The sequence below is a fragment of the Nycticebus coucang genome, chromosome 12 (assembly GCF_027406575.1).
Source record: "Nycticebus coucang isolate mNycCou1 chromosome 12, mNycCou1.pri, whole genome shotgun sequence".
Taxonomy (NCBI): Eukaryota; Metazoa; Chordata; class Mammalia; order Primates; family Lorisidae; genus Nycticebus; species Nycticebus coucang.
In genome coordinates, this window is record NC_069791.1 from 13,991,534 (window position 1) to 14,131,758 (window position 140,225).

Consider the following 140,225-nt stretch of genomic DNA (forward strand, 5'->3'; position numbering starts at 1 on the left):
TTAGTCCTTTTACCTTCTTCTTAGTGGCCCTTGAGAGTAACAGTCTACAACCAAGAAGCTCCTCCTCCCCCTCTTCCCTAGAAATCCCCTCTCATTTGTTTCTCTCTTTCCTTCCCCAACCCTGCCCACCCTGGTCTCCTCTGCCCCCAGGCCTTCAGGGTCCTTGCCTTCATTGGCTGACTTTCCCTACCACACCCTCATAGCTCAGGCCAAGGACATATCATTTTGGTCAAGGACACATCTCATTCACTTCATTCCTCCTTCGGACACCAGCAAGGAATGTTACCCCTCTCCAACCCCACCCCCAGCAATGGTCACCCTGTGGACTGCTTCATCTGGTCCCCACCCCATCTGCCACAAAGCTTTGCACAATAAAGCACCAAGCTTTGATGGCTCCATTACTAAGCAGAACTTAATATGCAGCTGGTATTCGTTTTATTCATTTGACAAATATTTATTGAGAACCTACTATGTGCCAAGCCCTTGGACTATATCCATGAACAAAACCTTTGTGTAAATTGGTGTGTTGCAGGGTTTGCATTTTTGCTCATGACCTGGCTACATGTCTAGCTTTTCTCTTAACACTGGAAGCGGAGAAAGAACAAGGATGAATCCTCCTCTATCCTCTGGCCTTGAATCCTGAGAGCACCCTGCAGGGCCCTGAAGAGGGCCTGAGGGAGAGAGAGATGAGTGAATGTTTGTGTTTATGTGTTATGTGAAAATACCATCTACCATGTGATACTTTTCTTGATGACAGAGAGTGGACAGATGGGAGTATGATGATAAAAATTCATCCTTTCCATTGGGATCAAACACACTGGGCTCTAAATGCCAGTTCTGCTACAACTCACAACATGAGCAAGTCTCTTAACCTCCCTAGGCCTCAGTGTCCCCACCTATAAAACTAGAATAATAATACCAACCTCAGAGGGCAATTATAAAAATTAAATGAGTTAATGCATGTTGAGTTCCTAAAATAGTATCCAGTGTAGTGTAGGATGAACATCAAAAGATGCTATTATTTTTTAAGTTCGGAAGACTATTCATAATATAGTTTTTATGCTAAACATATACTACCTACATAACTTTAAAAAATAACCACATACCCCCAGAAGACATGGAAAAGAATGTTCATGGCACTCTGTTCATACTATAGAATTCTGGAAACAACCATGAGACTATTAGGACAAAAAGGTGAATAAACCATGGTGTAGTCGGACAATGAATCCAGTGCATAGTGACAAGGAACACAATACAGCCAGAGGCAGCAACACTGAACAAAAGAAACCCCTACAAGTTTTTTCACTCTGATAAACAAATTGAAGATCCTTTTAGGTCTTCAAAACCTAGTAGCAATTAATAATTCTTGAAGTTTAATGAAATGGTTTTATGTTTGAATTTTTGATACCTTGTTTTAAATGGCTGCTTCTGTCTTTAAAATTGCTTAGCAAGGGCCAGCCATTAGTAATTACCTCGTGTTTACACATGCCATTTTTATAAGGAGTTACACTGGAAGAGAAGACAAAGTGTATGTGAGATGCATTTAACTCAGCACTCCTTGGGACACCCAGCCAGCTGAGGACCCAACTATTCAATTGTGAGCAGTGTCCAGAATTGCAGATGAGGATACAAAGAGCTTCAGAAGTGCTGGCCCAGCTGACCCGAACACATGAAGTGATAGCAGGTGCCACACCCTCGTCGGGGGTGACCAGATGGCTCACACTGTCTGTGACCTCCCTACAACATCTGTCCTGTTTCGAGGTCCCACTCTGAATGTTTTGCACAGGCACGCTGAGCCCTGCTCTCTTCTATTTTCCTCCTCCCCTCTCTTTTCCCAGCATCCCACCCGCTGTCTCCTTCCCTAAGGCTGCTCAGCCTGCCTCTGCCCCGTAAGGCACCGTAGCTACTAGGGGCTGTAAGCTGTATCATTCCATTTCTCTTCTCAATTTAAAGCAAACCTCTGTACTTCATGGGATAATTTTTCTCGGACCTGCTGTATTGGTTTGGGGGTAGTTCACTGGGTAACTAGAACATAGTCCTGTCTATCAAAGTAATTATCATGCACAAGTAACTAAACTGTCACTATCCATCCCCTTGCTTCAGTGTTGAACCATAAGGTGCTACGCTTTTAACCCAGCTCCTCTCCAGCTCCAGAACAACCTCACATTGCCCTTACGCCACGCATGGGCCCTCCTGCTTCTAAGCATCCCAATTCCCTCTGACTCTGCCCATCTTCCTTACACTGACTCTCCCACTCCTTAAATCTGCAGATATTCCCTCCTAAACAACTTTCTCTACCCTCTTGAACTCATTCAGGGATTAGGAAATCCAGGGCTTGTCACATCTTATAGGTGGGAAGGCATTACCACTCCTGGCTCTACCACTTACCCACTGGGAGACTTTAGGAAAATTATTTCACCTCTCTGAGCCTCAGTTTCCTCTTTTGTAAAATGGGAATAATGGTTGATGTGAGAATTAGAGATCACTTATGGTATATGCATGTATAACAATCATCATATAATAGACAATCAACAAAAAGGAAATATTCTCTTATCAAAATAGGACCTATGGGCCTCTTTGCCCTGGGAATGGTGGTCTGTTCACTGTCTATGGTGAACCTATCTTTCTCTGTAAGCCTGTATCTTGCTCTTACTCTGTAAATCTACCTTTCTCTTCCTCAATAAACTTTATTTCATGCTTGCCTTAAAAAAAAAAAATGGGACCTATGGCTGCCTACAGAGCTCTTTCTAATTGTAAAGGGGGAAAATGTACTTAAGTGATGCAATGTAGCATCACCAATCTGACATTTTGTGCTTCCCGGGAGATACTGGGAGTTCTACAGCACCCCTTAGGAAGTATTTTACCCAAAAATGTTTAATCTAAACCTAACCAAGCCCCCAGTCCAGACCTGTCTGATGAAATGTTATGTGATGGTGGGAATGTTCTTTATCTGCACTGTCAGCACTGACAACTTAAAATGTGAATAGCAGAAATAGATTTTAATTTATTTAAATATAAATAATTTAAATGTAAATAGCCACATATGCCTATTATCTACTGAATTGGGCAGCTGAGATCTAGATTTAACCTCTAACTTGTAGAAAATAGAGAATACAAAGGCCAGAGCCACACATTTTCACATAAAATCTATTTTTAAAAATTTTAGGACAATTGGGAATGTTGAATCTGGTTAGATCATAAGCGGATCTTTGGAATATTGTTAATTTTCTTGCTTACGAAAATGGTACTGTCATAAGAAATGCAGGATAAAGTATTGAAGAGTTCTATCCATGCTGTCTGTAGCTGTTAAATAATTGGGCAAATATGGTATAATAATAATTACTGAATATAGGCATCAAGATGGAGCATCCACGGGGCTTGGATTTCCACTTTTCTCTATGTTTTAAAACGCTGATATTAAAAGTTGAAAAAGACATAAAAAAACAAGTATTTATAAATATCTCCTGACAGCTGCATGGTAGGGAAAAAAAATGAAAATTACTTCAGCAGAGCAATAATAATCTAGAGATGAGGAAATCCAGCTTTGTACTTCAAGAGTACATTAGGCACTACTGGAGTGGAACTATCTAGATATCATGTGTTAAATCCTCAGTCTTTCCCCTCCTCCCCACATCACACTCACCGCATAGGTCCCTTCCTCCTCCCCTCCCCCAGGCCCCATTCCTCTCCCGCCCCTCCCTGCCCTGCCCTGCCCCCCACTGACAGCAGCTGGACGCATAACCTGCTGGCCAGGCACTTTGAAGATGAAACGCACTGAGTGCCCTGCACCCAGGGACTGGCCTCCTTTACAAAGAGGAAGGTGCAGTCCACTCCACCCTTAAACCACGTTCTGGAGAGGCGCTGGACCTGGCCGACAACCCAAGCCCATAAAGAACAAATTGCGCCGATTCCATAGCCAAGCCCCTGCAGAATCAGACCATATATAGGACCCGGTCGCCCTGACCAGCACATTGAAGTTTCCACTAGGACTACAGAAACTTTATCGGATTCTCTGCAACCCAGACGTAAAAAAGAAACATGACCTGCGGATCAGGCTTCGGCGGCCGCGTCTTCAGCTGCGTCTCAGCCTGCGGGCCCCGGCCCGGCCGCTGCTGCATCTCCGCCGCCCCCTACCGCGGCATCTCCTGCTACCGCGGCCTCCCCGGGGCCTTTGGCAGCCACAGCGTCTGCGGGGGCTTCCGCGCTGGCTCCTGCGGTCGCAGCTTCGGGTACCGCTCAGGCGGCGTGTGCGGGCCTAGCCCACCCTGCATCACCACCGTGTCGGTCAACGAGACCCTCCTCACGCCCCTCAACCTGGAGATTGACCCCAACGCCCAGTGCGTCAAGCACGAGGAGAAGGAGCAGATCAAGTGCCTCAACAGCAGGTTTGCCGCCTTCATCGACAAGGTGGGTGCCTGGATCACTCCCTTCCTGAACTCCCACCCATGTGCACAGCCAGGCCTGGGCACTGAAGGGGGAGTCAGAAGCAGAAAGAGCTTCTGCCTGTCTGCCTGAGATCCCTGTCTGATGGCAGAGGCACACAGACAGAAGACAGACACAGTCAGTCCAGACCCAGAAAGACTCAGCTGACACTTCAGATAGGCTGAGCTTACAGACACAGTTGTGCCCAGACCACACCTCAGGAGCACAGCTGGACTTCAGGCGGTTGGGGGACGGATACAAGAGCTGCTGCTGAACTCAGAGACGTTTTTTACAGCCCTGGGCTGGGGACTGTGTTCCTCCAGAGAGGCTGCAGTGCCTTGACTGCCACATGCAGTGAGGCAGGGTGGCCTGTGACAGCAGCTCCCTACCTAGGCCTGTCCCCAGGCACCCCATCTGTGACCTGAACCTGGTGCTCTGCCTGTGAGGACTCCTGCCTCAACTGGCAGCTCAGCAAGGGGCAGAGCCCTCTATGTGGCCCTGACACACGCCACAGGGACGCATCTGGTCAGGAGGACTCAGCTCCCCTGACATAGCCCAGCACAGATCCAATCCCCGTTGGCAATCCAGACATAGATCATGATCAGGAAAGCCAGGAGCGGCCTGGCCTCCCACTGCCCACCTCTGCCCACTCTGCTGAGCTCTGGGTTTGGGAGTTCCCCTGAAAGCAATCACCCCACAGAGCTGGCTTAAGGGGGTCAGGAGCCATCAGACCCTCATCCCCACCCCAAATGGCAGGTGCGCTTCCTGGAGCAGCAGAACAAGCTGCTGGAGACCAAGTGGCAGTTCTACCAGAACCGCCAGTGCTGCGAGAGCAACCTGGAGCCGCTGTTCGAGGGCTACGTGGAGACGCTGAGGCGGGAGGCCGAGTGTGTGGAGGCCGACAGTGGGAGGTTGGCAGCGGAGCTCAACCACGTGCAGGAGGTGCTGGAGGGCTACAAGAAGAAGTGAGTGTGGACAGGACTGCTGCTGGGCACAGACGTGGGTGTAGGATACGCACACCGGTTAGACCATAAGAAGAACTTCCAGCTAGGGTGAAGGCTCAGGAGCAGCACAGCCTGACCGAGTGTTGCAGGAGCCCTTTCTTGTGCAGTCTCTCCCAGATGCTGGCAGAGCTGTGGCTCCCCGTGAGCTATGTGCACCCTCCTCCAGCCTTCTCCTTCCCCCTGCTCTGTGGGAAAGAAGTCTGTGGTTGGGGCTTCCTGATGTGACCTCATAGCAGCCCTGGGAATAGGACTGGGAGGTCCCGGAAGATTAGCACTCTCAATCAACCCTTCACTACAATGTGGAGAGAGAATCCCAGACATATCCCAAATCCAGCCAGAAAGGGGATTCCTAATAATGCCACCTTCAGTCATATGAGGGGCTATGGGTTCTGCAGAGCCCTGTCCTTCCCCGATCCCCCTCTCTGCCCTCTCCTCTCTTTGATCTCAGGTATGAGGAAGAAGTTTCCCTGAGAGCAACAGCTGAGAATGAGTTTGTGGCTCTGAAGAAGGTGAGTAACATGAGAGTGGGAAACACAGACACTCGGATCTGAGAATGACAGACTCTTCTTGGGGTGATGGAGGGGACTCAACTTCAGGGTGGGCTGAAATGACCTTTCCAAACCAGGCTGGGAAATTCCCAAAGAGGCAGGCCAGCCGGGGTGGCACCCACGCCTTTGACAAAGGCAGCAACCTGGGAATATCCACCTGTCGCTGCCCTGGACAGGGGCACGGCTGCATTGACCTCTAGATGACTTACTCTCCTTCTGAGGCCGTGGTCTGTGGCCAAGGTCCCCTGGAGCCATGGCAGCTTCAGACTGTGTTGAGGGACACTGCAGACTGTCTCACATTTGAGGACACAATCCCAGGGTCTTTGGGGAGAGTGGAGCAGAGCCAGTATTGGCAATGTGGCCCCTGGAGGATCACTGGGGAAGAGGGAAGGGCCAGGTGACAGAGCTGGGACCCAGTCTGCACAGGCTTCTTAGAGCAGGAGAGGGGAGGAGATGGTGTGTCAGGGATACAGGGGAGAGACTGGCGAGGCATCTCCCAGGCATGAAGAGGTCTGTTCTCAGAGGGAACGGGGATGCCAGGTCATCCCAGGAAGGGGCAGAAGGAAGGGGGTCGAGGTGCGAATGGGAGCACTAGGGAGCCCGCAGCCCTGGCCATGTGGAGTGGGTGAGGGGAGACAGGAGTTTGTGGACTAGACGTCCAGGGCCCTCTGAGCTGCCACACTCCCCACCTTTCTAGGACGTGGACTGTGCCTACCTTCGCAAGTCAGACTTGGAGGCCAACGTGGAGGCCCTGACCCAGGAGATCGACTTCCTGAGGCGGCTGTATGAGGAGGTGCGGGGTCGTGGGCCAGGCAGAAATCTGCAGCCAGCAGAGGAGAGGGAAGTTGGGTGGGGGTTGACCTGTTGGGCAGGGATGTGGTGGGCGCTGCAGTCCATAAGCCTCTGAAACGGGGGAGGCTGTGAGGTGGCAGGGCCCGAGGGTCAGGGAAGGTCTGAGAAGAGGTGCACAGACTATGGTGGGTGGGGCTGTGGCCTAAATGAGCTCCTACCACCCCTCTCCCCACCTCCCGCAGGAGATCCGCGTTCTCCACGCCCACATCTCAGACACCTCGGTGGTTGTCAAGATGGACAACAGCCGAGACCTGAACATGGACTGCATCATTGCCGAGATTAAGGCCCAGTATGATGACATTGCCAGCCGTAGCCGGGCCGAGGCCGAGTCCTGGTACCGCAGCAAGGTGAGTGGCACAGGACACCTGTCTCCTAGACATGGCAGTGGGAGGGATGCAAGGTGTCTTATTAGAAAAGGCTTCTTCAGTCCGGGGACTCTGATCCCAGGGATGGTAAGACAAGGGCTGCCTCCATGAGGTTGGGGTGGCAAGGCGGGACTGCCACGTGTGGTTGCACAGGCTGAGCACTGCACAACCTGCACAATCACCCTGCTGTCCTGAATGGATGACATGTCCCATCCCGAGCCTCATGAGCGTCTCTGCTTCCCCCAGTGTGAGGAGATGAAGGCCACGGTGATCAGGCACGGGGAGACCCTGCGCCGCACCAAGGAGGAGATCAACGAGCTGAACCGCATGATCCAGAGGCTGACGGCCGAGGTGGAGAATGCCAAGTGCCAGGTATGGGTCCCCTGTGCCCAAGACCACAGAGGCTGAGGCCCTACCCCTGTGTCACAGAGCCCGGGTGTGCCCTATCTGGGTCTCACCATTCATTCCATGCCCATTTGTATACGTAGAGTCCCTTGTTCTGGTCACTCGAGGACACCCATGTGATAAGGCCAGAGGCCCTGTTTCTGGGGTGTTCTCAGCTGGGTGGTAAAACTGTACAAATTCAGGTAATGGACAGAGAGACCTAGAACCATAATGAATCTTGTTCTCTTCTGGGCCCCCAGAACTCCAAGCTGGAGGCTGCCGTGACCCAGTCTGAGCAGCAGGGCGAGGCAGCCCTCAGTGACGCCCGCTGTAAGCTGGCTGAGCTGGAGAGCGCCCTGCAGAAGGCCAAGCAGGACATGGCCTGCCTGCTCAAGGAGTACCAGGAGGTGATGAACTCCAAGCTGGGCCTGGACATCGAGATCGCCACCTACAGGCGCCTGCTGGAGGGCGAGGAGCAGAGGTAGGTCCAGCTTGGGTCAGAGCCACTGGTCCCTATTCCTTGCACAAGCCCTATCTTACCCCCAGTGGCTAAGGCTCTGTGGGAAGAACCCTATTTTTTTTCACTTTTGGGGTGAGTGTCTAGTAAGTGCAGGGTGCTCCCTCAGACTCTCTGACCCTAATTCCTTGACCAGTTGGGGACCCTACTGTGTTAGCCACTTTGGCCTGGTTACTAAAGCTGCCTCTTTCTCTTCCACCCTCAGACTGTGTGAAGGCGTTGGGGCTGTGAATGTCTGTGAGTATTTGGGCCTGGTGTTGGATGGACTTAGTTTCTCCCTGGGATGGAGGGCACAATCTGGAAGGAGGGGTTTCACTGAGAGCAGATGTGGGAATGGGTTGGCATCCCAGCAGGAGGGACTTGGGGGCAATAGGGACGATCACAGCTTTCAGACTAGATGGACCTAGAATTGTCAACTAAAGATGCTCCTGACATTTAATATCCAGAGCCCAGAGTTTGGCCAGGGCTGGTGGTCAGGGAGGGGGAACGGCTCGCCCCCCAGAATTCTTACTCAGCCTTGGGGGTTCACAGGTGTCAGCAGCTCCCGGGGCGGGGTCGTGTGCGGAGACCTGTGCGTGTCTGGCTCCCGGCCCGTGACAGGCAGTGTATGCAGCGCCCCCTGCACCGGGAACCTGGCGGTGAGCACCGGGATGTGCGCGCCTTGCAATTCAGTCAGGTCTTGTGGCCTGGGTACCTGCGGAGTGGGGTCTTGCGGCGTCAGTTCCTTAGGCATGGGTTCCTGCAGCAGCAGCTGCAGGAAATGTTAAGCCCCCAAGTCCAGCCCTGCCCATCTCACCCCCTACCCCAGGCCAGGTGCCTGGAGCAAGCGCTCAGCCCCTTCTCCTGCACTGTGAAAGGTCTCTCCTGCTCCTGGCCTCTCGTTTCCCCATGTGACCCTCTACTCCTTGATTCCAAAGCCCCAGACTGGGATAGGCTACCCAAGAAAGGAATTCCCTTGGAGCTCCCAGAAAGGGGGCTCAGAGGCAGAGAGGACCAGCACCTTACCCTGGGCTGCCAGGGCACCAATGGCCAGAGCCCCCATCCACTCTCCTTCCTCCTCTGCCCTGTATTCTTCATCTGTATTTCCAATAAATCAATGTAACCAACCCTGAGTCTCGTCTGCATCTCTGCTAACCTCCTTAGGGACTGGGACTCAGTGGGGCCCCCAAAGTTACATGGGGCAGAGAAAGACCCAGGCCTGGAGTCTCCCTAATTCTCTCCCTCACCTCATACCAGTCTCGGACCTAGTCAAGTGTTGTGCGAAGCCCCTGTGTGATGTAACTTTATCCACACCACAATGATGATACATCTTGCAGATGAAGAAACCAGAACTCAGAGACAATAACTGGAGTAGGGTCTCTCACTGAATTTGGTGGTTCAAACCCTATGTGTGTCTCCAGTGCTCATGTCACCAAACACAGCCGCCTCCCAGAAAGCGTCCTATGCACATCTGTAAACTGATGGATAATAAAAACTCAGCGCTTAAGGAAAGATCACTCATTGCTTTGGTGGGAAAAACTCATGCCTGAGTAATTTATTGGAATTCTTTAAGGGATGAATACATGAATATGATTTAACATTTCAAAAAGCCTTCAATATGGCTTTTTGTTTTTAATGGAGTCATTCTGGGGTTTGGAGACCCGCCATAGCTGATACATTCCCTCAAGGACAGAAAGCACATGCCAAGAAGATGATTTGGCAACATCAAGGTAGAAGCACAGGCTCGAGCCAGGGGCTCTGGTCTTTCCTGGCTGAGTGATCTCAACAATGTACCCACCTTCTCTATGCCTGTTTCCATGCATGTCTCTAGAATGAGGATGATATAAAGAGCATCTAATTCATTAAGCAATTCCAAATACATAAAATACTTAAACAGTACGTGCCACAAAAATAATCATTCCATGTGCCTTATCATTAGTATTATTCTTTTGCAGAATGTAAAGTAGAAGTCCCTCCAGGATTAGGGCCATGGCCAGCCTCTTATTACACTTCTATCTGTGATCAGAGATTGCAAATACACAGAGAAATCTCCACTATTGCCAGGGCAGTCCAGCTCCTTCATGCAGGGATATATTCACCTGACAGGGGTCAGGATATCATAGCTGGTGGGTAGAGGTGGGAAGATGGCAGATGGACCAAGGTGAGTCACTGAACAAACATCTTTACAGCTGGTGAATCTCTAAACTTCCAGTCCAAGGCCCAGAGAATGGAGCAGAAATGGAAGTTCCCCACTTGTACCACTCAGAGCAATAGGAATAATTAGGAATATTGAGAGACCAGAGATGGGTGGTCTGAAAAGACAAAGGTTTGTGTAAGGGGTAGGACCAAGCCAAGGTCTCCTGGCCATTACTGATGGAATCTGGAGCAAGACAGAACCCTGGAGAATTCCAGAGTGTGTAATCCTCCCAACCAGCCCTCTATGTTGTGACACCACACAGCTCAAGGGGAGTCCCTGTCAGGGGTCAAGACATGAGGCCCAACCAGCTCTAGTCTCCCAGTCCTCCCCAGTCCAGAAGCCAACTACAACTCTGCCCCTTCCTGTCTCACTGGTCACATCCACCCAGCTGGGCCTTGGTGACCTGCCATACCTCACCCTCTCCCTCCTTCTAGCTCTTTTCCACTGCAGCTGCACAACTCTGTCTCCCTCTAGGTTTCCACTCTCAAGCTTGGGCAGAGGAGCAATGGGAGATGAATCAAATACACAACGACCATGGTGCAGACGGGTGAAGAAAACATGACACTTCACTGTGTGGCCTATAGCAGGACACCTCCCCTTTCTGGGCCTTAGCGTATTTGCTAATGAAATAAAATGTTTGGACTAGATGGCTGCTGGTGTCTCTTACCAATTAAAAGCTCTGTTATTCCTTAGGAGAAGTGGGACAGGATTAGGCGCTGGAGGGAAATGGGGCATCTGGATTCCGGGCAGCTGTGCAGTGCGTGTACCTGCTGTCTGTATATTCACTCTGCGCTGCTGTGTCTACAGGCAGCTGTCTTCGAGTGGACAATATGATTACATCCAGGTGTATGCATATCTCCTGGCATCTGTATCCTGAGGCAGGACACCCATGTGTCTGAGGCAGGGGTCACAAATGGAGAATTGGGCTAAGGTGGGAGCAGCGGTGGACAGGCACCACCAGGCATCATCCTGGGGAGGTGCCCTCTGGCTAGGAAGGCAGAGCCTCGCTGCAACCCCTGGGCTTGCCTGCTACTCTTCCTGCCCTGCCATCACTCTTCTCCAGATGGGCCAGAGGGAGGTCAGCTGACCTCAGACTTTGCAGAACCTTCTTTAAAGGTGCTCAAAACCTTTCCAAAGTATTAATTACACAAATATAACTCTTTCTGTGGGGAAAGTGGGGAAGCAATTAATTCATGCTCTAGGAGGGTCTAGTCTGGGATCCACAATCCACTTGTATGGGCAGAGGAGCCAGTTAAGAAAAGTATTAATTATACAGATATAACTCTTTCTGTGTTTTAAGCACTTTACAAACAGCAGTATCTTTAATTCTCAAACAATCCTATGATAGGTATTCTATTTTACTGTAAAATTCAGCTCAGAGAAGCTGAGTAAGGAGGGAATAAGAGGAAAACATTTAGATTCACCATTTGGATCTGGGGAAGAGCAGGAATGAGGCTCAGAAACAGATGAACAGTTTGGTCAAGGTAAGAGCAAGACAGGGAACAGAATCCAGGCCCTTCCATCCCTACTCCAGGCTGGTCTGATTGTTATCTTGCAGCTGGAATCACAGCAGGAATGAATGCACTTAAACTCCATAGGGGGTTATATAGGATGAGAAATAGTAATGGTAGAAAAACAAGGCCCATATCCTCCGGGGCAGGGCAGAGCAACCAGGACCACAGAGCCTCAGCCAGTTCACATCCACTGAGTGATAGATGGATGAGACAGTCACCACCCTTGAGGGGCTCAGCAAAGTGAACACGGCTAAGTTAGCATCTGATGAGTTTCAGTGCTATAAAGTGTGAAGCAGACATAGGGAACCTAGAGGACTGACCCCTTCTGGTCCCCCTCTGCTGAGGAGCAACAACTGAACTGGTGACACCCCCCTTCCCTTTGGAAGTCACTCTGAGTCACAAAGCTTATAAATGGGCTGGTGAATGACTTTCCATAAAAGCACCAGGCACTTGTCTCCCACCCCAGGCTGGAATGAGGCATATGGCCAGGGCAGCCTCTCAGAAAATCAGTCCCCAAACTACAAACACTGCTAGTGACCTACATGGCCCTGGCCCAGGAAGAGGCTCAAACCTAACCCCAAAGCCCTTGGGATCTCCTGGAATGACATCAGGTAAGTCCAGGCTTAGAGTTAGAGGAGAAATGTGGGCAGCCAGTCCCCAGTGATGCAGATAGCAGAATGTACATCCTGCCCTCAGTCCTTGGTGACAAAGTCCCTTTGTTGACATGATCATCCAGTAGGAGATGAGTGGAGAAAAGTGGCCTTCAAAATCACAGAATTTCATTACTTTCTACCAAAATGCAAGGAACAGAGAGCTGGGCAACTCTGCTTTCAGGCAGCTGTTTTGCTTTGGGAGTGTCGGTAAGAATATTTATACAAATGGAGCGGGTCAGTATGGATTGACTGGGACTGATGTGTGAGCCCTATGGGGCCACGTCCTCTACCTGTCAGGTGAGGAGCAGCTTGCCAGCCCAGTTTCCATCCCATTCCTCTTGCATGAGGCTGTTCTGTTTATCCAGAAGAAGACCTTTTGGATATCTGTTCTCTGGGCAGGGACCCAGCAGAAACACAGCAGACACACTGGCACTAGAGTACCTTAAAAGGTAAAGCCAAAGCCTCTGGCAATGACGCACCTTAGCCCCACCCAGGGACATAGAAAGTAGGAACTGTTGTTCCCAAGATGCATTGATGATGTAATCCTTTGTGCAATAGAAAAGAATGTGAACTCACGGAACGGAAGCTTCTCTCCAGCTTGTGTGGCAAGGACAGGCCAGAAACCCAGCCTTTCTCTGGCCACCCTACCAACTAAACTGGACTATCTTCTGCCCTCCAAAGTCCAGTTGCCTTGTGAAAAATCAGACCAAACTACTCCCCGTATAGGGAAGTAAAGGCCGAGTCAGAGCCTCTATCCAACTCCAAAGCCCACGCTGTCTTTCACCCTGCTAAGTTGTTCCCCTGCCACCACCAGCTCACTTGTTAAACTAGAATCAAGGCCCGGGCCACCCAAATGTGTTCATATCCCCCCAACCCCAATCTGTGAGGAGCCTGTCCTCCAGAGCCCTGTTCTCCTTCTGGTCTGTTTGTGTCCAGCCTGCCTTCCACCTAACACCTCACCTGCAGGGGGCCAGGACCAGAGGGTGTGTTGCTCACTGTCAAATGCCAAGCACTATGAGGCCATTCAACAAGGATTTGTAAAGTGAATGGATCCATGAGTGAATGAATGGACCAGCGAATGACTTTCTCAGCTCCTCTGCCCATACAAGCAGAAGGTGGACCCCTAGACTCTCCTGCATGAATTAACTGCTTCTCTCACTTTCCCCAGGGCCTTGTGAGAGCTCACTCGCGCACACACACACAATGTACTATAATATCAAATCACCATAAACTTAAGTTACCAGGACCCACCTAACACAAGAGAAGGCTTGCTTCCTGGTACTGTTAACCCTCTGATCCCCAATTAAGCATGTCTGTCTGTGCTCTGGGAATGAACGGCCAGGGGAATCCAGGTCAGACACCCTGGCAGCTCTGCCCACTGCGCAATGTTTATTGCAGAGGAGTAGTCCCTGGAAAAGAGGGGTGGGGGCAGTTCATAACAGTAGGGTGCTGGGTCCAGGTAAGCCATAGGCCAACCCAATGGCACCAGGGTCCGCTATCTCCGCACTGGGGACGGGTCTGCGATGGTTCTGCTGTTAAGCTGTGCTCCAACACCTTACGCTCCGGGGTGGGGGGCAAGAGGCAGAGGAGAGATGGGGGCAGCTCCACAGGAGGGGGCCCTGAGACAAAAGGTCAAGCCTCTAGGGTCAGAAGCTGGGGTTCTTTGTCTTCTTCAGAGCTGGGCGGAAGGGCTCAACATCCGCAGGGGCCGCCACAGCTGAAGTCCCCGGCACAGCCGTCGGAGCCGCAGAGCGCGCAGCCGCCGCCAGGGGCGCTCGTCTCCAGGGAGCCAGGGCGGGAGTCCGGGCGGGGCCCACTGGCAGGAACGCTGCTGCCGGGGGCTGAGCAGAGAGCGGCGTCGGAAGGAGGGAAGTCCTCCCGGGCCTCACCCCCGCCGCAGCAGACAGACATACAGACTTCTCCTCCAGTCGACAGATGCACAGACCCTCCGCCCCGCCAAGAGACAGGTGTGCAAACTGCCCCCAAAGAAGAGATACACAGACCCCGTTCCCCAAAGAACAGACTCTAGACACCCTCAACACACACAAACACACAAAATCACCCCCAAAAGGACAAAAGGGGAGCAGTCTCAGACACAGGACAGAAACACACTGCTTCTGTCTTAGGAGAGCACGGGCACACACAGGTGGGGTTTGGGGATGAGGGCCAGGAAAACAAGGGGAGCTGAGTGCTGGGACCAGCCAGGCCTGCTGTCTACTTACAGACGCTCCCTGCCCCAAATCCCAGACCAAGCCTGTGGGGAGAAGAAGGGAGCGGGTGAATACTTCTTGTGGCCAGGTTTGACATCCTCCATTCTCCAGCAGACACTCCTGAGCTTCAGGAACAGGCAGTCTTTCCACACTGCCAGTGCCTTGACTCTGATCCCCACCACCCTTTCCAGGCCTTTAAACTCCCCCCTCCTGCCTTAAACTCAAATAAGCCACTTTCCTTGATGACTTCTTGGAGGAGGGAGAAAGCAAAAGATACACCCTTTCTCTGGCCTACCCTGATCTTAGAAGGTGAGACCGTGAGGGAGGCATCTTAAACTTTTAAAGGAGACCACAGAGGAGGTAACTCAATTATTGAAGAACATTGTTCGAGCCTCACTCTCTCCCTGTGTGGCTTGGGGTTGTCATTTAGCCTCTCTGAGACTTGGTTTCCTCGTCTGTAAAATAGGGATATGGTGCCCCCACCCCGCTAGGGTTTTTATGGGGTTTAAAGGAGGCGATCATGCAATAGGTGAGTGGTCAGCGCCTGGTATGCCCAACTCATGCTGGTGTCTCTGTTCCCTACTGTGGTCTACTGGGTTAAAAACCAGGTCTAACTGTTCACTTAACCCTGCCTTTCCAGGCCTGGGAGAAGGGCAGTGTGCAGAAGGCAGTCAGTCACTCTGGGTACCTTTCCCACAGGCTAACACTTAGTTCCTGCAGCTGTCTCCGTGGACAAACTTGTCCCCACTATCTAACACTGGGGGGAAAAGACTTGAAGGGTCACCCCACTCCTTTAACTTTTTGTTCAAAGGGGCTCTAAAATAATGGGGGGGAAATTGGCTCATGGACAATAAATCCCTGGATGCCCAAGTTATCTTTCCCCACCACTCCTGGCTGACGAGGGTGGTGGCTGCCTACCCCCTGCATTCCCCTCCCCTGCCCACTTCTGAAGCCTGTCCCAGCACTCACCTGCTCTCCTCGCCCGCCAACAGCTTGCGGTAGGTGGCGATCTCAAAGTCCAGGCCCAGCTTGACAACCATCAGCTCCTGGTACTCACGCAGCTGCCGCACCATGTCCTGCTTGGCCTGCTGCAGGGCAGCCTCCAGCCAGGCCAGCTTGCCTTTGGCATTGCCCGAGGCACACTCTTCCTGCAGAGCTGGCTGCTCCTTAGCTTTCTCTAGTTCGCAGGGCTGGGGGTGAAAGGCAGGCCAAGGGCAAGACAACATCCTTGGCCTCTACTTCACCCCTCTCACAGAATCAGACTTTCTCAGAGGCTGGAGTGCCAAGGAGGGATTGGAGAGTGTCAGCGGTCGTTAGGAGTGAGTGTAGGAAACTTGCGTTTGTGCCATTAGGGCAGGATAAAAAGAACCTGCTCACCCCCTTCTACTCTCAGGGTGATTCTGTGGGACCAGCCGTCTGGGATGGCTGCAAGAGAGCCTTTTACATCAAGTATGGTGACACTTCTATTAAGAGCTAGGATCCAGGAAGCAGCAAATGCTCTCCAGCATGTAATGCTAGGGTTATTGTTTCAAAAGGAAAACAGGAGGAACACCCATTCATTCCTTACGGGAGCCTAGAATTTGTAGTCTCTGGAGAGAAAAATGAATGACAAATGCCTGTCCTGGCAAGGTGTGCCTGCTGCTTGGGAAACCACAGGGGCTGTGGCTGGTGGGAGCCTGAACCACAGCAAGCCCACCCAGTCATTCTGCCCCCTTAGGATACGAGCAGCTCATCCCTCCTCAGAGTTATCAGTGCCTGGACAAGGGAGACAAATCCTGCGTGAGTGTCCGTCTGAGTCTGAGATACTTGATCTGCAGGAGGGGAGCAAAGACTGAGAGAGGAAGCCCTTCTCTCTGTGGAGTGGGACATGAGCCAGGGGGGCTTGACAGGGGCTACTAGGACAAAGGAGAGGAGGCTAGGGGAGTGGGAGAAGGAACACCCCCTACAGGGGCCTGGCTGGAAGCATTAAAAGGGGGGAAGCCAATAACTAAACATAGATCAAGAGTGCCCAATTTCATGCACGCAAAAATGCCCCCTCCCATTTTCTTGAAATCCCCAGAAGCTCTTGTATATTTTCAGTTGTCCATTGTTCTGCTTTAGAGACATAGGCTCAGCACCTTTTCTTTACCATAAGGATCCTAACAGGGCAGCCAGGGTGGTGATAAATGGCAAATGACCCTATGCCTCGCAACCAAAGGATGCAATTGGGAGTGGTGGGGACTGTGGCATCAGGGAGCATATACTCCATGTGAAGAAAAGAGAGAAGATAGATAGTGGCCTGTCTTCCCTAGCCAAGTGTTACCATTTGGGAATCATAGTTTAACACTGACCGATCTTCACATTTTAACAAAGAACCCAGAAAACTGGGTTTCTAGGTAATGTCTTATAATTCCTGAAGATGGACTCAAACTTCATGTCGAGCAAGAGAAACAAAACACAGACATAAAAATGTACACATACCTAGAAAAAGACAACAACATGCCTATGCATTCGTACATATTTACCTACATGCTTATTACTTACCACCTAAAATACAGAGTCCTAAGCAAAGGTAAATACCACATACACTCACAGTCACACTCCAAGGAGTGGCAGAGAAGGTGTCTGGTTGTCATGACATCCTCCTGCCACCACCCCTCTGCCACTCTTCCTCCCACCCCTCACCTGACTCTCAGAGCTGTCCCCCTCCGCTGTCAGCCGCTGGATGGCCTGGTTGATCCTATTCAGATCCTCCTTGCTGTGCCGCAGGGTCTGTGTGCATTTCTGCGCGGGTGACTTTATCTCCTCACACTGTGGGGGGGTGGGGGGAGAGGGTGACAGGAGAGCAGAAGAGGGCAAAGCCGTTCCAGTACGCACCCATCCACCTGCTGCCACCAGTGAGTTATCTAACCTCTCTGGGGCAACCATTTCTCCATCTGTGAAATGGGAATGAGAATCCTTCCTATCCCCAAGGCTTGGTGGAAGGATGCAGTGCACTCGGCTGGCACAGTGGTGGGTGCTCCCATAGGCCCCCACCTGCCAAAGGAAGCCCGAACTCAGGCACAAAAGGCAGCGACACTGAGCAGCGATCTGTCAAGGGGCGCTTTTGGACTAAGATCACCCCAGAAATAGGGATAATCGAACTCTGGGGAATTGATTATTGTAATTTACCCCAGTGGGTCTTCTAAATTAGCACAAAACAATAATATTTAGAGGTAACTTCTAATTTGAAAAATACTTCTTTGTTTTTTTGAGACAGATTCTTGCTCTGTTGCCTGGGCTAGATTGCCATGGTCTCAGCCTAGCTCATAGCAACCTCAAACTCCTGGCTTCAAGCCATCCTCCTGCCTCTGCCTCCCAAGTAGCTGGGTCAACAGGTGCCCACCACAACTCCCAGCTAATTTTTCCTACTATTTTTTTTTTTTTTTTTTTTTTTAGTAGAGATGAGGTCTCGCATTGCTCAGGATGGTCTCAAATTTCTGAGCTTAAGTGACCTCCTGCCTTGGCCTCCCAGAGTGCTAGAATTGCAGGTATGAGCCACCACACCTGGCCTTACAAATACTTTGAAAAATCTAGGACTATGAAGGGACTTCCTTATCTTGGTGGATGCTATCAATCAAAACCAATAAGAGGGATCTAGATTCCATCTCCTTCCACAAACCCAGGGCCACTGTGGAATGTGCTGTCTACAAGATCAACAGGTCTTGTTTTTTCCTTCACCTTGCCTCCACACACCAGTACATAAGCAGCCTGGGAACATTAAATCATACTTGCATACTGCCTGACACTTGAAAATGTTTTTACCGTCACCGTCTCAGTAGGGCTCATGACCACCTGTGTGTAGCAGACTGGGTGGATTTGACGGTATCCCTTGTTTTTCCTCAGGCAAACTGATACTCATTACATCTACCACACACAAGTACGGACCAGAGGGAAGTGAGTGACCCTGCTAGTCACTGACCAAGCCAACCTGCATTTAAGGCCATGCTCTTTGCTCTACACCCTTAGGTACAGATAAAGTCACACACACTCCTCAACCTAGAGAGCAGGGCCTATTCACACTAGCCCAGTGCAAATCTTTTAGGGCAAATGGAGTGAAGAGGAACAGGTACAAACAGACTGCAAAACATCGTCTCAGTCTCTGCTGTGTTCCCACTGCCCACTCTTTCCTGCTCTTATTCACCCAAACTGTACAATTTTTGCCTGGTTGGGCAGGCAGGCTCCCAGGCTCTGGGTAGAGTCCCAGGCATCTCCTCCCAGAGTGACCAATGAGCTGTGTGGTCAAGTCTCACCATGGTGAAAGGAGCTATAGTCTCCACCGAACCTCTCTTGAGCACCAAAGCCCAAGTCCAGCTCAAGAGCTCCCAGAATTCTCTCTGAGAGCTAGGCCTCTTCTTCCTAGGGGCTTTGTGACCTCATGTCATTACAGTCACAGAGTTCTGACTGGGAGGCCTCAGACGTAAGGGGCCAAAGAGGGCTATAGTGTGAGCCCAGATGGGAAAATAGAAATTCCTGGGTTGGTGTGGGCCTTGAAAGAACATGATGGAGGGGAAGGCTGTTTCAAAGGGGGAAAATGTATAAAGCTGGGGAGTTTGGCAATGGGGAGCCACAGAAGGTGCTTGAGCAGGACAGTGGTCTGATGTCAGATGTGATTTAGGAAGGCCTATCTGGTAGCAGTGGGGAAGATGGACAGGAGGGTGAGAAACTGTCCCTCCTGGGGATGCCAATCCTAAGACTTAGAAGGCAATCTTCTATTATAGAAGAATGAGCAGGGACTAGAGAGTACAAGCTGCTTCTCATAACATGCAAAAGAATATATACATCTGAGTCCCAAACCCCAGGCCACAGCCCACAGCCTATCAGGAGCCCAGCTGCAGAGCTTGCCTCCCCTACCCCATGAAAACCCCACCCCTCAAAACCCCCAGCTCCCACCCCATCTGTGGAAAATTCACCTTCCATGAAACTTAGTGAAGCTGGCCACACAGCCAGTGAGTGGTCAAGCAAAGCAGCTTCATCTGTATTTACAGCCACTCCCCATCCCTGGAATCACCCCCTGAGCTCTATCTACCTTCTCACCCACCCCGTTTGTGAAAAATTGTCTTCCATGAAACCAGTCCCCTGGTGCCAGAGAGGTTGGAGACTGCTGATGTACAGCATACATTTAATGATTTAAATAGCAACAATAATAAAACATGTTTGTGTGTCCCCCAGTACTTCAAAGCGTCCGTGGACCTGTGCTGGTCCCAGCACTGTCCATCCCTAACCTCATGCAATCCCCAAAGTAACCCAGGTGTGCTAATCATTCCTGGGTGTGCTAATCATTCCTGGGTGTGCTAATCATTCCTTTGCTTTTCTTTATTACTGTATGCGTGTATCCCTAAGCTGTTGTTTAGTTTGCCTACCTTTAAGTTTTAGACACTGTAATGTTTCTATGACCTGCTTTTCTGCCTCAGTATTCTATTTTTGAGATTCATCTGTTTTGATGAATGAAGAAGCTCTGTTCATTTTTCCAGAGCTGTACAGTTTTCCACAGTATGAATATTTCCCCATTTTCCTATGAATACTTCGCATGCGTTTTTTGATTTGTCATAACAAACACCCCCATTGTGAACATTTTTGTGCATATCTGCTGGTATACTTCAGCAGGAGGCTCTTTGGGGTACTAGCTGTCAAACTTGTTTCAGCCACAACTCAAAATAAGAAATATGTTAATATTTTATATCAAGACTCACTACCTATGTACAAATACACATATACTGAAATAAATTTCATGAAAAATTACTCACCCGTGCTATAAACAATGCACTCTGATCCAACCCATGTTTCTTTTTTTTTTGCAGTTTTTGGCTGGGGCCAGGTTTGAACCTGCCACCTCCAGTACACCCTCTTTTGTTTCAATTTCTGTCCTACCTCATGTTTCAGGTTCACTTCTTACAAACAGCAGATAACTTTCATTAATTACTTCGTAATATAATGAAAGTGAAATATCCATGTAGCCACCTACTGACCCCTACACTAAAACATTACTAGTAATTTACATCCACCTCCATGATCCCATCCTACGCTGGCCTCTGCTTATCACCCCAGAAGTAAAATCTTCCCTGAAGCTGTGCAATTTCCTTCCTTCCATTTTTGTTTTTTTTTTCAGTTTTTTTCTATACATGTATATACCTAAAATACTGTTTTTCGTTTTTCTTGTTTTCTTTTTCATAAAAAGGTGTCACCAGGGCCTTGCTCTCTTTACTCAACAGATTTCCCCAGTTGGACTCACAGCGTGCTATTGTGTGACTATACCACGCTGTATGTAATTCAGTCACTGTTTTGTGTGTTTTGTTACAAAGGTTGTGGTATAAACATTTTTCTGCCAGTCCCCTGATGCACATAGGCAACAATTTCTTTGTCATGCCACTAGGTGTGGAACCTCTGGGTCAAACATTCACCTTCAGAAAATAATAGAAAATTATTTTCTAACACTGTTATAATAACAATTTATATTTTGACCAGCAATATATGAAAGATATCCTTTACAGTGTGTCTTAATTTTCAACAGTTAAATAATGTAACAAATCATTTTCAGTCTTGTTTGGCATTTTGATTATTACTATTGAAGTTTATTACCTATATGTCTTTTCTTTTGCCACTTTTGTTTGCCTTATTCTAATAGAATTGCAACTGTTCTTTATATTTCTGGATATTACCACTTTGTCACTCACATGCATCACAAATATCATCTTCAAGTTTATGGCTTATCTTCTCACTTTCTTCATAGCCTATTTTGTTAAATAAAAGTTCTTAATTTTAATGTCTAATTTATCACTCTTCTTTTATGTTGAGCATTTTACATGCCTTGTTTTAAAAATCCTTCTCTATCCCAACCCGGGGTGGAGATAATATAATTTCTAGCACTGTGGATTAGTATTGCTAGTTCTAGAACTTCATATGAATCACAGTATACAGTATATATTCTTTGTATCTGACTGTTTTCACTTAGCGTGTTTTGGAGATTCATCCATGCTCATGAATCAGTAGTTCATTCTTTTTTATTGTTGAGTGAAATTTTATTGTATGACCATATCTCAGTTTATCTATTCATCTATTGACAAGCATTGGGGTTGTTTCCAGCTTGGAACTATTCGAAGCGCCTTTGAAATTCATGTGCAAGCCTGTGTATAGGCCTGTTTTTATTTCTTTTGGGTAGATATCAAGAAGTGAAATTGCCGTGTCATTTGATAAGTGCATGTCTAACTTTATAAGACAAGGCCAAACTGATTTCCAAGCAGCTATATTTCAGAGTCCATGAAAGTTCCAGCTGATTCACACGTGGTGTTGTCACTCTTTTACATTTTAACCATCTAGTAAGTGTAAAGTAGGTTCTCTGATCACTGATTATCAACTTGTGAGAGTCTGATACGACAGGAAACACTCACATGCAACAAGTTACATGAAGTGGCTTTATTACTTACACGCGGGCTACAAGGAACAACAGAAGCCTAGAACTCCCTGTGAGCTGGTCCCCCAGGGCTCAGAAAGCTGCCCGGGGCAAATGAAGTCTCAGCTACGTGTGCCCTACTTGCACCACCAATGAGGCATCCTGAAAGGTGGTCTACCTTGGGCTTTCTATCTCAGGGGCCCTAGGTCATACATCTCAGGGACAACATGACACGCTGAGCTACAGCACTGACAGACATCTGCTTCTAAAGGAGGACTGGGAGCCGGCCTGTTCCAGCCAGTTCCTCTCTATATCAGGCCATTAAATGCACAACATATTCTACAGGTTTTCTTGAAAACAAGTGAGAAAGGAGGGAGAACTGGGTTTATCCAAGGTCACCTGGAGAACTGTTCTTCAATAGCTATTCAATAGTTTATCCTTGTGGTTTTAATTTGAATTTCCCCAATGACTAATAACGATGAGCAACTTTTCATGTGCTTTTGGCTCTTGGTGTATCTTTTTGTGCAATGTTTCCATTCAAGTCTCTAGCCCATTTTAATTGTTTTTTCTTATTATTATAGAGGGTAGGACTTCCTTATATTTACATGTCATGTAATTACTGATATCATTGGGTTACCCACTGTGCCTTCTGTTTTGTTTTACTTTGGTTTTTGTTTGTTCTCCGTGTGTCCTTTCCTGCCTTCATTTGTGTTAATCAAATGTTTTTTAATGTTTAATTTATTCTATTGGCTTTCTAGAAATACTTTGTTTTCTTTTTAGTGATTGCGCTGGAACTAACAATATGCATCCTTAATCTTTCGAGGTCTATTTAGAACCAATATTGCTACTATTTCAAATTGTCAAAGAAAACCTTTTTACTTCTCTCAAAGCCAGGGCCATGCCATGCACGTCTTCTTCCTCTCTCTTTATAGATTCGTTTCCCAGTTCTGATTTCACCGACAGTAGTCCCAGCGATCTGTTAGGGACACTGAATCCAATTCTCCTCTTCACAGGCCTAGGCTGTGAGCTCTGGCTTTGGGCCCTGTCCCCCGAGCACAGTAAGCTTTCTTTCCAGGCCTCCAATGACCAGCAGAAGCCCCCACCACACCAACTGGCTTCATCTACTCACAAACCTCTCTTGAATCATGCTTTCTTTTTTATCTTTCTTTTCTTATTTCAAAATATTAAGGGGACACAAATGTTTTTGTTACTTAGAAACCTTGTGTAATGCTTAAGTCAGGGCCTTTAGTGTGCCCATCACCAGAATAGTGTCCAATGTACCCAAATGGTAAGCTGTTACCCCTCCCTCCTTGTCCCTTCTTGTTTCGAATGTCCTTTACATCTTTGTGCCTGCGTGTGCCCATTATTCAGTCCCCAATGATTAGCAAGTACATGTGGTGTTTGCTTTTCCATTCCTGAGATAATTCACTTAGGATAATGGTCTCTAGTTCCATCCAAGTTGCTGCAAAAGACATTAATTCATTCCCTTTTATGGCTGAGTAGTACTCCAAGGTGGGTGTGTGGGTGTGTGTGTAACACATACACATTTGCTTTATCCACTTGTGAATTAATGGACACTTAGGGTGATTCCAGACCTTTGCAATTGTGAATTGTGCCATGACAAATAACTGGGTGCAGGTGTCTCTTTGATGAGATGACTTCCTTTGGGTAAATGCCCAGTATTGGAATTGCTGGATCAAATGGTAAATCTATATTTCAGGAATCTCAATACTATTTTCCATTGAGGCTGTACCAATTTGCAGTCCTATCGACAGTGTATAAGCATTCTTTTCTCTCTGCATATGTGCCAGCATCTATTGTTTTTTGCCCTATAACAATGGCCACACTGACAGGGGTGAATTGGTATTTCATTATGGTTTTAATTTGTATTTTCCTGATGATTAGTGATGTTAGTTAACCCTTTGTCTATCCTCTTTTGAAAAACTTTTGTTCATGTCTTTTGCCCTCTACCTAATAGGGTTGTTTGTGTTTTTCTTGCTAATTTGTTTGAGTTCTTCATAGATTCTGGATATTAGCTATTTATCAGATACACAGATTATAAATATTTTCTCCCTTTCTGTAGGCTATGTGCTGTGTAGAAGCTTTTTAACTTAGATTCCATTTATTTATTTTTGTTATTGCTGTACTTGTCTTTGGAATTTTAATTATAAATTCTTTTCCTGGGCCAATGTCTAGAAGAGTTTTTCCTACTTTTTTTCTATAATTTTTATTATTTCATGGCTTACATTTTAGTCTTATATTTATCTTGAATTAATTTTTTTTTGTAGAGACAGAGTCTCACTTTATCATCCTTGGTAGAGTGCTGTGGCATCACAGCTCACAGCAACCTCCAACTCCTGGGCTTAGGCGATTCTCTTGCCTCAGCCTCCTAAGTAGCTGGGACTACAGGTGCCCGCCACAACACCCAGCTATTTGTTGTTGTTCTTGTTGCAGTTTGGCAGGGGCCGGGTTTGAACTCGCCACCCTCAGTATATGGGGCTGGCGCCCTACCCACTGAGCCACAGGTACCGCCTATCTTGAATTAATTTTTGTATATGACAAGAGCTAGTGGTCCTGGTTCATTCTTCTGCATGTGGCTATCCTGTTATCCCAGCACCATTTATTGAACAAGGCTTCTTTTTTCTAGTTATGCTTTCATCTCCTTTGTCAAAGATCATTTTATTGTAAGTAGATGGTTTTATTTCTGGGTTCTCTGTTCTGTTCCATTAGTCTATGTCTCTGCTTTTATACTAGTGTCATGCTATTTTGGTTGCTAGAGCCTTGTAGTATAATTTGAAGTTAGGTAATATGATATCTGCAGATTTGTTCTTTTTGCTTAAGATTTCTGTGGCTATTTGGGCTTTTATTAAGCTTAGAATTATTTTTTCTAGATCTGTGCTATAACATTGGTATTTTTATGGGGATTGCACTGAATCTATAAATCACTTCAAGTAATATAGACATTTTAATAATGTTGATTCTACCAATCCATGCGCGTGGGATGTTTTTCCATTTGTTTGTGCCATCTATGACTTCTTTCATCAGTGTTTTGTACTTCTTATGGAGATTTTTCATTCCTAAGTATTTTATTAATATTTTCTTTGTAGCTATTATTACTGGTATTGAGTCCTTAATTTGACTCTCTTCTTGACTGTTATTAATATATAAAAATGATACTGACTTGCACACATTGACTTTGTAACCTGACACTGTCCTGAATTTATCAATTCTATGCATCTTTTGGTGAAGTCTTTGAGATTTTCTAGACATAAGATCTTATCATCAGTGAAAAGTAGTAGTCGGACTTCCTCTTTCCCAGTTCGGATGCCCCTTTACCTCTTTCTCTTGCCTGATTGCTCTGGCTAGGACCGTTGACTAGACGTGGTGACAGTGGGCAGCCTTTTCTTGTTCCAGTTCTTAGGGGGAATGCCTGCTTCCTGATAGGTGTTTCAGTAGAAGTTGGTTCTCTGCCTTGAACTAGTCCCTGGAACTCACTGAGAGGTGAAAAAGAGACATGACAACCAAGACATTAGCTTTTTTTTATTGGAAAACTAGTGTGTTAGAAATAAAAGGGGTAGGGAAATAATTTCTAGAAAATCCATCTGAGAATGGAGACTTCCTCTTCTCATAGAAAGATCTGTACAGAAGTATGTCCTTGATTATATCTGAAATTTCTCATGCTTCAGCCTATTTCTCTCCCCATCATCACCCTGCCCCCAACCTGAGTTCCAAGAATAATAAAAAGGCCACCAGGAACCATGTTTCCCAGAGCCTGGGTCAGAGATTAGTATTAACATTTCAGAGGACCACTGTGGTCTAGATGTAAAGCCTTTCAATCCCATCCCCTTCAGGTTGTATGTTTAGCAAGTACAACTCAGTGTGCAGCTCTTCTGTCTCTCTGGATTTTAAATGCAGTTAATTATATGTGTAGACAAAGACTAATTAATATCCTCATTGATTGTGATAGCACAGAAAGCTGCTCTATCCACCCACCAAAACTTAGAAAGGGGTCCAACCAAGAAGAATCATGTAAATATCTCCATATGTCTGATTTAAATCATCCATGCTCCAGGGTGAGTCCATTTCCTCTTATGAAGGCGACATGAAGGGAAGACCTCTCCAATACCCCTATTCTGAAAGAAAAAGGAGTAGAAATACCTAATTTTGAAGCCTGGTGACTCCATCTGAAGCTGAGGGTAAATGCGCAAGACACTGTGGAGCTGGGCTCTGTCTTCTACAGGAAACAGGACTGAGGCAGGCCTTAGACTGCTGCAAACAGACCAAGGCTTGATCAAGGGAATCCAAGCCCCCAAGAGTGTGGGAAAGACAGCAAAGGGGACAATGGAGCACTCCCTGGAAATAAGATGCAAGACAGGGATGGCTGTGATGACCTCTGGAGTTCCAAGATTTAATTACTATTTGCACAATAACTCATATTTAATTTAAAAGCAAAGGAAGCTACGGGTGATTTGCATGCTTCTCTTTCATGCTGACTGCTGAGTGTACACTCTGGTTTCCTCTGCCAATAATTGTACACATAATTAACCTCCTTTATGATGGGTTATGGCCATCTACAGTTAGTGGCCATGACCCAGCATCAGTTGAGAGAGAGGCTTTGAATCAGACTGATTTCTCTAAAACCCCAGAGCCAAGCAGTCTGTGCCCCTGCCTCCAACTCAACTCTCCATCAGCCCCTGAAGACTCAGACCTATGGAGAGACCAGTGAGAAGAAGAGCTGGGAAATCTCCTCAAATTCTAACTCCACCCCTGTAGGGAACCTTCTGTGTATGAACTTAGTCACTGGACCTCTCACCTTCCTAATCTGGTAAACAGGCACTATAATGCCAACCTCAGAAGGAAGCTCTGGGTGTTAGATGAAATCATGTAGCATAAAAAGCCTTCAGCACAGTACTAGGCACATTGTGGACACTGCATAAATACAGCTCCCTTGCTCCCCCACAAGGAGAGCAGAGAAGGGTACAGGAAGCAATTGCTCACTGGGAGTGGGAGAAGGAGGTTAGACACTTACTAGAAGAGGAGATATGAGTTGAGTTCTGAGAAAGAGAGGAGAAAGTTTTGGCCCAAAGGAGCACAGGATGAATGACAAACTAATAACAATAGAATAAATAAATAAACAGACATTTATGGGGCTCATTTAAGTGCTAGTTAGGGCCCTAAATGTTTCTGGTCCATTATCTCATTAGATCCTCCCAGCAACTCTCAGATTATTGTCCCAATTAATATCCCTATTTTGCGTGTAAGGGGAACTGAAGCTCAGAAAGGTTATTCACGCATCCAAGGTCACGACGTGAACCTGGAGGACTGAGTTCAGAGGCCCCTCCCTACGTTCACACACTCAGCACTTGCCCCCCACACAGAAAACAAGACCAAGGCCTCCCAGATTTCAGGGTGTGGGTACGAAGCTGGACCCAAGTGAGGGCCGGATGCGCCCACCGCCCCACCTTGGGACAGAGCTAGTGATCCAGCGGTTCCCTGGGCCAGTCCTGGCAGAGGAGCACCGGGGCTCCGCCCGCGGCTCAGGACCCGCAAAGCTGACCAGGCTCTTCCCAGCCCTATAAAGCGCGGGCGGGAGGCGAACGCCGTTTTATGGAGTCGGCCAGGCGGCCCGGCTCGCTTTGATTCCCGCCTCTCGAGGTGCAAGAGCCGAGCCCTCCAAGCTCGTAAACGCCGGGGCCGCGAGCTCCCTCCCTGGGTCAGCGGGCGGCCATATAAGTCGCGGCGCGGGTTCGGGGGGCCAGCCTGCCGCTGTCCGAGCCGCCGCGCCATGTCCTGCCTCTCTTCTCGCCCGGGCGCCCCCTGTGGGGTCCGCGCCTTCAGCTGCGTCTCAGCCTGCGGGCCCCGGCCCGGCCGCTGCTGCATCTCCGCCGCCCCCTACCGCGGCATCTCCTGCTACCGCGGCCTCCCCGGGGGCTTCGGCAGCCACAGCGTCTGCGGGAGCTTCCGCGCTGGCTCCTGCGGTCGCAGCTTCGGGTACCGCTCAGGCGGCGTGTGCGGGCCCAGCCCACCCTGCATCACCACCGTGTCGGTCAACGAGACCCTCCTCACGCCCCTCAACCTGGAGATTGACCCCAACGCCCAGTGCGTCAAGCACGAGGAGAAGGAGCAGATCAAGTGCCTCAACAGCAGGTTTGCCGCCTTCATCGACAAGGTGGGTGCCTGGATCACGCCCTTCCTGAAGGAGGAGGTCCTGGGATGGAATTCCCAGGCCAGTCTCTCTAGAAATGGGGAATGGAGACCGCTGACCTTTTATATGATAATCTTAGGGTGTGCAGACTCACAGTATTAAATACCATTGAAACACATAATGAAAAAAAATCATCTCCTTTCATGCCATGTTCAATTCTTAAGATTAGGTGAAGAAAATCTCATTGGGTGCTAATGTCTTTAGCATCTCTCTAATGCTTGGTTCCTTCCCACCATTAAGAAAGAGTGCAAGCGGAGGGTTCAGACCTGTCGAGGACAATAGTTTCAGCGAGAATTTAATGTGTGCCTAGTGATACTTGCTTTACAACTCTGCTGGTAACTTGAAGTAAATATTAGGTGAATCCATTTATAGATAAATCATGCAGTATACAAAATGGCAAAATGCTGAAGTCAGCCTGTGAATCACTGCCACCACCAACCAAGTGCTTTGATATCTACAGAGAAAAAGGAGGCAGGACTAGGGCAAGGGGCCCACCCAAGGGCCTGCACAGAGTGGGTGTCAGGGCAGAGTAGGATTCCATGCCTGGGCCCTCTCCAGCTCTCCAGCCCTGGGCTAGAAAGTCCAGAGCTTGGGACCCCAGCTGTCTCACTGCCTCCAACAGGGTCTTGTCCACCTTGGCAGGCACTGAACCCTGGAAAGGTGGCCAAGGACAGCAATATGGAGTGGCCCCTGGCCCGGGGGCAGGTGGCCTGGACTCCACACCCAGTTCCTCCACTGGACAGTGACTTCCCCTCTCCATCCCAGGCTTCTTCCCACCAAGGCTGTGTGTGGTACAGTGAGCAATCTGGCTGTGACTTTGAAAGGGAACATGAGAGGCCAAGGGAGCCATGAGACCCTGTGAGCCAAGGCCCCCTAAAATTATGCCATATATATTACCAGCAGTCTCCATTCCCCACTTCTGGAAGTTCCAACCTGAGAATTCCGAGCTGCACTCATGGAGGTGGATGAAAAGTATCCTGGGGCTAAAAGACAGGGGAACATCTCATTTCTAGCTAAAATGTGTGAGAAATGGAAAACTAGAGGCCAAGTGGCCTAGTTTTGTTTGTCGATATCCTTTCTGGCTACTCTTTCTCTCCAGTTTCAGAAATTCCCTTGAAAAGCTTGAACACCTCACATCCCTACAGTCCTCACACTCCCTGCTTCCCAAAACCTTCCCCTGTTCACATTACCTGCCTGGCTCCTCGCTGGTGAGAGCCCAGCCTCCTTGATCTCCCCAGGTGGGCAACCCTTCCCATCTTCATCATCCAATCAACTACTCAGCCAGTCCCAGGCTGGCCACTGAGGACACCAATCAACAAGACATGGACCCTGCCCTGAGGAAGCTCAAAGTGAAAGCTTTTCTTCCTATTCTATTCCTCTACATTCCTTTCCTCCAGGAAGCCTTCATTGACTGTCATTATCCGCTACCCCTACCTGTCTTCTCTAGCCCAGAAATAACCCGAAACAGCCCACATGCCTCTCAGTTTCTTGCTCATCCCATCCAGGTCCACTTGGACTGACCCTCACTCCTGCAATAAGCAATTATAAAACAAGGATTCTCTAGGTGCATCCTCAGGCCAGTACAGGCCAGCAGGGGCCAGGAGGTCCACTCCTTGCCTCCGTACATCTCGCTGTTACTTCTCTCTTAACTCTGGCCATTTTCCAAGGAGAGCTGGGGATATCGGCTCCTCCCACCAACTTTTCTCCCACCTCCACACCAGGTGCGCTTCCTGGAGCAGCAGAACAAGCTGCTGGAGACCAAGTGGCAGTTCTACCAGAACCGCCAGTGCTGTGAGAGCAACCTGGAGCCCCTGTTTGAGGGCTACGTGGAGACGCTGAGGCGGGAGGCCGAGTGTGTGGAGGCCGACAGTGGGAGGCTAGCAGCAGAGCTCAACCACGTGCAGGAGGTGCTGGAGGGCTACAAGAAGAAGTGAGTGCAATGGCAGGAAGGTTTGGAGAAACTAAATGAGATTGAGTCAAAGCAGGATAGACTTAGATTAGATCACAAAAGGAACTTCCCAATAGGAAGAAGACAGTGACAATGAGCCTGTGGGGGAGGAATATTTTTTCTGGACTGAAAGTTTAAACATTGGAGAGATTCTAAGCTGCTCCAGCTAACTCATCATTATGCATTTATTTCATTAATTCATCAAACATTTATTGAGCATCTACCGAATGTTCTAGATGCTATGTTAGGCCCTGAGTGGGGAAAAAGTAAGAAATTGAGGAGGCGAGGAAAGAAGGGGTACCAGAACTAGGGCAGGGCTCCTGTCCCCACAGGGAGTTACAGTTCAGAAGCAAAGAGGAGGCTTTTGAAAATGTGCAAGGAACCCACCCTGCCATCATGAAGGACAGTCCCTGAAACAGGAAGAGTTTTGGGTGATGGGTGTCAGTTTGAATACCTCAGAGAAAGGGAGGGATACAGTCCCTTCTAGCCCAACACTTTTTGATGTCATGACCACCTCCAAAAGATCCAACTCATGGAATATATTTGTCTGGGCCCTCATTCTCTTTTCTTCTCCCCGAATCTGAGACTTGAGTGCTTTGTTCCCAGGTATGAAGAAGAGGTGACGCTGAGGGCCACTGCTGAGAACGAATTTGTAGTGCTAAAGAAGGTGAGTGGCCCCAGAATACTTGTCCACTAACTCAGAACCAAAGGCAGAGATAGAAGGGAATTCTCTGTAATTCTGAGAGGCTGGAAGACTTCCTAAAATCACGTGGTCCATCTTCTTCCCTATTTCCCTATTCCTTTCCCCAAATCCCCCACTGCTCCCTGGGCAGCCTCTGACAGCACAGTATGCTGCCTGCTGCAAACAAGGCAATATTCTTCCCCATCCAAAGTTGCTCCCATCTGGCCCTTGGCTTCACTTCCTTCAGCCCCATGCCGGCACAGAGGGGACATTCAATAAACTTTGTGAATGCTAGGGAATGGCTACATCCTCAGGCCAGCAATAGTCAGAGACACTGGAATGAAGAGTAATCATTACTCCTCACCTCTCAGACTTGACTCTGCACAAGTGACTGTCACTGGACCCTTCTAACACCTCAGTGTGAGGAAGGCAGGGGTTATTGGGAGGAAATGAAGCACAGAGGTGAAGGGGCTTGCTCTGGTCACACTGGCTTAGAAGGGACAGAGTTGATCCCTATGCCTTCTTCTGACCATGGATCTAGATTTCCTTCCATGAAATTCCAGAGTGGAGAAGGGTGGGGCATCATTAGAATGGACCCATTTTACACCAGATCCTAAGTTTTGGTGATAGTGCAAAATATGGATTCTAGAAGAGTCATCTCAGTGGGTACAGAGAAAGTCCTAGAAACCGCTCTCCTTTACCCAAATGTGTCACCCCACTAACAGCATAGAGGGCTCACCACACCATGACAGCAGGCACTGGGAAAAGCATCTTAGGAGGCTTTCCAGGGTGCCCTCCCTGTGGGAAAAAAAAAATAAGAAAGCTCTGTGTTGTCTCCCCAGTGAGACCTGTACCATCTTCTCTTCTTTAGGACGTGGACTGTGCCTACCTGCGCAAATCAGATCTGGAGGCCAATGTGGAGGCCCTGACCCAGGAGATTGACTTCCTGAGGCGGCTGTATGAGGAGGTGAGGGGCCCCAGAGCAGTGGGGCAGCAAGAAGGATGCTGAGTTAGACATTGGAAAGCACTTGTCACCATTTCAGCTGCTGAACCCCCTGGTGGGGCAGTGGGGAGTACAGAGCAGAGTTGAAAGATCCAAGGCAGGTTTACTGTGAGAAGGTGAAAAGGTGTAGCTAGACTTGTCATCTGCCATGCAGAGGGGCAGTTATCACAAGTTGGTGAACTCTGGTCCTAGACCCAAAGGTTTGAGTTGGAGACCTCAGACATGGACCCTCTTACCTCTTCCTGTCAGCGTCCAGACTCTGACCTCAGGAGCATTGAGAAGGGCTAGGGCTGATGGGGAAGATGCAATTCGGAGAGTGTTGGAGGAGTGTGGGAAGGGGATAGGGAATGACTATGGGAGGGTGGGCTGCTGAGAGTGGGGCTCTGGGTAAGAAGCTCTTACCACTTCCTGTCTTACAGGAGATCCGCGTTCTCCACGCCCACATCTCAGACACCTCAGTTGTCGTCAAGATGGACAACAGCCGGGACTTGAACATGGACTGCGTCATTGCTGAGATTAAGGCTCAATACGACGATATTGCCAGCCGTAGCCGGGCCGAGGCCGAGTCCTGGTACCGCAGCAAGGTGAGTGGCACAGGACACCTGTCTCCTAGACATGGCAGTGGAAGGGATGCAAAGTGTCTATTAGAAAAGGCTTCTTCAGTCCGGGGACTCTGATCCCAGGGATGGTAAGACAAGGGCTGCCTCCATGAGGTTGGGGTGGCAAGGCGGGACTGCCACGTGTGGTTGCACAGGCTGAGCACTGCACAACCTGCACAATCACCCTGGTGTCCTGAATGGATGGCATGTCCCGTCCTGAGCCTCATGAGCGTCTCTGCTTCCCCCAGTGTGAGGAGATGAAGGCCACGGTGATCAGGCACGGGGAGACCCTGCGCCGCACCAAGGAGGAGATCAACGAGCTGAACCGCATGATCCAGAGGCTGACGGCCGAGGTGGAGAACGCCAAGTGCCAGGTACAGGAGTCCAGCCCACCTCTCAGTGTAGGAAGAGAATAATGTTAGCCTACAGCAGAGGGATTTAAGTTAGACACCTTGACAATGTGTGGTAAAAAGGCAAACCTCAAACATCAGGGCAGTCTCCTGCATGGAACATGTTCTCCATTCATGATGAATGGAGGCAGGGGAACAGTACGGAGAGAAATGAGGTGGCAAGGGCTTTCCTGGTCCCAGAGGCAGATTCAGGCAGAAGAAATAGCACTGGTCTAAAGGACAGAAAACCTGGGCTCTCAAACCTGCCCTGCCATTAGCTCACCGTGTGATTCGGGAAAGCCACTTAACCTCTGTGACCCAAAATTCTACATCAGTGATCACAGGCTCAGATATCAAGATAGTGCCAAGTACAGGAGCCTGGCCACTCCTCAGTGTGGAAGAGAATGGGGTTAGCCTGCAGCAGAGGGATTAAGTTAGACACCTTGCCAGTGTGAGGCAGCCTGCACCCAAGGCACATAGCAGTAAGGACTATGGCAAACTGGAAGGCACAAAGGGGAGAGCTCAGCATATCCAACGAGGCAGGTCATGCCAAAATGCAGATCCAGAGTCACCAGATGCTCCGATTTTTCAAAAGAAGCCATGAATCTGGATCTTATATTAAATTTCTGAAATTGAAGACACTGCACTGACATTCCCTGGGAGGATTAATTTGCAACCCCTGACCTAACAAATGGATAGGACCTCTTCCTCCACTGCCAGTCAATGTTCAGTGGAAACCTGGCCTCTGACTCTGAATTCAGAACAAGGACTCTTAATAACTCTCTCCTGCTTCCCAGAACTCCAAGCTGGAGGCTGCCGTGACCCAGTCTGAGCAGCAGGGCGAGGCGGCCCTCAGTGACGCCCGCTGCAAGCTGGCAAGTCTGGAAGAGGCCCTGCAGAAGGCCAAGCAGGACATGGCCTGCCTGCTCAAGGAGTACCAGGAGGTGATGAACTCCAAGCTGGGCCTGGACATCGAGATCGCCACCTACAGGCGCCTGCTGGAGGGCGAGGAGCAGAGGTGAGGACCGCATGTGTGCGGAGGAGGTCTTCTCCACCTTCCCAGGGTCATGCTGCAGCTCTTGCTGCAGAGCTGGGAGCATGCCATTTACCGCTAAGGTGCATTGATATTACTTAGGGGCAGGAATTTAGTAGATTAACAGATTTCATCAGTTTTGCTCCCTAAAACTAATTTTAGTCTCTTTGCTCTTCCCACAAGGTTGTGTGAAGGCGTTGGTGCTGTAAATGTCTGTAAGTAATCTGTATTGTGAGTTCTGAAATAAGGGTATAGGGTTCTGGGCAGGAAAATTTTTTCATAAAGCATCAGATAATTAATATTGTAGGCTTGTGGACCATGTAGTCTGTGTGCAACGCCAAAGCAGCCATGGCTATAGGTAACACACAAACAAATAGGTATAGCTGGGTTCCAATAAAACTTTATTTATAAAACAGGAAGCCAGTCTGTGGCCATAGTCTGCAGACCCTAAACGGAAAGAAGAGTGGTAACATAAGTAGCTATAGTCATGTGCCATACAAGGACATTTAGAAAGACTGACCAAATGTAGGACAGTGGTTCCATAGGATTATGTCATGTTTTTATTGTACCTTTTCTGTGTTTAACTATGTTCAGTTACATGAATACTGCCATGTGTCACAGTTGCCTGTAGTATTCAGCACAGTGACATGCTTTATAGGTATGTAGCCTAGGAGCACAGGCCATGCCCTACAGCCTAGGTGTGCGGTGGGCTCTACCATCTAGGTCTAAGCACACCTTGTAAGGTTCACATAAGGATGAATTCTCCTAATGGGTCCCCTTGTCAAGAGATGGGTGACTGCATTTTTGCTTATGGAAAGGGCTTGGGCTAACAGTGTATGGAGGTTGCTTGAGGTCAACCTGCAGGAGGGTGTGCCCAGGAGCGCGGGTGTTTGAGCGCAGAGCCAGTAGAAACCAAGGGGAGAAGCTCTGAGCAAGAGCAGAGGGTTCTGGCCAGCAAGCAGGGGCAGCGGACGCGACCTCACAGGAACTGAGCCCTGTCCTCCTCCCCCAGGTGTCAGCAGCTCCCGAGGTGGGGTTGTGTGCGGGGACCTCTGCGTGTCGGGCTCCCGGCCTGTGACCGGCAGCGTCTGCAGCGCCCCCTGCACCGGGAACCTGACGGTGAGCACCGGGATGTGCGCGCCCTGCGGCCAGCCCTGTGGCAGCGGCCGGTCAGTGCGGTTCGCATAGTGCCCGAACAGGTGAAAACGCCCCCTCGGACTAGCCCGCCACCTCCTCTGCCTTGATGGGAGGAGGAAGGTTTTCAGGAACCAGCTGCCCACCTTACCATCTTGCACCCTCCACCCACTTCCCCAGGGGAGGCTGGGCCCCTTGCTAGCAGCTCTCCCTCCTCCAAGTATCTTCACAGCCCTAGGACAAAGGCCCAACCCCCGGCTGCTCTGGAGGCTTGGATGCCTATGGCTTCTGAGGGCTGGATGATCCCTTCGGTATGGACTTGCTGTGTGGGGCCTCCCCTGCCTCTACACCCAGGATGGTGACAGGCTCCCTCTCCCTCTGCTGGGTTTCTGTGTTTCCAATAAAGCTCACTCTCATCCACACAAAGCTCCCTGAGAATGTTTCCTTTGTCCTGCCCCCTTCGCCTTCCCACCTAGGTTTCAGCTGTCAGGGGCCAACAGAGGACCCATCCTCAGTCATGGAAGGAGGGAGGGCTGTCTCCAGGTACCTGCCCCTGCCCTGCCCTGCACACACTGCTTCCTGACCAGCACAGAGGCTGGGCTGGCAGCCCCAAACACAGAGGGTCCCCTTGCCTCCCAGTACTCATGAATGCACTGCTGCCAGTAAGGGACAGATTTCCCCCTGCACAAGCCTTGACGCAAAACACACACACAGACTCTATGTCAGACACCATGATGTCTAAAGGCCCCTCTCGAGCATGGCCCTGACACATAGAGATCTTCCTGCCCTCTCCCCGACTCTCATGGGTCCAGATACATTACCCACCCTCTGCCAAAGATCCAGGCACAGACCCTGGACCTGGGGCCTACACCCTAGGATGCCTCCCTCACATATACACACAGCCCTCCTCCCACCCCGCGCACCACAGAACCCAAGATGCAGAGAGTCCCTGCAGGGCCCTAGGGCCTGGCCTGACCACACATCTGGCAAGCCCAGCACCAGGAAGGGCTGAGGGCACTGGCATGAGAGTTGGCTGGGGCACCCGAAACCCAGGCCTGCGGCAGCTGGATGTTGTGGCCTTCTCACCACAAGAGGAATGTGCTCTCTCTGCTGCACAGGCATGGGGGGAGGGGTGTGAATAGCCTTTCCACCCCACTTGGCAGGGGAAGACTCTGCTGCCCACTTGCTTACAGAGCCTGAATTTCCCATTGCCCTTTCTGGGCTTCCTCTGGAGCACTGGGAGGTGTCTGAGCTGTCTACTTAGAGTCCAGTTCCTTAGAGCTGCTGCCCTCCTCCCCATGTGCTTTCCTAGCCTTCTGCACAAGAGCCTTCCTAGTCATCAAGGCAGGCCCTGCCTCTCTAGTCCCCTGTCTTCCCCACCCCCTTCGCTGCCAGCCTAATGAAGCCAGAAGATCACATGCCAGGCATAGGGGTCAGGCCTCAAAGAGGCAGCTTTATTGTAAGGTATTCTGATATCATTTTTCAGACTGTTGTGAGACCTGGCAAAGGAGGCAGGGATGGGGGTCTCCCTGTGACTGTGGGCAGGGGAATGAGACTCAGTTGCGGGCACTCTTGCGGCCAATGGATGGAGTCCTGATGGAAAAGGCCTGCAGGGCCCTGGGCCCGGCACTGCTGGAGAAGCTCAGGGCATTGGTGCCCATGGTTCCTCCGAAGGTCAGCATGCTGCTGCCACCAATGGTCGTGGCTAGGAAAGAGGGAGGAGGTCTTCTGTCAGTGTGAGGACCCCCCCCACCAGCGACTTCATCCCTTTACCCACCCCCACCCTCCTCCTCAGCTTCTCCCTCCCTCCCCCCACACCTTCCTACCTCACTCCCCTCCACCGCCCTCCACAGGCCAACCCAAAAGCAGCTTCTGACAGTGGGAGGGGCCACTCCTCAGGGGCTCCCTGCTCCACCCTGCCCTCCCGCACTGCCTTCCAGGGCCATTGAGCTGGGCCAGATGTGTGATCCAGGGGACTGGCCAGAAGCTGTGACGGGAAGGAGGCTCCTGTCCACCAGCAGGACCCTGGGCCCAGTCTGCCATTCTCCAGACCCAGCCTTTTCTGGACAGAGCAGGAGATGCTTCCTGGGGGCTACAACCAAGAACTTACCAATGTTCACAGCTCCTACTCCATCTCCAGTCAACCTGGGGGCAGAGGGCAGACCTGTGAGAGCAGCTCTTCCCTCAGTGCTGAAGGGAAACACTCCCATGCGCCCCTCCTTCCAGGCCCAAGCAGGATCCCCAGACTTCCAGCCAGGCAGCCCTGCTGCATGTTGAGCCAGAGGAGGGAGGGAGAAGAGGGTACACCTTGGCCCCTCCTACCTACTGGCTACATGCCTCAAGCAATGTCTCAGAGCCTCCATTTCCTACCCATAAATTGAGCCTAAACACAGGACCAAGGGCATACTTAGGCTTGTGTGTAGGGTTAGATCACACAATTTGCCCAAAGCCCTCACCCGTCATAAAATCCTAAACGTGTCTGTTCCCTATTGATACTTGCATCTCCAACCCTAGCATGAAGCCTGCTTTAAATGTGCTGCAATATTAGTGAACTGTTGACAGATTAAACAGGACTCCCTGGGGGGAGGGGTGAAATAGGTTTGCAGTGGAAATTAAAAATCCACCTTAGACAGCTGGGTATGTTTGCTTTGTGACTCACAGCCCCATTGTCACCAGGCTCTTAGACTGGGAGATCAGTTTGCTTTGCAGGGAGAAGTAGCTCACTTTGGTAGAGGTAGCCTCTGCTGGGCTCCCTTCACTACCTCTTCCCAGCCCCAAGCCTGGGAAGGGAGCAGAACAAACACAATGACAGGAGAGGGCTTGCTGGAATCTTCCAGGGACCTTGTTCAAATGACCCCTGCAAGTCCTGGGAGTTGCTGGCTCTGCTGGGACAGGAGGAATAGCCAGGTTGCAATCAGGCAGTAGCTCTAGGAGCTTCTCGTACAATAGCTAAGGAGCTCAGAAGGAAGAGCCCTGAATATCCAAGATGCTAGTGATTTGTGTGACTTTTCTTTTCTCATTCTAAATAAATATTAACTTTTGCATCAATTTTTTTATTTGCAAATTTGCATTTGTAAAGAAAGCCCCTAATTTGTATGAGTCTCTGGGCCACAACTCCTAGATCTGCCCCTGGGAAGGGCTAAGGGGCTAAAGCAATGTTTTTCAACCTTTTTTATCTCACGGCACACTTGAACCTACAGTTAAACTTCCATATTGATCAAAAAAAAAAAAGAGTAAAGAAAAAAAGATGCACTCACTGTGCTTTGAACTTCTTTTGAAAATAAGTTCATTAATGATTTTTTAAAAGTTTTCGTGGCACACTGGTTGAAAATCACTGAGTTACGGGATAAAAGCAAAGTAGCCATCTCCATGTCCCCTCAGGGGTACAGAGAGGATGGTATCCACTCAGGGAACCAGGATCTAAGCCTGATAATAGCAATGTGGATGACATTAGGCTCTCAGAAAGGGATGTCTCCCACTTGCTGTGTAACCTTGAGCATACCAATAACCATCTCTGAGCTTCAGTCCCCTCACCTGTTCATGAGAGGAGGCTGGATCAGGTCCCACTCTAAGGGGCCCCAGCTTGATTTCTAAGAGAACAAAAGGTCCAGGATATGGGTTTCAGAGAAAGCAGGCCGCCCCATGAGAGAGGAGGAAGCAGAGGGAATTATCTTGGGCAGAGCTTCCCTATGGCCAGATCAGCTTCTCTCTTCCCCTCTCCCCAGAGACCTTTGCTATTCACTCTTCTTCCCACAAGGAAGACTGGACACCAGCCCCAGGTGGATGGACCAACTTCAGGGACATATGTCCATGTCCTCTGCCTTCCCACATCCAAACCCCCTACCCTGGCACCCTTCATTCCCCAACTCCTTCCTCTCTGCTCCAGGCCTCTCTCCCCAACCCTTCAGGAATAATGCTTAGAAAAGAAAAAGTTGTTTTATAAACTCAGTGTGACATAAATGCAAGTTGAGGGTCTCTATGGGCTTCTTTTACAGATGTTTTGTGTCTACTCAACAGATCAGCAACCTCCCTGAGGGTCCACACGGCTGCTTCTCACCTTCTCCAAATCCTAATGTTACCCTAAGGTACAAATCTACATGAATCAATCGACCCATAACGTGAGCATGAAGGCCCAACTTCACAGAGGCACCATGTTGTTCATGAAGAATTCTCTATCAGACTACTCACTAATCCACCCCAGCCTACACTCTGACCACAGGTGAGTACACAAACATCTCCGCGGATAGAGAAAATAATCCTCGGAGTCTACCACAGTCAGTCAATCCACATGACGTAGCACTTAGTTATGTAGTAAGAAGTGTCACTTCTTGGTGTCATGGAAGATGCTTAGACAAGGAATCAGCACACCTGGACTGCACACTGGCCCTGTCCCCTCACTTCCTAAAACTAAACCATAGCTTCCCCTCTGCATACTAGGGAATCAGCATCTGACCCGATTTCCTGAACGTATTCAGAGGATCAAGTAAGATAACCCTGCTAATAGCCACACTCACAAAGAGGCTTCCCACTGAGCTTTATACTATAAGAGGCCTTTCCTTCTGGAAGGTCATCTCCTTAGGGGCAAAGAAACGGGTATCAGCTCTGCCTTCCCTTCACCCCCCGGCTCCAGTGCTCTACAGAGGAGGGACACACGGGAAGCTTGCAAACAGGTGAATATCAAGCCCCAGAAGGATTCCTCCCCTGATTTCCCCATCCTCACCTCTGCTCCTCCCCCTCCAGCAGCTTGCGATAGGTGGCGATCTCGATGTCCAGGGCTATCTTGACATTCATCAGCTCCTGGTACTCACGAAGCTGCCGGGCCATGTCCTGCTTGGTCTGGCGCAGAGCAGCCTCCAGCTCCTGCTGCTTGGCACGAGCATCATTGAGGGCCTGTTCCCCATGCTCCTCGGCCTCAGCAACGGCAGCCTCCAACTTGGCAAACTGTGGGCAGTAGTGGAGCTGTGAGCTGGGTGGGGAGGGGGCAGAGCTCACCAGCCACTGCCCTCCTACCTACCTATCTCACAGCAAACACCAGAGCAACTTGCTTAAGTTAGCTTCATGAGTACCACTTTCTCCCCAAAGCACCAGGGACTCCCAAGGGTTTAAATACATAGGTTTGGGGTATCCAGTGCTACTAGCTCCCACTTCCAGATCTGCCACTGAATAGCTAGCTTCATGACCTTGAATGAATCAACCCTTCTAAGCCAAAGCCTCCTCTTTTCTGAAAAAGCAATGATCACCTCATCTACCTAAGAGGGATATTGGAGGATGAAATGAGATAAACACAAGAGGTCCTTGGCACACTGTCTAGCACAGAGCAAGTATTTAATAAATGCCATTGTAATTATTATTAATAAATGCTGTTATGGTTTTCAAGTCCCCAGTCACCCCATCCCCTAACTGGAGGAGCACCAAGATTATGGGATTTTAACTGAGTCCCCAAATGTCCAGCAGCTGACAAGGACCAGAAACCATCTTTAAAAGAGGAACCATTTGGGAAAAGTGTCAGAACAGAGGGGTTTAGATCAGATAGACCCTACCTACTATGTACCCCCAGATGCCATGGGATGTATGATCCACAGCCCACCGGTTTGGTCAGGGATGGCCTAGTCCTGATGGGCCTGTATCTGCCTTGAGCAGCTGCCACTTCCTGCCTTGCCTTAGAGTTCCCTCTGCCTTGGGCTCCTCCCACACCACCAGAAGCCTGTGCAGTCCCAAGCTTCACTGATTTGGCTCAGAGGGCTGCCACCCGGCCCTTAGCCAGGGATCCTCCTCCTCCCTTCTCACCAACCCCTCTGTCCTCAGATCTCCTAGCAGGGCCTGACCACTGTCCAGGCACCCTGCCCTACCACACTAGTGCCTGCTAGGCCAAGGCCATCCCTGCTGCCTCTGGAGACATCACAGTGGCAGCAGACTCTAGGGCCTGGATCTGCCCTGTTGTGTGAGTAGACAGCCTGACTTGGTGGAGGGTTTGGGAAACCACCCATTCACTATTCTATGCCTCCCCTCCTGGCCTGGCAGCTGGGCCACCTTTTTTTTTTTTTTTTTTAAGAGACAGAGTCTCACTTTCGTCCTCAGTAGAGGCGACAGCTCTGCATGTGGGCTAGGAGGCCACCTCTGCCTGTCCATAAATAGGCCTGCAGGGCTCCAATGGGAGGATATCTCTGGGGAAATCACCCCCATTTCAGCCTCCACCCTCAGCTAATATGGAAATCAGCCTTGTGAAGTTGCTGTGTACATCACCTTCCCTCCCTCCCCACCGCTCAGGCTGAGCTGCTCATCCATGTCTATCGCTCAGCCAAGGCTTGGAGACCCTCCATCATCAACACCCCCAACTCTGGCTTCTAGCAAAGCATCTTCCCAATTAGCTTCTTATCTGAGCCCTGTGCTCCGCCATGAGCCAGGTGCTAAGAGAGAAGAGCAGTGAACCAGACAGACACAGTCCCTGCTTCCAGGCATCTGTCATATTCCTGTGGAGACAGGAACAATCAATAACTGAATTAGTAAGACAAACTTGCAGAGAGTAATAGGTGATTCAAAGAACTTCAGATAGGCTGCTGGTACAGTAGCTGGGTGCCTGAGGAAGACATCTATAGAAAGGGGTCTTTGGTCCTATTCCCCAGGCATGAGAAGGGACAACCGTGGTTAGAGCTGTGAGAACCACATTCCAGGGGGAGGGAATACCAAGTGCAGAGGCCCTGAAGCATGACCATGCCTGGCAAATGCAAGGCACAGGAAGCAGGAGAGCAGGGCCCAACAGAAAGACGGGAGTCACAGAAAGGAAGGCAGAGTGGGAAGGGGCCGAGTGAGCCATGGCAAGGTCTTCCCAGTGAACTGTTAGCTCCCAGGCACCGTGCATGGCACCCAGGGTTAGGTACAAGCAGAATGCTCAGTACCAATGTGGTAACTAACGGTGGCTCTCCTCCAGCCAGCCAGCCAGCCTGGGGCTCCTTCCATAGACTCTGTACCCATCCAGACTCTTCTCCTCCTCTCAGCCTGTGCCAGGACTAGCCAAGAGCACTCCATCCTGGAGCTACCACAAATGGGCCTGAGACTGGAGCTGTACCAGCCCTGGCCCAGTGAGGGCAGAGCTGTTTCTGTCCCCTCCAGTCTCCTGTTCCGGAGCTTGGCCACCCTTCACATGCCCCAAGGAGCAGGAACCAGGAGGAGGGCTGGTTCCCACCTGGTTCTTGGTGTTGTCAATCTCAGCTTGCAGCCTCTGGATGGCCCGGTTCAACTCTGCAATCTCCTTCTGGATGTTCCGCAGGTCGTCCCCATGTTTCCCAGCCTGGGCCTGGAGGGCCTCAAACTGGAAGGGCCATAGAGAAAGGTATGGCAGAGGGTGTGTAATGATTATAGGCTATGTGTCCCTCTCCCCATCCAAGGAAGGGCCCTCCCAGCTTATGTTTCCAGAGGATAATCTGACCCCAGCAATCATTGCCTAATGCCAAGGGGCCAGATTGTTGGAAGCAGGATAAGGAAGGAGTTTAGCCACTTCCGAGAGGACAGAGAAGACAGGGAATGTGCCGCATGGCCATACCCACTAACCCTGGGGCTCTTCCTACTCCCTAGGACTTGATGCCCTCGTGCTAGAGAACCACTGGAAGTCTGAGATCCTCACCTATTCAACAAGCAGCACCACCCATCTCACAGATGAGGACAGTGAGTCTCAGACAAGGGAAAGCACTATCCAGGGACCATACAGCAAATCAATGACAGAACAAGGGTATGAACCCAGGTCTCCTTGTTGGCATACCTGTACCCTTACCCATGCACTGTGGATGGCTCCTACCTCCATGTTGCTTCTAATCCTCGCCTCAGGCTCCTCCTCCAGGAACGCTGGTTTGCCCCAGCTCTCCCCCTGTTCCCTCAGCACCTGAGTCTGTCCTGCCTCTATAAAATATGTGTCATGATTTAGCCTCCCAGCTTTGGGACACTAAGATCAGGATCCTGCCCTTCCATCCATTAGCTGTGTGGAGTTAGGTACGTTATTTAGCCTCTCTGTGCCTCAGTTTCCTCATCTATAAAATGGGGATAATAATAGTGCCTACCTAATAGAGCTGTTATATAGATTATAAGAGTCAATACAGGTAAAACATTTGAAAATTACATGGCATTATGTAAGTATTTGCCAACCTTTAGCTATTATAATTATTAATCCACGTCTATTTCCTCTGCCATCCTCCTATCAGTGTGGAATCTTCCATGGGCCAGGGATCTGGCCTTTACATCTTCCCAGAGTACCACAGACTTAATCACTGGTATCTGCCAGAACAGTAGGACCCCAGGCCCTAAAGGTTTGAGACAAGTTGAAGAGTAAGAGAAGCTGCCCCAAAGGACCCTGGTGGGGGAGGACATATGTCCCCAGTGGCAGCACACCTTGGTCTGGTAACAGGCCTCAGCCTCAGCCCGGCTGCGGTCAGCAATCTCCTCGTACTGGACACGGACCTCAGCGATGATGCCGTCCAGGTCCAGGGAGCGGCTGTTGTCCATGGACAGGACCACAGACGTGTCCGAGATCTGGGACTGCAGCTCTGTCAGCTCCTATAGAAACCCAACAGAATGTCAGGACCAGGGGCATGACCCATGCCTCTGCCCAGGAAAGAGAAAGAAAGGAAAGTCTGGAGTGGCCAAGTCAGTAGTGAGGGACCCAGACCCAGCACTTACCATACAGTTCATTCTGCCCACCCCTGGCTCCCTGAAGAGCTCATCAGCAATGTCTCAAATAGCATTCTGCTAGGAATTAAGGGGATGAAGAAAGTGACAGTGTGGGGAGCTATCATGGCTTCTTACTGTGCGATGCCTATGGGGCATGAGCTCTCTTGAGAAGGCCCTGATAGGGGGCAGGAGAAATAATCATGTTCCACCCTGTAATGGATTCTCTGCAGCCTTTGACCTGATGATGTGGCTGTACTTGTTGACAGGGAAGTATGTCTGTGATATGCCATTGCATGAAAAAAGATTCAATTCTGTTTTTATTAAAAATACATATTTTTATATCTGCATGTGTATATATGCCCAGAAAAGATCTGGAAAGGTAGATATAAAGATGGTAATAGTAGGTACAAGGGATCTACTTTATGGTTAATTTAAATTTCCGGATTTTTTGCAATGAGTATGTATTAGTTTCACAATGAGAAGGAAACAATTTTATAATGACACATCTAAATGTGTGTGTGTGTACAAAGTTGGACAATTAAGTTCATGAACTCGTCCTAGGAGAAGTGCACACACCTCATTGCTGAATGTCACTGTGGTCACCTTGAAGGTGCTCCCCTTGGGAAGCTATGCATTGATGCCAACACCTAGTCCTTATTCTAGGATGAGTTCATGAACTTAATTGTCCAACCTTGTACAACAACAGCTCTAATGGTCATTCCAGACAAAGAGTTCCAAAATTGCTTTGAAGAGATCTAATAACTGATCTGTATTTAGCCTCACATGCTAATTGTGCCCCGGGCCAGCCTCTGCCCAATGATTAGCCAGCCTATCTTCTGCCTTAGGCCAGAGATTCCCACTGATGAGAGTAGAAGGGTTTTAAATCCTTGTGAGGAAAGAGATCTGGAAGTCTGGGCAGGAAAAAGTGAGGAGGACAGGAGGAGAAGGAAAGGGTAGCAGAGGTACGGTAAACTCTCAGGCACTCCGGTCTTTCTCCATACGGGTTCCCCTGTGTACTCCACCTGGCCCACCTTTGAACTTAGTCACAGCCTGGGGTCCCCTGAGATCCTTCCAGTTCCTTTCTGTCTCACTCAATTAATACTGCTTCCTTAGAAACAGAGCAGCTACGCCGTGTCTCCCCAAGGCCAATACAGACTGACCTTACTCTCAGCTCTCCCTGAACCCCTAGTGCAGTGGTTCTCAACCTTCCTAATGCTGCAACTCTTTAATGTAGTTCCTGTGGGTCACAACCCACAGGTTGAAAACCACTACCCTAGCCCATCATGAATTCCTGAGTTTAGAAAGGATGAACAGGATAAATGCTCCCATGCCCCCAACAGATGCTCAGACTGCCCAGAGCCAGGTGGGGTGGGGGTGAATGAATCAGATGGCTCCCTCGTTAGGAGAGTAGGATGTCCCACACCCCCAAGGACCTCACTGTCTCATTGAGAGTCTTCAGGAAGTTGATCTCATCATTCAGAGCATCCACCTTGGCCTCCAATTCCACCTTGTTCATGTAGGCAGCATCCACATCCTGGTGATAGAAGCAGGGCGGGGCAGAGGGACATCATGTCCTCAGTACAGGGACATTTAGTAGAGCTGGGAGCAGGCCAGCCCTGTCCAACCCACAGGGCTAAACAACCTGCCCACCAGGTGTCTGACAAAGCATGGCAGGAAGCTTAGCCTCCCCTTGACCTTCCAGGCTGTTTGGGGCATCATCTCCAATCATCTCCGGGTTCCCAAAGCAGACTGGAGTCCCAAGCTAGCACTCAACCAGATCCTAACCACTCAGATGGCTCAAACATTCCAGCTACCCCTGTGACCAGGAACAAATCACTTCAACTCTGAGCCTCAACTTCCCATCAGTCAGTAGCCAAGCACAAAGTCATTCAGGTTCCCATACACCCTCCTAGAGATGGAAAATCTCCAACCTATGTGTTTATCTTGCAGCATAGGTGACTCTGATGCAGTGGGCCTCAGATGCCACCCCAGGTCAAAATTATGTCTAGGCCTCTTCCAGCCCCACTTTCCTGGGGTTAAACTCCTGGAGGCTAGAGCTCACTTTTACTTAATCCCTGAGTGTCCAAGGGCCAGAGCCCAGCACTCTGGGACAAGTTGCACTTCTGGAACACTGAGCCTGAGTGTGTGTTGAATCAGAATCTCAAAGAACATTAGTTCAACGCCCTCTAAGATTCTGCTAAGGCCTTCCAACCTCTGCTTGCAAATCTCCAGGGATAGAGAGCTACCTTCACATTTATTCAGCATTTCAGGTCAGCCATGTACCACCTTTGGCTGTGATGAAATGTTCTGACCTCAACGAGCACTTCTTTATTCAGGAAATCTCTCTAACCTCTGTCCTTTGGTCTTGCATCTAAAAGGCCTGGAAACAAGTTCAGACATTCCCACACATGCACCCACATGACAGGCTGTGTGGTAAGGGCCTGGCTTCCAGACCTCTCCCTCTCCAAGCCATCTCCCCCTTCTTGAGCAAGCCAGGCAGACGTTGGCCACAGGTCCCTATGTGCTGCTCAGTTGAGAGGCCCTCTGGTCCCTTCTTGTCCAATATGTTTTCAGACAAGCCCTCCCTCCTCAGCCCATCTGTCCCCCTCACCTTCTTCAGCACCACAAACTCATTCTCAGCAGCCGTGCGACAGTTAATTTCATCTTCATACCTGCAGTAGCAGAGGGGGCGTGGTGTTGGCGCTGCTTTGCCTCCATCTCCCCATAGGCAGGTGTGAAATCTACTCTGACAGGTGTCAGAGCTGCAAAACCCAATCTCCCTCACTTCCTAATGGCCATTCTGGGGCTTGAGTCTTGACATTGGGATGGGAGGTGGGGTGGTCAGTGGCTGGCTGGACACGCAGGAAACATGTGAAAGCAAAAAAGTAACAGCCATGCTTGTGGGCTGCTTTGTGTGGAGCCTGCACTGCTCTGTGCTTCCCAGGCATAAAGTCATTTCCTCCTCATAACAACTCTATAACGATGGCAGCAGAGAGGGAGCAGAGTCACTGATCTGTTCAATGGCAAAGCTCAGACTTAAACCCTGGCAGCTGACTTCAGTCTGTGACTTAACCACCACCTAATCCCCCACCCCTCAAGAGGTGAAGAAGGGGTTTGAAAGGGAGAAACCCAGTGGAATCAGGACAAGGGACACCTAAAGTCCTGGAAGAACACCTCGGCCCCCCATACCTACCCTAGGAAGAGGCCTAGCCTAATGTTTACCTGAGGACTCAAAAAAGGAATGTCAGAATCAAGAGCTTAGCAGTGCCCTGGAGCTGCTGAGAGCAGCGAGAACAGCTCTGGAAGCAACAGGATGCTCAGCCAGGCCAAGCCCCGCAGGAGCCCAGACTCAGGTGGGAGACGTCTACATCCCCAAAGCCATACTCCCTCAAAACTTAAGGAGCTGTGGAAACCCCTGCAAGGCTGCCTATCCACCCACCTTGGTGCTGCCCAAATAGCCAGACTGGTGTTCCTGCAGCCACTGTCCACAGGCTCCTCTCCCGCCCTCCTGGCCCCTTCTAGCCTCTTCTCCAGCCCCCACCTGGAGCTCACTCTGATTTCTCCAGAAGGCACTCTGAACCCTTTGGGGTAGAGAGAGGATGCATGCACTCACAGAGTCCCTGGCAACAGGGGCAGGCTGGCCCCAGGCCTTCCCTGCACTGAACCTGTCTAGTCCCACCTCCTGTGGGATTAGTCCTATTGACTTTCCCCCCGGGCTGGGGGTGGGGGTGCCCCTCAGAGACCTGTTCATTTTCCTCCAGTCAGAGCCAGTGTTCCCACTCTTGCTCAGTCATGCAGCCACTGGTAAAGGACAGAACTCACTTGTTACCCCCATCCTACTGCTACTGGGCAGATGTGCCAAGGTGGGACCCAGCCCAAGCTCTGGCCTTTGGCTCCTGTTCAATGAGAAAAGAGCTCAGCGGGCACCTCAGAGGCCTGTCTGCAAAGGCCCACCTTCTCGGCCCTCCTCACAGCCTCCTTTCTGGCTCCTGCCCTGACCAGGCCATCCCTCAGCCTCTGCACCCCGCCCCATTGCTCATGGTAGACACTTCCCTCCTTGGTTCATTCCTTCTCCTCCTGAGAGTCAGGGACCTAAAATTCAAAATCCTAGCACTCACAGTGACCTGCTATGTGATCTCAACCATGTCCCTGAACCTCTCTGGTCTCCTACTTCTCACCTGAGCAAAAAGGAGCCATTCTAGAATGATCTGTGAGGGTTACACAAGTTCCAAAGCACTCCTGTCATGAGATCCCTTCTGCCCCCCTCCCATGGGGCATTGGTCAGGCACTCAAAGGGAACAGTGCAGGTCAGGGGCAGGCTGAGATACCGCACTGGGACTGAGTCAGGAGACAAGGCCAGAGTCATGGAAACTGCCCCAGGTACAAACTGGGGAGTGAGGCAGGAAAAGTGCTGATAAAGCAGGGCACTTGCAGAGGGCCAGCTGATGAGTGGCACACTGGCACAGGGGCCCTGGTGGGTCACACAGGGACCATTACTTATTCTTGAAGTTGTCCACCACATCCTGCATGCTCTGAAGCTCCACCTCCAGGCGGCCCCCATCCACCTGCAGCACCTCCAGCTGCCCCCGCAGGCCTGCGATCTGGGCCTCAAACACACGTGGGAGGCGGCTGCCTTTGGCAGACTTCTGCTCCTGCAGCAGAGCCCACTTGGTCTCCAGCAGCTTGTTCTGCTGTTCCAGGAACCGCACCTAGAAGGGGCGAGGAGGAGGAAGCTCAGAGTGTGCCACCCACAGCAGGACAGGAAGGTCTTGAGCCACCCAGCGGTGCCCATGTGCCCCCTGGCTGTGCCCCCTCGCCCCCTCAGACTCTGTGTCCAATGTCTTCCAGTGGCATCCAGAGAGCAGGTGTGCCTGGCTCACTGATGTGCTTGGGTCTTGGCAAACATGCTCTAGGGTCTCTTCCCCAGTCCCTCTCTGTCTCTTCCCGTTGCTGGATCCTGGGGCTGATGGGGCCTCCCCCTCCCTTTACACTAGGACCCCTTCTTGCCCTTCCTCAGTATCCTCTCTCTCTTCCCTTTATCTCCAGCAAAACCTTGGGAAAGGGCATCACAGTCAACCCAAAGTAAAATGAACACCTACCACGTGTCCAGCCCTGGGAATGCCCTCAAGGAGCACCTAGAGTGACTGAGGCGGGGGAGGCAGGAGAAGCCTCCTCAAATCCAGCGCCTCAGGGCACCAGGACTTGGAGGCTGCAGACAGTAAGACGTGTAGCTCAACATCAGGGAGGAGCCTGGGCCTGGGGCAACCTGGGGAGGCCTCAGCAGAATCTGAAGGACACACCTGGCTAAATGGCACAGGAAAGGACAACACGGGGAGCAGTAGATGGCAAACTTGGTCTAAGCCTGAGGAGGGGGCTGGCCAGAGGGGCCCAGCAGGGCCAGCCCTTATTACTGGCATTGCCCCCACTCCTCCCCTCCCTAGAAGGACCCATGTGGGCAGAAGTAGACAGCTCCTGGCTGTCTAGCCCCTTCTCAGGGCCCTACAGTGCCATTTCTTGTCACCAACTGGGCTATCTCCAGGGCAGGTATAACCTCTCCTCCTATCACCAAAGGGAAGCTGAGGACCAGGCAGATGACCTCCCTCCCTCCTTCCCTTTATACGCAGCATCTGCTCCAACATCTTCAGCATCTGAAGGAGCTAGTCACTCATCCTCACTCCACAGGGCTCCCTCTCCAGGAACAGGGCCCAGAGAGAGGAGAACTCCTGAAACTCCCAAGCCTGATACCAGTGACAAAACTGGCTCAAGAGCCCCAGCAGACTCGCAGACACAGCCAGCTAGGGCAGCCCTGCAGAACCTTGGCACATTCTGGGAGGAAGGCAGGGCCCAGGGGGCAGCTTGCTGGAAGAGAGGGCTTGGAGACCCAGGGGGACAAAATAGCAACAGCAGCTAATGGGGAGGAGGAAGGCCTCTGAGGAGGTGGTGTCCCAGTCGGAGTCCTGCCAGTCCTCCCAGCGCCTGGCCTGCTTGCAGGCTGAGCTGGTTAGGGTGGCCAGTGTGGCCTGCAGCAAGGCTCACGCGTTCTGTTCTCCTCACCTTGTCGATGAAGGAGGCGAACTTGTCGTTTAGGGTCTTGATCTGCTCGCGCTCCTCCTGGCGCACCTGCTGAATGGAGGGGTCGATGTCCACCCTCAGCGGGGCCAGCAGGCTCTGATTGAAGGTGATCTCGCGGATGCCGGTGCCCACCGGGCGCGCATAGGCGGAGCGCGCTGCCACGCGCGGCCGCGAGGCGCCCAGGCCATAGAGGCTGCTGCTGCTGCTGAAGCCGCCCCGGCGCCCTGAGCTCAGGTGCACCTGGGCGCCGCGGCCCGGGAAGGCTGTGGAGCGAGAGCTGAAGTGGACGGACATCGTGGCTGGACCTACCGTGGCTGGCGGGCGAGGAGAGAGCAAACTCACTGACCTCCGAGACCGGCGCCTTTTATCCACTGGGAGCGGGTGGCCAGGCTCTCACAGGTAGGGGCGGGGCTGGCCTCGGGCCACCTTTCTCCCCAGCCACCTGCGCCTCCGCGCCGCGCTTCCGCCCTCCGCGCCGCCCACCCCGCCCGTGCCGGAGCTTTCATCCCGGCCAAAGGGCCTAGAGTGGGCAGGAGCGCCATCCACCACCCACAGACAACCCTCATGCAGGCTGCTGCAAAGAACAGTAGGGGACAGCTGTCGGGAAGGCTTCCCGGAGGAGGTCTGGGGAAAGGGAGACCGGCATCCAGGTGCCTAACGCCAGAGCAGAGAGACCAACCCCTAAGAGCCTGGGGGAAGGTGTGGAAATGTTCCGGTCCAGGAGTCTGCACCCTGACTTCCCCACTCCCGGGCTAAAAGCCAGCAAAGCATTCCCTGGACTCTCCCTCCCCACAAGTCCAGCTCCCTCTTGGATTTGCTTTGTTTTGTTCTAGATAGGGTCTCTCTCTGTTGCCCAGGCTACAGTGCAGTGGCCTCCTCTTACCTCCCATCAACCTCCGATTCCTGGCCTCAAGCAATCCTTTTGCCTCAGCCTCCCAGGTAGCTGGGACTACAGCTGTGCCCAGCTGATTTCTGTTTTGGGTAGAGATGGGGTCTTGCTATTTTGCCCAATCTGGCCTCAAACAATCCTGCCAGCTCGGCCTCCCACCCTCAGTTCAGTTCTTGAGTCATCTGACCCCCAGCATAGGCCTCGCCAAGCTAGTGTCCCTGGCTGTGTCCCTCGGACCTCATCTCAACACGGAACCCAGGCTCAGTGGAGCATGACCCCACTTCTAGCCTCTGTGCTCCCTACTTCAAAGCCCATTTGAAGCCTGGAGGCCCCAGAGTCTGTACACCTCCAACCCCCACGGATATTCCTACCTACTTATTTTCTTGGTCCCTGTAGAGGAAGGGGCACTCCTGTGTATTCGGGACACTTTGTGGATGCGTATACACATCTGTGAGCTTCTCTGTGCCCCTGCTGCAGACATATGCACAAGCATGTGTGCTTCACAAGCGCGAGTCTGGGGGGGGTCTATGGACACTCATTGCAACCTTTGTATGCCCATCTCTCACAGGTGCTTCCACCTGCGCTCAGACATTCCTCCCCACCCGCACCCCGCCATTTTCCTATTTAAAGGCCCCCAATTCTCATCATCTCTCTCACCTGAAGCCACCACCAAACAATTCTTGAAGCTGGTCAAGAGGGGGATAAGCTGGGCGGCACCTGTGGCCCAGTGAGTTAAGGCACCGGCCTCATATACCACGAGTGGTGGGTTCAAACTCCGCCCCGGCCAAACTGCAACAAAAAAAATAGCCAGGCATTGTGGCGGGCACCTGTAGTCCCAGCTACTTGGGAGGCTGAGGCAAGAGTATCAGGAAGCCCAAGAGCTGGAGGTTGCTTTGAGATGTGATGCCACAGCACTCTACCAAGGACAACAAAGTGAGACTCTGTCTCTAAAAAAAAAAGAGAGAGAGATAAGCACCGTGCCGGACCAGGGATGCTGGACAGAATCAGTGACCGGGGAGCCGGCCTCTCTTTCTGGTAGCTCCAGGCACAATTGCTGCACCCTCTGCCCTCTCCTGCCTGCATTTTCCCAGGCTGGGTTCTGTCTGCCGTTAGCCTACCTCCAGCCTCTCCTAATGAGCTGGCCAGGTTGTCACTTCAGACCAAGCCCTTGGGGGAGTTCTGGGTGAAGAAAGGTGGAGATGGAATGTCTTTCCTGGTTTGCCATTTCTGTTAAGGCTCAAGGACTTCCAGTGAAGCTGAAGAAGGCAGCCCCTCCTCCATGATCTGAGTGGACAGAGGCCCATGAGCCCCCTTCCTTCCCTCCCCTCTCCATTGAATTTGGGACAGTTCAGCCAGAGGGAGAAAAAGGCCCATGAAGATCTTCAGTGGTGTCATCTATGGAGCATGGCTTTTGTGTGTGTGTGTGAGAGAGAGAGAGAGAGACACAGAGAGAGAGAGATTTGACCTAAAACCATACCTGATTGTAGCTTGAAGAAGATACAATTCCCTGCGATATTTGCAGTCATGGGACTCCTGCTCCTCATTCCCCTAATGCCCAAACAGGCAAAGAGCCCAGTTGTTTAATGTACACACCCAGACGCTCCAATTTCCTTACCCCTCAGGGCTTATCCTCCACTCTTTTGTTTTTCACTGCCTCCACTCTTCACCCCTCCACCCCACCTCTATTCTGTCATTGATCCTGTCCCCCTCCTCACCTGCAGCCACACGTGGGATCTGTGCTCTGGAGCCACCCAGCCCAGGAGTTCCTCCATCCCCTTCTCCCCTAGAGCCTGGCTGAGAAATCTTTGGCAGGCCTGGGGCTGCCTTGGGACCCTAAACAAGTCCCTACCTCTGTCTAGGCCACAGTTTCTTCACTGACAAGGAAATCCCCTGTTTCCACGTGGAAAGTGAGCTAAGGGAGGACAATGCAAAGGTCTCTGGGCTTTTCAGCCTCAGGCCTCCTTGAGCAACATTTCCCCATTCCAGGGCCTGCCCAACATCCACCAGCCCTTCCATCCCCTCCCTGAAGCATTCCTAGCCACCCAGCCCTGGCCAGTCTCCTCCCACCTCTACACTCACAGGCCAGTGCTGGAAGCCCCACCGTTCCAGGCCGTGCACACAAATATCCCCTGGAGAGCTTCCCAAGGCGCCATCCATCAAACTCCGGGCCACAAGAGTTCACAGCCCCGTAGTCTTCCCAACCTCACCCACCCAGACCTCTGCTGGCCTCACAGGGACCATCTTGTGAGATCCTAGTAGAATTTTGAGGCCGGTTAATCTCACAAAGCCTTCTCCTGGTGGTCACCTACCCAGCTCAAAGGCAGAATCCCAGCTCTGGAGCTCTCTGTCACCCAAACACTGCCAAGTACACATCCTGGTCTTCCTACCACCTTCCTCCCTTGCCCACTGCACCCTCTGGAACCCAGCTAAGAACAGCAGCCCCAGATCCTCAGCCTGGCCTGGCCCCACTAAACCTGTCCTGCAGCCCTGCCGGTGGACTTACTATTCCTCCCCCAGAGAGTACGGGAGATGGTCTTTTTGGCCCCCTGCTGCACTTTCAGAATGATTACTCATTGTCCATCCCCGAGAAACATGTCCTCTGAGTCTCAAAGAAAAAAATTAATTTTTTTCATTATGTCAGAATACAAATGCTTGTAATCATAACAAAAGCCATTTGACATGTCTGCATGGAATATAATACTTTTCTAAAAAGTCAGAAGATAAAAGACAAGGAAGCAACACGTGATAGCCACCGGGCTGCTTCCCTGATTGTGTGAATCAATAGGAAAAGACAAGTCCTCCAACACAAAAGTGGGCAGCAGGCATGGATAATACGAGCCAGGGCTCACATCGTGCTCACCAGGCAGTGCCGGGGCTGTTCTAAGTTCTTGGCCTCTATTGAGCCATTTTGTTCCCACAAGAATTCTACAAGGTAGGTATGTGTTATTATCCCCCTCCTTTTAAATCTCCCTTTTAAGAGAGGACACTGAGGTGCAAAGAATTTCTCCTTTCTTTTTCAGTTTTTGGCCGGGGCTGGGTTTGAACCCACCACCTCCGGCATATGGGGCCAGCGCCCTACCCCTTTGAGCCACAGGTGCCGCCCTGAGGTACAAAGAATTTAAGCAAATTGCCTACGCTTACACAGCTAATAGATAGAAAAGCCAGGATTTGAACCTTGGCAATTGGAACCAGTAGATTATTTATAGAAGAGAAAAGAAGGAACGTCAATTAGCAAATGTGATTCTCACCCTCACTCAAATTAAGAAATATAACAGGAGTGGTAATGAAAACCCATTTTACCTGTCAAGTTATCAAGACTGAAATGTTTGATAAACATTCTGTGCCAGTAGGTATGTGGGTAACAGAAAATTTGTGGAATTACTGATGGGCACATCCTCTTTGGAGGGCAGGTTGGCAGAAGCTTTCAAAACACATTTGCTCTTACGTCAACAGATAGATAAGATGAATATACTAGTTTGACCAAGTAATTCCACTGCCAGGATTTTAATGTACAGATGTTCTCAACAAATGTGCACACCTGCGTGTGGTCTCTGCTGCCGTTGGTGTGTATTTGTGAAAAATTGGAAGCATCATAAATGCTTGTCAATAGGAAAGTGATGAAATGAATTGAGCTACATACATCCAGTGGAATGCTATTTGTTGAAAATAATAAAAACCTTTACATGCTGATTACCTTTTTAAGATTTATATAGTGATCACAGAGATCCCTGTAATTCTGAAAACCATATAGGCTCATGCTATCAGTATGGCATCCACTTCCCATCCCGGTCCCTGCTGGCCCCAGAGCCACCTGCTAGCCTCTCCCTGCATGCTCGCCGGGGCACTGGCCCCCAGGTCCCCATGCTCCTCTCCACCCGCTGACCACTATGCTCATGCTCTGACTCCTGGCCCTTCTGCCTCCACCTGGATGGACCTCCAGCCCTGCTCAGCCTGAGCACTGACTTCTCCACTGAAGCTCTAAACTGCAGAGCATCGGTGGAGAAAACCACGTCCTCAAAATCTAGTGTCACCGCCAAATGCACAGTTCCCATTTCAGTTGCATCCTCTTTGCAAGTAGTGTAAGAAGCGCAAAGGCACCTCTCTTTCTGCCTTCGGTCAGCAGACCTCCTGTTTGCTACTGCCGAGTTTCTCCACTCTCTTCCCATCCCCCATTCTATATCCTCCCCACTCATCCTCAACAAAGAATCAGTGTTCTTCACTGAGAAAATCAAATAATCCGGTAAAATCAAGTAAATCTGGCAAAAACTTTTTCCTTCCTTCCCCCACCCACACTTCCCTCCCCTCTCCACCCTTCCTCCCTCTCTCCAAGCTCTAGAAACAGATTCTCCCTCCACCTGTGCTGCAGACACCATCCTCGCCCACCTCCTTAGAGGTCTGTTCCGTCAGTCCCCCTCCTTCTTAATCCTTTGACAGCCCTCCCCTCTCCTGGCGGCCAAGCTTCCTGGCAGAGCTGTGTGCTTGCACTTTCCGGGTGCTGGGAGGAAGGGGGCAGTCAGATGTCAGGGGTGAGCTTTCAGTGGGGTGAAGAAGTGAGACCAGTAAGTGCAGAGGACAATTTCCAATGATGTTTAGCAGGAAGGAAAGGGAGATGGAAGTTAGCTTGGATGGAAAGCAAGCTCAAGGAAGAAATGATTTCAGGATGGAGTAGATGCGACCTCCTCAATGATGTGGGCTCGCAGGGAAGAAGACAGAGACAGCTCAGCTCTCTTAAATATGAGAGAGAGAGTCCTAATCGATGGAGCAATGTCCGGGGAGTGGATTGGAAGTCCAGGTGGGGCCAGTCGTGGTGCCCAGGAGAAACGCCTCGATGTTTATGGCAGGAGCAAGGAGCTGAGGAGGGACAGAGAATTAGATATTCACACATGGGCAAAGGAGTTCAGAGAAAGTTCCACAGGCTCTAAGAGAATGGCTATTTTGGCTTCCAGGGGTGATATAGGTAACATTTTGTGGGCCTACCCTGCCCCAGCTCTCTATACCTGGTCATCCTGCGCGTGTACTTCCACCGGCCTCAGTCCATGTAACCGTTACTCTCCATAAACAAGACGAGCAGTCTTGGGGAAAACCTTTCCGTGCTGGGGTGGGAAATGTGGACTCTAGTTTGACTCAGACTATCTCCAAGCTGTGTGACCTTGTAGCTGACCTCTATGAGATTCAGTTTCTTCATCTATAAAATGGGGGATCAATAGTGTCTACCTCATGGGGTTTAAGCATTGAAGAAGATACTTAAGGCCCTGAACACTTCAAGAACACTCAATAAATGAGAACTGTCTCTGCTGATGCAGTTGTTAATGGTGACAATATCGGAAGACCTGCCATGCTCCTGGGCATGCCTTTTCTGGTGAGCCCAAGATAAGGACTCGGGAAATCACCTCCCTAGATGCGTCCCTCCCTTGACCACTCTGTGGTATGAGCGGGAGGATTTCTACGGGTCTGAGATTCTTTCCATCCTCTCCCCTCCTCCTCATCCCCTTGGCTGTGGGTGCTCCTCCCTATATACCAGCAGTCCCCATTCACCTTCTCCTTCTGGCCATTTGCATCCTGGCACCCATTTCCATGTTCCTGCTGAACATCCCCGGCTTGTGAAACTGGATATGGAAAAAATGGTCCCACCACTTCCTGGTGAGGTCCACTGCAACATACAACAATCCAACAGCAAGCAAGAAGAGGGAGCTCTTCGGCAACCTGCAGGAGTTTGTGGGCCCCTCTGGGAAGCCATTCCTGCTGGAAATGGGCTGTGGCACTGTGGCCAACTTCAAATTCATCACCACCTGGGCATAACCACAACTTTGAAAAGCTCTTGATCAAGACTGTTGCTGAGAACTACAGTTCAAGTAGTTCAAACACTTCATGGTGGCTGCCAGGGAGAACGTGTACCAGGTGGCCACTGGTTCTATAGATATGATGGTCTGCACCCTGGTACTGTGCTCCCTGGAGACCCCCCTTAAGGTCACAGAGTGCTGAGGCTGGCCAATGAGTAGGGGATGCGGGAGAGAGCCATCTTCACTGTATGCTAAGCTGGACAGAACATCGGGCTGCATCAGGACACCTGTGGGCTCAGACACAGCTCACATGAAGGGTGACCTTAGGCGACTCATTTTGCTCACTCATTTATTCATTATTTATTCAACAGACATTTAGAGAATGCTGACTGTCTGCAGTAAAGCAATATTCCTGGGGTGAGAATATTTGTCTCAGAGAGTTTAAATGAGTTGTACAAAGGGCACGTAACTCACAAAAATGGCAAAGACAAAACTAAAACTCAGGCAGGTACCTTAACTTCTGGGCCAGAGATCATCCCCTGCCACTCCGCTGGTGGCTTCCCACCTGGTGTCTTCTAAATCCCATCACAGAGTCCAATTTTCTAAAGATAATAATAAGGAATCCCTTAGAGGGCATGCCGGAACATTTCCTTTCCCCAACAACTAAGAACGTGTAAGTGCACAGTCATCCTTCTTTGTGCCACACATTCTTCAGTTTTGACTTTGGGGCCTCACAGAGTTATCTATATACCATTTCAAGCCCTTTTTCCTAGTGACAGTCATCATTCATTGTTCCAGGGAGGGGGGCGAACATGCAGGAAAGGAAAAAAAGAGGAAAACAATCTCTCCAAAGACATTGCTTATGGCACCACCTTGCATCTTTGAACACCGCTAACTTTTCAGTGTTTCTTACTTCATTGTTTTTATTTATAAAAGCAATTGATCAATGCAGCCTTGTTGCTAAGAATTCAAAAATTAAAGAACAGAGAAGGAAACAATTAAAATTCTCCCTTTGCTTCCTTAAACCACTTTCCCCTAACCTGGCCCTAGAGGTAACCACTCATGTTTCCCCTCCTTGGTATTTGGAAGTTTTTCTCTCCATCTCAAGTTTATTAATAGTTATTTTTATTATTAGATTATATTTGAATCCATATTTCACTATCCACATGCCAAAAGTATATAGTAATATGACCCTCCCAACTTAGACCAGTACTGTTTATTTCCTATCCTCATCCCCATAAGCCCTCCATGCCAAATCCTAAATATGGTTGAAATAATTTGTTATTTTGGTTTCAATCTATTACTAAGGGTTTTTCTTCATTATCTTCTATTTCAAAAATTCTTTCTAATTTATAATAGCTTAAATCACTTTTTCAGCATCCATTTATTTACTGTAAATTTCACTATATTTATTGCTCTCCACTATTTCTTGTGGTATTTGCCTTCACCTATATTGAGTTTTGGATTATTTTATTTGTTTGGTTGGTTGGTTTTCAAATTTGATTTTTGTTTGCCTAGACTACCGTCTCAAACAGTTTCCTTAAAAATAGTTCATGGGGGCCGGGCATGGTGGCTCATGCCTATAATTCTTAGCACTCTGGTAGGCCAGAGGGGAGGATCACTTAAGCTCAGGAGTTCAAGACTGGTCTGAGCAAGAATAAGACCCAGTCTTCTACTAAAAATAGAAAAATCAGCTGGGCAGGGTGGCAGGCACCAGTAGTCCCAACTACTCAGGAGGCTGAGGCTGAAGGATCACTTGAGCCAGGAGTTTGAGGTTGCTGTGAACTGGGCTGATGCCACAGCACTCTATCCTGGGCAACAGAGTGAGAATCTGCCTCAAAAAAGAATGGTCCATGGGGATATCTTTGTATGTCTGTCTTCTACCCTCACAGTTAATAATATTTTGGCCAAGAGTCAAATGATGGAGGCCCAGCTCCAGCACCGCAAGGTAATGTGTCACACTTGTCAGATGACCATCCCATCTACTCCATGTCACATTTTTCCTGAGCTGGCCTTTGTACCCATGTCACCCCTTAGCCTTTCAGCAAGGGCTCTTCCTGCACAGCCCTGCATAGCTTAGTCGTGGGTCCATTTGGGCTTTCTGGCTGAATTGTGTAATAAAAATATTTTTGGATCTATCATTCCTGGTACACAGCAGACACCCCTTAAATATTTTTTAAATAAACCAGACTTGTAGACAAATATGAGTATGTGCTGGTTAAGTCAAGATAATTTTTGCCTAAAAAGTATCAATTGTTTTATTTTGTCTTGTTTTGTTTTAGAGACAGGGTCTCCATCTGTGGCCCAGACTAGAGTGCAGTGGCAGAATCATAGCTCACTGCAGCCTCAAATTCCTGGACCGAAACAATCCTCCTGCTTTAGCCTCCCAAATAGCTGGAACTACAGGTGTGTGCCACCACATTCAACTACAGATGAGGTTTCACTGTGTTGCCCAGATTGGCCTTAAACTATTTTTTAGTCACAATACGATATTGTACTTTAAGTCTAGCATTCAAATTAGGGCACCCCCTTAGAAAAACAATTTGTTAAAAGTATATAGTCATAAAAATATTCACCATGGCCGTATTTGTGTAGTGAGAGAAAGAGAAAGCAGCCCATGTGCTCTACACTAGGGGAGTAATTAAATAAGTTATGAGACAATTTTTTCATTAGTATACTTGGGTCACTACAAAAGTTTTGAGACAGACTGTGTTATGGTCCATTATTTCATTTCCAAGAAACACAGTCAACAGCGTCCTTTCTGATTCACCCATGCAAGTCAACTTATTTAGCTTATCATTATTGCTGGGAGGGCTTCATTTTTTTCCATTCATGCAGATTTAACGTTTCTTAATTTTTGTGTATCTCAAAACTTTCATTACAACCCACATACAAAGTCAGACAATTAAGTTTGTGAACGCATCCTAGAAAAAGTGCTACATACCTCATCACTGAATATCACTACAGTCACCTTTGACCATACTTTGAAGCACTCTCCTTAGGAAGCTATGCACCAGTCCACTCTTCTAAGCACTTTTACTAGGATGAGTTCTTGAACTTAACTCAGACCTCTTATGATAACAGCTCTGATGACCATTTCAGAAAAAGAGTTCCACAATTGCTGTGAAGGATGGACGAGGGGCTTGGTGTTGGTGCATAGCTTCCTAAGGGGAGTATATCTAAGGTGACTGTAGTGACCTTCAGCAAGGAGCTGCGTAGCATTTTTTCTAGGATGAGTTCATGAACTTAATTGTCTGATCGCATATGTCTGCATTTAAAATCAGTATTATGAGAATAGTGCTGTGCTGTCGACTTTGGGGAGGCTGGGGGGAGCTCAGATTTCCGAGTCCCAGATCTACAGCTTATTGGAAGTGCAGCCAAGACTCCCTAGGCCTTGGCTTCTTTATCTCTAATATCAGGAAAACACTTGCTTTACAGGATTATGTTAGGGATTAAATGACAAAGAGAAAACAATCTCTACAAACCCTGGCACATACTAGGCATTTCACAGTGGTGAATATTTTTATAGTCTTCAGTAAATGTGCAGAATGAAAACGTGTAACAACCTTACACTTAAAGTTATGCTTAAAAGAAAAACAGATGCACTAGAGGAAAAAACTGGAAGGAAATAAGCTGAATTCTAAACAATGGTTGTACTGGAGGGGGAAATTATGGGTAGCTTTTCCCTTTCTCTATTTCCCAATTGAGACATAATTAAATGTGTATATTTGGTCTTTGCCTTCAGTTCCTGACCAGAGCTCCTAAACCCTTGTAATTTCCTGAGTGATAGAGGTGCTAGGAGCATCTTCTGTTCTAATATTTAGTCTTTGACCCCAGTTCCTGAGACAGAGCTCCTAAATCCTTTGGAATTTCTTGGGTGATAGGGAGCATCTTTTGTTCTAATGAGGCCAAGCCTGGTGGGCGCCTGGGTAGCCTCAGGGTGGGAGCTGGGCACCGTGAAGACCAAGCCTTGATTGGAAGCTTAGACATTTTTAGTCCCGTTCCCCATCCTCCTTCTAGAGTTCACCCTATTACCTCTTCATCTGACTGCCCATTTATATCTTTTATAATATTTTTTATGATAAACCATTAAACACAAACAAAGTGTTTCTGAGTTTTGTGAGCCATTAGAGTAAGTTATTGAAACTAAGGAGAGGATCGTGGGAACCCCCAATTTGCAGCCAAGTCGGGCAGAAACATGGGTACCCTGGATGCCCAATACTTATGATTGGCCTCTGAAGTTAGGGCAATCTTATGGGCTGGAGCCCTCAACCTGCAGGCTTACCCCAGGCAGTTAGTATCAGAATTGAATTTAATTATAGGACACCCAATCTCTATCCACAGAGAGTCGGAGAATTGTTTCATGTAAAAAACCCACACATCTCCTGTCAGAAGTGTTGAGTAGAGAAAGAGTTTTCCTTACAAATATTAATCATGGAATTTGGTACTCTAATAATGATACATCATTCTCAAGAACAAGTTTTGAGCAAAACATTCCGAAGACCAGGAAAAGTAATGATACGTTGGTCAGCAAAAAAATCCAAAATTTTGCCTGCCTCCCCACCTTTTGCCTTCCTGAATAATTCAGTCCCCAAGCTATTGACTGGAGTTAGAAAGGCAGGAATCGTGCCAGGGCAACAGTGAGAGAGGTTGTTTGTCCCAGCACAAAGGAGAGTGTCTGTTGCCAGCAGTTGTGGCTACAAGGAGAGACTGGTTGAACACACAAGTACAATGGAAGACAGACTTCTCACAGTAGGAGAAGGATTTACAAGTATGGAAAGGTGGGGAATTGAATGAACCATGTAATTTTGGTTTTGGTATTGGAGGTATCGATGTGGACTCATGGCCTTCAAGATAGGCAGACAGACAAATGATAGATAAAATATGTACAGAGTTAAATTGCATGTATGTGTATAAACATAAGCACATACCTTACCCATATGTACATACACATATATCCCCTAACTTTCTCCACTGATGAGTTTTTGTCCTATAAAATATTATTTATTCAGTTAACACTATTTCATAGTTTTCCATTAAAGATCTCATTATCTCTATGTTGCCCGCCACCTGAAGAAGTTTTAGAAAGGCTGGTTCAGAATGTTAAAGCCTGAAGCCAGCATCCTTCTCCTTACTCAAGAGTCCGAGAATTACTAACAAACTCTCAAAAGCACCAAGCAGAGCTAGAGCCCAGATCTCGCTTTCTAAATATCATTCACCACTCAACAAAATGACCATTCCTTGGAGAAATGGCTAATTCCAGGTCTGAGACAGGGAAGGCACAGATGAGCCAGAAACACCTTGTTCCAGAGAAGGAGGATGTACTTGAAGCGTGAACGAGTTGGGCCTGGCACAGTGGCTCACACCTGTAATCCCAGCACTCTGGTGCCAGGCTCATGCCTGTAATCCCAGCACTCTGGCAGCCGAGTGGATTGCCAGAGCTCAAGAGTTTGAGACCAGCCTGAGCAAGAGCCAGGCCCCATGTCTACTAAAAATAGAAAAACTAGACATGTGTAATGGCGGGTGCTTATAGTCCCAGCTACTCAAGAGGCTGGGGCAAGAGGATCGCTTCAGCCCAAGAGTTTAAGGTTCTTATGAGCTATGATACCACAGCACTCTATTCAGGGCAACAGAGTGAGACTCTGTCTCAAGAAAAAAAAAAAATGGACAAGATGGTTCAAAAGGACACAGAAGCCCACTGGAAGGGTATCCCACAGCTCAAACTAAGAGAACTTGAATATCAAAATAAATAATGAATAAAATAGAAATAAATAATGAGTAAGATAGGAACCCCTGAGTCTATATATGTAAATAAATACACAAATAAATAAATGTAGAGAAGAGAAAGGGTTTTTTTTCTTTCTTTTTTTTTTTTTTTTTTGCAGTTTTTGGCCAGGGCTGGGTTTGAACCCGCCACCTCCAGCATATGGGGCCAGTCCCCTACTTCTTTGAGCCACAGGCACAGCCCAGAAAAGGTTTCTTTTCTATATAGAATATGTCAACTAATAAATGTAAAAGTAATAATGGACTTGGCAACTATGTCAGTAACATTCAGGCCAAGAAACATCAATGATGCTGAAATTAGTGGGAGAAAGTTTGATGAGCATCAAGATATTTACATGGTTTCGAAGTATCTCTCCACAAAGTGCTTTTTAATTACTGAGAGGAAAAAAGCAATTCACAATGCAGAAACTGGGCAGACGCCATGTTAATCAAGTAATCAAAGTTAATATCCCAGTAGTGGAACAAACTGAAATCATGCCCTGCCTGACAGGGCGCTGCAGAAAGAAGGTGGCGTTGCCTCTGCTATTTTCCTACCAAAAAAAGTGTCCTTAGAGTCTAATCATGGAGAACCATGAGACTAACCCAAATTGAGGCCCATTCTACAAAATAACTGGTTTGTTATCCTCCAAAGTGTCAAGGTCATGGAAATCAAGATCAAGGAACTGTTTCAGATTAAAGAAGACTAACAAGACACAGAAGCCAAAAGTGACAACACGTGACTCTGAATTGGGTCCTTTCACTCTGAAGAACATCACTGGGACAGCTGGTAAACTTGAACAGGCCCAGAGGATTGGATGGCAGCAACGTGTTGACCGTAAATTCCTGATGTTAATGGCTATATCATGGTTATGTGAGAGAGAGAAAGAATGTCCTTGTTTATAGGAGATACACATTAAAATATTTGGGGGCAAGGGGCCATCAGATCAACAACTTACTCTCAAATGGTAAAGAAAAAATTCTTTGTACTATTCTTGCAACTTTTTCATAAGTTAGAAATAATTTCAAAAGAAAAAAAATAGTCCACAAAGTTCATATTGGCTATGGCTGAAAGTTCTGACTCTTCCTTTATCTCTCTAAAGGCAAAGGCTGCAGCCTGTTTAAGCGGCCAAACCTGTTGGTCCTGACTGTCAGGGACAGGCTGGCAGGCGTGGGCTGGGCAAACACCTCTCTGTCCAGGGGTTCAGACCTGAGGCTAGCCAGGGGAGGGCTGGACTGATGGCTGCGGGCCAAGGCTTAAACAGCAACCTTGGCACTAAGCACTCAAGAAAGGGGTCAAAAGCCTGTGGCCTCTAGGGCTTGGGGAAGGAACAGAAGCAAACGGGTTCTTTCCACACCCCCACACCCCCATCCTACCCCTGCCACAAGGACCAAGACCTTCCTATCCAGTCCTGAAGTTCAGAGAAGGAGGAGCCTAGGGAGCGAAAGAAGGAGACTTATGGTATTGTCACATACATAAAATAAATATGTATTTATTTTATTTAAGTCACCAAGCCCTGTCGCCCTTGACCCTCTATTGCATTTCCCCCGCATTGTTCCCCAGCAGAGTGGCAGAGGCCGGGCAGGTGGAGCAGCCAGCGGAGCCAGGAGAGGGCTGCCTTAGAACTGGTGTGTTCAGTGCCTGTCACTAAGGGTGTGTGAGATTTGTTTTTCCCTCCAGCAAAGCTGCTGCTTCCCTTTTTGCATATTTGAACAGGGTGGATGTTTTCCCTGAGACAGTTCTGAAAATTTCAAGAATGGAAATAAAATGTTTGTTGATACGTATCTTCTCCCCACAACAGTGAGCTGCTGTGAGGCAAAAGCTACACAGTCACCTTTTTATCCGCCCCCTCCCGGTGCAGAGTACGGGCAGGGCTGTGGCAGGTGTTCAATGAATGCTTTGTTTCTGTGGATGTGGATGTGTGTGCACCAGTGTTTTAATTGCTTGTCTCTGCACATCTGGGAGGAAAGGAATAAGCCACATTACTGCACCGCTTCCCTCCATAGTTCAGCCTGCAAAGGCTCTCTCTGAGTACCTCGTCCTAGATAGCCATTGTAAGTGAATGTCTAGTGTGGCGTGCTAGGTTACTGAGAGATGGGTGAGTCACAGTTATCTGCTGTAGGAAACCGACAAGTTCCTGGCCCCAGAGAAACAATGGCTCCTAAAGATAAGAAGCCAGGCACTGGCGATCTGCACACTGTGGCAGAGATGCTTGTCCACCCTGCCACACCATACTTTGCTCACCGCACTGTCCACGGTACTGCCCAGCCACAGTTTGCAGCAATGAGGGAATGACAGACCCCCACTCAGAGTCAGGGGTGTAAGGAATAGGGCTTGGGTAGGAATTTCCACTCTGCAGATATTCACCAAAGCCCGGGAGAAAGCAGTTTGGAGACTGCGGAATATAGAGAAGACACGGCTGTCCAGGAATCCTGGCAGGATGATTCAAGGGCTCTGATGGAAGTGAGGGGCCACGGGCTAGGCCAGCCCCACAATGGAGATGTTGCCCCCAGCAGCAGCAGGGCTGTGACAGCAATGCCTTTGGGGCTGGCCAGTTCCCTTTTCAGTCTGTTCTATATGAAAAACATCTACAGATCATACAGCCCATGTCAGCAAGACTTTCATCCCCCAAGCTGAGGTGTTTGGTTCAGCCCCAGGGCCTTGCCCTTCCAGATCCTGACATCCGGTTACTCTCAGGAATGGTGATAAGGTGGCAGCCAGGTACATGTCTGCTCCTGCCCGGGTCCAGCATCTGACCCTGGTATGACCTCTTTCCTCCTTGACCTGGGCCTGACTCATACTTCTAGAATTGGAACCCAAGGATTCCAGCTGCCCTACCATGCATGGCCGACTTGTGGCTGGCCCAGAGGTTGCTTAGGAAGGGGCTCAGGACAGGTGTCAGCTCTCAGAGAGGGGACACTTGTCATTTCCAGGCACACTGCCACATTTCATTCGTGATGACACTGTGGAGGATTTCTGCCCTTTCCCTAGAAAGGAGGGAAGTGAGGCTCAGAGAGGGTCAGGCAGAGGTGAATTCAAAGGGGATCTCCCAGCACTAAGCATAGCCATCCACTCACCCCTGGTGCACTCCCTGCAGCCGACCAGTGCCGCTCTGGGGGGCCATCGTTTGTCCATTCATTCCTCCAACTAACATTTATTAGGGGCTTCCTCCCCTCCATTTTGTGCCTAATCAGTCCCAGAGAACAGCTTGTGAGAGGCCCACCCAGTTCTCCTGAAGAAGCCAGGCTTGCCTAGGAAATAAGACACCTAGACCTCAGGGCCACCAAGTTGCCCCTACTCCCAGCCACCCTATCTCAGCCAAGGAGTGGGTCTGATAGGACCTGAGTGGCTAGGGAGGGATGTCTCGTTTGGGCTGGGGCATCAGTTTAGCACCTCACCCTGCACCCAGCAGGTGTCACCTCCTGGCCTGGGCCTTGGCAGTGGATGGACAGGCGAGGCAGTAGGGCAATAGGACCACCTCTCATTCTTGTGGTTCTAGGTACCTGGCTGACGTCAAGCTGAGTGATGCAGGGGACTCACTGTGTTTGGGCTTCACTGAGGCATTTCTTTAAAAGCTTATAAATCACTAAATACTTCCCCTTTCAACCCTGCCCCCAGCCTAGGAGGACACATCTCCACAGGTACTCACAGACAGCTTCCCTCGGGCCCCCACCACCTCTTAAACATGTGCCTTTGTGGCACCACAGATCCTCCTGGGGGGGGGTCTCACTTCCCTCACTCATACAGTGAGAACACGTGTGCACATCAGCCTAATTCACACAGGTACAAGCCCTGCACACCTGTGCCTAAGCAAGCCCTCCCAGCCCTGCCCCACACACACACCCATGTGACTTCACGCTGTTCCTGTGCTCACTGGCACCCCCAGGCACAGATTAGCTCACACTCGTCAGAGCCTTCAAGCTCCTCCAAGTCCCCACAGAAATATGTGCCTTTGTGCGGTCACGAATGCTCCTGTGTGCACACACTCCCAGGTATCCAAAATCTGCCAGAGCCTGAATTCCATTCCACACAGGTGCACAGTCACACAGTCACAGGCACAGGCATCATGCAGGATAGGCACACTAGAAACACATATCCACACCAGACACACGCGCATGCGTGAACGGCAAGCATGAATGGCACGCTATGGCAGGCAGCTGCAATCCCCAGCCTCACCTTTGGGGGCACTGACAGCCCAAGTCCAGTCTCTGAAGGGCAGGAGCCAACCTGAGGCACAGCCTCCCAGTGGCCTGAGCCAGCACCTGGCACTGGCTGGGACCCAGTCAGCCTTGTGGAGGGAGGAAATGGCCTTGTGCCATTTTCCCTGGACATCCTGCAGGCTGTGGGATGAACTCCTTCCTGCCTACATGGGCAGGGGCTGCAAAAGGGAAGAATGGGCAGCTTGAACCCAGGGGGAGGAGAGGCCAAGTTGGGGCAAGTAAGTGGAAGAGAACTGGAGGTGACCAGAGGAGCTGGGAAAGGGAACCAGGAGGGCCAACTGGGAGGAAACAGAGGAGACCGAGGGAAGGGCTGGGGGGATGAAAGGGGAGAGAGATGAGAAGGAAGAGGGGAAGGGAATGCAGGGGAGAGAAGACGGACAGACAGGGACCCGGGGAGGGGTGCGAAGTGAAGGGCAGAGCTGCTGGGCAGCCATCGGAACACCCCGACTCCCCTGTCCTGCCAGCCCATCCCCTTGTTAGGACTCTGCTGCCCTGTGCCTGCCTCTTCCCCAGACCCAGGGTATAAGCGGCCCTGGATCTGGAGACCAGAAGGAGGCACAGAAAGCAGAGTACACACAGACAGTGCAGACGGGCTCACTTAGAGCACCTTTCCCAGAGCAGGGACCACCCAGGGTAGATGGGGACTCGATTTCCCTTCTGCTGGGGCTGGCAGAACCACCCTTATCACCCCCCAAAGCAATCCCAGTGGGGTGGCGTGGGCTGGGGTGCTATACTCTGGCGCAGCACTATGGCAGCCAACCTGCCACCTGGCTGACACCCACATAGGGGCAGCTTCCAGCAAGACCCAGGTGGCAGGCAATAGTGCCCCAGGAGGCAGGAGAGGGCAGCTGAGAGACACTGGGGAACAAGCACCTCTTGTCCCTCACTGGTTCAACAGCTCTCCAGGTGTGGAGAAAGCTGGGAGCCCTTCTGCTCACATGGAACCTGCTTCCTCCTATTCAGGGCTCTGGGGAGTAAGAAGGCAAACAGTAAAATGCAAAGATTTGGCCGCGTTCAAAGCTGCAGGAGTCCCAGAGTTCTCTCCCCTTTATATCTGCCTTGTCCTCCAGGGCCTGGAGGACCTGGTCCCATTCTCACAGGGCTGGGGAGCTGGAATGGTCTGAGAGGAGAGAGGGAGGCCTTGGTCCTCTGGTGGACACAGCCTCCAGGGCCCCCCGGCTCCCTTCCAAAGTACTCCAAGAGCTGTTCAACACCCCTCGGGCCATGCTGTGGCCAGTGGGGACCTGGTGGGCCCTGGGCTTGGCTTTCCCAGGTTCTTGGGTCCCAGAATTCAGTGCCAGATGGAGATGCAGGGACTATTCCCTGAGCTGTGACACTGAGGTGGCAGGGAGAGAGGCACTGTCCATTCCATTCTTCAGACAAGAGCACTAAGGCTCCAAGAGGGGCCTGTCCCCTCTGAGGGCCTGTGGAGCAGGCCCACCTTGGAGGCTGAGGGGAGGAGCTGCCAGGACCAAGGCCAGGTTCGTTCAGCTTCTGGCCTGCTCTTGCTCCAGACCGCGTCCAGTGGAGTCACCAGCTCCCCCGCAGGCCCGCCTCCACCTACCTGCTCCAGACATTGCACACCTCCTCGGTAGCCATCTACCCCACCTACCCCTCCCCTGCCCAGGAACACAGCACCTCCTCCTCACTCCCCTGCTCCACGAAATCCCAAAGCAGGCCAGCCTTATCTTTCCCGTTCCCACGGTATGGTGGCCCCAGCCCCTGACAATATCCTCCCCGCCTAAAAGCCCCTCCACAGCTCCCAGATCCCCCTCCCCCTCCTTCCAGAAGCACACATGCCTTGGGATGGCATTCTAGACCCCTCCATACAGGTCTGCCTTCCTCTCCAGCCACTGTCCTTACCCCTCCACCCAGTACCCCTAACACCTTGGTCTACTCTGGCAGGCCCCAGCCAGCCTACAGGCTCAGCTAAGCCTGGGCAGGCCAGGAAAGCTTATCTGAATCCCCCTCTAAAATGGAACTTCTCTGCATGCTGGGTCCCAGTCACCCTCTGCCTAATAGTATCCTCAGCACCTAGTGCACCACATAGCACCTAGTGCACCACATAGCACCTAGTGGATACTTTATAAATTGTGTCTAGTAATTATTAGACTCTAATTATTTCATTGATGATATGTGTCTGTTCCCTCACTCAGGGGTGGTGGTAGCTGGCAGTTGGCTTCCCCTCAGAACCCCTATGCTCCCTCCCTGAGGGCTGGGCCTGCCCCCCCCAATCCAAAGGATTCCCCAGCCACGATGAGCCCACTGCAGTTCCTGAGGCCCCAAGGACTATCCCAGGAGAGCTAGCTAGACAATGTGTTGGCACCAAGCTCCCTTAGCTCCTTACTCCCCTCCAATTCTCCAAAGCCAATGGGTGGTCAAGAGGACCCAAGGCTCCCTATTCTCACCCTGCCTTCCAGCATGTCACTGGAACCTCTGCAGAGCCACCCAAAGTGTGACATCACCTTTTCTCAACAGCTTTCCCAGCTCCCATCACTTCATGAAACAGCGAGGGTGAGAAGATGATGCATGTGAGCCCTGCCCTTGGGAGGCTTCCAGGTTGGGAAATGAGGAATGAGCCTGACACCCAGGACCAGAAAGACTCAGGGATAAAGCCAGGCCAGGAGGCAGGCACGCGCTGTTGGATGATGACAACAGCAGAGCAACCGTGGCTGCTCCTCGTTAAACACTAAGTGCAAGACTCCAAGCTAAGCAATTTATAGTCGTTTTCTCATTTAATCCTTACCAGAACTCCATGGCGTAGGTATAATCCTGATTTTACAAACCGAAAAAGGAGGCTCCGAGAGATGGAGCAATTTGTGCAGCGTCACACCAGTAGAGCTGGAATTTAAATCCAGACCTACCAATTCCAAAGCCCATGCCTTTTCCACCCCATTTCTTGGCCACTCCAAACTCTAGGTGGTGGTCTGTTCCTTCCCTTCCAAATAAGCATCATGGTCTCTCCATTACCAATAATGTACCCACTCCCAGCTGGGGCTCCCCTTTCTCACATCATCCCCACCCATACCCATCACACCAGAGATTTCAACTTCACCATCTCTCAAGTTTATCCCCTGAGCTTTGGCTTCTGCTGTTCACTTAGTCTCAAAGCCTGCCCCATTTTACAGATGAGAAAACAGAGGATTAAGACTGTTAAGTAACTAGCCCAAGGTCACGCAGCTAGGAAGCAATTGAGCCTGGTTAGAACCCAGGTCATTAGAGCATCAAGTAATTAATTTGTATTACAGACAATTAGGGAATGAAAATTAACAGGACATGCTTCTAATGGTGCAGAAGAAGTTGGGCGAGAGAAATCAGCCAGGTTCCAGAGTAGAAGCTGGCCAGGCTGGGCCCTGAGAAGTGGGCAGGGTCTGCATGGGCATATTTCAGAAGGAGAAACCATGAGGAAAGTGCAGAGACAAGAGAAAAGACGGGGAGGGAGAGAGGCGTCTGTCAAAATTAGAGAAAGAATGTGACCTGGTAAACAGAGCTTTAATAGGGTCGAGAAACAGAGTTGTGCCCTGCCCCCAGCTTGCTATGTGGTCTTTGGCAATGCTCTGAAGGATTTCTTGTCTATAAATGAAGGATATATGAGCCTAGATGGTCTTTGGGGTCCCACCTGGCCCTGATATCCAAGGAATGTCTGTGTGTTGACACTAGACTTTGAAACATAGAATATGACCCCAGACCCATGTTGTGGGGTACAGGCTTAGACACCAAGGGCAGACAGAGCTAGAAGCCATCATGACACCTGACAAGAACACAGCAGGGTTGCCCCGGTTACACCCCAGGAGGGGTCCACGCTCCCCAGCCCCCCCTCCCCCGTGCACCTGTGCTACGGGCACGTGTGGACGGGCTACCCTGGACTCGAGCCTGGGGATGCTGGGACATGGGGTGACCAAGTCAAGGTGCAAGTGCAGCTCACAGGGAAGGAGTGGGATATGCCCACCAGCAGCCAAAATTCCAGCCCCCAGTTCATCCTCAGGGAAAGGAGAAGGCAACGGGGGTCCTTGGATAAAGGGCAGAGAAAACTTCCTGAAAGTAACAGTAAGGGCTTCAGGACTGGAATAAGCAGTCTGCCAAATTGAAGGACATTTAGGGAATAAAAATGGTCTCCAATCCAAATAGCACTGCACCCAAGTATAAAGTGCATTCCAGACCACTGGCCACGGCAGCAACTCTCCTCCCAGGGCTGGTGGGTGGTACAGCAACAGATGCTGTTGGAGAGCTCAGAGCCAGCAGGGGCAGAAAACGCATCACTGGAGACTGTGGATACATGTGTCTGTGTGTGTGTGCACGCACAAGCAGGCACACACACAACAAGCCTGGATAAAGACCCCCAGGTTGGGCCGTCCCTCCCCCACACACAAGATGGAGACCTTGTGCTCTCTGTCTCTGGGAAACACACCTTCGCCTGCCAACATGGATGCAGCCCTGGGATCGGATGTCTGGCTGTCTCACCCCTCTCCCTCTTGCTGTGGTGCTGATGTGCTTTCCCACCCAAGAGGTACCAGATGGAAAGGCCCACCTTCCTCTGCATGGCTGACTTGCACCCTCTGGAGCACTGGCTCAGCCCTTAATTCTCCCACCTGTCTGACCCCTTGTCTGTCTCATTAATACTGACCCTAGATGGACGAATGAGTGATGGGAGCCTCCGGGGACCAGCCTCCCTGGACCCTCAAGATTTATACCACACCTAGAAGCTCAGTGCAAGTGCCAGTTCCTCTGCTTACTGGCTATAAAAGTGTGGCCTGAGTTTCTGTGCTTTATAGGTCATGGTGAAGATTACATGACAACGTCTGCAAAGCAGTTAACACAGAGCAGTACACAGAATAAGCCCTTATTGATGAATGGTACCTTCATTACTAACATTTGTCCTTAATTTTAACTCCCCCTCCCGTTATCTCATCATCCCATCTTTTAAGTAGGAAGTCCTGCTTGAAGTCTAATCTCAAGCCTTCATGACATGGCATAAGCCAATGTTCTACCTTTATTGGAAAAATCTGGGGACCGAGGTGGAAGAGGCTGAACTTGCTGGTTGGAGGAGCCACCTCCCTGCAAACAGATGGGGCCAGGAAGAAGATTATGGAGGCGCCAGGCCCAGGGCTCTGACATGCACCTGCTGCTGCTCCAGGGGAGATGGGGGGCCTGCCAACTTACCCCACCCCATGATCTCATGGATGCATTTGCCAGGCACTGGCTCAGGGAGCAGGTACAGACAGCAGAGCCTGGGCACGGAGCCCAAGAGCAAGAGACAGGAAGACTGTCGAGAGCCATCAACAAAGCCATCCCATGAGGCTCACATACAAGGCTCTTTTGTGTGACCTTTAACAAGTGACTGACATCTCTGCTCCTCCCCCAAGGCCCTTTCATGCTCCCCAAAAGGCTCCGTCACTACACCCACCCCCACCTGTCCCCAAAAGACGATGGGTGAGGCAGGAGAGGCTGTCTCTCATTCCCCAGGGGTCAGCCTCTCCTTCGCATCCCTTTCTGCTGACCACGAACAGAATGCCCTTGTTTTGAAGTGCAGAGTTTGCTGGGCAGGAGACATGCCCAGCTGCTGTGACTGCTGGGGTTGCTGCAGGCAAACCCCTAAGTGCCAATTATAAAGTGACCATGAACTCTCTATTCCAGTCTTGCAGCACACCCAGAGGCAGGGCAGATCAGGAGTCAGTCCCAGCCCAGTGCTTTTCTGTCTCTTGACCTTCAAGCTGTCCTTCACTAGTCAACTATCTCCTGGATGCCCCTTTCCAAGTGATCCCCTCCGCCCACCTCAAAATCCACCACTGGAGTCCAGTGACCCCCTTTGCCAAGCCCAATTTGACAGCCTGCAGCTTCTGGGTCCCACAACCAGAAGACCTGGAAACCCCAGGAGCAAGGAGCCATCCATGTCCTGCTGGGCCTCAGGGGCTCCCTTCGCCTCCTAATTTACAGGGCAAAGCCTCGACTTGGCCCAGAGCCCTGCATTCAGGGTACTCTCTCTGCTCCCATCCCACTCTTTCATCTCAGGCCTTCAGCCTCAGCACAGCCAGACACGGGTGCCTTCGTCTCCCCACCCAAGAGCTCCCTATCCCTTCCACCTTCCCAGCCCTGCTTCACAGCCACCCCTCCTATGGCTCTGCCCCTCTCTCCCTCGAGACCCACAACCCAGTACTAATGCCTGAGGTGAGCCTGCTCCTCCTGCCTTGGACCACAGCCTGGGATGTGCCAGTCACCCCAGCCCTTGAGAGAACTCCTCAAAAACCAGGCAGTGTCTCTTTCTCATATCCAGGGTCCACTCCACACACACACACTCTCCTCCTCGCCTGACCCCAGCCTCCACACCCTCTCTGTCAGGGAGGGAGAAGGCTAGAGTCCCCCCCAGCTTGGGGACCCTGTGAATCTGAGGTGCCCAGGGCTCAGGCTCCAGCCCCCAACACAGCAAAGCCTGGAGACAGGCTGATGGGGGCACAGGCAGAAGTGTCCTGCACCCGTGAAGAGGGAGGACACTTCTCGGTGCTCCCTCAGCCCCACTCGGAGGAGATACCCTGCTCCTGGTTTTTCTCTCCAACATCCCACAGCAAGACACTGGAATGGGCCACAAGGCCAAAACTAGGCCAAAACCTTATAGAGGAAGACCTGGCTCAAGGCCACACCACATTTCCATGTCATCTTCAACTGGCACCAAGTGAGCTGGGCATGGATGTGGCTGGACAGTCCCCACCCGGGAGGCAGGGCAAATTCCCAGGGTACCAAGTCACTGAGCCAGGTCTCTGGCGCAGGGCACCCAGGGACTGGCTTGTTCTGCAATGATGCCACTGAGATGCTAAATGCCAGCTGCTCCCCTCACCAGCCACAAGCCATTCCACTCTCCCCTGGCTCTCAGACGCTTTCACAGCCAGTCGCACCCAATGCTCACCACGGCTACTGCACATCCCCTCGGCACTTAGATTCCAAGTTACTCTGTGCTCGTTGGCCCTTGTGTAAGTGTTATTTTTGCAAATGTTCTCACAAAGCTACATCTTCCGTGGTTGTCCCTAGTTGTCAGAGCAGTCAGTGCCAATTAACGTCTTTTGTTGGAGAATTAGTCCCTGGCCTTAAGCATTGTCAACGAAGACTCTGAAATCTAATTTTTCTCCTCTGGATAATCAAGCAATTTCACTGATGAAGCTGCCACTAATAAGCAGCTTTTCCCCATATTCAAGTTCTTACCTTGACTGTCAGAGAGGCCCCTCAGGTTGCATGCGGGCAAGTAAGGTTGTATGTGGGCAGGAATCTCTGGGGAGTACCTAGAAGAGATCAGCTACTCCTCAAAGCACCCTGCTCCCATTGCAGGGAGTAATGCAAACTCTTCCACGACCAAGTTCACTTTCCCGGCTTCGGAGCCAGCCTACATGCTAAGGCCGTGTCCCTACCAACACACATGGTCTTCCCCTCAGAGGTCACTGTAGTTGTAGAAAGAGACTGACCTGAGGTTGAATCTCAGCTCTAGCACTTAATGATAGTGCGGACTTAACTGCTCTGGACCGCAGTTTGCTATCCATAGAATGAGCACAGTAACAGGAACATTTTAAGAGACTGGCAAAGGGCTTGGAGCCTGTGGCTCAAGCAGCTAAGGCGTCAGCCACATACACCTGAGCTGGTGGGTTCGAATCCAGCCCAGGCCCGCCAAACAACAATGACAGCTGCAACCAAAAAATAGTCAGGCATTGTGGCAGGCGGCTGTAGTCCCAGCTACCCGGGAGGTGGAGGCAGGAGACTCGCTTCAGCCCAGGAGTTGGAGGTAGCTGTGAGCTGTGATGCCATGGCACTCTACCCAGGGCAACAGCTTGAGGCTCTGTCTCAAAAAAAAAAAGAGAGAAAGAGACTGGCAAAGATTGGAATGGGATCTCGGGCATAGAGCATCTCTCAGTATGGGGCAGCCATTGCCACTATGGTGCCCTACAGCCCTCGCCTCCAGCCCACTACTGGCTCGCAGGGAGACCCATGCTGAGGGTGTGGCTGGTGTGGTCGGGGAAACAGAAGAGACAATCCCTGGGTTTCAGGGCTCCCCACTGATCTGCTATTGTGGGAAGCATTTTCCCATGTCACACCCATGGAGCTGGTTAGGTGTCCAGGGCTATGGGGAAGGAGCAGGTTCAGAGACAGCTTGGCTCAGCCCTGAAACTCATCCAGGCCCAGGCCCAGAAGGGAGGCATGCCTGGGAGGCCTTCCCTGGCACCCCTACATGTCCAGTGCCACCCTCCACCCTGCAGGCCACTCCTGGATGGCAAACCCCTTGGATGCCAAGCTTGGACCTTACCCAGGCAAATGGCCAGAGAGGAGAGACTTCTGAGAGTTGTTGGGGCAGAAAGGGATATGTCCCCATCTGGACCTGGGTCCTCCCACTCCAGGACGGTACACATGGGCACTTTATACAGACTCTATGGGCACAGAGGAGGAACAAGGCAATGCCAGGTGTCCCTACACCCCTGCCCCTGTTCTGCCCAGAGACAGTGGGTCAGGTGTCTCCTCAATCCCCAGTGAGAAATGCATTTTATGCAGAGACACGCACAGCCCAGTACTTCACAAAATAACACTTTGTAAAGCATGGGGATGGTTTTCCATCCTCACCACAGTCTGAGGAATGCTGCTGGAGGTGGGGTCGACAAAAAAGATCCCCCCCACCAGCCACAGCATGAGTGCTCCTGCCAGGACAGAGACACTGGGTCAGCAGCGAGGACAGCTGGTACTTTCGCTCCTTCCTTCCTTCCCTCACTCAGCCCCTCCTGGGAGGAGAGACAACTCCTCACAGCTTCTCACTAATCCTGGCAACAGCCCTGAGCACCAGCACTGTCCTTCCCATTTTATGGATGAGGTTTATTGTGTGCTGGCTGTGGGCCTGGCAACATTCTGAGCACTTTACACATGGACCTTATCTGTCCCCAGACCAACCCTGGAAGCAGGTGCTGCCGTGTCCTTTCTCTGCAGAGGGCCTGTAGCTTACTCACTCAGGTCACACAGCTAGTCCTAGGCAGGCCTGGGACTAGGTTTAACCGGCGAGCCTTCAGTGAGTCCCTGCTGGACCAGGAAGGGGACTAGGCTGCTCTGCATGTCCAGGCACTTTAGGTGGGCGGCCTGCCCGGAAATGGGCACATCAGTGGACTGGAGGAGGCTCAGGGTCAGAAGAGTGGGAACAATGACTGAGGTTTCCCAGAAAGGGGGCAACCACCCCACCCAGCCCCTGCGTCAGAGGCTATTTTAACTTAATTTTCTTTTTTTTTTTTGAGACAGTCTTACCATGCCGCCCTCGGTAGAGTGCCATGGTGTCACAGCAACCTCAAACTCCTGGGCTCAAGCAATTCTCTTGCCTCAGCCTCTGGAACCACAGGCACCCACCACAATGCCTGGCCATTCTTTTTTTTTGTTGCAGTTGTCATTGTTGTCCAGCTGGCCTGGGCCGGATTCGAACCCTCCAATCCGGGTGTATGTGGCCGGCTGTATTTGGCCCTACCCACTGAGCTATGGGCACCATAACCATATTTTAACTTAATTTTGACCATAAAAGAAACATTGGTGGGAATGTGTGGGAGAGGCTCCTTTGGTGGTTTTCCCTGGACCCCCTCCCTCCCCAGGGGTGGCAAGACCAGAGCCCCTTAGAGGGGCCTGCTCAGAAGGGGCCTCTCCATTCACAAAGGCAAGGCGGCGTAGGGCTTTTGGGGACCTGCAGTCCGGGGGCTGGCAGAGTCCTGTCTATAGGAGCTGATATGGGTCTGGCTGCCAGAGTCCAGGGACACCCTGTGGGGCGGGGCAGCAGCCACCCAGCCCTGCCTGCCCCAGAAGGCCACCAGCCAGCAGAAATTCTAAGCCCACACGCACCCCACCCCCACTGACACCCCAGTGGGAAATGTGTTGAGCTCGTCAACATCTCTGGCCACAGGGCCAGTGCTCCTGAGGCTCCTAAATGATGGGGCAGGAGCCGGGTCATTAGACAGGGGAGACTGTCATTAGTGCGGGTGATGCCACTGCTGCACAGACAATGGCAAATAGTCATTAGCAGCTGTGTCACAGGGGTGAGGCAATGCTGGCTGGCTGGGGGAGGGGCCAAGGTGCAGACACTCACACACGCACACACATGTTCACACACATGGAGGGGAAGGTAGACACGCTCAGACACACGGGCATAAATACTCACATGTTCCTTCACACAGGGTATGAGCAGATGTGCTCATGCGTGTTCACATACTCCTACAGGCAGAAATAGACACATTTGCATGCTTGCACACTCACACATTCACAGGGGCAGGAGTGGATGTGTTTGCACACTCATGTTCACAGGCATTCACATGCAGGGTGTGAGTAGCCACACTCACCCACATTCACACATTCACATACAAGAACATGAGCAGACCTCTCACACTGGCACACGTTCCCACAGAGCCACTGGTAGGCACCCACACACCTATTCACACTCACAGACACACCCAGGGCACAAGAGACACATATTCACACCTAGTCACCCCGCATTCACACACACAGGGTGTGAGTAGGCACACGGCACACTCAGGCTTTCCCACACATTGCCAGAGAGGCCACAGGACTTAAGACACACACCCCTGACGCACAGGGCCCTCGGCCTCTCCCCACGACCAGGCACCCAGACACACAGACACCGCCCCCTGCCCTGAGGTAGACACCCAGACCCACAGACACCCCCTCATGGCACCCGGCCCTGGCTTCAAAGCAACCAGGAAAGAGAACCGAAATGAAGCGCAGTCCAGCTGCATGTGCCTCAGGCCAGAGACCACAGGCCTTGCCCTACGGTTCCTCCACACTCCCACCCCGCAGCTGGCACAGGCCCTACCTTGCCCAAAGACACGCTCCTCAGCTCCATGACCCCACGACAGGGGAGAGACGGGGCAGCTGCGGATCGCAGGGCGAGGAGCGCAGCTGGGACCCCGACCTGCCCAGGGTCCAGGCTTCCCTCTTTGCCTGCACCTTAGGCTTTCCTCCCGCCCTGAGAGAACTCGGGCAGGGTGGGAGAAGAGAGGCAGGATGCTGGCATCACTCAGGCAAGCCCAGCGGGCAGCTGGAGGCTGGGCGTCCACTCCAGCTTCAGTTTCTGCCTCTGCCACTTCCCAGCTGGGTGTCTGAGCTTCCTCTTGCCACTGTAACAAATCACTATAAACCTAGTAGCTTAAAACAATATACTTTCATTGCTTTATTATTTATTTCTGTAAATCTTACTACTAGAGTTCTGCAGGTCAGAAGTCCAAAATGGGTCTCCCTGGCTTCAATCCAGCTGTCGCAGGGCTCCATCCACTGGCCTTTTCCAGGTCCTTGGCTACCTGTCCATCTTAAAGCCAGCGACAGCCAGCTGATCCTCTCACACCACCTCAGTCCTCTGCCTCCATCAGTCATGTTTAAAGGACCCTCATGATGCCACTGGGCCCTCCTGGGTGGTCCGGGATATCTTCTCCATCACACCTGCAAAGCCCCTTCTGCCATTCAAAGCAAATACTCCTGGAGATTAGTTCTGGAGATTAGGATGTAGACATCTTCTAACCAATTGAGTGACCTTGTACAAGTCATTTAAGCCTCCAAAGCCTCAGCATCTTAATTGTAAACTGAAAATAGCCCCACGAATGCCCAAAGCCCTGTGCCTCCCACCTGAGCTGTCCTCAGCCCATGGCACTGCTCTCTCCCCTCGGCTTCCTCAGCATGTATGTGGAGCAGGAGAAAGATGGCAGACAGGGCTCTGGGGCCAGTGAGGGGTCGGCTTGAGCTCAGATAAGAGCTAACAGTCGGAGTAAGGACTGGCCAGGGTGCAGTTGTCTCCAGGGGTTCCCTGGATCTGAGCGCTGCTGTGAGGGGAGTCACCCTGAGCTGAGGGCACATACCCTCGCAGTGTCCCAGGACAGAGGGCCAGGGCAGGGTGGGTGCTGCTCCTGTTTACTCCTGACTGCCCTCCCTCATCTGCTGCCATCTGTTTGCAGGGCCCTGGGGCCAGCGGGAAGGCAAGAAGCCCCAGGCTGGGCTGTGATTACTTGGTAAATGCAGATTGCAAGGCGATGACCAGGAAGATACACCCCACATAGAAGAAAACAGTCATTAGCCTCCGTCTCACCCAGCACCATCTGCCCACTCAGGAGGTAGCCAGTGGCACCTCAGAGAGGCGCTGAGTTCACCAAATCCCCACTGGTCAGCTCCCACCTCCAGCAGCACAGACAGGGGCCTACCCTGAGCCCATCTAGGCCCCTTCCCTCTGCTGGTCACTTCATCACTGTTAGCTGCCCTTCTCCAGCCCACTCCATGCCCAACTTCCTTCAGAAACCCAGAGCTTAACTCGGGGACTAAGGCCTCAAACAGCATGAGGGATGGGCTGGGCACCGAATTAATCAAGTAGAAGCCCTGGGTGCAAATCCCAGGGAGTTCAGTGCCCCTGGCCCGCCTGGCTTGCTGTGAGCGTGGCACTGATGCTACTGAACACAGGAAGGGCTGCCTCCTCCCTCCTCCCTGAGATGCAGTGGGCAGGAGTGGCCTCAGACTGGCCTCTGGCAGACCAGCTGCCTTGCAGCCTCCCCACCTCCCACTGCATCAGGGAATCCCAACAGGTGCTAGAAGAAGGAAAAGATGGCCAGAGAGAAAACACAGCTGGCTGCATATAGTAGGTCCCTAATACAGAGGTGCTGAATACTGGAAGTCCAACCATTGTGCTCCTACTATGTGTCAGACACTGTGCTCGGTGCTAGGAAGACAAAGATGGATGAAGCTTCAGTTCTCTGGATGTCCTGAGCCTCCTGCACAGGCCCTAAGGAGCCCTGCATGCGTGGGACATCAGTGCATGCAAGCGGCCTACAGGCTGGTGGCTTCCCGCCCTGTGCCAACTGGAGCAGTGCCCAGCACACCCTGGGCTGCTGCCATCCCAGCAGGCTCACAGATGGCCTGACAGGGAGCAGAACATGGTTTCGGTCTATTATCAGGCCAGATAAAGGCAGCTGCTAAAGCTTGGGTGATTTGGGCTTACAAATAAGAGCCTCTGGATGCCCAACCACTCCCGGCCTCCCTTTGTCAGCCAACCTGGCCTTTCCATGCCTCTTTGTTCCTCTCTGAAAGCAGCCTCAGGGAGGAAGACACTTCCTAAATAGCTAGTGTCAGGAGTGGAGGGTGAGGAGCCTGGAACCAGCTGGGCAGCTGGAGGCGGGGGTGATGGAGGGAGATTTCAGAACTCAGAAAGTGCTGGTCTTGGAGGCAGAGGGGACCTAGAATTGCAGGGTGAACACCCCAATCAAACAAGGCACTGCCTTGTTTATCTTCACATTTGCCCCAGTGCTCAGCACAGGGATAGGTACCCAGTAGAGACTCAAGCATTTCCTAAATGAATGCCCAAATAGCAAGGTGGGGACCAGGCCAGTTTCTGCAGTGACCAGGATTCCAGCCAGGGTTCCTAGGCCCTGTCTAATAAGCGGGAGATGGGAAGAAATCCTTGCCTAAGAGAGCCATGGGAATAGTGTTAAATAACAGAGCTCAAACTTGAACATGAATTCAGCAACCGTCTTGCACACCTACTATGTGCCGGTGGCAATAGAACAAAACAAAGTCCCTGCCATGGGTTGCTTTTGAGAGCTGTGGTGCTCTCAAAGGATAAGGGAGGGGCACTTTGGGAGACTTCCTGCAGGGAGGGAGCAGTAAAGTGGCTGAGGGCCTGTGCGCAGCTCAGAGGCAGGCAGGAGGAATGTTGACTTTGTCTGGGGCCTGAGAAAGGAGGGCTGTAGGAACCTCCCTCATGGGTTGGACAGCAAGGCCCGGTGAACAGAACAGAGAGTGGGTACAACAGGACCTCTTTTGCTGGGACCTGGCATTTCCTCCTGGGAGAGGACTCAGGTAAGACAATGTGTCATTTCCCAGGGACCAAGACAGCCTGTGCTGCCCCTCAGCTCTCCCTGAGAGGCAACAAGCAAGAGGAAGTGGGGCCCTCCCGCCAGTTTCCCCTTGTGCAATCACCCCCGCTGCTCCTCTCCACCCAGAAGCAGGCCTGGCAGCTGTACTAAAATGCCACTGGCATGAACTCAGCACCCACACGGCAGGGCCCAGGCTAGGACTCCGTGAGGAGGCTGGGCCTGACCCACACCCGGACCAGAGGAATCCTACCCCCATGAACTCCATCCCTGGGTCCTACATTGAAGGAGAAGGATCCTATGGCTTGGTCCCTGCCCTGCCCTGTGTTAAGATCTGACTGAACTCTAGGCCTAGCAGGGCCTCGGCCAGCTTGAGAAGGCTCACTTTCGTTTCTTTCTTCTGTAGGGAGATGATAATCTTCTCACCCACCCAAAGCATTCAGCCATGACAGTCAGCTGAATTCCCACTAGACACTGAACAGGAACCCAAAAGAGTAACATGCCAGACCTCTGAGAGTCGAGTCGTGGTGGTCCCCGTGACCTCCTAGGCAGAGGACCCAGTGCACCCCAGGATAACCCAGTCAGCCCAGCTCAGCCTGGGAAGCAGTCAGGTTCCGTGCGGCAGGGGCTCCAGAGATGGGGTGTCCCCCCCAACCTTCCTCCGCAAGCCACCAAGGGTCTATCGCTCGACAGCATCCCAAACTCACAATGTTGTACCTGTGTCACAATACAGTATAGCAAGTGCCTTGGGAGGAAGGGTGGCCTTGTACCCATTACAGAAAGAAAAACCTATGAAGCACCTATGATGTCCCGGGCCCTGCGCTGAAAATCTGGACACTGAGGAGCAAAACCCCCATACAGTCCCTGTGCTCCCAGAACTTCACAGGAAGGCAGCCACAAACAAGTAAACACCAACAATAAACAATCACAAATTGAGCTAAGTGCTGTGAAGATGGGAAAGTGTAATTAGCCTGTGTTGATCTCTCACTGGCCCCACATTACCAGGGCCTTGGATCATGCTGGAAGCCAAGTATCTGGCATAGCAAAGGGTCGACAACAGTTTGCAGAACGCTTGTTGAACGAAACTAGAAAAAAAGGAAAAAAAAAAAACTACAATCAACCAGTGTAACCTAATTTTACAGGCCCTGAAGGCTCAGAGAGGCCAAGTGTTTGGCCTCAAGCCACACAGGTGGTGAGTGGCAGAGCTGTAAGCCAGAACCTGGGTCTCCTAACTCCAGGGCCAGAGCTCCTGCCCCTTCCTGTGCTGCCCACTGGGCAATCCTAAATCAGTTCACAATCCCCAGGACCCCACAGCCTCCTGGCCCATCTCAGACGCCTTCTTTGCAGATCAGCACCAATCAATAGAATTGTCGATAGGCAATGTTCGGTATCCACACTGCTCAGCGCAGACACATGACACTGCTCAGTGGGCACAGGGAACTGTGGCCAATGTGGTGGGGTGGGAACAGGCAGGGCTGTGGAGAGGAGGAGGGCATAGCAGAGACGGTATGTGGCAAGGAAGAAGGGCAGCAGGGGTCTGACATTCTAAGGACTCTTCCATCCCCACAGCGCCAGGAGCCACCAAAGGACCGCATGTGCAGTAGTGAAATGCCACAATCACAGGCTCTGCAGGCCCCCAGGAAGTCAGCTCGCCTGAGCTCTCCAGCACCTCCAACACTCCTGTAACACCAGCTCTCGTCATTCCCTGTCCCCATCCCACACAAACAATTTATCACCTGCACAGCCCATGACGCTGCCCCAGCCTGGAACACCCTTCCTTCCCTGGCGTAGGCAGCTTTTCCTCCTCCTCAGGCCTTAGCTCACTGTCTCCTTCCAACATCCTCATCAGAGTCAGCCTCCTCCGTGTCTCCACAGCCTGCCTGGCATGTGGAGGAGGCTTAATTTCTCCATCCTTGCTCTTAGCTCCCCTCCTCGGTCCTTACTTTTCCCAAATCTATACTTAGCTTCCCAATCCCCAGCTCTGGGACCCTCAGAAATACTTGTCACACAGTCACAGGTCACTTAAAGCCCTCAGCCCCTGACCTAGGCCATCCCATTCCCACGACTTGGGCCCTGGGCAGGGCCTCCTTCCTGTGGCTTCATGACAGCCTTGCTCTGAGGATCCAGAGAAAAGAGGCTGGAAGTTTCCGGTTTCATCAGCAAGTGGGCAATGACCCAGATAATGACCACAGGTGTGGAGGTGCATTTAGGAGAAAGGATAAGAGGTGGCCAGGAACCTGAGCAGGCTCATCTGGGAGGGCTTCCTGGAAGAGTGACCCTCCTTCCCATCATGTTCTGGAGTAAGGCTAAGAGTCTCCTCTGCAGGTTCCAAACCCATGGCTGGCTCTCCTGCCCAGAGAATCCCTGTCTGTCTCCCCAAGAGCTACCGCCTGCCCAGGGCCTACACCAGGCTGGGATGTGCTCACTGGAACATTCATCTGGCAAATATGCCTGGCTGTCCTGCTCACACCATTGCCGCACAGGCCAGGCCTCACTCACTGGGGGCAGGGCAAAGAGGAGGCACTGAAACTATGACACAGAGATGCTATTTGCATAAGGACATCCAGCCAGGCTGCAGGGCTGCAAACCCAGATGCCTCTCCTCCCCCAGAGCGGAGACAGAGGAGCCCCAGGTCAGGACTCTTGAGTGGGCAGGGGACTGAGAGGGACAGGCAGACAGGAAAACAGGAGAGGCAGGCAACACAAACACAGAGGGAGGGGTGCAGGAGCTCCAGAGGGAGGCAGACCCGAGGCTGGGAGGAAAAGGCATGGGGAAAGAAAGGAAGGAAGTGGGGAGAGAGAAAGAAAACTCCCCATCGCCGGAGGACCGGTTTTGGGAGGCTCTGGGCATCCCACCCCCAGCCTCCTCACTGTCACTGTCCTCCGGCCAGCTCTTGTCCCTCCTCTGGCCTTACTCTGCATCCTGAATGATCAGGAAACTGGGGACTTGAGGGGAAGGTGGGGGAGACTAGATCAGGTGAGGACCAACCAGGACAGACCTCCAGAATCCCAGAGGCACACAGATGCCTTTCCAGCTGAGATCACCCAGACTTGTCCCCCACTGAAGCACCAAGCAGGTTCATTTGTGAATATATCCAGAAAGGACATGGAGACTTTTCAGGTACCTTAACATCCCAGAGAGGCTGCCTATCTCCCCTACTCTCCATCTCCCACTCCCAACCCTAGGAGAAGAAGGCTTCCTGCTTCCCTGGGTAGGAGGTATGAACACTTAGGTGGTTCAGAGGTTCAGGCTCTGTACTAAGGCCAGCAGAGGGTTGTGAGGGTGGACAGCCCCTGCTCAGAGACAGCGTCCTGACCTAGATGACCCCCACAGAAGGCAACTCAGGGGTGGAGGGAGGTATGGGTGACAATAGGGAAGGGAAGGGGGCAGAGGAAGAGGCAGTGAAATAGGAAGGAGGAGACAGGGCTGGGCACTTTGTGGAGTTTTGTTTGTTTGGGGCCTTTTTTGCAGCCATTCCTGTTTGGCAGCCAGAGCGGTGACAATCAAAGACACCTCTACGGACAGCACCCAAGGGCTGCTGGACCTGCGAGGAAGTAGCAGGCGGCCCCACATCCCTCCCTCCAGGCCAGAATCCCAGGCCAGCACACCCTTCATTCCTCCAAGGAGGCAAGAACACCCCCAAGGGAAGTCAAGGTACTGAGTGCTGTGCTGGGCCCCAGAGACAAGCCCTGAAAAGCCAGCCTAGGAGCCAGAGACTTGGCAATTAACTATGACCTGTCACATCTCAGGGGTTGACTGAGGCCAAAGGAAGTCAGCAAGAAATAGCACATTTATGTCTTATGGAGGCCCTTAAGAGATTTAGGCTTCCAGCTTAAAGAGAATTAGGCAGAGGGACTGTCCTGAACTACATCCTGGACCGTAAGAAGAGAGCTTCCTTTTCTAACCCACCGCCCTTGCCAGGGTCCCAAAACTCAGAGGCTGAGATTAGAGTAAGAGCTCTTAACCCTCATGGTCTGGCTTCAAATCCATCCCTGATCAATTGCAGGACCTTAGACCAGGCACTTAACCCTCTGAGCCTCCTCTGTAAATCGGGGCAATGAGAATCAAAGCATCCACCTTCAGGGAGGTTGTCATGAGGACTGAAGAGCTAACCCACACAGAGCATCTGGCACATTCCTGACATGTTGGCTATGCTGGCTTCAGAAGAGCCCAGATGCTACCACGCCCCACCCCCACCCCATTCCCCACAGAGCACACAGGGTGATGGGGTAGGGAGCAGGGTGCCATGTCTGACCACATGCCATTCAGATACCAGGCTGGGGTGAGGATGGGGGAGGCCATGACAGCCAGTTTTGAGTGAGGAGGGGCAATGTGTGTCAGAAGTGGGAACAGACACCCAGCAGGGCCTCACCAGCCCACCCAGCATGGCACCCTGGGAGCCAGGTGCTGGATAGAGCCACAACTTCGGTACAGTCCTGTGTTCTCGTGAGCCAGCAGTGCCCCATGTGTGGGAAAGAAGTCCCTCTGTCACTGGCCACTGAGACTTCCCAGGCATGCTCCTCTCTCTGTTTTGGCCCCACCATCCAGGAGGCTCATCGGGTCCAGGGAGGATACCAGAGCCAGCCACCAGGCACAGAGCATCGGGCCAGGGAGCAAGGAAGAGGCTGGGCCAAGCAAGCTGCACCCCTGGGGGGCCTCAAGAACCAGAATGCAGGGGAGTGCCCTGGGCTGGGGGCCTTGCTGCCCTGTCAGAGGCTCTGTGAGGCAAAATGTTGTCTTTTCTGTTTGTACCTCATGAAAGAGGTCCAAGGAGCTAAAGAGGAAGGGAGGGTGGGAAAAGGCAGAGCTGCACTTGATGGTGGCTGCTTCCCTACTACACCAGCTCCTGGCAGGCGGGCACTGCCTGCTGCTGCCAAACTTGTGCCTGTCCTCCACCAAACGCCTTGTATGCTGCCTCTAATAAAGTGGGTATTTCCATCCCCACTTTAGAAATAAGGGCAAAGTCAAATAACGTGCCCAAGGTCACACCAGGAATGAAGAGCTGAGCCTTGAGCCTAAGCCTCATGTTTCCAAAGCCAAGGGCTCTTGGCCTTGACCTCTATTTCCTCCAACTTCCTAAACAGGGGGTGTGCATAGCAGGTGCTCAATGAATGCTAGATAGAGCCAAGGAAGGAAGGGAGGGGTAAGAAGAAGGGGGAAGATACTCCAGGGAGACTCTTGGGCAGAAAATAAATAACAAAGGTAGTATTTTCCAATGCCAGACTGGCACAGTGCCCAAAACAGCTGCCCTACACCCAGGAGCTCAGGGCCTGTGCTTGCCTCATCTTTTCCAGAAGAAGTATGTGAGCCCAGATACGTCAGCCTTCAGGTATGCAGCGAGGTCTGCCTGCGGTGAGAGGTGCTCTCTCTTCTTTCCTTCCGGGTTGAATCTGCCCTCCTTTGCCCACTCCTGCACCGACCCCAGCCAGCCAAGCCTTGCCCCCTCCCAGGAGTCAAGCCTGCTTGGTCCAGGGCTTAGGGTCTGGAACCTGTGACCAGCCCCATCAGCAAGGCAGATCCCCTGCCAGGAGGGAGAATCATGCGTGTTTGTGCTGGGGGAGGGCAGGAGCACAGCATCATCCAACAGGTTGGTCAGGCTGGGAGGCGTCCCGCCCTCCTGCAGCTAATGAGCACTATACAACAGGTGTCTGCTCCTCAGTCCCCAGCCTGCCCCGGCTGCAACCAGAGCCTGCCACTCATCAACTCTCCAAGGCTCACTCGCTGCTCATCCCTGGGCCCACCTGTTCCCAGGCCGGGGGACCGTGATGGCCTGCCACTCCTGCGTCGTTGGCTTCAGCAGCCTCAGCGGCTGTGAGGTGACCCCAGCGGGCAGCCCCCGGCCTGGAGTCTCGGGATGGAGCAGTTGTGGGACCCCTGGGCCAGGCTTCAGCTCCCGCAGCCTGACAGGCTGCTGGTCAGCTGGCACCATTCCCAATGTGACCGTGAACCCCAGCCTACTGGTGCCTCTGGACCTCAAAGTGGACCCGGCCATCCAACAGCAGAAGAACCAGGAGAAGGAGGAGATGAAAGTCCTCAACGATAAATTTGCCTCCCTGATTGGCAAGGTGAGAAGGTGGTGGCAGAGGGGGAGGGTCCCAAAAACTAAGGGGCCACCAGGCCTAGGCAGGTGGCCAAGCTCTTTATTTCCCTAGCATGGATCATCACGCCCCACCCTTGCCCCCAGCCAATGGAGAGGCCACACTGCTAACTCCGAGCAGAAGGCTGGGAGGGACGTTGCTGATCCATCCTGGCACTGGGGGAGACAGGTACCCCAGGACGGCCTCTGAGGGACATCTGAACAGTAATATACTGCATGGCCTGGAACCACCCAAACCCCACCACCACGGCCAGGCTTGGAGTGTGGCCAGGGTCCCTGTCACGGCAGTGGCTGATGGAGGCGTGGTCCTCAGTCTTACTAGAGACAGATGGACAGTGGAGATGCCCTCCCAAGGTCCACCCTCCTGTGCATCCCTCAATGAATGACCTTGCAGAGTCTCTCTCAAGGCAGCCCTGCTCAGCTTCCAGGTCAGAAGAACTGGCAGGGCCAAGGGGACGTGTGGGGCTGCCGGAACAAGGCTGCTGCGGAGGCTGTGGTGAGAGAGGATGCAGTTTTGGCACGTCAGGGGACAGGAATGCAGGGGTAGATTCTCCAAGTCAGGGCCAGCAGCCAGCGGGCCTCTTCACATCTCACTCTGAGTAGAGGCATGAGTCCTCAACACCCCAACCCCCCACACTTCCTAGACTGCCATGGCCTGTAACTGGTCGGGGACTCTCATGTCATCTCCACCCCCCAGGGCAAGGGAGCTCCCAAGTGGGTCTTGTCCACCTTCCCAACCTGTTCCTCACCTCCTCCGAGAAGCCCCTCCTGCCCTGCCCAAGAATAATCATGGTAGTAAAGCTGCTAATAGCTTGCGATGTGCCAGGCATTGTGCCAGATGCCTTTCAGATTTATCTCCATTTCCCTCAACAACCTATGAAGACATTTTTATGCCCATTTTACAGACAAGGAAAACTTTACCTTCCGGACCCTCTCAGGAAACCAGAGGCCTAGCGTTAGACCCTTGTCTGGCTTCTCTGAGTCTGTGTTCCTCTGAATGCTCCTGGTCTCCCCTACACGGTGGGAGCTCCCAGGAGGAGAGGGGCATGCATTGAGCTTCTGTCTGGCCCTCTGCAGAAACTTGTGATTTAGCCCACACAGGATCGTGCAGATGAGGAAAGTGAGGACCAGAGAGGTTAAGTGCCTTACCCAAGGTCATGCAACCAGCACGTGGTGCCGTCTAGAGGTGAACGCAGTCTGTGAGACAAAAGCCAGTGGTCTCTGAGTTGGCAATCCTGTCTTTCCCTTCCCCATTCACTTGGCTAGACCAGAGTTTTCTTGTCCACACCTGGGGTGCTCAGGTGGGGCAACTGGAGAGGAAGGGCGACCATCCCCTGAGGTGCAGCACCCCTTCCCCAGCAGCACAGAGCCCTGAACTGCTGGGCAGTTTTCCCTGGGAGACAGATCCCTGCAAAGCCTTATCAACCCAGGCCAAAGCCTTAAAAGGAATATCTCACTGAGCTATGTAATTTGGCCCAGATATGTGGCTTTTCTCCCTCAAATGCCAGTGCTGTATCACCCTGTGCCTCTGCCATGTGGATGGATGGTGGGGTGGGCACAGGGAAGGGCATAGGAGTTAGGATCTATGCCCAGGGGCCAGTGCAATGCCCTTGAAGGTCTTCAACTGGATTGGAGCCTCCCAACCTTCAAGCCTTAGCCTTGAACTGAGGTGCCCCTCTGGGTGGGATGCAGGGTGCCATGGGTGCTAGCCTTTTAGGGGCCTGATTGCTGGGGCTCTGCTGACCTACCAACTCTACAGGGATAATCTGTTAGGTCCCTGTGAAGGTCATGAGGGCCTAGGTAGAAGCAGTGTTGCTGGGTTTGAATCCTGGTTCCACCACTGACCAGCTGTGTCAATTCAGGCAGGTTGTTTAAATTCTCCATGCCGCAGTACACATCGGGTTAATGGGCTTATCAGAATCAAACAGGGTAATTTTTGAAAAGCAGCTAGAACATACCCCATACATGGTAAATACATTATAACTGTCAAATAAAAAATAATTGGGCCTGGCTCAGGGATCTCCTAGAACCCAGTTTGCCCCTTCCAGGCAGGAGCCTAGAGAAGAGGGGAGCCCTGCTGGGAGGAGAAATGAAGGGACTGGGAGATAGTGGGTGCAACACAGGCCAGAGAGACATGTACGGGCCCAGGGGAAGGTCAGGGGTGAGATGCCATGACCAGTGGGTGGTGGCTCTAGGCAAAAAGAGGACAGGATAGAGGCACTTGGCTGCACAACCCCTTCTGAGAGCACTGAGGAAGAGGAGGAGGAGGTGGAGAGAGAGGCGCTGGAGCAGTGTTGTTTCTTCCACTTGCTGGCTGTGTTTCCTTGAGCAAGTTGCTTACCCTCTCTGTGCCTCAGATTCCACTATTCCTCTCTGCTCTGCTCTAAGGGTGGCCTTGAGCTCATGCCAGCAACAGGACTGGTGAGGCCAGTCCCAAGATAAGGAAGGATGAGAAGCACCAGCAGGAGAGGCCAAAGAGGACTGGGAAAGGGCTGGGCTTCTCTCCTTCACATGCAGATGTAGAGGGGGTGGAGGCGACACAGAGGCAGGACTGGACCAGGGCACCCTGGGGAAGCTGCAGAGAGGAACCCCAAGAGCACTGAAATCCCTAGAGACGGAGGGATGGGGACAATGACTTCCCCAGGACTGTGTGACTGACCTCTGGCAGTCACCAGAGTCACCCCCGGTCTGTACACAGAAAGACACAAACCAAGCCTTCCTGATGAAGAGACTCTGAGGCTCCTTGGGCAAAGCCAACGTCCACTGAAGGCACAGGATTTAATGGCTCCCATCTGAGGCATGGGACCTGCAGGCCCCCAGGACACTGCCCTGTAAGCTCAGGACCTGAAGTTCCTGAGGTGGTTACGCCACTCCTCCAAGAAAGCCCAGACCTCAGCCAGGAGCTCCAGCTTAGCCTGCTTAATTCCCCCTCAAAAACGCATCTCTCCCCAAGCCCCTGCCTGGCCCAGCCTTGCTTCTCAGCTAGGCAGCTAGCACCACGGAGGCTAGGCCACAGTCTCCTGTCTGTGACACAGGAAGGCAGATGGCACAGGCGTTTGCTCTGGGAGCCCCTCCCACAGCCACCACAGTATGACCTAAGGGTGGGGGGTCAACCAGCACAGACAGAAAGAAGAACGAGAAGAGGGCTCGGCAGCTTTGATGGGTTGGAGGCAAGAAAGCTGGCACCTCTCAGGCTGCCAGGATTATGGGTCCTCCCTAGGCCCATAATCCTTCCGAGAGGGAGAAGCCTTTCTGCAGGGAAGGTCCTGGGTGGGGGATGAGTTCCCATCCCCACCCACCGAGGCAACAAAAGACTCCCTCAAGGGCAATGGGTGACAGGGCACTGGCTGCCCCTGATCCCCTAAGAACTCAAAGGCCCTCTCACTGGACTGGCTGGCCAAATGCATACCATGTCCCCGTGGGATCATGTTGAAGCATAGAAGATCAAGGTTAGACTAAGGGAAGAACTTCCTGGTGTGAAGGTTTTTCTGTTGCTCATGGGTGGAGGAAGGAGCCTCACATCTCTCCCATCACTCCACCCTCAGTGTAAACATGGAGTTCCTGCTTGTCAAAACGGAGAGAAGGTGGGGTAAGCAAATGCCCCCCCCACAAAGCTCCTTCTCACATAACACAAAACAGAGCAGAAACCCTCTTGACCTCCATCCCTACTGAACCTGTTTGGCTGTGCAAACAGCAGATGGGTAGACTTAAGTCTGGCTTCAAGCAGAACCTACCAATACAGGTGGGAATTGAGCAGAGGAATGACAGTCCACAAATGCTGTCATCAAGGGCTATCATTCAGTATTCCTGCTGGAGTTGTCTACTGTGAAGGCCAGAGGGGATTTCCCAAGGTCATCAGCGCATCTCAGGGAAATAAGAAAAAGCTGGGGAAATAGGCAGGTCAGAGAGAGAAAGGGAGCCAGGCGCAGAGGCACAGGCCTGTAATCCCAGCACTCCGGGAGGCCAAGGCAGCTGGATTGCTTCAACTCAGGAGTCCAAGACCAGCCTGAGCAAGAGGGAGACCCCATCTCTACTTAAAATAAAAACACGTTGTGGCGAGCACCTGTACTCCCAACTACTTGGGAGGCTGAGGCAGGAAGATCACTTGAGCCCAAGAGTTTGAGGTTGCTCTGAGCTATGATGCCATGGCACCCTACCCAGGGTGACTGAGTGAGACTCTATCTCAAAAAATATAAAATTAAAAATTAAAAAACAGAGAAAGAAAGAGGAGCCCACCTGGCACTTCGATTCCAGAGGAACAGGGATCCCATGAAGGCCCAGAGCAGGCAGCAGCCATCAGAAGGGCCTCTCTGGGAAGTTTGGCCACCAAGTTGATGTGTGACCCAGGACAAGCCCCTCCCCCTGGCCTCCATCCCCTTCTCTGGATCAGAGCCCAGCTGATCCAAAAGGCTCCTGGCAGCTCCCTCAGGCTACGATTCTGGGAGCCCAGGCCAGCAGCACTGGCTGTGGCGGGAGGAGGCCCAGCTCCACTGTGGTCAGAGGACACATCACTTGCCTGGCTATTACCAGACCCTCATGGCAGGAACAGCCCACCTGTCCAGGAGCCATGCCGCAGCCATGCCTTCCACCCCCGTGGCCTACTACATCAGGGCACCAAGGGAGTAGAGACCCCAAGAGAGGAGCGGACGGCTCCCAGTCCAGTGAGGAGGGTGCTGAATAAGGGCAAATAAGGAACAGGTAAACTGAGGCCTCAAGGGGTCACAGAGGGCTTCCTGCAGGAGGGGAAGAGGGAGGGCCTGAGATGGAAGGAAGAGAGTGCCCAAAGGGGCTGGAGCCTAGAGAGGACAGGCGGGGTGGGGAAGCTGAGCTGGGCTAGACTGGGTAGAAGGAAGGAGAGGATCCAGCAGGGACTCTGACAGCAGGAGGCGTGTGGAAGGCAGAGTTGGAGAGGAGCAGCTGCCCTCCCCATCTTTATCCTCAAGGCAAATCTGGGCCTAACTGGAGGCAGAAACCAACCCAGGAAGGTAGCTATGGTCCCACAGCCCACAATGACTCTAGCAACAAACAGGAGGCATTTGTGGTGGTGGTTAAATGACTTTAAACTCAAACTGCCTGGATTCCAGGTCTGGCTTTGCCACTGGCTGATTTTGTGACCTTGGGCAAGTTCTTTCACCTCTCTGTATCTGGTTCCTCAGCTGTAAAATGAAGCTGATAATACTACCCACACCATGGGGTTGTTGCAAGGATTTAATGAGTGGAGATGTCAGGCATTTGAACCAGGTCTAACACAAAGTAGGAGCCATCACCTCTTGCTACTATCACTATACTAAAGCACATCCCCAGGTGCTTTCCCAGCAACCCTCAGAAGTAAGCAGGTATTATCACCCCTAACTTCTAGCTGGGAAAACTGAGGTTTGGGAGGCTACAAGTCCTGGGTTGTCAAGAGGATTAGCACTCAAGCACAGTACTAACCAGGCCCTACCCTGCTGAGTTTCCGAGACAAGATGAGACCAGGCTTGTCATGGAGGGGAGGGGGCAGAGGGGCCTCTGACACCCACGTTCCCTGGGGTCTCCCACCCCAGCTCCAGGCAGGCTTAGAGAGCCTGTCACATGCTGGCACTCTCACACCCCGTCTCCCTCCCTCCCTGGCCAGCAGTGCCCTGCCCTCCCTCCCCTGGAACCCTTTGCTAATTGGCTCCACCTTGCCCTCATCACTCCTTATCTCACCATCTTCAGTCTGCACAATCAGTAATTAGAGATGTGTTCTGAAGGTGCTGAGTGAGGGCGCTGGGTGGGTGTGCACACATGAGCTGCTACTTCCCAGAGAAGCCCTCATGGGCACCGGCTGGCCAGCCTGGGGCCTCAGCCCCAGACCAGTGCACACCTGGCCCACTCCCTGCCCTCCTGCTGTCCCAGGTGCAAGCTCTGGAGCAGCGCAACCAGCTGCTAGAGACCCGGTGGAGCTTCCTGCAGGGCCAGGACACAGCCACCTTTGACCTCGGTCACCTCTATGAGGAGTACCAGAGCCGGCTGCAAGAGGAGTTGCACAAAGTGAGCCGGGAGCGCGGCCAGCTGGAGGCCAACTTGCTGCAGGCGCTTGAGAAGGTTGAGGACTTTCGAATCAGGTAGGTCACCCCCAAGGACTGAGGGTGGAGACCACACCATACTCAGGTGGGAGGCACCCATGACAAAGGAAGAAGAAAGGAGTTAGGGAACATTACTTTACCCCAGACATACTTTCTGAGGGACTAGCATGTGTCAGACAGTATTCTGAATAGTGCAGTCATGGCAGTGACCCTGTAGCGCCCCTCCCATGTGGTAATCCTCACAACAAAGTCAGTCTGTGCTGGCTTCCAGCTAACCCCTGTGCTTGCTGGCCCCTGGGCACCATCACAACCCACATGCTAATTGAAGTGGCCATACTCTTGTGCCATGAACACACTTGCTGCTGTTCAGTGTTGCTCTGGAGATGAGGAATTACGCCTTAGAACAACAGATGGGCTTCTGCTTGGATGTGGCTTTGGGTTTTTATCTCAATTGTCAGGGAGCCTCTGGGAGGTGAGGAAAACACAGTTCCAGCTGGAAAGAAACTTTCACAACTTAGCAGGTGGACAGACAAGCAAACAGCTGCTGGGCAATGTGTCCCAGCGGTTGGGCATTAGACCAGGATGGGGTTTAATCCTTGCCCCCATCCCTTACCTGAGGGCATCACCTCCGGTAAATTGCTTAGTATCTGAGGTTCCCCCTCATGACATGGGAATGGGAAAAGATTGGTGTAAGGAGGATGTTATGAATTCAGCAGGGTACCTGGCAGTTACACTATAGAGTTATACTATATATAAATGGCGGTTTTTCTATCTCCTAGAAGGCTGAAGTTCTCAGCACACAGTGGGTCCTTAACATACGAACTGAACTGGCCACTCTAAGAGGGCACACTGGGCACTTGCTCAGAGAAGTGACCCTTTCTGACCTGTCAGTGAGCAGGGCTTCAGGGACAAGGAGGCTGAAGCAGAGCAGAGACACTGTGCCCCTGCACCCTCCTCCTTGGGTCTGGTCTCCTTGCAGGAGGCCCCGCCAGGGAAGGGGAGGACAGGGTGTGGCTGAGCCCTAGGCCTCCCGTCCTGCAGTGCTCTGGCCCAGCCCCAAACCCTGCCAGAGTGCAATGAGGCACACAGTACCTGGAGCAGCCAGGGCTAGAGAATGGGGCAGCCTGTCCAAGAGCCCAGGGGCAAGGGCTATGGCTCAGTTTGCCCAACACCTGTCCCGTGCCCCTGTTCAGATGACACACAGGTCATCTGATCACCCACTAGGAGACAGAGCCAACAACTGACCATTATGAGGGAAGTCACGTCGGACTGCCAGAACCTGTGGCCTATTTCACCAATTCCTAGTGGGTCTCTGGCCCTCAAAGGATCAGAGGATGGCAGAGCTTGCTGGAGCCCTGGATCTTCCTTTCCTGGAAGGAAACAGAGTCTCAAAGAGGGCAGGGCTCAGACACACAGCTAAGTCACACATGCTAAGTCCCCTCCCTAACCCCAGCCAGCCACCAGGTACGGCTGCTCCAAGGAGCCTAGCCAGATCATGTCCATGGAAGCACTTTGTAACTGGAAGTTCTGTACAAATAATACTTGTTTTAATATGGCTCAGCTCTCATTTGGCCTGCTGCCTGGTTTCCATCTGCCTGCTGTCTGACGTTACCTTTTAGGCTCTTCCTCTCTCTGGGTAGGGAGCCCACCTAAGTTACGGAAGGAGAGACTGGGCCTGATGGTGAGGCTAGAGGGCTTCTTGTTCTTCAGGCCAGAGCCAGGCAGCGCAGACTCTCTGTGCAGAGCCTGGGCACGCCAGGCCAAGCCCTGACTGGGAGGAGCCGTGCCCTGCCCCGCCCCTATAGGGCTGATGAGATCAGCCTGGCTCCCAGAAATAAACAAGTTGGCTGGTGGGGACAGTGGGGGTGCAGGTGTAACTAGCTAAAAAGGGCCCGAAAAAGGGCTTGGGAGCTGGTGACTGGCAGACTAGCAGAGGACTGGAGGTACAATAGGGGAAAAGACACCACTTAAGCCTCGGTGGGGACAGAGACTTCCAAGGACTTTGGGGTAGCAAACCCCAAGGATCAGCAGGTCTAACCCTTCCATTTACTAAGGCTGGAGCAAAGACCCAGCAAGGGGAAGCAACTTGCCCAAAGCCACATAGCAAGTGACTCAGGGATGCCACATATAGCTGTGCAAACTGTGTACTGCACGAGAGTACGTGGTGGAAGGGTGAATGGGGGCTGCAATCCAGTCACACATCAAGCCATGCAGACTTGCATAAGGTCGCACACCCTTCAAGAAGGGGGCTTTATCCTAATTCACACAAAGGCTGGGAATAGACTACCAGCCTCCTTATGAGGGCTGGTCCTAGACTAGGACCCAGTGGCCAGACTCAGCCCAGTGTTCCTGCTATACCACCAGCCTCTCCCCAGGGGCTCAGGCCCTGCTCCCACCCTACACACCCAGCATACCTGGAGGTCCAGGGTCAAGGCAGACTCAGCCCAGGAAGGACACCATGAGGATGCCACCTCTGGTCCCCACACTTCTGGTGTCCTTCTCCTCCAGGGGAGGTTTCCCAGAGCAGCTTCTAGGCCACTTGTCTCCCTCAGTTCACCCTGATTATGTCTGCCTAGATCCCCAGCAGTTATCTATCTGGTGGGTCTGCAAATGACACCCAGGAAACACAGCTTCTCCCTGCCCGCCCCAAGCCAGGGCACATTCAAGGGTGTGGGAGGCTCTGACGGGGCTCAATGCTCCCAGCCCAAGGCCTGAAGTTCCCTTTCTAAAGCTTTTCAGGAGACAGAGTCAAAAATAAACCAGGCAGCAGGCCCTAAGGAAGTAGTAAATGCTCAGTGGGCGAAGCAGAAATCCGAGGTGGGGTGGTGAGGGCACCCAGCAAGGAGGGCGGAGGGAAGGCAGCGCAGACAACTGCAGTGACCTCTCTCCCGGGGCCCTGCCCCAGCTGCCAGGACTCTGCTATCCAGAGAGGAAGGGAGAGGGGGTCTTGACCATGGGGCTTGTGTGGGGAGGACCTGTCTGAGAGGGGCTCCCCAGGTCCCTGATCCCAGGGCAGAGAATTCCTCAGAGACCTTCACATGCCACTGGGAAGCCTGTTGAGGTTGACCAAGCCCTCTGCACAGAAAAGATGTGCAGAGAGCCCCCCATGCTTCACAGTGAGGCTTCTGGAGGCTTCTCTGAGAATTCAGGAGGCCTAGGCAGAGGACAGGGTGCAACCCACTGCTGGAAGCACTTTATGGGTGGCCCTTTTTAAGCCTCTCACGACATCACTATCACAAGGCACACCAGTAACTTATCCAGGTCACACAGCTAGTTAGCAAAGAGGCCAGTTAGCAAAGAGCCCAAGCAGTGTGGCTCTGGATGCCTGTGCTAGACCAGCATGCCAGAGGAGCCGCCAAGCCTTCCTCTGAGACTCTATTTCCTCATCTGTGAAATGGGACCAGTAGGACCTCCCAAGCTGGGGGTTCTACGGATCCCAGGAGAGGGTGCAGATAGAATGCCCAGCATGGGGCAAGGTGGCCCACAGCACCTGTCACTCCCCCTGCAGTCAAAGCATTTTGTTCTCTGGCAGGCCCCAGGCAGCAGAACAGTCTCCCTGGCCCACCTCTCTGTCCAGCCCACAAGAACTGTACCCTCAGAGCCCCTGACAAAATCAGAAGCTAAGGCAGCGGCTGTGCAGTATGTGACTTAGCACGATAACACCCAAAAACCCACGTGCCCTACAGTTCCTGGCCACCCTTGGGTCCACTCCCGTAGTTCCTCAGGTGGTTCTGGTGGAAAAGAAGGCTGAGGTCCAGCTCCAGCCAGCTGCTGCAGGCGGGGAGTGACGCCACCCCTGCCAGAGGTCAGGGGCTGGGGCAGGCAGGCGGCTGTAATTAGAGCAACCCAGTGACTCAAGCAGCTGGAGAAGGGGGAAGAAAACAGAAGCCCCACCTCTACAGGGGCAGGCAAGAGGCAGCAGAGCCCTACCCTATGAGGCCAAGACAAACATCTTGCCCGAAAAAAAGAGGGTAAGGCCAGAAATGCTGGGATCCCATCTACCCATCCAACAGCATCCTTGTTCCAAATACCGGAGGCTGGACTGAGAAGGGAGTAGCTGTTGCACTTTGCTGAATGCTGACTGTGAGCCACAAACCATCGCTGAGTCAGAAGTGGGCTTTGTCAGCCCCTGTGCATGTGTACACATGTCCTCACACCCCTGACAAGTGAGGAAGCCAAGGAGGAAAACAACACAGTGTGGGTCCATCTGACAGCAGCATGCATGCTCTTCCTTCCTCCTTTTGGAGGGAACATGGTAGGACGGTGTCCTACAAAGTGGAGTGGAGATGGGAGAAGGCGAGGCATGAGCAGGGTGCTCCTGGGGGACTTGACCAAAGGCACAGAGGGTCTTGGGGCCCGAGGTTCTCAGGACTGGAGGCAGGAAAGATGAAGGGACAAGTGCCAGGTGAGAGTGCTGGGCAGCAGGGGCAGCCTCCTGGAGCAGGCAGGCAGAGCAGAGCCAGGGAGAGGCAGAAGCTACAGGGAGAACATGAGGGTCATCAGAAGGGAGTAAGAAAAATGGGGGCCACTGCCAGGATGTCATGAAACAGAGCAGCGTGTCACAGGAGACATGAGATTATACCCACTGGGACAGCAGAGGCCCTGAGCCTCATCCAAGGGGAGTTAACCAGCCCCCAGGCCCCCCACGTCCAGCTGAGTAGCGTCTCTCCCTCTCCCCTCAGGTATGAAGATGAGATCTCCAAGCGCACAGACATGGAATTCACCTTCGTCCAACTGAAGAAGGTAACCTGCCTGCTGGGCTCCCTCCTCCTGGGCCCTCGGCCCTCTTCCCCTCAGGAGCTCCTGCTTTCCTTTATGCCCAAGCAAAGGCCCCAGAGACTTAAGTCCCATGACAGAGGTGTACAACCATCCCCAGCCAGCTCCTTTCCCCAGGGCTCTGAGCCAGATCTCTGGGAGATCTCACCCCACTCCCACCTGGGACCCCAACATTCTCTCCCATCACTTACCACTGCTCCCAACTCCAGGATCTGGACACAGAGTGTCTTCGTCGGACTGAACTGGAAACCAAGCTAAAAAGCCTGCAGGGCTTCGTGGAATTGATGAAAACCATCTATGAGCAGGTGAGGGAATGGGGCCAGTGTCCCAAGAGTCGAAAGCTGGCTGGTCCACAGTAAAGGACCCAGGGATGCAGGGGCTTCCAGGGGGTGTGGAACCTTCAGCAGTCACCGATCATTTCCTAAATCCCCTCCCAAGCTGATGTCAGTAATCCTACAGGTCCCCTGGCCACTCATTTCATGGAGCATGGACAGGTTCCCCAGAGTCCACTCTCATGGAGAGCTGAGGGGTGCAGGGCACCAGGTGCCCTGGGCCAGGGTTGGGACGCTGGCCTCAGAGGCAGGGAACCCAGGGGCTGGAACAAATGATCTGATTGAACTTTGCACCCCTTGGGCCCCAATCCTGATTTGGCTTCTTTTTTGGTTTTTGTTTTGTTTTTTTGCGGTTTTATTTTTTATTTATTTATTTATTTTTTTTTTTTTTTTGCCATTTCTGTGACTTTGGGCAAGTTATTTCTTCTCTTTGTGCCTCAATTACCTCATCTATAAAATGGGGAGGGTAATACTACCAGCCTGGTAAGGTCGTGATGAGGACTAAACCCTCCATGCGTTTGACAAATGTTTATTAAAGGCCAGGCACTGTCACAGGCTGAGCACAGTCCCTCCCCTCTAGGAGGTACAGCTTAGCTGAAAGGAGGCAGGTAACATGCAAGTGAACAAATATCTGGACAAGGTCACTTTGCAGGGTGATGAGAGCAGAAACCCGGGTGACACACTCATGCTGGAGGGAGGGAAGAGCCTTAGAGCCCATGGCAGGGCACCTCTCAAAGGATGTGAAAGTGGGTGAAGTCCCCAGGATGGGAAAGATGCAGCCCAGTGGAGATCTGAGGTGGCATTGGGCAGAGGGAAGAGCCACGCAAAGCCCCTGAGGCCGGAGAGAGTTTGGTGATTAAAGAGAAAGAAAGAAGGCACAGACAGTGCTTGGGACAGACAGTTCAGAGCAGGGGACTTGGGTCAGAGACAGCCACACAGGGCCCTAGGCCCTGAGACAAAATTTTGACCTTGCTCTGAGTGTGACAAGTAGCTTCTGGTGGGTGCTGGGGAGGGAGGGTGCACAAGGGTTTCTGGTTGTGGGTCCACAGTGACAGTGCACTGTGGCACTTATCACTGCTTCAGAAGCAGCAGCAAGCAGGCACTGGGATGTGAGGTTCAAGTTTCTCTCCATGCTCCACTGGTACCACTGTTCCTTGGCCAAAAACATTCCCTGCACCAATGGGTCTCTAGGTCAGCACTATCAAATAGAAATATAACACAAGCCACATATGTAATTTTAAGTTTTTGTTGTTTTTTGTTTTTTGGTTTTTTTGAGACAGAGTCTCACTATGTCACCCTGGGTAGAGTGCCGTGCCGTCACAGGTCACATCAACCTCTAACTCTTGGGCTTACTCGATTCTCTTGCCTCAGCCTCCGCCAAGTAGCTGGAACTATAGGCGCCTGCCACAATGCCCAACTATTTTTTTGTTGCAGTTGTTGTTGTTTAGCTGGCCTGGGCCGGATTCAAACCGGCCAGCCTGGGTGTATGTGGCCAATGCCCTACTGACTGAGCTAACAGTGCCACCCTAATTTTAAGTTTTCTATGGCCATATTTTTTTTTTCTTTGTAGAGACAGAGTTTCACTTTATGGCCCTGGGTAGAGTGCTATGGCATCACACGGCTCACAGCAACCTCCAACTCCTGGGCTTAAGCGATTCTCTTGCCTCAGCCTCCCGAGTAGCTGGGACTACAGGCGCCCGCCACAACGCCCGGCTATTTTTTGGTTACAGTTCAGCAGGGGCCAGGTTTGAACCCGCCACCCTCTGTATATGGGGCCCGGCGCCTTACTGACTGACAGGCGCCGCCAATGGCCGTATTTTTTAAAAGAAAATTTTAAAAGAAAAATTAACTTTAATAGTAGACTTTATTTGGCCCAATATATCCAAAATGGGATTATTTTAACATCTATCTCACTGGTCAGAGCAGTTCTAAGCAAAGAACAGTGCTGGCCGAAGCTATCTTAGGTGGAAGAAAAACATGTTGAGCCTTAAGTAGCTCCAAGAGGGCTGGACACTCTAGCTGCAATTTTGGAGCACAGACCACATCAGAAATATAGGCCCACACCTGCATCCCAGAAAACAGTCCTTTCCTCCAAAACACAAGCACATACACGTGCACGCAGCCAGGCGACATTCTGAAAAGCCCCTCCCAGCCTCTTGAGCATGAGCCCATGGCTGTGATCTCCTCAGGCTTTGTCCTCACACTACAGGCTCAGCCACCTTTCTTCTCCTCCCCTCCAGGGACACAGGTTGGAGAGAGAACCCTGGGATGGCAGGGTCCCCCTCACCTGAGTTACAGTCCAGCTCCCACGTGCCTTTAGGGCCTAACTCCAACTGGAATATCGCCTGCCCCGCCCTTAAAGTCTGGGTCCAGGGCGGTGAGCTAAAGTCTGCTGACAGCTGTCTGCAGCCAGGCACACCAGTGGGAGGCTGGCTCCTGCAGAGGGAAGCCACTGCTGTCTAAAAGCTTTGGCAGGGAGTCTGCTCCGGAAATGGGCTCCTCTGCCCCTAGATGCTTCGTCTGGCTTCATCACCTTTACTAAGCACAGCAGTAGAGTGTCCTCAACCACTGTTTATGGAGCACTTAATACATTCCAGGCGCTGTGCTCAATGCTTCCCACATTTACTCTCAGTTAATCCTCCCGGCAGCCCTGTGATGCAGGGATGATGATTAATAGAGCACAGACTTCAGAGCAGCTTGGATTTGAATACTGGCTCAGTAACTATGTGCACCAAAGCAGGTTATTTTCTCTCCCTATGCCTCAATTTCCCCATCTGTAAAATAGGGAGAATAATAGCACCTAGCTCGCTGAGCTGTTGGGATGATTTGTTTTTTTAGCATACCCTAAAGCACTTAGAACAGTGTCTGGCACCCGGTAAGCATTTAATAAACATTAGCTGCTTTCAGTTCCATTTTACAGGTGAGAAAACCCAGGCCCAAAAACACCAAAAAACTTGACCAGAATTACCCAACTAATAAGAGGTGATGAGAGCCAGGTGTGGTAGCTCACGCCTATAATCCTAACACTCTGGGAGGCCAAGGCAGGGGGATTGCTTGAGCTCACCAGTTCAGACCAGCCTGAGCAAAAGAGAGAACTCGTCTCTACTAAAATATAAAAACTGAAGCAAGAGGATTGCTTGAGCCCAAGAGTTGGAGATTGCTGAGAGCTATGACGCCACTCTGTCTGAAAAAAAAAAAAAAGAAAGAAAAGAAAAGAACTAGCCAAGTGTGGTGGCAGGCACCTGTAGTCCCAGCTACTTGGGAGGCTGAGACAGGAGGATCACTTGAGCCTAAGAGTTTGTTTGAGGTGGCTGTGAGCTAGGCCAACACCACAGCACTTCAACCTGGACAGCAGAGTGAGACTCTGCCTCAACAGCAAAAAAAGAGGTGATGGTATTCACAGTCTACTGCTATCAAGCACTACATTTTACTAACCAGCACTAAGTTACCCTGTGAGAGCCACCACTGCCTTGACTTGAGCTCAATGAGCTTGGGCACCCAAACAGTAGCCTTCTCAGGCTCTGCCCTAAACTGTACTCGGCTTAATCCTGCCCAACCTGGAGAGGCACCCGCTCTCTAGGAGCCCCATCCCTATGCCCCCTCCCCACTATCCAAGCACATTGTTAGACTCATGCAGCCCAGAAGGGGCCATGTATCTGAACAGGTCTGCGTTGTTCTGAATGCTCAGCTTCTTACTTCTATTTATCAACCTCCTGCTTTCCCTCCCTCCTTCCAGAAAGGGTCTGAGGCTGCCCCACCTGCTATATTTTGGCAATTCCTTTGCCTTGACCAGGAAGCCCACCTACAGTGTGCCCTGACAGTGCATTGGCCTATTCTAGGGCCAAGATATGCCTGGTCTGAGTGTGCACTGGAAGGCTCTTTCTGGGATCTCCATACCCACAAACACCCACAATATGTCAAGGAAGGAAGCCCCAAAGCCGAATCTCAGAAACTGTCTGCAGTCATACCCTGGCCAGGGTGCTAGTTCCACATGGGAAATGCCAACTGGTGATCAGAGCTGCAGAAACAAGGCATGAGTCTGTGGGAACCATCAACCCCATTCTGCCACAGTTGGTCCCTCCTCCTGCTTTTGCCCTGAGATTTCTGTTAAGTTCATTTGGAGACCAACCAAGACCCCTAGCACAATGGTTCTCAACCTTCCTAATGCCACAACCCTTTAACACAGTTTCTATGGGTCGTGACCCACAGATTGAGAACTGCTGCCCTAGCAGGAGACTCCCAGGGCAGCTGGCCACTGAGCTCAGGGGAGTCAGGTTGCTCTGAGGGAGGCTTGAGAGTGCCTGCCACTGCCCCCGCTCCCTGTTCAGGAGTCCAGCCTTGTCGTCAGGAGGTGCTGGTAGAGGAGCAGGGTTGGCAGGTGCCTTGCAGGTTGCTGCACAGCCTTAGATGGCCCCCACGGCCTACAGCTGAGGTTCAGAAGCTCCTCCTATCTAGGCATAGATACTAGAGTCTCCAGCACAACCTCTCTGAGCATAAAGACGGGCAGAGGATTGGGAGGGGCCCAAAGTCAGAAACCTGGTTCGGAGAGCAGTCACGTGCCAAAGACCCAGCCTGGATGCGCACTGGCCTCCAGACCCAGCTGGCAGTCTTCAGGAAGCACACAGCACAGTCTACCCAGGGAGCGATGGTAGAATCCTGACTTCCAGACTCTGGGGGACTTCTCAAGGCAGACAACCAATAAGAATAATTATAAGGACAAAAAAGAGAAAGAGAGAAATGGACCAACTGTAATTCATGGAGCTTATCTGGATCCTGATTCAAACAAGTTTTAAAAACTGTGACACCATCAGCAAAATAGGGACACTGACTGAACTCTGATTGAAATAGGGGTCAAAGGTAGACTGAAGCTAGAAGGAGTACTCTGTGTCCACAGCCTGCTGCACAATGGGCTCTGAGCCCCCCGCCGGGCCCTGCCAGCCATGTGGCCCACTCGCTGGGTGCTAATGCTTTGTCTGCTCCTCTGGCTCCTCTTCCCCACACTGAGGCCCACCCTTGTTCAGAATCTTCAGAGACATAGCCCAGGGCCTATGAGGTACCATCCTGTACCTCCCCGTGAAGATCCCCCTGTTCCCACCTTCCTCCCTATGCTCCCTGGAGCATTCTGCCGGAAAGCTGCCTGACTATGGGCATATCAGGAGACCTGTCTGGGGCTGGGAAGACAAGGGAGAAGGCTCCAGCCCCTTGCTTCCACCCATCTATGGGAGCTCTGTAGCAGCAGCAGAGAGCAAGAGATCTGAGGTCCAGCTTTGCCACTCACAGCTGTTTCCCTAACCTACATGCTTCAGTTTCCTCCTGTGGGGATATTCTGGGGCTAATATCAGCCCAATGAGGATGAAATGTGAGGTCAGGCACAAGCACGCAGCACAGTCTGGCTGGTAATAAGCCCTCAGGAAGTGGTGGGTTTCCTCAGGAGAAGGTGAAAGAATTGTCATTGTGGTGAGCGAGCTGCCTCAGCCAGAGGGGGAGTGAGCAGTAAGTCTCCAGGGCCACCCTGAAGTCACAACACCAAGGCCATGCCCCGGCCTCTTACAGGCTGTCCTGTCTTAGGCTGGCAGTGGGGAGTACAGGTCTGCCAGCCTCTGCGCCAACCTGCCCCTCACCCCTGGTCATTCCCTGGCTTCTGTTCCAACATTTATTTAACAAACTGAGACAGTCCCTTGCCAGACGTGTGGCCCTAAGATGCACATGGCTCTGCCAGGCCCTTGGGGAGCTCCCTGTCCAGTGGGAAGACAGTTGTACTCCACAGAGCTATGAAGATGAAACGGTGGGCCAAGGGTCTCCGCCCCCTCCCCACGAGCCCTGAATCCCCCCACGTCTGTGCCTGGCCAGGAGCTGAAGGACCTAGCAGCCCAAGTGAAGGATGTTTCAGTGACCTTTGGCATGGACAGCCACTGCCACATTGACCTGAGTGGCATCGTGGAGGAGGTGAAAGCCCAGTATGACGCCATAGCAGCTCGCAGCCTGGAAGAGGCCCAGGCATACTCACGGAGCCAGGTATGGGGCTGAGTATGCAGGCTGGGGAAGCAGCCTGGACAGCTGTCTCTGGGCCACAGGCAAGGTGGACTAGTGGTGGCTGAGGTCGCTTGCAGCTCTATGCCCTGAGATCTGATGAGGAGGCAGCAGAGAAGTGCAGGGGCGGGTTGACCACAGCAGTCAGGTCACAGGCAGGTGTGGGGAAGGTGGGAACCCAGCACTGTGTCAGGGTCTGAGGGACAGCCAGGAGGGAAGCCCCAATTCTGTGTCCTCCAGAGCTCACCGTGGTGCTGTCACCCAGCAAGGCCAGGCAATGTGGGCTCAGCCTATGCTGCTCATGGGGCAGCCAGGAAGAGACCACCCAGAGAGGGACATAGCATGGGGGGAGGGTAAGAGAAAAAGGAACATGAGGGTAAGGGGTGCTGGGAGGGATACCGTGAGCTGTCCCTCACCGCGCCCCCATGCCCTAGCTGGAGGAGCAGACCACCCGCGCGGCCGAGTTTGGGAGCTGCCTCCAGAGCAGCCGCAGTGAGATTGCGGACCTCAACGTGTGTATCCAGAAGCTCCGGTCCCAGATCCTCTCTGTCAAGAGCCACGTGAGTGTCTGCAGGACCCACCTGGGGCAGGGACACGGAGGGAGCAGAGAGACGCATGCACCCTCACACACACAGAGTGTATCCCAGACAGAACTGAGAGGCCCTGAGCAGGTCACTTAGCACCTCCGTACCTCAGTTTCCTAACCTGCCAAAGGGATAATAGCACAGCCGCCTAAGGTAGCTACAAGGATCACAAAACTTTGCAATAAAAGTGCTCTGTAAACAAGCCAGGGCTGCTGGGATGTTAGCAAACCCCACCACCATGCACACCCAGAGCCCACGGCCTCCCTCCCAGGCCCACCACCCAGTACACAGAAAGAAGAGAGCACAGGCTGAGTTCCCAGCTTCCAGCCAGGACAAGCCTTCAGAGCAGGTGCTGTGCTGTAAGGACAGCTGGGATAGGCTCTGTTGGTAGCTCACGGTACTTGTTTCTCCAGGTCTAACTGAAGGCTCTCTTGCTTCATCGCAACCCATTAGCATACCCAGTAATGCCATTACTTAGCCCTCTTTCCCCATCCACACCCCACAAAGAACAGCAGTGCTCCTGGCCCTGGCCACTTTCTCCGTCTCTCCCCCACTTCCTGACCCTTTGTTCTGTCCTGCTGGCCACAGTGCCTGAAACTGGAGGAGAACATCAAGGCAGCGGAGGAGCAGGGGGAGCTGGCCTTCCAGGATGCCAAGGCCAAGCTGGCCCAGCTGGAGGCCGCCCTGCAGCAGGCCAAGCAGGACATGGCACTGCAGCTGCGCAAGTACCAGGAGCTCATGAACACCAAGCTGGCCCTGGACATCGAGATCGCCACCTACCGCAAGCTGGTGGAGGGCGAAGAAAGCCGGTGAGGGGCAGGGCCGGCAGGGTGGGGCTGGAGGAGAGGGAGGACTGGAGGCCCAGGCCATTTAAAGTCAGCCTTCCCTTCCCACAGGACAGAGTGTGCCTGACAGGCCTGGATTCAGGTCCTGGCCCCATCACATACAAACTGGAGACTTAAAGTTCATTAAAGCCTAGGTTTCCCCATCTGGAAAATGGGCTGATCATAAACATGGGTCACTTGTGTTGGGGAAGATAATGCATGCAAATACCTGTCAAGAATAAATGCTCAGTACTGTTAGCTATGTGTGGAGTGGAAAGGAGACTGAGGCAGCTGGCTAGCTAGAGTCACGTGACAGGCTGACAACCAAGAATTGCCAACCCATAGGCTCCCAATCTCAGAGTAGCTTAAAACATAGACTCCCTTCACATATTTCCCCCCTACCTCACACCCCCAGGATGGACCTGCCCTCAGCCACCGTGATCAGCGCTGTGCAGTCCAGATGCAGAACCAGTAAGTCTTCTCGACCTGAGAACCCTTATTGGGAGGAGGTGAGGTGTAGAGGGATCATGATCCTAAAGGCATCATTTTAAGTGGTTCCCAAACCTCCAGCCCCTCCCTTCCCCCATCCCTTATGTCCCCTGTAGCTGCCTCCAGGTCAGGCCGCTCCAAGACCCACTCCCGGAAGAAGAAGTGTAAAGGTCCCGTGATCAAAATCACCGAAATGTCAGAGAAGTACTTCTCACAGGAGTCGGAGGTCTCAGAGTAAAGCAGCTGGATGCCAGGAACCCCAGGGCACTCCTGCTGCAGCAGGAGGACTTAAGCTAGACTGAAAAAAGCAGCTTGGAGCCTTTAGGTTGGGAGGGGAGGCAAACCCTGATCCTGGACTGAGAGGAGGAGGAGTCAAAACCACGACTGCTATCTGGGGGAATGCCCGCTGGGAGAGGAGCCCTGCTAGCCATGAGCCCCTCCACTCTGCCTCAGCATCTCCCAGCCTTATCCTCCCAACCTTCTGGCCCAAAGTGTTCCTGACTGAGTAAACCAGAATTGGGGGTGGGTTTTGTCTCCAACTCCTTGTTCCTCTGAGACTCTTCTTCCAACATGGGCTCTGACTAAGGCCCCTTTGAGTTTTTGCCTTACACTTGCCCTGTTCTCCTATCTCAAGCCTTGCCTTGCCTCTGCCTTGGAACTGAGGCTGGTGCCTCTCTCACCCAGCCCAGTGTGGGCCTGATCCCATATCTGGAGTTCCTGGGAAAGGTGGATGCTGAAGATCCACCCCCAGTTTTCCTGCACCCCTCAGGCTCCACAGAGACCTCACAGTGTTATGGAGTGTGAGGAGTGCGGAAAGGAAAGCCCCGTGTTTAGGACCTGAGCCTGGACCTCTAAGGTCAGCCAAACACCTGCCTTTCCTCTCCCCTTGTGGGTCCCTCCTAGTGCTGTTCAGGCCAGCTCCCAGCCCCTCTCCAGAAGCTCTTCTTGCCACAATTACCCTCTGGGAGTGGAAGCCAGATGCAGCCTGAGACCAAGCAAGAGAATTAGACAATCCTTTCCCCTCTCTGCCATTGGGATAACCCCCCAGCTGGGATCTGGCCTCTCTGCCCCCAGCCCAGGTCCTCCCAGCCTGAAACCTGGCTTTGGTGCACCCAGCCCTGGAGACCCCTGCCCACAAATCTCACTTCTCAGGGCCGGACAGTATGGCCCTCTCTGCCTCTGCATTCCCGGAGAAGCCCAGAAACTCCCCCCACCTAAGAAGTTATAGCCCCTCTCTTCTTCTCCTGCCTGCTCCTCCCTCTAAGCCCACTCTCCCTGCCTCCCATAGGCCATGAAGAAGGCACAGTGCAGGCCTGGGAGCTCCTGAGCTTTTGAGGTCAGGCCCCCATGATAGCCTTAAAAGAGCTCAACCAAAAAGAAAAATTTGGCACCCCACAGGAAGATCTGGGGTTGATAGGAATGCTGTTTCCTCCTCCTGGATTTCCCCTTTGGATCTTACAGGGGTAGACTTCCACCCCATAAGCGACCTTCTCCCCTGCCCTCCCCACTCCGCCACAGCCTGGCCTCATCTCTCTTAGTCTGCCTTTGACTAATTCATCTCCAGGACTGGGCTCACTGCCTTAGCCTCTCCTGGGTCTCAGGACCTCCAGGCCTGAAGGGGCGCTGGCGGGTTGCTGGCAGGCCAGAGGGAACTCATGCACTCATCCCTGAAGTCTCCAAAGATGGTGCTGATGGCTGCTTTTTCTCAGGCTCTTTTATTGGTTTCCAAGGGAGCAAATCCTCAGTGGAAATACCACATATATAAAGTATATATTATTTTTTCATAACTTATGTGGCTTTTAACTTATTGCTTCCCTTCCTATTTCTGCATCATCAGCGCTGTATGTACTATCTGGGTAGGTGACACGTATTCCAGCCACACCACCCAATTGGCTGGCTAACTTAAGGCAATGTCCCCTCCTCCCTGTCAAGGGATGAATAAAGTGTTGAGATTTGTCCATGGATAAAATCGCATGTCTGTTTTTATCTCCCTCTCAGGATTGGTTAGTCACTGGGCAATCAGGTTGACCATGGGGCATTAGGAATTCTCCAGTTACAGGGAAAGAGTCCAGGGACCTAGTTATACCTTCAGCCAATGCAGCTTGGGCATGAGAAAGTCTCCTGCCCAACCATCCCACAAGGAGACTGTACCAACATTGACCTACATTCCCAGCACCACCTGACATGACCAGGCACCACATAGGCCACCTTAGCCAGCACACACACAGGAGAGTCCCCACATGGTGGTGGGTTTCTTCTCAAGCTTCAAATTCTGCCCTAGTTGAAGCTGGCACAACCCAGAACGTATTCTGATGGGTACAGGCCTAATCCTGCCAAATCAAACTCCAGATTGACAAATAAGGGTTGAGGATCTTTTCCAACCCCAGGTCTGTGCTAAAATACCAAGATTGCTATCTGCCCCTCCACCACAAGGCCCCAGTCAGGTTGAGAGATAAGATAGCCAATTAAGAAGAATATTTTCCAGCTCCATCTATGTAAACATGAAGGAAGTATAGTCGAAGGCTACAACCCAATCTCAGTACAAGAATATAGGGAAGGGGGCAAGGGAGAGGAAGGGAGGGGGAGGAAGGGTGGAGGGAGGGGGAGTGGTGGGTCCACACCTAGGGTGCATCTTGGAAGGGTGCAGGTGAAGTTTACTAAGTGTAGAATATAAGGGTTTGAACACAATAATTAAGAAAAATGCCATGAAGGCTATGTTAACCACTTTGGTGAAAATATTTCAGACTATATGTGGAACCAGCACATTGTACCTCATGATTGCATTATTGTACACAGCTATGATTTAATTTAAAAAAAAAAAAAGCCACTTAAGATAGCCATCCTGGATTTCTATTGAAGACGAGAGAAGAGAAGGGCTTGCAGAGGGAATCAGAATGAGAAGGGGCTGCTTGGAGGGAGAAGGGCTTTAAGTGTACATGAGGGAGCTCACTTAGGAGACAAACTGAAGGAAGAACAGGGGTTTCAAGGAAAGGAATTGGGCAGGGGGAGAAGGGACTTTGAAGCCTTTGAAGCATTCGTGTCCTGGCCCACCCACTCACCAGCAATGAGACCTCAGGTACATGGAGCCTCAGTTTCCTCATATGTATGCCCTCCCTACCTCCCTCACAGAGTGTTTGGGATCTGATGAGACAACTATGTTCATTCCCATCTCTTGCTTCTAGCACTTTGAACTCCAATAGGTCAACAAATGTAAGGATTGTTAGTAATAGCATTGTTATTATTGTTATGTATGTTAAGGATTAAAGACAACCATATAGTAGAAAGACTCAAATACAAGAAAATAGACCTCGTGCTGGCTCACTCCAGCACTGCACAGCCAGGCCCCTGGGCTGAACTTCAAAGACTTGGGTTTATTCATTCTTTTGAAGACCTGAGAAATGGGCTCTGCTCTCAAAACGCAGAAAAGACAGACAGGTAGACCCCATGCCACCCAAGAGAAGCCTAGAGCTGAAGTCACCTTTTTCGTTGTATCTTTGTGTTCTATTTTATTAATTTCTGGGTAGGAATTTGAAATTCTGAATCTGAATATAAATTTCATGGTCAAGAATTATATGACATTTGATATTTCTGGGAGGCGCCTGTGGCTCAAAGGAGTAAGGTGCCGGCCCCATATGCTGGAGATGGCGGGTTCAAACCCGGTCCCAGCCAAAAACTGAAAAAAGAAAAAGACATTTGATATTTCTTTCAATTTTCTTTGAGTTTATTGCAGGGTGTCCCAAAAGTTGCCCCTAAAGTCACCACACAGGGAAAATGGGAAATTGTAGCTAACTGTACCTTTATTTACAAAATATTCATTATGAAATTTTACCAAGAGGTGGCCAACACATAGAAAACATTTTGTAAATATTTTGTAAAATTTTGGAAAGAGGTGGCAAACATGTAGAAAATATTTTGCAAATATTTTGTAAAATAAAATCCAGCCTGGGCTGAGAGTTACCAGACAGGAGCAGGGGAGTTGAGAATGAGGAAAACTACGGGAACACATGTGGGGTGCCCCTCCCCCACCGGGATGTAAGCTAACAGGTGCAGAAACTGTGTGGTACACAGCTGTGCATCCCATGTCCAGCAGGGTTCCGGGCACACAGTCAGCACTTACTGAACACTGGCCTAGCAGGCAGGACAACAGCTACTGAGGGGTAACAATGAACCCAGCATCAAGGACGTTTTGAGCCCCTACTAGCGCTGTACCCTGTGGTAGGCACAGTGGGGCGGAAGCAGGGAATAAAGGGTAAAATGGGGTCCTTACCCTCAAGGGATGCTAGTCTGGTATGGGGCAGCCAGGATCTGGCTCATGGCCCCCAGCTGTGCCCAAGTTCCCTGTTTTATGGTCAACTCTGCACTCTCATGTCCCTCTCTGGAGTTTTCTTCATCTGCAAAATAAAGGCGTTAATCCCCTGATCCCTTGATCCCTTCTATGTCAGCACCATCAAACCCTATTCATCCCTCCCAGAGGAGGTAGCAGTTATAATAATAAGAGACTCCGGTTTGCAGGGCAAAGTCTGGTTCTAGCTGTGTGGTCTTGGGCAACCTCCAGGAGAGAAACCTGAAGTTTTATAGAGCTGATGCATGATAAAAGAATTTAGTACAGTGCCTGGCACATAGGAAGTGCTTAATAATAACAACAGCAAACACGTTAACTTTTGAGAACCTGTCCCCTTATCTTGAGATAGTTGGCATCTGTCTGGTCCAGGTGGCCTAACCAGGAGCAGAGATTCAAGTGTCCACACAATCTGCCCAGCCTCACTGGCCCTCTTCGCCCCAAGAGAGGCCAGGTCTCAGATTCCTGTTTGGGGGCAGCTGAGGATTAGAGAGAGTGAAGCAAGTGACCCAGCCCTTCCCTTCCCTTCCCTTCTGGAGCTGACTGCCCAGGCTGCATTCAGTCAGGAAAAGGTTAGTTCCTGCCCTGCTGGCCGGCCCCGCAGCCAGACAGCAACCACTGCCCTCTGCTGGTGGTGAGATCAGCACTTAGGAGCTGAGCGAACCCTGGCTTGCCTTACCCTGAGGAGGAGGGAGGTAGGAGAGGAAGAAGGGTACTGGGGCAGCGTTCCTGTCAAAGCCGGAGCTCAGATACCCACACACTTGGCTCAGATTTCAGGCCTAAACTCTCAGAAGCCCCCAGAGATGAGCTATCTCTCCTCCCCTGCCCTGCCCTCCCCAGCTGGTTCAGCAGCTCCAAAGTGGAGGCTGTCACAGCCCACAGGCCTTAGAGACCGTGGCCCGACCTGGAATCCTCACCCAATTTACTAGACCTGGCTCTTTCTCACATTTCAAGGGTCTGCTCAAATGTCACCTCCTCGTGGAGACCTTCCTTGAATGCCGTTACCGCCACACTACTTTCCATTTTCTATTTTACTATTACAGTTGTGTGTTCTTCGTAGCACTTACTATGAGCAGCTTTATCTTGATTTTTCCTTCTTTTGTGTATCACTTGGGGTCCAGTCAGGAAAAGAGAAACCAAGCTAGGTATTTCAAACTGAGGGGGATTCAATGAAAGGAATTGATAGCGTGGTCGTTGAAAGCTGAAGTATTACAGAGATTAGTAAACAGGAAAGACACTACCATCTCTAGAACTAAAAGAAGTTGCTTTATCCAAAGCGACTAGGAGCTGGGGTGGGGAGGGGCCTAGAGGCTGGTTCTCAGGCCTGGGGCAGGAACATCGGAAGGAGTAAAACTTTTTCCTTCTGCTAGAAACAGCTGGGACTGAAATAACTGGCTGATAGTTCTAACAAGGTAGCCAAAATCAGTGTGGACTTCCAGAAGGTGGGCAGCACATGTGCCCCAGGTGGAGAGTATAAATTCCCTGCCAGAATCCCTCTGTTCAGAAACAACAAACACCCGCCTTCGTTTGCTAGTTTCTTTACCTTTTTTTCAAGGGAAGAAACCTATTCCTCCAGGTCCCAACCACGGTATGTAAGTTTGGTGGAGTTACCAAAACTCTCAAACCAGAATACTCCTGCCCCCTACCCATGGTTTGAACATGTTCCACAAAGTCCATGTGCTTGAAACTTAATCCCCAATGCAACAGTATTGAGAGGTGGAACCTGAAAAGTATCAGCAGTGGCACCCAGAAAAAACGCTGCAGCGGAGGGGTTCAGGCCAGGTTTACTGAAAGGCAAGGGTGACCCGCCTGGGCAGCGAAGGTGGTCCCCCTAACCCAGGGAGCAGTTAGAGACCCTTTTATAGCCTGGGGGACAGTTAGAGACACCTTTTACGTGGGGCGCAGGAGGTGGGCAAATTTCACAACTTGCCAGGAAGATTAAGGTCCTTTGGCAAGAACTTCTGGAGGTGGGGCTAACTAGGTTCCTTGTGTCTTTGTCTTAGGAGCGGAAGAGAGAAAAGGGGTCACATGTGGCTGCATTAGGCCCCCCCCAACAGAACCTTTAAGAGTTGATTAGGTCATGAAAGTTCTTTCCTCATAAACAGATCAATGTCATTATTTTGGGAGGGGGTCCGTCATAAAGCTGAGTTCGGCCCTCTCTTTGTCTTCTCACACACTCTCTACGTGATGCCTTCACTGGATACATGCCCTTGATCTTGCACTTTCGAGCTCCAGAACTGAGAGGCACATACATTTCTATTGTTCATGAATTACCCAGTCTGTAATATTCTGTTACAGCAGCACAAAACCAAGACACAAAATTGGTGCTGAGAAGTGGGGCTATTGCTATAACAAATACCTGAAAATGTGAAAGCAGCTTTGGAATTGGATAATGGGTAGAGGCTGTAAGAATTTGGAGAATTGGGGGCTTGCGGAAGCCTAGATCGCCATGAATGGAGAACTCTTGCAAGAGCTCAGAAGTAGACAAAACTTGTAAGGAGAGTCCAAACCTTCCTAGGGATTACATAAGTGATCATACTCAGAATACTGGTAGAAATATGGACAGTAAAGGCCATTCTGATGAGGTCTCAGACAGAAAAGGGGAATGTCTTATTGAAATCTGGAATAAAGGCCATCTTTGTTATATAGTTACAAAGAACTTGGCAAAATTGTGTGTGTTCCAGGACTCTGTGGAAGGCAGAATGTAAGAGCTACGAACTAGGATATGTGGCAGAAGAACCAGTTAAGCAATAAAAAGCTTCAAGGTAGGGCGGTGCCTGTGGCTCAGTGGGTAAGGCACTGGCCCCGTATACTGAGGGTGGTGGGTTCAAACCCAGCCCCAGCCAAAACTGCAACAAAAAATAGCTGGGCGTTGTGGCAGGCGCTTGTAGTCTCAGCTACTCAGGAGGCTGAGGCAAGAGCATCGCTTAAGCCCAAGACCTTGAGGTCTGTGAGCTGTGACGCCATGGCACTCTACCCAGGGTTAATAAGTGAGACTCTGTCTCAAAAAAAAAAAAAAAAAAAAAAAAGCTTCAAGGTACTCCTACTTATAGTAAAATGAGAGAAGAAAGAGAGGAATTAAAGGCAGAATTTACAATTAAAAAGCAAGTGTTACTCGACATGAAGCCAAATCAGAAGAAGTGGTTGAGGAGAAGGAAAGAGAAGTTTATTACTTTTCCAGCAAAGTAGGAAAAATGGAGGACTATTGTCTCAAAGTCCATATTTCCTGCTTCTGAGCAGAAGCACCAGATTTTAAAGGTTCTGTTTAATCCTATAATCCCATTTTAGGCTAAAACAATCTTGTGGCCTCTGTACAGATTCATCTAGTCTTTGATTAGGATCTTGTGACCTCTCCCCAGATGATTCCTTGGAGCTATCTCCTGTGGCACAAAGAACAAAACATTCCCCTGCCCCTCCTGACCACTGGCCTGAGGCAGGTTTCAGTTCCCAAAGAGAGTGGGGACCATTTTTTTCAGGCCATTCCCTCTGTAACAGAAGCAGAAGGGAAAGATTTAGAAGCGTGACCACATAAAGAATAAAACTGAATGTTCAGAAGAGAATACTAATGGTATAACCCAATGGCCATTTGCTAAAGTGATTAATATGGCTAGGAGAAAGCCAGGTTCTACTCATCAGGAGAATGGGTACTGTCCCTAAAGGCATTTCCAAGATCTTTGAGGCAAAGGACCTTGAGGGCAAGATTTCCAACCAGGTGTCTGTGGGGCCTCAGCACTTCTGCTCTGATCCTATCTGGGGACTCTGCTTCCTGAATTCCAGTACAGTGCCCCTTGGCCACCCCAGCTGTGGGTCAAGATGGAGCTCAACCCACCACTTCAGAAGTTACAAGCCGTTGTCAACCCAAAATAAGTGACTGAAGCAAACATCTTAATCAATGGAGGTTTAAGACTAAGTTTGAGAATGTGCCCAGGGAGAACAGACTACAGACTGAATTTAATGAGATTTTGGACTTTGACTTTTAAGTTGATGCTAGAACAAGTTAAGATTTGAGGGGCTGGGCCGTGCCTGTGAGGGGCTGGGCCGTGCCTGTGGCTCAGTGAGTAGGGCGCCGGCCCTATATGCCGAGGGTGGCGGGTTCAAACCCAGCCCCGGCCAAACTGCAACAAAAAAATAGCTGGGCGTTGTAGCGGGCGCCTGTAGTCCCAGCTGCTCGGGAGGCTGAGGCAAGAGAATCGCTTAAGCCCAAGAGTTAGAGGTTGCTGTGAGCCGTGTGACACCACAGCACTCTACCTGAGGGTGGTACAGTGAGACTCTGTCTCTACAAAAAAAAAAGATTTGAGGGGCTATTGGGATGGGCATGAATGCATTTTGCATGAGAGAGGCACATAAATTTGGGGGGCCCTAAATAGGGAGGTATGGTTTGTAAATGTCCTCCAATGTTCACATTAGAAACTTAATCCCTAATGCAAAAGTGTTGAAAGGTGGAGCCTTTAAGAGGTGATTAGGTCATGAGGTCTCTGCCCTCATGAATGTATTAATGTTATTACAGGAGTAGATTTACAATAAACATAAGTTCAGCCCTCTCTCCCCATGCACTCTCTTTGCATGTGACACCTTCCTCCTTGTTATGACACAGCAAGAGGGCCCTCGCTAGATGCAGCCCCTTGATCTTGGACTTCCCAGCCTCCAGAACCATGAGCCAAATAAACTTCTATTGTTTATAAATTACCCAGTCAATAGTCTTCTGTTATAGGACCACAGAAAGGACTAAGATACCCACCAGGCTCCCAGCCCCCACCAGGTTGTCGAGCATTGACTCAACTGCAGCCTCAAAGACCCCCACCTGTCATCAGCTCCCATTATAAACAGATGTATGCCACCTAGGAGCCAACACTCAACATTCACCTGGAAAATGTTTATTGATCCCTACAATGTACCAAGTGTGATCTAGGCCCTGAGGATGCAGTAGTGAACAAATCTGCCCAAATCCCAACCTACGTGGGATTTATGTTACTGTGGAACCAACAAACAAGAAAGACATGTATGAGTGTAAAGGTGTAGCCGGGTAGGCGGTGATGAGAGGTGCTATGAAGAAAAATAAAGCAGAACTGTGCTCAGGGAATGTCGGGAGTGGGGAGATTAACAGGAAGGTCAGGGGAAGTCCCACCGAGAAGGGGACATTTTGGCAAAAAGCAGGAGCTGAATTAGCAAGCCATGGGGAAGCCCAGGGAAGAGCATCCAAAGCAGAGGGGACAGCAAGAGCAAAGGCCCTAGGACAAGACCCTGCCTGTATGTCTGCGGACCTGCACAGAGGGACGAGGGAACAGTGGACCTCATGGGCTATTGTTGGACTGAAGGTCTGGCTGAAGAGAGTGAAGGAAATTAGAAATATTTTACCCCAAAATCCGGCATTCTGACTTTCTGGGCTGACTGAAGAATCCTCAAGGTCTCTCTGACCTTCTACTCCCCACCTCCCACCATGGACTCTCCCCAAATCATTGAACTTTCTTTATCTACCTGAGATCCAGACCCACTTAGGAGACAAGGAGCACACCTGAACAGACTCTTTAATAAAAACAGTGGTCCCCAACATTTTGGGCACTAGGGACCCATTTCAGGGAAGACAATTTTTCCATGGAAGGGGAGGATCCAACAGGAGGTGGAGCTCAGTCAGTGACGCAAATGATAAGGCTGTAAATACCGATGAAGCTTTGCTTGCTCAGCCACCACTTACCTCCTACCATGCAGCTGGGTTCCTAACAAGCCACAGCCCAGGGATTGGGGATCACAGCCTTAAAAAGATAATGTCTCATCTCTTTACCAGTTAATCTTCATTTCCCATCCATTTGTCCTCCCTTATTATCTTTCATTGCCCCTCTACAGAATTCTTCTTTTTTCTCTCCCATAACCCATTTTATCAGAAATGCATGTAAGCTTCAGTGGCCAGGCACAGGGGCTCACATCTGTAATCCCAGGACTTTGGGAAGCTATGAAGGGAAGATTGCTTAAGGTAAGTAGTAAGAGCAAGACCCTGTATCCACAAAAAAAAACAGAAAAACTAACCAGGCGTAGTGGCACCAGCTGTAGTCCTACCTATTTAGGAAGCTAAGGCAAGGGGATCACTTGAACCCAGGAGCTGGTGGTTGCAGAAAGCTATGACACACTGCCCTCCAGTCCAGGTGGGCAGCAAAACAAGATCCAGTCCCAGAAAAAAGAAAGAAAAAAAAAAAGGCCTATGAGCTTCTAAACCATGTTGTTGAGTTGAACCCTCATTTACATATTTTTAACAATTGCTATTAATAACTTTTATTAATCTGCTTAATTGTGAGTTGATCTTTCAATGAAACCTGAAGGTGAAGGGCAAGTTTCAGCTTTGTCCCCAGCAAGATGGAGGGCTTGGGGCAAAGGAGTGCCTGGATCTGACATCTGTTGGAAAAGGCAGAGGACCAGAGCAGTATAGTAAGATCTGGAATCTTCTTAGCCTGCATTTGACAAGCAATAAAAGAGGAAATGCCTTCTCTGCCAGTCTCTGCCTAATATCCCATAATTTCTTTTTTTTTTTTTTTAATTTGGCCGGGGCTGGGTTTGAACCCGCCACCTCTGGCATATGGGACCGGCGCCCTACCCGCTGAGCCACAGGCGCCGCCCAATATCCCATAATTTCTATTTCAAAGAATCGAGTAACGGCAGTAGTTTTCATTGTCATCTCCGTGGACCCTCAGACACCTCCCCCATGAGATTATTAGCTCCCTGAGACAGGTGCCATCATGTGTGAGTGGCACTTAATAGGTGCTCAGAAATTTTTGTTGAAGAAACATGCAGACATACAGGTGATGGAAGCTCCAGCAATTTGTCATCCCCTCTAGGGTAACATTGTGTGTGGAGGCCTGAGATGAGCACTGGGCAGACACAGCCTCATTTCAAAAGAGGTTGAGTGACTTGCCTCAGGCTGCCCGGAGGCAGGGCTGGAGTCTGACTTGGAGGTAGTCTGATCCAGAGCCCTTGCCTCCTGGCTCCCTCAAAGTCACCAAGGCCCAGCACAGGCTGCCTCACTAAAGGATCACACAGGCCAGTGTAGTCACTCTCACCTCCATCGGCAGAGATCTGTCCCTCTGGAAGTCTGCCCCTCGTGTGCAAAGCCCACGTTCCTGCGCACCCTTCCCCCACAGGTGAGTCTGCACCTGGCCTTCAGCCTGCCCTCCCCCTCCCTCTGTACCCATCAGACTGCCCTGCTCCTCCCCACCATCTGCGGTCTCCGTGCGCCCCCTGCTGACCACTGATCCATCTGCACCTCCATCCCAAATGAGCCAAATACCTGTGGCCCCGGGTCTGGGCCAAGGCAAAGGTCCATTCCCGGGATGGGACTTTGGCCTACACCCTTCCCCCCAACACCTGTGAACCACAGAGGAGATGTATCGTTCCCATCTTGAGCCCCCATCCCTTTGTTCCCTTGAAGGATTGTCTGTTATACAGATATGGGAACAGGGCACAAAGCTATCCTCTCTGCCCAGTGACTCTCCAGCAAGCTCCTTGGAGCATTTCCCTAGTTCACAGAGGCTGAGCCTTGAGTGGGTAAAGGAGGCAGGCAGGGCTCCCTGGCCCCAGGCCTCTGCCCCTGCATGGAGCTGAAGAAAACCCAGACCTGCCCCAAGCCTGGCCTTAATCCTTCTCATCCCATCTGCTGCCTTCTTGTTCATTACCCATCCCTGCCAATCCCACTTCTCCCCAAGTGTCCTTCCTTCAAATAATCCTCAAATGTCCCTGTGACATCGACAAGGTCATCACACATTCTGCTGTGGCCTTGACTCGGTGGCACTAACATGCTGAGTCAGGAGTCTGAAAGGGGACAGAGACTGGCTGAGCCAGAGAGGGCAGCCTTTGGAGACGACCACATAGTCACAGGGCACACGGCAACCTGCGGACATGCTCACACATGCACAGCCGAGGCACACGCCTACCCATGAACATGGGCACATTGCACTAGTGTGTTCTTGTGTGTGAACACAAGTGCATGCTGGTGTACGAAACACACGTGCACTGTGTCACATAAGCACGTGTGAGCATCTGTGTGCACACCTCTATGCCAAGGCCCAGTCCTCCACACCTCCAGGCAGGTGTCCTTAGCAGACACGAGCCTACAGCAAAGCGCACACCACACAAATGCAGGTGCATATGCCCCGTGATGGGTGCTCATGTGCACACACCCCCATGGGCTCCAGGGGTAAAACTAGACTCCACAGTTGGGCAGCCCTCAGTTTAGTCCTGTTTTGGCTTCACCCAGCACTCGCTCTGCGACCTTGGGCATGTGCAAGTTTCAGACCCTCAGTTTCTCTGCCTGTAAAGGTGGGCAGTAAGGGTGGCTCTTGTGGAGTTGTGAGGATTAGCGGGGGTAATACATGAAGCCAGCCTGGCACCTAGCAAGTGCTCAACAAGTGTTAGAGGCATGAATTCTGGCCTCGTGGCTCAGCGCCTGTAGCACAGTGGTTACAGCACCCGCCACATAAACCAAGGGTGGCAGGTTCGAACGCTGCCCGGGCTAGCTAAACAACGATGACGTCTGCAACAAAAAATAGCCAGGTGTTGTAGCAGGCACCTATAGTCCCAGCTACTTGGGAGGCTGAGGCAAGAGAATAGCTTGAGCCCAAGAGTTTGAGGTTGCTGTAAGCTATGATACCACAGCACTCTACCGAGGGTGACATAGTGAGCCTCCATCTCAAAAACAAAAGAATTCTGGCCTCAGGCCTGCATATAAGCATGGCTATAAAGTAACAAGAAGCATTCCTATCCAGGGTTTGAAGCCGTGAGGCCCCTGAGCATGCTTGCGTGCACACAGACACACACACACACAGGCTGTGTCATGTGTTTCTGCTGTTTACGGACGCTGCCTAGCTATAGCTGAGGTCAGGAGCTCATGAGCCTAGCTGGGAGCCCCACCCCACCCTCCCCAGCCTGTTGGGACAGGGCTTGGCAGGGATTCCTACATTCCTCCTCCTCTTGGCCACAGACTTCTGAGGTACAACAAAATGGAGGCCTTAGGAACCCACTCACCTTCCAGGACACCATAGGCTTTGCCTTACTGCAGTGACTTAGGGGTGCTTTAGGGGGCTATCTCTGAGACTGAGGGCACCTGGGGGTCCTCTTCAGGGGCCCTCCAGCTTGCCTGAAAGCCCCCTTCTCAATTCCACCCCCAGAGGCCTGGAGCTGCTGAGACTATGCCTGGCAGGTTGGGGGCCTATAGGGTCCTGCTGCACACCCACTCCCCATGGCCTCCCTGGAGCAAGCCAGGGTCCTCCTCTCCCTCTTACAAAACCCTGCCCTTGAGGCCGTCCCCATGACTATCCAGGGCCTGGGTCTGGAGGGAGAGGAGTTCCCTGTGCCCTGCTCAGGGCAGTGAATGACTCGGGCTGATAAGCTAACTCTGAAGACTGCGGAGTCAGGGACAGCCATGTGGCCTCAAGTGGTTTCAAGGTCACCCCTCAAAACACTCTACCTAACAGGCCACAAAGACTACTCTGAGCCCCATCCCCTTGCCTGTCCTTACCCCCAGGCAGGCAGAAAGCCCCACAGGAATTGCTGCTGTACTTAGCAGACAATAAGCTCCTTTTCTTCTGTCCCCTGAAAACTAAACTGGCCAAAAGTAGCAGTTGTGACCCAGTTAGGCCTATCCCCTTCCATTTCCCCCCAGAATAGACTAGGTCACCTCATACCTCATGTTTGGGATGCAGTAGGTGGCACAGGGACCCTCTAGAGGGTGACATACCAGAACCAGGAATGTAACCTCTCTCCCTCATTTGACATACAGAGAAACTGAGGCCCAGAGAGAAGAAGGGCCTTGCTCTAAGCCTCAAAGCCTGTCATTCAGCAGGGCAAGGCATTAAACCAGGAGCTGAGCCTTCAGACGCCACCTCCAGACTTTTTGCAAACAACCAGGACAGACAGTTTCTCTCACTCTGAACAATACCCTGTGGCCTGGAACTGCCCAACTGGTGGGGAAGAAAGGGAAAAGGGGGACACACATAGTGCAGTCTACCAGGAGCAAGAGCAGGCTGCCTGGAGACCTCTTCCCAGGGCTGAGCTTTAGGGCTCATGGGAGTTATGCTGCCTAGGCAGGGTCCCCTCTGAAACTTCCAGGACCAGACTGTGGTCCCAAGAGTGCTACCAGCGCCCTGGGCTCAGGAAGGGTACCCTGAACCTCTTCTGAGACCCACACACTCTCCCCTATTGTTCTGTGTAGCAGCCCGCATAGCCTCTGGCTAGGAGGAGTGAGAGCTAAAAGTAACACCTGGATAGCTCAATAATGGAACACCTTGGTGAAAAGGGCATGGGCAGGGATTTAGCTCTCCTAACAAGCATGAGAGAGCTCCTGAGATGAGAGCAGTAGTGAATTGGCAGTCTCTACACCTGTGGTGTTGAGAGGCACAAGATCAGCCTTTCATTAGGCTGGAGGAGAAGGCAGTCGGGAGTGCGCATTCTGTCACGGATCCGCTTACTCCACTCTGTCTCCTCTCCTGCCTGCAGAACGCTAGCATGGGTCTCTGCTGAAGATCACTAAACTCTGATAAAGACTAAGATCTATTCTAAGACTACTTCACCCTCAAAGACTATCTATCTCTCTCTCTCCCTTCTACTAAGGTAAATAGCCCTCAGGCACCTAAGAGCAATTGTTTCTGGGCAAGGTAGCATAGTGGTCAGCGTCTGGAACCTAGATAAGCGGCCCGACACCTAGCGGTCAGCCCGAACCTAGATAAGCAGTCCCAGACCCTGACCAGTGGCAATGACAGTTCTGAGGTTGGAGATAAAGAAATGGAGGGTGGGGAGGTGCCTGTGGCTCAAGGGATAGGGCGCGGGTCCCATATGCCTGAGGTGGTGGGTTCAAACCCAGCCCCGGCCAAAAAATAAAAGAAATGGAGGGTGGCGCCTGTGGCTTAGTGGGTAGGGTTCCAGCCCCATATACCGAGGGTGGAGGGTTCAAACCCAGCCCCGGCCAAACTGCAACAAAAAAATAGCCAGGTGTTGTGGCGGGCGCCTGTAGTCCCAGCTACTTGGGAGGCTGAGGCAAGAGAATCGCCTAAGCCCAGGAGTTGGAGGTTGCTGTGAGCTGTGTGATGCCACGGCACTCTACCGAGGGCAATAAAATAAAACTCTGTCTCTACAAAAAAAAAAAAAGAGAGAGAGAGAGATAAAGAAATGGGAAGAGAGCTACAGACTGGAGTCAGGGGTTCTGGCTCTGGTCTTGCTTCTGCTGCTAACTTGCTAGAGGAACTGGAGCCTCAGTATACCCACCAGTCAAATGCAGATGAGATTTGCGTTCCGCCTGTCCCCAACACCACCCGTGCTGCCAGAGCCTGCCCTCCATGACCTAAGTCACCTTCCGTGGCCTCAGTCTCTCCCTCCAAATGCCAGAATGTGTCCCCCATTCCACCTGTCCTAGCCCTGCAGGCAGGGGCAGAGTAAGCAGGAGCTGAGGGGTGTCCAGCTGCCCCCACCCTCAGCTGCTCCTCAGAGAAGCCAGGCGGGTGGTGCCAGCACAGGCCGCTTTATGTTTTACTTCTCAGTCTCCCAACTTGCACTCACCCCCAGCCTGAGGGCCACTGCCCACCATAGGACGGGAGGCCACCAAGAGGCCCCTTCCCGAGGAGCTTTGTTGGGTAGCTGCCGGTCTGGGGTCGGGGGCAGAGACACCACAAGCCTTTCATTTGGGTTAACACTCAGCACAGCACAGAGGCAGGATCATCACCCCCTCTGTTTTGTCTACTGGTTTTGCTTTGGGTTTTGTGTTGTTGGGCTTTTTCCTTTGGAGAAAGGAGTCTTGCTGTCCATGATAGATTCAAACTCCTGTCTCCTACCTCCTCCCTTCTGCCTCAAACTCCGTAGTAGATGGGACAACAGATACATAGATCACCCTCTTTTAACAAAAGAGTAAACTTTTGAGGATCAGCCAGGACTCCCACACAGGGCAGGACACTTAGGAAGCCACTGAAGCCTGGACTGGGGCCCAACCTTCCGCCACCCTGCCAGCCGCCCTTTTTCAAGTCAGCTGTCTGCTGCTGCTCTGGGTTTCTACTGGCAGAGGGTCCCTCAGAACAAAACCCAGGCACAGGGGACCTGAGTCCCTGGCAGCGGCCCCTCTTCCTGCCCTCGTCCACCTGCAACTGCGTCCACCCCCACGGCTCCCGGCGGGGGGCTGGCAGGGTAGGGCGCCAGGTCTCGGGGTGGGGCTCAAAAGCCTCTGTTACCGCCGCACCTGGTGTCCGCCCGGCGTGCCCAGGCAGGGAGGCCGCTGGGGGCCGCCCGGGCGGGACAGGATGGAACAGGACGCAGGTGGCGCCGCCACATCTGAGCCCCGCCGCATTCCGGGACGCCCCGCCCAGGGCAGGGGCAGGGGAGTCTCCCAAAGCCGGTCGGACACCGCCCCCTGCCGGCCGCCACCAACTGCTGCAGGCCCCCAGAAGACCGCGGGAGCAGGTGGAGCGGACGACCCCTCGCCTCCAACCCTGGGGAGGCTCCTGCATCCCACCACCCACATCGGTCACTCAGCAAACACTTCCTGCCTGTGCCTGGGGCACGGCGGACGATGGTGGGACAGGACAAAGCCAGAGCCTTGGAGAGACCTTGCCCTCTCCCCTCTTTGCCCTCTTTGCCCTGCTGAGGTTCTGGGTCACCTCACCCCCAGACCACACCAGCAACTTCCTCCACACAGCCTGCAGCCAGGCTGGAGAAGTGGCCTCCAGTTTCGGGACTTACCTTGCCCAAGAGGTAGGCAGAGCTGGTGCCTCCTTCTCTCCTGGACTGAGCCTCTCATGCCCCCCTCCAAGCCCACCTGTCATGCTGCCCTGGACACCCACTCCCCCTACCCGCACCTCAGCCAGGCTGGAGAAGGAACATGGATGTATGTCTGTGCGACCCAGAGCAGCACGTGTCCCTCTTTGGGCCCAAGGTTTCTGAGTTGGTTGCAAGAATCCCTTTCTGAGATCCCTGACCATCTGCGATTCCAGGAGGGCCTGGGCTTGTTCACTTTACAATGTGCTCTCTCCTCCAGGGTCACAGTGCTTTGTATAAGTAGGTACTTACTAAATGCATGAGCTGACAGTTGTTCACAGACTATGACCCTGCTTCAGTCCTCCTCTGACCCTATGTCAGTGGTTCTCAACCTTCCTAATGCCGCGGGCCTTTAATGCAGTTCCTGTGGGTCGCGACCCACAGGTTGAGAACAATTGCCCTAGGCCATGGGAGAAACCACACTGTCTGAATCCCATGGCCTGGCTCTCCTAACTTCTAATGAATCTAGAACCTTCTAATGAATCTAGAACCATCTAATGAATCCTAGTCCAGGACCAAAGAAGCCATGTCAGTGACATGGAGGGGTGGTGATCTGTGAATAGATCCTGGGGTCCCCTCTTCCCCCTAACCTCCTCCAGGGCTAGCACCAGCCTCCAGGCCAATAGAAAAAGATCATCCCAGTTCACATGTGTTTGGACACCCCCTTCAGAGCACTATGAGCCAAAGGTTGCAGTGGGCTGGATCTACAGGGTTTACTGTGGAGTTTCCCATTTGGAAAGTCAGGAAGAGTCAGCAGACCAAGGTTCTCAACCTGTACTTGAAGGGTTGCCAGCCTGGAAAGAGGGTGGAGACCCATCTGTGAGCTACCCCAGAATGGAGACCAGTTCGGTACCAGCTGAGTATAGTCTCACAGTTAGAGACCTTCCACAAAGGCTAGTGCCATGATGACACAGTGAGCTCCCCATTGTGGGGACTAGTCAAGCCCTTAACAAATACTTATGGAGCACCAACTGGTGTCAGGCACTGGGGACACAGGCTGGCAGGGGACACAGAGAGGATGCCAGGCACCAACTGAGATGTGGAGTCAAGGATAGAACATGTGGCAGCAGGCAATGTTTCCCAAAGAGGAGAGGAGAGCACTTCCTAAGGTGTGGATGCCTGAGCGGGCCAGCAGGCTGGGGCAGGAGAGTGGAAAACAGCATCCCCAGTGGAAATTCAGAATGGAGCTTCAGGTTTCCCCAAAATCCACAGATAGGAACAAAGAGAAGAGGATGGGGCACTTGAAATCCTGAACTCTAACTTACTGTACAGTCTGTTAACTAACTTACTCAGCACTGGACAGGCTGCTCCCTCCAGAGGAGAGGGCAAGAAGCAAGGGGGGACTTGAAACACAGCCAGAGAGACTAGAGTCAGACAACAGGCAGAACTTTCTGCTCTGTTTGCATTCCAAACTGGCAAGAGATTGGGGGACTCCCAGAGCCCCAGCACTTTCAGGAGAGGGTACAACCATAGGAGCTTTGAAGGGGGGCACTTTCTACACTAAGGCAGGGGGATCGGAGCAAGCCTCTAAGGGCCACTCCACACAGGGGAGGCTGGGAGCAGGACAGGGCAGCTCTCACATGTCTGGCCTCGTTTTCCTCACACGCAGAAGTTGCTTTGTCAGCCTTCCTGGAAAACCTCTGTGCAACTGCAGTGCTTAGAGTGGGCTGGTCAGGAGGAGGCCTCCATGGAGGGAGGGAGAGGCCCAGGGCAGGACCTCTCCATGGCTGGGGGGTTGGTACCTGTCCCCACCCTGTCTCCCCTGGCTAGGCTGGGCAGAGAGAGAATGAGCATGCAGACTCTGCCTAGGAAAGGGGGCAGGACTGGGCAGGAGTCCTGGGTTCCATCCTAATCTGGGAGCCACAGAGAGAGGTGAACTAAATACTATTCCAGGACCATGCAGCTCCAATACTTCTAGGACTGGCAGTGAGCCACACACCCTTCCCCACTGTGCTGACCGGGGTCCAGGGCAGAGGGCCTGGGCTGCCTCCAGGCCCTGCTGTGCCCTACCATGCTGTGACGCCTCTCCATATATTCACTTGCCAAAGCATCGTGGTAGAAGGGCTGTTGCGAGGATCAAACTAGATAATGGTTGAAAGCACTTAGGAAATGTGCAGTCAGTGCTTTTTATCTCCAAAGCCAATGCCAAGATCGTGCACGGGCATCAGTAGGACGGCTAGTACATGGGAAGATGTGACACACATTGCACTTAAGGCTGGGAAGAGCATGGCCAGGGGCCAGCTGGGGGCTTTGGGGCCAGCTTCTTGAGGGAGGCACTAGTGAACTAGCTGGAAACTGAGGCAATTGAGGCGGAGAAACAGTTCTAAGGAGGCAGCACTTGCTTCCTCAGGCCCTGTCTCTAAAAGTGCCATTGCTAGGAAGCAGCCAAACTGAGCAGGCCACCCTGCCTGGACCTGCCCTGGAGCCCAGCTCCTCTTGGAACAGAGAAGGTGGCCCCAGCAGGAGGCAAGCTCCTGGGTTTGGGGGGCAGGGGACAGGACTATGCCCAGGTATGGCTGGTGTGGCCTGGGCCGTGTTTGTAAAAGAAGGGACACTCCGTGAGGCTTAAATCCTCAGATAAATTCAGGGCCCCTCGGTCGTCCCCGTCACTGTACAGAAGAGGACACCAAGCCTTAGAAAGGAGAGGTAACCTAGCCAAGGTCACATGAATCCCAGCCGCCCCTTCTCCTCCCAAGTGGGGAAGGCAGGTCTCCCCCATGCAAGGAGCCCCCGCGACAGGGTAGCAGGAACTCCATGAGGTGACGGGCAGTGGGGTTGCTGAGCTCAGGACTGGGATGCCACAGGAGCCTAGTTCTGTGCGGGCAGGCGGCAGGCGGCAGGCCTGGAGGCAGGGAGGCGGGCCTGTCCTCTCCCCACCTGGCAGAAGGCATTTGTTACCTAATAAGGCGATTTCTACTCTCCCTCACACAGCTCCTGACAAAGAACCAGGTGGGGGTAGGGGTGAGGGGAGAGGTGGGGCCAGCTGCTCCCTGCTCACTCACCCAGCTGCACCAGGAGAGCCCTCTCTGGAGGCAGCAGGGTCCATAGCCACCCCTGGTATATCAGAGAAAATCAGTCAACCTAGTGATGGCCTCCAAGGACCCAAGCCTGGCGTGGGAAGCAGGACCCCCAAGTTTCCATCCTCGCCCTAGTGGGAGGGGGCTATGCAGAGGCAGTGCAGAGCCCGCTTCCCCTTAACCTACACTGCTTCTCCTCATGTCCAATTTAAGCCAAGCTGACTCTGTGCCCCACACACACTCACACAGACATCCTCACACTTTGTGTCCTATCCCCAGGGGGCAGTGAGACCTGGCTCCCCGAGGAAAGAGCTGGCCCCAGGGTCTCAGGGCCTCCTGCCCAGAAAAAGCAGGTAAGGATACCTCCATAGGATCCAGCAGGGCCATTTCTGTCACTATCCTCAGAGGGTATAGGACCCAGGCCCGGTGTCCGGGAGGGAAAATGACCCTACATGAGTCCCCATTGGGGCCCTGCCTGACTCTGAGCAAGGGGTGGATGGAGGCAGTCTCAGTGATGAGCTGGACTAAGTGGAGGGAAGGCCGGGACCAGGCCGCCACCACTAACATCCCCCACATGTCACAAGCCAGGCCACACTGAGCATCCAGAGGAGCATGCACTAGCTGCCCTGGTTTCTTCATCTGTAAAATGGGAACAATAGTACCCTCCCCTCAGTGGCGTTGTGAGGATCCAGTGGGTGAGTGACTTGGACAGATAGCACATAGTGACCTCCAAGTGCCCTTCATCAGGCAGCTGGGGAAGACTCTGTGTGCTCCCCCACCCTTGTCTCTGGCTATGCCTGCAGGTGCCAGACCCCATTCCAGTCCTTCTAGGCCCTAACCGGAGATATCCTGCTTCCCAGGGAGTGGCCAGGAAGGGGAAGGAGGAAGGCCACTGCTAAGTTTGTTCCAGGGGTACAGGGCCCTTAGTCACCAAAAACATCTTGGACACAGTTTACAGCACCACCATTGCAAAGGCATCAGCCACAGCACCCACCCCAGGGAGGCCCCTGTGCCCCAGGTCACCATGTCCTGGGCCCATTGAAGCTCAGTGCAAGTGTGGCTGTGTGCATGTCTGGTGATCCGCCCAGCAGCTTGGCCACACCCTGGTGACTCAGGGCTACGGCATGCACCCTCCCCAGCCAGTGAGAAAACAAAGCCACCAGCTCAGGGCCTCAGCATCCAGCCTGAGTCACACACAAAGCACCCAACCAGGTGCCCCCACCCCAGGGGCTCAGGTGAGCCCCCAGCCCTCTCCTCAGTGGTGGAGTGGTGGAGGTGCAGTCCCTCACGCTGACAGGGCATGCCCCAGTGCAGTGGCTGAGAGACAGGAGCTGCCCCCGGAAGCCTGGTAGTCTCGGGCACTGGGCCCTGGACTGCAGCTCAGCTGGCAGCAAAACAAGAGCCTCTGGGGTGGGGAGCAGCAGGCCTGAGGCCCAGGAGGTGGGCCCCCTAAGGGGTTAGACTTGGAGGTAATCAGAGGCAGAGGAGAGAGGGTCCTCAATGAGGATCATGGGCCTGTGTCAGTCAGGTGGGGACACACTGTGAACACAGCCCTGATCCTGGGCCCCTGCACCTGGCCCTTGAATGTGTAGGAGTCCTAAGGAAGTGAAACTGCCAGGCCTCCAGGTGACCACTCTGGTTAAGGCCAGTAAGGAGCAGACCCAGTTTCCCCACCTAGGCCTGGGAGTAATGTTCGTCGGGAGAGGGGCACACTCTGTTAAGCCCCTACCATGAGCAGCAGCTCAAAGAAAGAACTGAGGCTTCCAGACAAGGGTCCAGAGTGAGAAGAGGCTGCGGCAGGGGGACAGGTCATGGTGGGGCAGGGGGACCACAAACCCTAGGCCCTGCATCAGATGTCGCAGCCTGAGAGAGCGTGATGCTTTAGTCACAGGTGCCCCAGCGGAGGGGTCCTGCCACCACCGGGGTCTCCAACAAGGCCAGAGCTAGAGAAACCGGCAGAAAGGGAGAGGGCTCACCAGGGCCACCATAGGGCAGGACAGCCAGATGCTCAGAAACTCCCCGCAAGCTCCAGTGTGCCTGACCCTGACCCAACCCAACCTGTCCCTGCACTGTGCCCAGTGCTAACCTGTGCCTGCCCTTCACAGTCACCAACCTTTCCCTCAATCTGATAAACTCTAACCCCAAATGTGAACCACACCCCAGACCCTACCCTAAATCAACTTCTCTCTAAACTGGGATGCTTCCCTATGCCCAAGCCGAACCCTATCCTAAAACTCAGCCCTAAACAAGCCCCATCCCAAACTCCAGCTCTGACCCTCACCCTGTCAGACCATACTTGGGCCCTACTGCTGCCCCAAACCCACAACATTCCTCTAAACCCTATCTTCCCAGGCCCTTCCCTCATCCTAATCCCCACTCCAGATCCCAGGAGAACCGATACCTGTCTCTACCCTCAGCACCAACCCTATCCTAACCTGCTAAGAACCCAGAAGGTGGGTGCCCACCCCATGTCCAGGGAACTTCTGCTGGACTGGGCTGTGCCTGGGACCAGGCACGGACCCAGAGCAGCAGGTTGGTTTCCCACATGCCCAGGCTAGGAGCCCATCCAGAGGGACAGATAGATCCCTCTCCAGCCCCTTTAAGAACAGCAGACACTGTCAGTACCACCAGCTCCCTGGTGGGACCCTCTTGGGGGTCATTCAGGTCTGGGCCCTGCCAGCCTGCCCCAGACCACTGTCCTCCCCACAAAGACAGAGGAGGTGCTCAGAGGAGCTCAAGAGCCACTCTGCCTTCTGGCTCAGGAACCTACTGCCAGAGCATGAGCCCCAGCCCACCCCTCCACCCCAGGCCTTGGAGTACCCAAACCTCCGAGAAGTGATTTAAACCCAGGCCCCTGGAACTCATGCCATTAGCTTGGGGATCCAGCTCCCCTCTTCCAATACCCCAGTTTCTGCCCCTCCCCCAGAGCACCAGCCTAAGAAAGGGGGAGTTGGCCACTGGCTGGGCTGGGCTGCATTCCCAGCAAGCCAGGGCCTGCCACCGGGGACAAACAAGCCAAGCTCAGCACCCTCCTCCACTTCCAAGGAAGCTGCTATAGCAGTTGGGATAGTCCCTCTCTGCTCTGGCCTGAAGCCCCACGCTGCAGTGACTGCCAGGGACCCCCAGGACCCTCTCAGGCAGGCCCAAGCTCCCCACACTCTTACCAGGCCTGCACAGCCTTCTCTCAGGCGACCCTAGTGGGCCCTCTGGTTAGCCTGCATGTCCTGTCAGAAGCCCCAGGCCACAGAGCAGGACAGCCAGGAGTTACGACCCCACACCCTGCTGCAGTGTGCAAGGAAGAGCCAGGGCATCTCAGCATGTCCCTCAGTGAAGCTGGGACACACTCCCTCACCCCACTTCAGACTCAGCCAGGCCAGGGCTCAGCCTAGAAGCCCAGATAGAGCTAAGGGTTTGGGGGGATAGCTGGAGAGAGGCCAGAGACCCAGGAACAGTAGAGGGCCAGGCCCCTGGGCCAGGGTGTCTTCCAGCCATGTAATCTCAATTCCACATGCTACAGTCCAAGGGGAGAAGGAGGTTTTCCTCCTAAGGATCCTCTCCATCCCTACAGCTGCCATCAGGGTCCAGGCCCAGCACCTCTGCCTAAGGACAGCACAACCCCCTGCCCCACCAAGCTGGTCTCCCCAGCCCCACCCTATCCCTGCCCAGCCCCCCTGCCCAGCGTGTTCCACAGCTCAGCTCCATCACGCCCTGCTGTCCCCTCCAGGGAGGCCCACAATTGCCTCTGCCCGGGCACTCCATGGCAGCCTTTTCACCTGCCGTCAAGGCCTCCCACCTGACTCCAGCCACTGGGCACTGTACCTCCCAAAGCCCCCTCAGTTTCCCCATCATGGTTTACAAGGCTACCCACCCTGGAGTGGCCACCCCTGCTGCTGAAATCACCTCTTCCTCCAGGGGTGCTGACTCTTCTCTGCATCCAGACTGCTGGCCCTGGGCTCTGACGGCCCTTCCTGTCCTCTGTCCTGCAGCTAAGTGGGGGGGGTCTCTGCTGCTCCTTGACCTCCAGTTTCCTGCGGGCCAGGATCTCTGAGCACAACTGGGTTGTCCAACACCTCTATCCCCACACTGCTGCCACAAGGACTCCAGAGATAGTGCGTTCCACCGAGCCCAGTCCTCATGACAGTCTATGACACAGTGCCAATGTCCCCCACAGGGACTAAGGACCTGTGGCCTTGGGACCACATGTGGCCCTCTAGATTTACAGAACAATTTGTTCTGTAAAATTTGGATTCAGTCAAAAAGCCCCACTCAAAGGATCCAGAAGGGCCCATGTGGCCCCAAGGCCACACGTTCCCTACCCCTTGACCAAGCAGCAGAGTAGGGATTAAACCCCAAAGCCCACCCTCCAAAGGGGGCCGAAGACCTGCCCCAGGTGGGTGAAGGGGGTATCTGGAAGGGTGGAGGAGGGCCAGGTCTAGCCTTTCACCTGAGTCCCTGTAACCCTACCACAGGGTCTCCAGTCCTGGGGTGCAGCCAGGACTCCAGGGCACCCCCTATAATACACACCAAGACCTGTGCTCCACACACACACACACCCAGTTCCTGTGGCCCCACACACTGAGGCCCACACCCACGCTCCTCCCAAACCCTCCTCCCTACTCTCTCCCAGCCTCCACCACCCAGCCCTGCCAGGCAGGCCACCCCACCCCAGCTCCAGAAATTCCCCACCCCCACTTGCAGCCAGGGTGCTGGGGTTCTGTGGGGCATGAGTGCCCCCAGCTGACAAGTGTGGGACATACAGGGGACAGGGACCCAAGACCCCTGCCTGCCCACCTTACTGAGCACCCATAGCCAAAGCAGAGGAGTAAGCTAGGGGCTGGGAGGAAAGGGCAGGCTGAGTAAAAACGGCAGGGTGGGACATCAGAGAGCCAGAGGCAGATGGCGTGGCTGGAGTGTGGATGTCAGCCTTGAACTTGGTGATGGATTGGGCTAGGGGCTGCTGGAGAAGGGAGAATCAATACAGCTTCCAGATTTTTGGCCCTGGGTGGACGATGAGACCAAAGGTCCGGGAAGGTGGCTGAAGAACTCCTCTTGGACGTGTTGGGTTTGAGGGGCTTGAGCAGTGGCCCAGCAAAGGCCAGAAGGAGGTGGACACTCATTCCCAAAACTCTGGTGAGCCAAGGGATATGGTGGGAAAGCAGGAGATTCACTACAGACCACTGCTCCCCTGTCTAGCTTCTGCCCCATCCTTGAGCAAGTCTCCTTTCAAAATGAGCTTGGTGTGAAGAAGCCACTTCTGAGGTCCCTTGCTGCCCTTGCACTTATCATTACCCACCCAGCCTCTCTCCACCTGGACTCAGGCCCTGCAGAGCCCTCCTGAGGTCACACACCGAGGACACACGCTGAGGACACAGATTACATATGTCAGCTCCCAGGTACTGAGCATTTAGTAAGTGCTGGGCACGGTGCTAAGGAGGTCACCAGCCTGTGGGTGCAAATGTGGTCACTCTGACATCAACGCACAAATCAGAGGGGTCCTGAGCCCTGAGCATCTGTGTGCTGCAGGGCCTCTTGCTGTCCCTCACAGAGCCCCCAAGTCATTCAGGAGCCCCCAGGGGTACTGCCTTGCTCATGGGCAGAAGCCCCCCTCTCCCTGCTCTAGCTTGCCTATAAAGACACCTCGCCTCTGTGGCCAGTGTCTCCCGTGAGAACTCTGCTCTAGAAAGCATCCATCCTCTGCCCACAGCCAGCTGAGTCCTCAGACCTCAAAGCCTTCATGTTTTGTGACAGGATGCTGCCAAGGAGGAATGGGGAACGATTCTTTCCTCTCTAAGCACCATGCCCCCAGGACCTGAGGCCACACTGCTGAGACCCACAACCTTAAAGGCCTTCAAAAATGAGCCTCCCTCATCCCGTGGTCCCAGTCCCCTTAACCTCTCTCCCCTAAGGGGCCCACAGCAACCTTCAGGCTGGCAGGGCTGGCACCAAGTCTACTGCATGCACCTCCACAGACACCTGGTCTACAGACCTCCATCTTCTTCCACCAGCCCAGATGCTGAAGGCACCAAATACAGAACCTTCTATGACCACCTTACCCCGTACTGTGTGGGAGAGGCCTGGTGTGCAGGAGGAAGAACCATGGGCCGGTGTGGCCAGGGGAGAGAGAGACAGAGAGAGGAGTAGTGGGAGGCAAGGCTGAGCGTCCCCATGTTAGGGAACAGCATTCCTCTGCATGAAGGCAGACCCTTGACATGAGCAAAATGACACAATCTGATTAAGGATCCCTCAGGACCCCTCCTGCGGCCACACTGAGAAGTGCTCCAGGGCCAAGGGCAGAGCTGGAAGGCCAGCTTACCACTTTCTGGAAATCCCTTTTGTCTCCCAGTATACCCACTCCTGGACCAGGTGGGGATGGGGATAGAGGCCTTGGGCAGTGGTTGCCCAAGTGTCCCTCAACCGAAGAGAGACATCAGAAGAGGACAGCAAGGGCAGGATGAATGATGGAGAGATGAGGGGTCGACAGACAGTAACTTTCACCCCAAAAACTGACCATAGGCCTGGCCAGGGTCAAGGGCCCACCTACAGACATCACCTCCCCACCCCCACATTCAAGCTCGCCCGTTCCTAGGTATTGACAGGGAGGTAGGAGGCTGGCGTTGCCCCACCTTCTCTCCTTCCCTGATTGGGGTGCATTCTCCTGCTAATCCTAATGGATTGTCCCATCCTTCCCAAACATTCCTGGCTCTCTCACAGCCTTGGGAAGCAGGATGGCTCTAGCAACAAGCAGCATTTCACTTAGAAATGTGCCCTGCCCGATGGACCACTCAGTCCAGCCTTGATCCAGGGTCCCCTCTGCAGCATCCTCATGGTAGATGCTCTCTGCTTGCACACCTCCAGTGCCCAGGAGCTCACCCCCTTACCAGGAAGCCCATTCCATACTTGAACAGTTCAGATTGCCAATCTGCCCACCTGTCCACCTCCTCACCTGGTCTTCTCCTCTAAAGCCACATGGAACACAGCAGCTCCCTCCTCCATGTGGTGGAAGCACAGTGGGGAGAAAAATCGCTTACAAAGAACCTACTATGTGCCAGGCACCGAACACACATATATCAGCAGCAAGCTTTGGTCTCTGCCCTTAGGGACGAGATAAGTCACTGCAGTGCAAATTGAAAAGGAAAAGAATATCTAATTTTACCAAGCACTTATTATGTGCCAGACACGGTTCTAAGCAGAAATAAATCACTCAATTATCCCCAAACTCCTCTAGATTGGGCTGCTATTCTTTTCACATATACAATCTGCCTGAAGTCAGGCAGAAACTAATGACGGACCAGAGGATTTGAACTCAGAGGACCAGGCAGCTGAAATTAGCAACTAATTCTCCCTGTTTTAACTTTGGGCCAGAGTTTCACTTTTCAATTTAAAGCATTTCTCTCTTCAATCATCTCCAAAATACAGAATGCCTCTTCTCCCTGGAACGCCCAAGCAGGTGGGAGGAGGCACAGTCCCCTGGCGCCATCTAGGGACAGAAGCGTGTGCTGCAGAAGTCTTAGGCAGTGGTGCAGGGCCACCTGGAGCCAGAGGGACTGATTGGAAGAAAAAGATCCCGTTAGAATCTCAAACACCAACCACTTCCCCCACCATGAGCCCACCATTCAGTACTGTGCTAACTACTGCACCCCATCTGCTTCATAAAATTACCAATCAGAAGACAGCTCACTGCAGAATGGTGTCGCTAAAACTTTTTTTGTTCAAGTGCCTTTTTAGTATGAATGCAGGTGACTTTAAGAGTTCTGAAACCTAGCCAGGCACAGTGGCTCACGCCTGTAATCCCAGCAGTCTTGGAGGCCAAGGCTGGTGGATTGCTTAAGTTCAGGGGTTCAAGACCAGCTTGACCAAGAGCAAGACCTCATCGCTAAAAAAAATAGACAAATTAGCCAAGTGCCATGACACACACCTGTAGTCCCAGCTACTCGAGAGGCTGAGGCAAAAGGATCGCTTGAGCCCAGGAGTTTGAGGTTGCTCTGAACTATGATGATGCCACTGTACTTTAGTCTGAGGCAACAGAGTGAAAGACTATCTCAAAAAAAATTTTAAGAAGAGTTCTGGAATCTGATGGTCCAGGAGAAGGCTTCATACTATCCCTGAGCACTGTTAAGTTATGCCTGCTCCAGGTGTCAGGCAGAGTTGAAACAATGACCTTATGGGGACACGCAAGGGAGGGGGTGATACCCACAATATTAGTCTTATGCTGGGGGATGGGCACATGGATATTCATTTTCTTAACCTTATATATAATAATGTATGATATTTTTATAAATATAAAATATATTGCTTAAAGTTTATTAATTCTTTAAGTCAAACTTTGCAACATTTCAGATCAACTCCATATCAGACAGTTATATAGAGCACTCACAATGAACCCCCAAAGCCCTGGAGGAGAGGACCTGCAGGAAGATGTCAGTTTGTGCCCCTCACACGACTCACCAGAGAATCCAATCAAGCCCCAAGGTCAGAAGCTGCATGCAGCTAGCTCCATCCTTAGATCTTTGTCCAGGTGGCCACTGGAGTTCCATGGGCAAGAACTGTGACAAGAACTTTACTCACTTAAAAAACGTTTAGTGAACACTTACTATGTGCTAACACTGTGTGGGGTGCTGGGAATCCCAAAGGGAGCTGGACATGGCTCCTGCCAACAGAGGATGACCTTTATTTCTACAGAAAGGAGTCTTGTTCTGCTTCACAGAAATGAGCAACAGAACAAGTTAGAAAGTAGGAGGTGTCATAAGAGAGACATGGGGGGTGAAATGATCACTTCCACCTTGGGAAATCTGGGAAGGCTGCTTGGAGGAAAAGACATAAAGCTAAGCCTTTAAGGACGACCAGGGTTTGGATTTGCTGGAAGGAAGAAACTCATTTAAGAAAGAGGGAACTGGCTTGACGCCTGTGGCTCAAGTGGCTAAGGTGCCAGCCACATACACCTGAGCTGGCAGGTTCAAATCCAGCCTGAGCCAGCCAAACAACAATGATGGCTGCAACCAAAAAATAGTAGGGCGTTGTGGTGGATGCCTGTAATCCCAGCTACTTGGGAGGCAGAGGCAGGAGAATTGCTTGAGCCCAGGAGTTGGAGGTTGCTGTGAGCTGTGATGCCACAGCACTCTACCCAGGGTGACAGCTTGAGGCTCTGTCTCAAAAAAAAGAGGGAACAATGTCATGAAAAGCTCACAGGGAAAAGATCCAGGGGCAAGTTTGGGGAACTTATAGAAGGGGAACGATTTTACAGAAGGAATCCTGAATTATCAGGCTGGAGAAGTAGCCAAGTTCCCCATGATGGCAGACCTTGAAAGAGTTTAGATTTTCCTCAGCAGCAGAGGGGCCCTGTGGGAAATGTTTGAGCAGGAGAGTGCCCTACTCAGAGTTGCAACTGTGTACGGGATGGTTGAAGCAGAAGCCCTAGGGCTCACCAGTGAGCGACAATGTGGGCCTGTGCTGGGAAGACTGTAAGCAGAGGAGGAAAGGGATCCCACCACGAACTTATCTCTGTCCGTGCATCTGTCCAGGGTAAAAAGTTTTTCCCGGCAGACCCTCAACCAGCCCAAAACCAACAATGCCCAGCCCTTTCCTGCCTGGCCCCATTCACCTCCATTCCTCAGTCCTCTCTCAGCACCTTTCTTGGCCCCTCAACTTCATGCTATTTCCAATCTCACGAGCACCCTCAGAGAGAGAGAGAGATTTCAGCATGCATCATATACCTTGTGTGTGCACAGCACTCGCTGGGCCCTGAGAGGGCCACAAAAGAAGCAGCAAGAGAAACTGAGGCCCTGTCCTTAGGAACTAACATTGGCAACACCAGAGGCAGCTCTACAGGAAATCTGAAGTTTACAAGGCAGATAGGAGCCCACAATTTCCTCTCCTCCCAGTCTTAAGAGATGCACTGCATAGATCCGAAACTTTAGTCTGTGTAGTGGGCTGACTGGTGGCCCCAAAAAGATATGTCCACATCCCAGAGTGTCTTTGTAATTAAGTTAGGGCTATCAAGGTGAGGACCATCCTGGGTCATCCAATCAGGTTTTAAATCCAGTAACAAGTGTCCTTAAGAGACAGACAAGAAGAAAACAGGTAGACAAGGAGAAAGTGACGCACGATGGAGGCGGAGTTCAGAGAGATGCAGCCGCAAGCCAAGGAAAGCCTGCAGCCACTAGAAGCTCCCAGAGCCATCGGAGGGAGCTCGGCCCTGAGACCCCTTGATGGAGACTTCTGGCCTCTAGAACTAAGAGACTCAATTTCTATTGGCTTTAACTTTGTTTTTTTTGTTTGTTCGTTTGTTTGGTTGGTTGTTTGTTTTAGTTTGGCGGTGTGGGATTTGGTTTTGTCTTTAAGACAGGATCTTGCTCTGTTAGCCCGGGTTGGAGTACAGTGGCATCATCATCGCTCACTGCAACCTCAAATTCCTGGGCTCAAGCGACATCCTATCTCAAGCCTCCCTAGTAGAGGGGTCTACAGGCACCTGCCATGACACCCAGGTAACTTTTCTATTTTATGTAGAGATGGGGTCTTGCTCTTGCTCAGGCTTGTCTGGAAATCCTGGCCTCAACTGATCCTCCTGCCTTGGCCTCCCAGAGTGCTAGGATTAGAAATGTGAACCACCATCCCTGGCCTCAAAACTGAAAGCAACTCAAATCTGTTGTTTTAAAGCCACCAAGTTGGTAGCAATTTGTCATGGCAGCCCCAGGAAGCTTATATGGTCCTTAAAATGAAAATACCTCTGGGAGAAGGATCCAGTAGCTACAAGTCTTTCACCCTCTGAGGGTAGAAAATTTCAGAGCTGGAGGGGGCAACAGAGGTCATCAGGTCCAGCTTTCCCAGTTTGACACATGAAGAACCTGTCCCCATGAGGTCAGGAGTAGGGATCAGCTCAGATCCCAGGTCTCTACCAGTCTCCCCTGAGCCCAGGTTCTGTTAGAGAGGAAACTTGCCATGAGGCAGTGGAAGGCAGCAATGGGCCAGAGAACAGGGGCCCTGAACTCCTACAGACACACTTCTCAGCTTCTGCTGAGGCAAGGTAGATGAGACGTGCCCCCTCTACCTTTGCTGCAGCCCTGGGTCTCAGGAGTAGCACTGTGGGCAAAGTGTGACTCGGCAAAGTGCAGAGGATCATAGGAAATAAGCAAAGATAACCAAGAAATTGGAAGTAGGGAGGGAGAGGGAGATGCCCCAAACCCACAAGGCACCATAGATGGTAAATAGCAATGGGTACACCGGTTGTGATAAGTAGCTGATGGCTATTTTCCTGCACATAAAGATAACATCGTTGGCAGGTGTCTGGAATGAAGGGCCTGCCCTGAGCTCCAAACCCTTATCTCCACCTGCCTGCTCACGTCTTCAACTGAATGCCTCATGGACATTTCAGAGTTAACATGTCAAATAAGAAGACTGCTTCTCCCCTTCATTTCACTTTGGGAGGGATGTCCTGCCACTCCCTTAATCTTGGGACGCCTGAAATTTTTACTGATTTCACAGTCCTCTGAACCTTCACAGGGTTTGTCTCGTGCCCTCAGAAGCTCGAGTATCTGGCTGAGACCTCCAGGGCACTAGCCACTTCTTGCCTAGAGGGCCCTATTAGCACAATATCATCCATGTGACAGATCAACAGATGTCCGGAGAGCCTGGATCTTTCAAACTATGCTATGACAGAAAGCAAGACATTTAACATATCCCAGAGCAAAGTGTAAATTATATTACTGCCCAGTTCACACAAAAGCCACCTATTTCATGACCCTCAGCCCTGATTGGAATAGAAAAGAATGCGCGGCCGAATTGGTGTTTGTGTACCGAGTATCTGAGGCTGTGCTGATCTTCTGTAGCAAAACGCCACATCCAGCATGGCCTCTGAGGCTGCTGCTTGGTCACGTATATGATTGCCTATCTCCACCCCCCAGGTTCTATCTGGTTTCTGCCAAGACCAGCCTGGTGAATTAAATGGAAATGTGAGCTAGCATGGTGGCTTCAGCCTATAATCCCCACTACTCAGGAGTCTGAGGCAAGAGCCCAGGTGTTCAAGACCAGCCTGAGTGGCACAGCAAGGCCTCAACTCTACAAAAATTACCAATGACAGGACTGCAAACTAATACAACCTTTTTGGAAGGAAGTTTGGAGAATCCTTAAAGAACTCAAATTAAAAAAAAAAAAAAAGAACTCAAATTAGACTTCCCATTTGATCTGGCGATCCCAGAAGGAAAAAAAAAATCATTTTATCATAAGGACATTTGCACTAGATTGCTTATCACAGCTCAATTTACAATCGCCAAAATATGGAAACAACCTAAATGCCCACCAACCCAGGAATGGATTAACAAGCTGTGGTATAGGAATACTATTCAGCCATTAAAAAAGATGGAGACATTACATCTTTTGTATTAATCTGGATAGAGCTGGAACACATTCTTCTTAGTAAAAGTATAAAGAATGGAAAAGCAAGAATACAACGTACTCAATTCTAATATGAAGCTGGTAGACAATCAGAAAAAGTCAAATAAATTCAAGGTGGGGGGTGCTCTGCCTAATGGGCACAGTGTTGGGGGGTGGCACACCTCGTGGGGGTGGGACACAATTATAAGAGGGACTTTACCTAACAAATGCAAACACTGTAACCTAATTCTTTGTACCCTCAACTAACCTGGAACAAAAAAATAAAATAAAATGAATCACCATTAAAGAGCATGAGCTTTGAAAAAAAATTACAAATGAGTAAAAGATAAATGGAAATGAGATGGGGACCACTGTCCCTGCATCCTACAGAGGCTTAAGGATGGCACGAATGGCCATGTCCCCAGGTTGAAGTATTATTTTTGATTTTCACTTTTGACCGGGGGTTGGTGAGGAGGGGCCATTTCAAAGGTTTCCCCTTGGCCTCTCCTACCCCAACAGCCCTACCCCACAGGCCACGGACCCAATGCACGGCTACACTCACCCTAAGTATGTCAACCCCAGCCATATTTGGGGATCAAGGAAATAGCCACTAGGTGTATAAGATAAATTTTAAGCCACCTTCAGCTAGACCTTGGCCTTATGACCTGCTCTCCCCCGATATGTTACTGTGTATCTATTGCTATGGAACAAATTACCCCAAAACTCAGCAGCCCAAAACAATTGACATCTAATCTATTCTGTGGGTCAGAAGTCTGGGAGAGGCTTAGCTAGCTGGCTGTGGCCTTGCATCTCTTGTGAAGCTGCTGACGTGGGGAATCCACTTCCAAGATGGCTCATGCATGTGGCTATCGGCAGGAGGCCCCAGACCCTACACTTACCCCACACGCGCCTCTCCAAAGGCTGTACATGCTCACATGTCCTCATGATCCAGCAGCTGGTGTCCCCCAAAGAGAACAAAGAGGAAGTCACAAGGCCTTTCACTAAGCACTCCAAGTGTCAACAAATCACAGCCTGCTGGCCAAATCTGTCACACTCCTCCCTTTGGTGTCCTGCCTTCACACTGCAGTGGCACAACTGAGTTGCCACATCAGAGCCCACATGGCCTGCAAAGCCAAGACGCTTCAGTCTCTGGCCCTTTTCTGGAAAGCCTTATGAGGAACACACCTGCCCTTCTGTGGTCATCTAGTCATTAGAAGTGTGTTGCTAAGGCCAGCCCACACTCAGGGCGGAGGGGTGGCAAGTAAGCTCCATCTTTTGATGGAAGAAGTTCCAAAGCACCACCACGCGCCACCCTAAAAAGGAGGCCACATGAACCCTCACTTCTGGGTGTCAAGGTCACTTCGGACTCCATTGTCACCAGTGCTCAAGTGCTTGGCTACTGCCCTTTCCTCAGTAAGTATACTGCTCTCCAAGCAAACGGCCATAGGTCTCCTGAGGAAGGACTGGGGAAATCACTCCTGTTACTGCTGCCGTGTTGTTGTGGGCTCCCTTCTCCCAGGGACTCAGCCCCCTCTCCATTCATTCTCCTCCTGGGCTTCCAGGCCTGGACACTGCGCCCAGGTCACAGCTGTATGGCCCTGTGGCCAGCCTGCCCTGCTTCTCCCAGTGGTGCAGGCTGAGTAGTGCCTGGACCCGCTGCGCCTCTAATTTGCCCCTGGAATACCGTATTCTATTAACTGTCTCTCTCACTCTCCGTAGGTTAGGGCCCCTCAGCTACCACCCTGTGCTCATAACAATCACTGCGTCCTCCCACTAGCCCCTACAGTCAGGGCCCTATCCCCCCAGTGCTGTACTAAGCCAGGTTCTCCAACACCCTGGCAGACAGAGCCTCCCCTGAATGTTTAGGGGTGCAGGGCCCCTCTCATCAGCCCGTTTCTTTCACCCTAAGGTGCAAATGGTGTGTCCTCTGGCCCTTCCCAAGATTATAGTTGTCTGGATGATCTGGCCGTGTGCAGTGTGTCCAGCACATCCCCTGCCAGAGCCCACTCTTCCCTCCCTCCTCTCACCACTACAGCGACTCAGCAGAGTGGAGGAACTTAGTGGGCACCATCTCTTCCTCCATGCTGCTAGGGTCCATCCTAGCACCAAGTCGGCACTGCCTCCCACAGTCCTGGCTGCGGGCTTCGTCCCTGCATCTCAGGGGTGTGCTCCCCAATCAGCAGAGTCTGCCCGAGCCTGTCAGCAACCTTGCTGCTCCAGCCACTCTGGCTCTTTTTATTCTCTCTTTTGTCCCTGGTGCTCAGT

At 51.8% G+C, this 140,225-nt stretch overlaps 4 protein-coding genes and 1 long non-coding RNA gene across 21 annotated transcripts; 3 read left to right on the plus strand and 2 right to left on the minus strand.

Annotated features, from left to right (window-relative positions):
* Nucleotides 1-3,826: 3,826 nt before the first annotated feature.
* Nucleotides 3,827-9,097, plus strand: LOC128562713 (keratin, type II cuticular Hb1). Its single transcript, XM_053557932.1, has 9 exons — nt 3,827-4,407; nt 5,179-5,387; nt 5,875-5,935; nt 6,672-6,767; nt 7,009-7,173; nt 7,438-7,563; nt 7,836-8,056; nt 8,298-8,329; nt 8,624-9,097. Exons 1-9 carry the CDS (start codon nt 4,039-4,041, stop codon nt 8,857-8,859), a joined length of 1,515 nt encoding a protein of 504 aa, XP_053413907.1. The 5' UTR covers nt 3,827-4,038; the 3' UTR covers nt 8,860-9,097.
* Nucleotides 9,098-27,838: 18,741 nt separating this feature from the next.
* On the plus strand, nt 27,839-35,446 carry LOC128562714 (keratin, type II cuticular Hb1-like). Its single transcript, XM_053557933.1, has 9 exons — nt 27,839-28,222; nt 29,980-30,188; nt 30,813-30,873; nt 31,760-31,855; nt 32,311-32,475; nt 32,739-32,864; nt 33,677-33,897; nt 34,096-34,127; nt 34,925-35,446. Exons 1-9 carry the CDS (start codon nt 27,839-27,841, stop codon nt 35,098-35,100), a joined length of 1,470 nt encoding a protein of 489 aa, XP_053413908.1. The 3' UTR covers nt 35,101-35,446.
* Nucleotides 35,447-36,473: 1,027 nt separating this feature from the next.
* On the minus strand, nt 36,474-95,054 carry KRT7 (keratin 7). 16 transcript variants are annotated; one of them, XM_053557938.1, is made up of 19 exons: nt 94,841-95,054; nt 56,958-57,047; nt 53,169-53,264; nt 52,515-52,577; nt 52,143-52,213; nt 51,493-51,612; nt 51,037-51,136; nt 50,660-50,748; nt 49,759-50,090; nt 48,202-48,413; nt 47,527-47,600; nt 47,144-47,285; nt 46,316-46,376; nt 45,143-45,238; nt 43,426-43,590; nt 42,230-42,355; nt 39,767-39,987; nt 37,157-37,191; nt 36,474-36,751 (listed from the first exon to the last, which is right to left on the minus strand). In XM_053557938.1, exons 3-19 carry the CDS (start codon nt 53,237-53,239, stop codon nt 36,603-36,605), a joined length of 2,127 nt encoding a protein of 708 aa, XP_053413913.1. In that variant the 5' UTR covers nt 53,240-53,264; nt 56,958-57,047; nt 94,841-95,054; the 3' UTR covers nt 36,474-36,602. The 16 variants fall into 16 exon arrangements, 13 of the variants coding, with proteins under 13 accessions (XP_053413913.1, XP_053413912.1, XP_053413911.1 ...); XM_053557937.1 differs by having other exon boundaries at nt 53,169-53,270; XM_053557936.1 differs by lacking the exon at nt 94,841-95,054 and adding an exon at nt 90,616-91,663 and having other exon boundaries at nt 53,169-53,270.
* KRT80 (keratin 80) lies at nt 85,653-107,419 on the plus strand. Of its 2 annotated transcripts, none has more exons than XM_053557951.1 (9): nt 85,653-86,347; nt 92,257-92,465; nt 97,109-97,169; nt 97,412-97,507; nt 103,385-103,549; nt 103,999-104,124; nt 104,737-104,957; nt 105,388-105,443; nt 105,543-107,419. In XM_053557951.1, the coding sequence occupies exons 1-9, from the start codon at nt 86,048-86,050 to the stop codon at nt 105,575-105,577; spliced, it is 1,269 nt and encodes a 422-aa protein (XP_053413926.1). In that variant the 5' UTR covers nt 85,653-86,047; the 3' UTR covers nt 105,578-107,419. The 2 variants fall into 2 exon arrangements, with proteins under 2 accessions (XP_053413926.1, XP_053413925.1); XM_053557950.1 differs by having other exon boundaries at nt 105,578-107,419.
* A 25,308-nt stretch (nt 107,420-132,727) lies between these two features.
* Nucleotides 132,728-139,226, minus strand: LOC128562720 (uncharacterized). Its single transcript, XR_008373485.1, has 3 exons — nt 138,860-139,226; nt 134,040-134,137; nt 132,728-133,138 (listed from the first exon to the last, which is right to left on the minus strand). It is a non-coding gene; the product is annotated as an uncharacterized LOC128562720 (long non-coding RNA).
* Between the last annotated feature and the right edge of the window lie 999 nt (nt 139,227-140,225).

What these genes read in the sequence shown, in the direction of transcription:
- KRT80 (XM_053557950.1), top strand. Translation starts at nt 86,048, where the DNA reads ATGGCCTGCCACTCCTGCGTCGTTGGCTTCAGCAGCCTCAGCGGCTGT. An exon ending in TTGCCTCCCTGATTGGCAAG is followed by an intron (nt 86,348 to 92,256) that starts GTGAGAAGGTGG and finishes CTGCTGTCCCAG; the next exon opens with GTGCAAGCTCTGGAGCAGCG. An exon ending in GTTGAGGACTTTCGAATCAG is followed by an intron (nt 92,466 to 97,108) that starts GTAGGTCACCCC and finishes CTCTCCCCTCAG; the next exon opens with GTATGAAGATGAGATCTCCA.
- LOC128562713 (XM_053557932.1), top strand. Translation starts at nt 4,039, where the DNA reads ATGACCTGCGGATCAGGCTTCGGCGGCCGCGTCTTCAGCTGCGTCTCA. An exon ending in TTGCCGCCTTCATCGACAAG is followed by an intron (nt 4,408 to 5,178) that starts GTGGGTGCCTGG and finishes CCCAAATGGCAG; the next exon opens with GTGCGCTTCCTGGAGCAGCA. An exon ending in CTGGAGGGCGAGGAGCAGAG is followed by an intron (nt 8,057 to 8,297) that starts GTAGGTCCAGCT and finishes TTCCACCCTCAG; the next exon opens with ACTGTGTGAAGGCGTTGGGG.
- KRT7 (XM_053557934.1), bottom strand. Translation starts at nt 52,681, where the DNA reads ATGGAAGGGCTGGTGGATGTTGGGCAGGCCCTGGAATGGGGAAATGTT. An exon ending in GGGACCAAGAAAATAAGTAG is followed by an intron (nt 50,749 to 51,036) that starts GTAGGAATATCC and finishes TACCCAAAACAG; the next exon opens with AAATCAGCTGGGCACAGCTG. An exon ending in TGAAGACTCTCAATGAGACA is followed by an intron (nt 43,591 to 45,142) that starts GTGAGGTCCTTG and finishes GGGTTTCTATAG; the next exon opens with GAGCTGACAGAGCTGCAGTC.
- LOC128562714 (XM_053557933.1), top strand. Translation starts at nt 27,839, where the DNA reads ATGTCCTGCCTCTCTTCTCGCCCGGGCGCCCCCTGTGGGGTCCGCGCC. An exon ending in TTGCCGCCTTCATCGACAAG is followed by an intron (nt 28,223 to 29,979) that starts GTGGGTGCCTGG and finishes CCTCCACACCAG; the next exon opens with GTGCGCTTCCTGGAGCAGCA. An exon ending in TGAGGCGGCTGTATGAGGAG is followed by an intron (nt 31,856 to 32,310) that starts GTGAGGGGCCCC and finishes CCTGTCTTACAG; the next exon opens with GAGATCCGCGTTCTCCACGC.